Source organism: Lygodium microphyllum, chromosome 1 (genome assembly GCF_053477565.2).
Source record: "Lygodium microphyllum isolate KBCC chromosome 1, Lygodium_microphyllum_v1.1.10, whole genome shotgun sequence".
In the NCBI taxonomy this organism is placed as follows: Eukaryota; Viridiplantae; Streptophyta; class Polypodiopsida; order Schizaeales; family Lygodiaceae; genus Lygodium; species Lygodium microphyllum.
The window spans coordinates 57367485-57511663 of NC_141135.1; the positions used below are offsets into that span (position 1 = coordinate 57367485).

Below are 144179 nucleotides of genomic sequence, written 5' to 3' on the forward strand. Positions count from 1 at the left end.
CCCTCTGGTAGCACTTTTGTTATGTATAATGTATATCATATACCCACACTGACTAAAAGCCTTATGTTTGCTAGACATCTTGATGATGTAGGTTATCATATATGCTTTGGTGATTCTACATGGAAGATAACTTGTGGGCAGGCTCTTGTAAGAGGTGCCAAGTCTGGCAACCTCCACCTCTTGGTTGTATCTGGTACTATTGAGTGTGTTTTGTCAGTGGGTTCTATCCCACATGTATCTCTCTAGCATGCTCATCTTCGACATATGTAATACATGGACGGCTAGGTAGAGGGGCCTTTACCCCCAACAACCTCCCTCTTAAAGGAAAATTTACCTCAGTGAGAAGGGAAAAAAGAAAAAAGTACAAGTGTACATAGGTACAACAGGATGAGGAAAGACGTCATCTCATCGTACGCCCATCATCTTCCTAAGGAAGGCAAAACACTCCATTGAGAGACTTTTTGTGAGCAAGTTTGCAGGATTTTGGTCAGTCGAGATCTTGACAAGATCAACGGTCTTATCCTCAATGACCTCACAAATGAAGTGATACCTCACCTCAATGTGTTTCGTCTTTGCATGGAAGACCGAATTGTTGGCTAACTGGATAGCACTCAAAGAATTCGAATGTAGTGTAGGGATAGTGTATGTTATATATGGTCAGCAACTAAACGGACTAACCAAATGGCCTCCTTGCAAGTCTCAATGGCTGCAACTTACTTGGGGCCTCTATAATAGTGGAGAGGGCCATGCAATTCTACACTGTGGACATCCATGAAATAGTACCTCTAACAAAAGTGAATACATGGCCAAAAGTGGACTTCCTATTGTCTACATGTCCTGCTATCTCATGGGCTGCCATAACAAATGAACATATTAGCAGTGCTCTTCAGGTACCTCATGATACCTTTCATAGCATTCCAATGCATGTTGTTAGGTGTAGCCATATAACGTGCCACAACACCAACTGCAAAAGCAATATGTGGATAGATGGCTATCATGGCATACATAAGACTTTCCACCCATATGGATCCCAAAGACGGTAATTCATCTCACTTGCATCTCCATAGCCAAGGAAAATGCATTTCACACTTTTCACATCCATCTTATTGTGATATTCCTTGGGCACATGGTTAAAGGCCTTACATCTAAAGACACATAAATGAGCATATGAGGGAGGATTTCCTGTCCATACTTCCTCTGCAACCTAGAAGTCAATACCACTGCAAGATGACCCATTAATGAGATGCACGATAGTAGAGATTTCCTTAGCCCAAAAATGTTGTGGTAAGCCTCCATGGCTAATCATACTGTGGACCCTTTCCTGGATAGTCCTATTTGTGCGCTTAGCCATACCATTCTGGGGAGGGATATAAGGGGCAGTCAATTGATGCTTAATACCCCGCTCATCACAAAACTACTCAAAGGCACGTGAGACATACTCACCCCCATTATCTATCCTTAGGCATTTCATCCTATGCCCAGACTGATTCTCTGCGAGAGAAAGCCAATGCTGAAAGATGGCCAAGACATCAGATTTTTGCTTTATGGGATAAGCCCAAACCTTACATGAATAATCATCATCAATAAATGTGACAAAGTACTTCGCACCCCCTAATGACTGACAGGGCATGTGTCCACATACATCTGAATGCACAAGAGCCAAAGGCTCATCCATGTGTGGAATACCAGACTTTTTATGTGATTTCCTAGTCTGCTTGCCATATAAACAGTGATCACATGACTCAAAATGCGAGCATTCAAAAGGCGGAAGATATTTCAAAGCACTAAGCATTTTCATTAGACTCTACAAGCTTCTACCTCTTCTTGACATCATGATTAATACTAGTTGGTAATCCATAAGCATCACATTTCCTTCCTCATCACCCATAAGAGACATACAGATTTGTGTAATCCTCTTCTTTGGTAGGTTCTTGAACATAATGAACCAAGGCATTACTAGGTGGATGAGTTATGATCGAGCCTGGGGACTATGGGATGCTTGATGGGTTGATGCCATCATTGGGAGCTTCTAGTCTCTGATCTAGGGGAGTAAGTAAAACCATCAGCTATGGTCTTTGATATGTGAGTCCTCGATTAGGATATGGGCCAAAGTATGAAGTTGTCTAGGGGCTCTATAAGTGGATGCCTCATGTCTAAAATACCCAAAACTTGTGCACATTCTACTTTATCAGAGCATTCAGACTACAAGTGATTATTGCCTCAATGTATGCATTGCATGTTTTGTCGGTAGTTTCATTTCCGCTTGAGTGATTCAATCGTTTTTAATAGCTATTCTTATTATTTCACAACATCTACCATTCAATTCTAAGTTTGAATGTTTTCTATCTCAAGTTTGCCTTGATGAAAGCTTTCATGACAACTTTGGTGGCTAGCTTTTTGCTAGCAGGGTTCTCTTATATAATGCTTGTAGTTTGGGCACATAATCTCACATGCTCTTCCTCTTGCTCAATATTCATTAACTAAATAATGAGATTGTCCCCATAGCCTGCTTTTGCAAATCTCTTGATGAAGAGAGTCTTAAGGACTATGAAAGAACCTTTCTTAGTCTCATTGAGGCCAATATACCAAGTTTGATCCTTCTTGCCCATGTAAAGCTTGAGCCTACTTGATGTCCATAGTGAGGTCATTTGCCTCATAAACCTACTTGAACATATCAATGAAGCTATATGGATCATCTCTGACATGATAGTTGTCAAGTTGTTTGGATACCAAGAACACATTGGCCAAGGTTTGGGACATACGAGCTTAACCCAAAAGTGTCCATTCCTATAACGGTGGTAGCATCCTATTGTGGGATCATTACTAGCATGGCCACTCCATCATCATCAACAATGCCATCTAGTCTTAGGCCACAATGACTCACTAGTGCATATAATATCTAAGATGGTCTCTATGATGCTATTGCCATTGCAATTAACGCAAAGCACGACCACCATTTTCCTCTTCGGGTAACTTGGCTAGCAAATCCCATCTTAATCACATTGTTGAGCCCTTCCCTTCTCGATAGTAGTAATCATGCCTTGCATTTGTGGCTCCATTTTGTTCACATCTATGGCTATGCTCACTCCTAGGCCTATGCTTAGCTCCACCTGTAAGAATAGGTCATTGATTACCTCACTCATTTGTCTACCTTTGAGATCTTGCCCTATTTGGGAGAGGGTTGAGAGGACTGGGCGGGGGGTGGGTGGGTTGATGATGTCAGAAATGATCCCACAATAGGATGCTACTGCCATGGTAGGAAAGTAGGGTTAGGCTTCTCGCAAAAGTATTGTTGAGTCTTTTTATAGAACTTGAACATGTATGGCAAAGAGATGGCAATGTGGCAACGATGTGACATGACAAAGACCTAATGAATTGGTACATTGTCTTGCTATCATTTCCATGTTGTGTAATTGGCTAGCTAGCACACTATCAATGTCTAGGGTTACACTATCATGCTAGTTGTGTAGTCATGCAATAACCAGTTCCAATCATGTAGTCATCCAGTTAGCTATCGTGCTATCATTATCATTAGCCAAACATGTAGGATTTTTGGAATGTTGAACTGTTAGATTGTAATCGAACGGACATGTTGGACTAAGCCCGGTAGCATTGGGAACCCCAAACTGCGTAATTGTAACTGAATAGACATGCCAGGACTACAGCCAGCCTTGTAGCCTGGCAAGCTAGCACAGGGAACTGTGATTGTCTAACTCCAGTTATGCCACTAGGTGCCCAATTGGCATGACAAACTATAGTCATCGGGGACTCTAGCTAGGCCATTGAATGCTACATTGCATTGTTTCGTTGGACTATACTATAACCAGATTCAAGTATGCCTTGTAGTCAGACTGCCCCCCTCGTAGAGAGAGAGAGAGAGAGAGAGAGAGAGAGAGAGAGAGAGAGAGAGAGAGAGAGAGAGAGAGAGAGAGAGAGAGAGAGAGAGAGAGAGAGAGAGAGAGAGAGAGAGATTGAATTATTGCACCTCGATAGAGAGAAATATTACATTACTATAGTGTACTGCTCGTAGATAGAATTTTGTATGTGTTATGTTAGTAGTTAGTAGTAGTTCAAATATTAGGAATTAATTAATCATTTATGAAGTACTTCAATTAGTTATAAACTAATTAATCACTTTAGTTACTTAATAATTAGAGTATGTACCTTTTATGGTATAGCTAACTAGTTATTATTACTACTTTAGTTACTATTAATTATTTATATGTCACTTTAAGTTAGTAGTACTTTATTTAGTAGTAGTCATTAGTTACTAATTATGTATTAGTAACTAATACAGGTTATGCACATAAAATTAGTTATTAGATGGGTTGACTAGTACTAATTAATTAGAAGTGTTTAGACTCTAGTTAACTATGTATGAGTCCACAAAGCAAAGATTATAGTTAATTGTGTACTAGTACATGATTAATTAGTTACTTAGGAGGCTATGGGGTCTTGTTATGTATTGGTTAGATAGTAATAGTTCTTACTTAATCATGTCTTACCTCAGTTCCTAGTACTTTAGTTCTTACTAGTTAATTAATTAGAAATTATGTATTAGTACCTAGTAGGCTATGGGATTTAGTTATGCATTACTTTAGATAGTAGTTGTTAGTTCTTATAGTCTTAATAGATTACACTCTTAGTCTGTTCTAGTGTGCCCATCTTGTCCTTGTTCCACATGTAGCAAATAACAAGTTTTTATTTATCTTTTTTCTAGTTTTTTTGAACTTTTAAAGTTAAACTCAACAATAAAAAGACAAAAGTATGTATAAGGTACTACTTTTTTTCTTGTGCTTTTTTTCAAAGACAAGAAAAGGGCAACATATCTTGCCACCCTATGTTAGAGAAAAAAATACACCTTTTGCCTACAAGAAGACAACATATTATAGCTTCTGTGAGACCACATGACTATGAAGTTGTATGATTACAGCTTCTTTGAGGCCACACAACTATGAAGCTATATGATTGTAATAAGAAGGGGAGATCGGGATGAGGAGTGAGCAATGATCGAGATGAGGAGTGAGCAATGTGTGATGAGGACATGCTGTAGCCCTTAATTCTATTGGTGGTGCTAAGTGGTGATGATAGCGCTAGTATTGAGATGCTATTTTGATGCATATGGAGACTGCAATGAGAGCTGGATTGTGAAGGTAAAGGCATTGGCTAGAAAACTAATATAAGGAGCAACTTCCTCAATTTGCAAGGATGTTGATTAGGATAGTCATGGAAGAGATGCAAGAAAGTGACTCAACCTACTAAGTTCAAAGCTAACAAAGCTCATTTCAAATGAACATGGAGAAGAATGGGCAAGCTATGTGTGCATGTGCGCGAAAGAGAGAGATGGTCAAGCTACGAAGAGTTTGCCATGGTGGGAAGCATGGAAGTAAAGGATAGAGGACTGGATAGCCCATCAAGAAATTTTGGAGAAGTATTTTCACTTTGATTAACACAACCTTGCCATTGTCTTTGTGTTTGGCATCCTTATCCCTTGGGCCCTGTATAAGAGCACTATTGCTGAATTTCACAAACATGATATCGATCATGGGGCAAAACCCTTCGAAGTTCATGTAAGGGATGTTGCTCAAAGCTCGTTTGTTGTGAATATTTTTTAGGTATCTAGTGATAGTCTCTTCATTAACTAACTAGGGTTTTAATAACTTCCTTTGCATAGGATGTACATGGTAAGGGATTGTGCTTTAATGACAAATCAATAAGTAATGATTTATTTGTCAAGGCATTGTAATTCCTCACGGTTCATCATATTTAAAAAAGCATACTTTGTTCTTAGATTTTATAATTGTGAACGTGTGAATACACATTTTCATGAAAACTTGTGCTCATTATTTTCTTATTGATTTTTCTAGATAGAGAGAGAGAGAGAGAGAGAGAGAGAGAGAGAGAGAGAGAGAGAGAGAGAGAGAGAGAGAGAGAGAGAGAGAGAGAGAGAGAGAGAGAGAGAGAGAGAGAGAGAGTTATATTAACGTCTTCTAAAGACCAAAACTGGCCTATGAGACAAACTGTGATACAACTGATGAGGTCCAGCTATCCAAAATAAAAGTGCTGAATGAAAAGCTAAAAAACAATGTACTTCCAATTTGTGTCTTCGAGAAGGAAGCTAATGATGATGAAGGCACAAGAGTCAACCCCTAGTGCATACATGATAGCAATTACTTAGTGCATACATAATAGTGATAACTTAGTTTCTAGATAGAATACTTAGTATTAGGCCTTATTAGTTAATGTTAAGAATATTATATAGAATACTTGGTTAAGTAATATTTTTAATGCGACTTTACTTAGTTATGCAATACCTACTTATAATTAATGTCTAGCTTAATTATAATTATTATTTAGTGTTAAATCAATTAATGTAGTTAGATTTATTGTACTACAGTATGACACTTTCCCTCATTATAAAACAACGAAGAGACTTATGCCAGCTCTTTAACATGCTACTTGTATGGCATGTTCACGTACTTTTTTGTGTTATTGCTACACTTTTCCAAAGTTATAAGTTAATTCTTAACCAAAAGGTAATAAGATGTCAAAAGTTATACAATAATTTCTAGCCAAATCTAATCATCTTTCTCAAGGTTAAAATCTATATTTTCTCATTTTTATCATAATGAACAGTAAAGAAAAGGAAAGAAAAGCAAAGGAAATTGCATATCTTCTCAAAAGACAAGGGAATATCATCTTCTCCCATAATTACAAAACAATGAAGAGATATATATTGGCTCTTTAACATGCTACTTGTATAACATGTTTATGTGCTTTTTTGTGTTACGCTTATGCTTTTACGAAGTTATATGTTATCTTAACCAAAACTTTTAAAACTAAACTGTGAAACCACATCTCAAACTTTGATTTTTTTGTTTTGTTTTGAGTATTATGTTTTGCAAAGTACTGTTCATCAATATGAGGACTTAGACTATACGACAACTTTCTAGCCAAATCTAATTTTTGTGAGTGTTGCTGATGTAATATATAGTTTAAAAGAGACATTTGGCTTTTCTTAGGCTGGTTACACACCAAATAATGGACGCCCACTTTGTAAGCTTTAGCCAATCAAAAGATTTATTTAAGGGTTAGGCGTGTGTCCATAGTCCTTTACATACGGGAGAGGGCATGACTTGTCGTTTACCTACTAAACAGGTGAATTCTCCGTCCACTTTTGAACGGGGAGTCTCTTCTACTCACTTTGTAAAGTGGCGAACAAGGGTGTAGTTTTTGCATTTGCAACCAATCAAAAAAATTATAATTCTGATATTTTTTACTTTTTTACAAACTGTGTCCATTTGATGTGTAAAGATATGATGCCGATATCCACTCCCAGTTTCAAAAACGACATACCCGCACTGTGGAGAGGGGTTGACAGTCTAACCATCACTTGGTATGTAACCAGCCTTAGATATGGTTCAAAACGTATTCAATTAAGCGACGATGTCAATATACCCAGACTCAGGGCAAGGGTTGACCGTCCCAACCTTGGTGTGTAACCCACCCTTAGATATGGTTCAAAACGTATTCAATCAAGCGACGATGTCAATATACTTGACACGATACGATTTACGACTATAACCGACGAAAATTCTGTAAATGTGCGGCAAAAATCATCATGTTTTCCACGTCTTCCAGAGCATCACTGCTCCGCCTTCCCATAAGCTTCCCAATGATTCATGGGGTTCGTGGAGTGCAGTGTCTCAGCGCACCAAGGGTACTGCTTTCGGCAGCAGGAAGTAGCCCGTGTTCTCCCGCGCTTGCTCTTTACATGGAGCATGTTAGAGGATGCAATCGAGGCAGTGTAGGTTCTTTGAATAATCAAGCAAACGAGTTCTTTTGTAGCTCTTCTCCCTTCATCTGAGTGCATGCCTCATCGTTGCAGGAAGAACGACATAAATTTGTACCTTTCATTGTCGACAATTCTACAGTTGGATATATCCATCCAAGGTACAAAACAGCGCGCAGAGAGAGAGAGAGAGAGAGAGAGAGAGAGAGAGAGAGAGAGAGAGAGAGAGAGAGATTGTATTTGAAATGGGGGAAAAGCTACATCCATTTGTAAGAAAAATTGTTTGCTGTCATGCATTCGTTTAAGAAGCCGATGGAAACAGGTGCATAGATGAATGGACAGTATACGCAAGAGAATGAATCCACAATGAGTACGGCTCTGAGCTGCAACTTACTGATCTGAAAATGAATGCTGAATACGATGGACTGATCAGTCCCTGCATGCAGCCTGTGGTGTCAATGAGGGCACTAGATCAGGCTGATGAGAGAAAGACTGCAGGCTGACTGGGGAGAGAGAGTGGTAGGCTGAAAAGAATGTGTGGGGCAGCAGAGCCAACTTGCAAAACAGGCCAGCCAGCCCCTGTATGGGCCGATCAACTCAGTCAGCAGCATTTAATACTGGTTGACAGGTCAAAAAGCTGCCGCTAGCCTGTCCCAATGTGAACACAGCCAATAAGTGACTCAAAACTGAAATGACAGTAAAGATTGGGATCATTGTCTAATCAATGAAAACCACTCCGAAGGAAAAACGTGTCAATACATCAGTACCAGGCACTAGGAGCTTGCTTCAAGCCATAAGAGCCTTTTGCTAAGCGATAGACATGGTTCTCCTTTCTAGGCACATGGAAGCCTGGAGGTTGATTGACATAAATCTCCTCTTGTAAAATGCCATTCAAGAAGGTAAACTTTATGTCCACATGATAAATGGGCCAATGATGATAGGTTGTAACAGCCAAGATAGCTCGAATAGTAGTCATATGGATTATCAAAGCGAAAGTCTTTAAATAATTCAACCTTGCCTTCTAAGCAAATTCTTTGGTAGCAAGCCTTGCCTTGGGCTTGTCTAAGGTACCATCAACTAGGTATTTAGTTGCATTGATCCACTTAATACCAACCACTTTCTGCTTGCTTTGATGTGGAACCAATGCCCAAGTCTCATTCTACTCGATAAAATCAAGCTCATCTTCCATAGCATGGCGCGATACGTCTTGTGGCAAAGCCTCCGCAATGGTTGTAGGCTCTCAATCCTCTGAGATTTGAGTCATGAGGTCACAATTCACACAAAGTGAATATCCTTGCTTTGCTTGCAACACGGTTGATTATTGTGGGCTTGCCAATTTCTCGAGAAGAGTTATCGCTGTTATTAGTGGGTGTAGCAGTGGAAATGCGAGATTCTATTGTAATAGACTACACAAACTCAACAAAGAAGAGAAAACATTGCACTTAAAAAAGAACACTGAAAAAGAACTTAGAATAGGAATGTTTGGGAAATGGAATCCATAAACCAAGACAAGATATACTATAGAATAATAGCGAGTTACTAGTTGTGTGGACACCGGCACCAACTTGTCGAGCTAAAAAATGTATCATATACTAATTAGCTCCTTATTGCAATCTCAAAATATGCATATTCCCAAAGTAATCAGTAAATGATTGCTTTCTTAGAGAGTGTTAGTGTCTACATGCCAAACCCCTAATTTGAGAGGATCCACTCATCTATAAATAGACAAGCTGCCCACCACTCAACCCCACCTTGATTGCCGATTGCTGGTGCTTTGTTTCTTGTTGATTGATTTCCAGCCTCTGCCCACTGTCAAACACACTTCTTAGGTTGCATTTGCTGTTGTCAGACCTATTCCAGCCTGCATTTTCAGTTTCTAGCTAGTTGCCATTAATAGTAGAATAGTACACACTTGTGTTTTCAGTTTTCAGCATGTTGCTTGCTTTCTTTTGACACTTCTCTAGCTATTGCTTATTGCTTGAGCTGTCCTAGTGTCATAACATAATAGAAAAATAATTTGTATTTTTCTATTATTTTGTATATTTTATTATTTATTAGATTTGTTTCCTTTGCACTTATTTAATATAAAGAAAAGTGCATTAGAGCCAGTCACTGATGAGTAGAATCCCCTTCGCAATCCAAACTCCCCTTGCTGTCCAAAGTGACCAGTAAGTCTTCGATCTATTTTGTCCCTTGATTTGGACACTTAATTGGCCTTCACCCACTTCATAGATGATGAAAATGCCCCAAATTCAATGTCTGGCTAGTCTTCCACCTGAATTTAGCTGAAATTCACCCTCAACCCTATTAAATCCAAGTTTTGGAGCTTCCAATTTCTGGCACGTTTTTCGAGGTTGTTGCTAAACCCTAGTTTCTATTGTAAATTAGGGTTTATAGTAGAGAAATTTGGAATTTCCCAGTTTCCAAGGGTCCAAATGCTGAGATCTTCGGAGCAAGGCTGTGAAATGGTTGGGAGATGAGAGAGAAAGCTATAGAGAGAAAATTCAAAGTTTTGTCGCGCAAATGACTGAAAATCAGTCAAATGCAGCTGTTGCCTTGCCACAATAGCTTGTAGATGCAAAGAACTGAAGAAAATCAGTCATTTATTGCTGTTGCCTTGTCTCAACAGCTTGCAGATGTTGTCTCCTGTTGTTGATTGGTGTTCTCCTGTCCTTGGTACCCTCAAAAGATCCTCCAATGGCTGCAAATCAGAACAGCAGCCTCCCCTCCCTCTCTCTTGCAAACTGAATTTATAACAATGCCTCTCTCTAGCCTCTGAAGACGTTTTTCAGTCTTGCATGAGCATTTTTGAAAAGTGGTATCCTTTCCAAATGGTTTTTTTAGTATTTTTCATAATTAAATATTAATTTTCAGCCTTTAAATATTGAAAATTAATCTAATAATTATTTTGGTGCCCTGAAAAATAACGACTGGCCAATAATTAAATTGGCTAGACAACTTCCGTTCCCGAGTATCTCTACGCCATCTTTGACCATCAGATTAGCGTTAAGTACCATTAAACGCTACTTCTCTAGTGTCACCAAACTGACACTTATGGCTAAATGAATGACCTAGGCCAATAACTGGCACCAGATACCACCAAGTACGTATGCGGCATAACTTATAGCAACTTTTGCCTTTGACATCCCGTGATTTCCTCGGGTCTTGGGCTCGTAAATTTACTCTAATCCCAGTTGCACCTCACATGTGTAACAATTACTTAATCATGTGATTACAAATTAATCCACATGTTAAGTGAGGTTTCAAAAATACATGTCCTCATGACAACCCTCCCCCTTGAAATCCTTGTGATCGTCCTTGATTGCACTGCCAGATGCATCAAAAGCAAAACTACACTGGAATTTCCATAGGGCATCATAGTCAACACAACATTGCGCAGTGCTGTTCAACCATTCCATATGCCCAACATATGCTGAAAATTACCAGCCAACATAACATAACATAAGACTCACAAAGAATCTCAAAAACATTGCGAGATTATCATGTGACATGTCCATTTGTTATGAGCTCAACTCATCTGGTAAAATCAAACCATAGTATAGCAAAAACCAAGCATAAACCATGGCTGAAACATCAATGGCATCATAAGACATGTTGCTGTCCACAAAACCAGCTGAATACCACTGAATATTAATGATCACATGTTGAAAACCAACATTCGATAATCAACCCTTGATGATCATTAACTGATGCTATACCAAGCATAACCAATGCCATACCAAGCATAACTGATTACACACCGAGCATAACGGATACAAATGTACAGCTAAGGAGCTGTAGTGAAAACCATACCGATTTGCATACCAAACATAGTGACTAGTACACTAAATAGTGATCTCCTAGCAAACATACTGTTCAGCTACAGTACCCTGAATGTATGTTGAATACATTTGAGATCCATTACTTCTAGAGCTATCCATTATTGAGGAGCGGAGGTGCTAACTTCCTCACAAGCATCAGGTAATACTCTGGACCTCTGCTTTGCTGAACCTGATTGAGCCCGAACTAAAGTCGGCTCTAACCGGAAAGCATCAAGGTAAAGCTGCAACAACTGAGAATGGTCTGCCAAGTCATCCTCCTCCATCCATTTGGCCTCCATTGGTAAATAATTTTGAAACTTCACAAAGTACCTTCTGGAACCCTTACCCTTGATCTTTCTCTCTATGTGCACCAAAATCTGCTCTAGTACCGGTATTTCATCGAGCTCTTCAACCTTTAGCTGAATTTCAGCAAACATATCCTCTGGCACATCACCATGAAAAGGCCTCAACAAACTGACATGAAAGGCATTGTGTATCCACCAATGTGGAGGTAATTTCAGCCGATATGCCACATCGCTGATCTTCTCCAACACCCGGAAGGGCCCATAGTATCTCATACTCAACTTTGGATACAATCTTTCTCTTCCTTTCATTTTTTTCAACCTTGCCTTTCCGAAACGCAGCAATACATCTATGGCGATCAGCTGCCCTCTTTTGCTTTTCTTGCGATCTCTGAAGTGCATATTTTATCTTTGCATAGGCTGCATCCAAGTTTTCCACATAGCGATCAGCCTCAAAGATCTTATCCTTAGTTTGTAGAATAGGTGGTACCTTCTTGCCACCCTCAATTACCTCAAATGGAGCTTTGCTCGTAGAACTATGCATTGTGTTGTTGTAAGCAAACTCAAACAAGGGCAAATACTGTTCCCACTGTCTTGCGGTTTGAAACATAACATCTCAGAATATCTAACACTTTGGAATTTGCTTCCTCAGACTGATCATGTGTTTGCGGATGGAAGGATGATGAGAATTTTAGTGTGGTATCCATATTCTCATACAAGCCCTTCCAAAATAAACTGGTCATCCGGGGGTCTTGATCACTAATGATCGACTTTGGTATACCATGATACTTAAAGATGTGTTGCAAAAACAATCGTGCCATATGATCAGTGTAGTCAGCCTTCCTTCCATGGATGGGTAGCAGCAAACAATAAATGCAAATCTGAAAGTACAAAATTCACCTTCTGATTTTGGACAAGGCACACTGGATTGACCCCGAAATTGGCGCCACTTTCGGTATTTGTTTAGCTTTATTGAAGAAGAAGTTAATTTACAATGGGATTCTCTCGATCCCCTTCGCAATCCAAACTCCCTTTGCTGTCCAAAGTGACGAGCAAGTCTTCAATCTATTTTTCCCCTTGATTTGAACACTTGATTGGCCTTCACCCACTTCATAGATGATGGAAATGCTCCAAATTCAATGGCTGGCTAGTCCTCCACTTGAATTTAGCTGAAATTCAGTTTCAGCCCTGAAAAATCCAAGTCTTGGAGCTTCCAATTTTTGGCACACTTCCCGAGGCTACTGCTAAAGCCCAATTTCTACTGTAAATTAGGGTTTACAACGGAGAAATTTGCAATTTCTCAGCCTCCAAGGGTCTAAATACTGAGATCTTCAGAGCAAGGCTGTGAAATGATTGGGAGATGAAAGAGAAAGCTGTTGTTGATTGGTCTTCTCCTGCCCATGGCTGCCTCATAAGGTCCTCCAATGGGTGCAAATTAGACTAGCAATATCTCCTCTCTCTCTTTTGCAGGCTGAATACACTAAAAATGCCTCTCTTCAGCATCTAAAGACGTTTTTCAGTCTTGCATGGGCATTTTTGACAAGTGGCAGCCTTCCCAAATGGGTTTTTCAGCATTATCCATAATTAAATATTAATTTTCAGTCTTTAAATACTGAAAATTAATCTAATAATTATTTTGGTTCCCTGAAAATAATATGACTAGCCAATAATTAAATTGGGTAGGCAATTTCCACCCCCGAGTGTCTTTGCGCCATCTTTGACCATCAGATTGGCGTTAGGTATCATTAAATGACACTTCTCTAGTGTCACCAATCAACGCTTATGGCCAAATGAATAACCTAGGCCAACAATTGACACCAGATACCTCTAAGTACATGTGCAATATAACTTATAGTAACTTTTACCTTTGACATCCCGTGATTTTCTCGTGTCCCGGGCTCGTAAATTTACTTTGATCCCAATTGCTTCTCACATGTGTAACATTTACTTAATCAAGTGATTCAAAATTAATCCACATGTTAAGTGAGGTTTCAAAAATACATGTCCTCATGACAATCGGCCTTTATTTTCTTCCTCATTGGAATGAAATGGGTTTGTTTGCTAAACCTGCCTAATGATAGTCCATATCCCATCATTCCCTGTATGTGTCTTAGGAAACTCAAAAATAAAGTCCATTGCAATGCTCTGCCAAGGCCTATTTGGAATAGGCAAGGGCTGCAACAAACCCGGCATCTTTTGCCTCTCATGCTTTACCTTCTGGCATATGATGCATATCCTAACAAACTGTTCTACATCATGCCTCAGCATTTGGACCCCTGGAGGTTGATAAATTTCAGATTTCTCTGCTGTAAACCCTAATCTGCAACAGAAATTAGAGTTTAGTAACAGCCTCGAGAAGCATGCCAGAAATTGGAAGCTCCAAGACTTGGATTCAACAGGGCGGCTGAAGCTGTTTTTAGCCTATTCAAGTGGAGGAACCAGCAAATAATTGAATTTGGGGCATTTTCCATTTCCATCAAAGCAGGTGAAAGCCAACTGATTACTCGAATCAAGGGGCAAATCAGATTAAAGACTTGCTGGTGATTTCGAAAAGCAAGGGGAGTTGGAATATTAAAAGGGATCGGGAGAATCCCATTGTAAATTAACTTCTTCTTCAATAAAGCTAAAGAAATACCGAAAAGGGCGCCAACTTTGGGGCCAGTCGGGTGTGCATTGTCCAAGATCAGTAGGTAAATTTGTATTTTGAGATTTGTATTAATTTTTTTCTGCTGTAATTACGTTGTAATCAGGGCTTTACTACCCATCCACGGAAGGAAGGTTGGTTACAGATAAACCATGCTGACTGCTTAAATTTGTGGCTTACGTGACAATGCATCAACCACAACATTCTTTTTACCATCAATATGTACAATCTAAAAATGAAACATAGAGAGAAAATGTGCCTATCTCATATCCTTGTCTGACAACTTTGTTTGCGTCAGAAAGTACCTCAAAGTTTGATGGTCTATTTGCACTGTAAAATCAGCCCCCAACAAATAATGTTTCCACATAGACAGTGCATGAATTACAACCAAGAGCTCTTCTTTTCTACACCGTGGAAATTTCGGCTCTCATAAGCCACAACTCGGCCGTCTTGCATAAGAACAGTCCCAATGTTGTTACCGCATGCATCACATTGAACTATGAATGACTTCCTTAGATCGGGCAACACAAGCACAGGATCTGAAGTTTTCTTTTCCTTCAACTTTTCAAATTTGCCTTGATTTTCAGCTTTATTTTCAGATTTACCATTTTTCTCAGCCTTTGCCTCTTTGATATGTGACTTAGCATCATCATCATGGAATCCTGCATCCTTTCCATGCCGCAATGTGACGGCTGTAGTAGCAGTTTCTATAAGCTGAGACATGTTGGAAACAGTGGATTTAATGCAAAAATCCCGAATACCCTTTGGCAAACTACAAATATACTTCTCCACCTACTCATGGAGGGGTACTGTGCGATAAGAAGTAACTGGTAGCTATGCATCCCAAAACTTCTTATTATACTGATCCAAGTTCTTGCAATCTTTGGAATTCAACTGATTCCAAGTTGTCATAATGTCTACTTCAAAGGTACTTGTCAACCAATTTGAAGTAAATATTTGCTTGAACTGGACCCAAGTGGTAGGTGACTTCCCTTGAATAAGAAGTGTAGACCACCATTGCAATGCATTTCCCTTAAAAAATGTGGTTGCCTTGCGTATCTTAGATGCCTTTGTGAAGTTGCCTCTAGAATAGGCTACATCCAATTTTTGAATAAAAACAAGTGCTTTCAGCCTATCTTGTGCACCACTGAAAGGCTCAAACTTCACGCTTTTGCCACCTTCATCGTAGTCCTTTGGCGGACCTATGGGAGTCAACTTATCATAAATGGGCTATCATCAAATTCTTTAGCCCCTTGCTGGTCATCAGCCTCTTTATGCATTGAAGTGCCAACATTTGGGAGATTTCCCACATTTTCAGCATGCTGTCCATGCTGAGAACCATGCCCAACATCAGTCATTGCATTTTCCCCTTCACCACATGGTTGACCAAGGAGTGATGTATCCTCTCCACTTGATCGCGTATCACCATGTGAAGACATGCTTGCTGTAATTCACTGCTGAGAACAATTTCAGCAATAATGCGATAGTCCCAAGTTGCAATCAAGTACCACGGGCCCACCAATTCAAAGGATTGAATCCAAATCTTGGAGCTTCTAATTTCTGGCACGTTTTCCGAGGCTGTTGCTAAACCCTAATTTCTACTGTAAATTAGGGTTTACAGTAGAGAAATTTGCCATTTCTTAGCCTCCAAGGGTCCAAATGCTGAGATCTTCGGAGCAAGGTTGTAAAATGGCTGGGAGATGAGAGAAAAAGTTATAGAGAGAGAAAATTCAGAGTTTTGTTGTGAAGAATGACTGAAAATCAGTCAAATGCAATTGTTGCCCTCCCACAACAGCTTGTAGATGCAAAGAATTGAAGAAAATTAGTCATTTACTACTGTTGCCCTGTCTCAACAGCTTGTAGATGCTATCACTTGCTGTTGATTGGTCTTCTCCTGACCCTGGCTGCCTCAGAAGGTCCTCCAATGGTGGCTGCCAATCAGACCATCAGTATCTCCCCTCTCTCTCTCTTGTAGGTTGAATATAATAAAAATGCCTCTCTCCAGTCTCTAAAGACGTTTTTTAGTTTTGCATGGGCATTTTTGACAAGTAGCAACCTTCCCAAATGGTTTTTCCAGCCTTATCCATAATTAAATATTAATTTTCAGTTTTTAAATACAAAAAATTAATTTAATAATTATTTCGATGCCTTGAAAAATAATCTGACTGGCCAATAATTAAATTTGCTTGGCATCTTTCACTGCCAAGTGTCTCTACGTTATCTTTGATCATTAGATTCGTGTTAGGTACCATTAAACACCTCTTCTCTAGTGTCACCAACTGACACTTATGGCCAAATGAATGACCTGGGCCAACAACTGGCTCCAGATACCACCAAGTATATGTGTGGCATAACTTATAGCAACTTTTGCCTTTGACATCCCGTGATTTCCTCGGGTCGTCCCGGGCTCGTAAATTTACTCTAATCCCAGTTACACCTCACATGTGCAACATTTACTTAATCATGTGATTAAAAATTAATCTACATGTTAAGTGAGGTTTCAAAAATACATGTCCTCATGACAATAGTGATGGGTGCTCACTACTTGCAGTATACAAGTGTGCGGGTAACTAATATACGGTGCGGGTACTATCACTGTAACTAATACACGGGCAGCTAGGCACAAGCGTCTTTATTCCCCAACAATTGCTTCATCCCAATAGTAATAAGGCAAGTTTCTTTCTGACATAAATGTATGAGCCGTGTCTACAACATGTTTGTTTTTTTGCTCAGCAACCCCATTTTGCTGTGGAGTATATCTACATGTATACTGCCTCTCTATATTTTTTTTTGGCAAAAAATGAAGAAACTCATTGGAGAGATTCTCCCCCTCTACCCAAACTTAGATATTTAATATGCAACCCCGTCTCCTTAACCAAAGCCTTAAAGGTTTTAAAGTGAGTGAACCTCACTTTTCTCACACATAAAGTAAACCCGTACTTTGCGAGTATGATCATTAATGAAGGAAACATTTTCGGCTACTTTAGAAATGGCAACTCTGCAGATACAACAGGGACAAATTCACCTTTCAACTTTACGTCAAGTGTGAGTACCTTCCCTTATGCTGAATAGTGATCTTTTTTGCATGAAAATCAATCAATGCATGCATATGGTGATACCATGGCATACCAAGCAATACATCACAACCCTCAAGTGGAGCAGTGAAGAACTCTTCGTTGTCCACATATCCTTTGTATCCAGCTTATTCCAAGTTGTCATGATGTCCACCTCAAAGGTACTTGTCAACCAATTCGATGCAAACATTTGCTTGAATTGTACCCACATTTTGAAGGTGCTCTACCTTGCATCAAAAGAGTGGACCACCACTATAATGCCCTCCCTTTCAGGAAAGTGGCTGCCTTTCGAATCTTCGAGGACTCCGTGAAGTTCCCCCCTGAATAGGCTGCATCATGTCTAACCGTAGTATGAAAAATCGTGCTTCCACAAAAAAAACTTGGTTGCCCTATCATAGCATGCATGCCCAGCTGTCCAAAATCCATTGGATTGGCACTTCCATGATGGCCTTGTATTTGCATTCCTTGCCCCGTATGTACCAACTGTTTTATTTCATTAGCATCTTTGGGAGCTTCAAATGAAGGGTTTGGCATTATCTTCGGTGTATCTTGCTGTCCCAAAGGTGTAAAAGACGTATTCTTCTTCTTGCCTTTGCTATCCTTCTTTGAGCTTTCAAAAGTCGGGTAAATTGAGGATCCTTTGCCAATTCAACAAAGAGATTTGCTGCTGTCCTTATTCGATTCTTGAACTGGTAATCAAATTCCTCTTCACTTTGCTGGTCATTAGTCTCCTTATGCCTTGAAGGCCGTGCATCTTGCCCAATAACAACATTTGCTGGTCATCTTGTGCAATGGGATTTTCCCAATTCCTTTCGGTATTCCAACTCCCCTTGCTGTCCAAAATGACTAGCAAGTCTTCAATCTGATTTGCCCCTTGATTCAGGCAATCAATTGGCCTTCACCTGATGGAGACAGAAAATGCCCCAAATTCAATGATTTGCTGGTCTCTCCACTTGAATAGGCTAAAAAGAGCTTCAGCCCTATTGAATCCAAGTCTTGGAGCTTCCAATTTTGTGGCATGCTTCTCTGGGCTGTTGCTAGACCTTATTTCTGCTCTGCAGATTAGGGTTTATAGGAGACTGAAATTTCTTAGCCTTTGGTGATCTCAATGCTGTAATCTTCGGAGCAAGGCTGTAAAAAGGCTAGGAGATAAGAGAGAATGCTGAGGAGAGAGAAAATTCAGACTTTCTTCGTGAAGAACAGAAGAAAATCTATCATTTACTGCTGCTGCCTTGTCTCAACAGCTTGTAGATGCAAGGAATTGAAGAAAATCCGTCATTTACTGCGGCTGCCCTATCTCAACAGCCTGTAGATGCTGTCACCTGCTATTGATTGGTCTTTTCCTGCCCTTGGCTGTCTCAGAAGGTCCTCCAATGGGTGCAAATCAGACTAGCAACATCTCCTTCCTCTCTCTTGCCGGACTGAATATACTAAAAATGCCTCTCTCTAGTCTCTAAAGACGTTTTTCAGTCTTGCATGGGCATTTTTGGCAAGTGGCAACCTTCCCAAATGGTTTTCCATCCTTATCCATAATTAAATATTAATATTCATTTTTAGTCTTTAAATATTAGAAATTAATCTAATAATTATTTTGGTACCCTGAAAAATAATCTGACTAGCCAATAATTAAATTGGCTAGGCAACTTTCATTCCCAAGTATCTGTACGCTATCTTTGACCATTAAATTGGTGTTAGGTATCATTAAACGCCACTTCTCTAGTGTCACCAACTGTCACTTATGGCCAAATGAATGACCTAGGCCAATAACTTGCACTAGATTTTACCAAGTACCTATACGGCATAACATATAGTAACTTTTGCCTTTGACATCCCATGATTTCCTCGGGTCTCGGGCTCGTAAATTTGCTCTAACCCTAGTTACACCTCACATGTGCAACACTTACTTAACCGTGTGATTAAAAATTAATCCACATGTTAAGTGAGGTTTCAAAAATACATGTCCTTATAACAATAGTGATGGGCGCTCGCCACTTGTAGTATACAAGTGTGCGGGTAACTAATATACGGTGCGGGTACTATCATTGTAACTAATACACAGGCAGCTAGGCACAGGCGTCTTTATCCCCCAATGTAGGGATCAATTGAGCACGACGATCGAGACAGGCTGTCCTACGCGCAATGAGAGACAGAGAGAGTGCGAGAGCGAGCAGAGTAGAGAGTGAGCACGTTTTTAGGTACAATGACGAGTGTGTACCTTTAGGTTTTTTTAGATAGATATATATGTGTAACTACAAGTGCTAAGGGTGCATTCACACTCGAGCACATTTAAAGGCACGAGGCCTTTATTCCCAACAACCTTCCACCTAAAGGCAATGTGCCTTAAGAGGAGAAAAAAGAATCAGCTAAGTCTAGGTATGCACAAAGCTGAAATACATATATCTATCCAACTCCCATCATGTGTCAGCAATGAGCAAACCGCTCTGCTGGAAGACCCTTCGTTAGAAGGTCTGCAGGCCCCAGGGTTATCATTTGTATGCACTTTGACAAGCTCAATGCTTTTGCTATCAAGTACATATCTAATGAAGTGGTACTTCACCTGTATGTGCTTTGTCTTTGTATGAAAGACAAGATTCCGTGCTAGCATGATAGCACTCTGACTATCACAATGGAGAGCAAGTAACTCTGTGATGCCAAGCTCTCCCACCAGACATGAAAGCCATAAAGCCTCCTTGCATGCCTTAGTAGCAGCCACATACTCTGCCTCTGTAGTAGACAATGCAACACACTTTTGTAGCCTAGAGATCTAAGAGACTGCTCCTCCTGTGAAAGTAAACACATACCGAGAAGTGGACTTCCTGCAGTCTGCATGACCAATATAGTCTGCATCCGTAAAGCCAACAAGAGATGCCTTCTGGTTTCCAAAGCAGATGCACAACTCCTTTGTGCCTTTGAGGTATCTCATAATACCTTTCACTGCATCCCAATGCTTTTTGCCAGGGGTTGCCATGTATTTGCTAACCACTCCCACTGCAAAGGCAATGTCAGGACGTGTAGCAACCATAGCATACATCAAACTGCCAGTAGCTGAAGCATATGGTATCTTGGCCACTTCAACCTTCTCATCATCAGATGTAGGGATGTCCTCTGCACTAAGTTTCACATATGGAGGCAATGGAACCCCAATTGTTTTCCTCCTTTTCCATATTGAAACGCTGCAAAACTTTGAAGATATACTCCTGCAGAGATAGATAGAGTAAGCCTTTTGATCTATCTCTGAGTATGCGCATGCCAAGAATGTGATTTGCATCACCAAGATCCTTCATGTCAAAGCTGCTATGAAGACTTTGCTTCAATGAATCCAAGGAATGAGTATCCTTGCCAGCAATCAGCATGCCATCAACATACAAAACCAAGATAATCAGGCTGCCATCTGTTGCCTTCTTGGTGTACAAGCAGTGATTCACTTGACTTCTATGAAAGCCTTGGGACTGCAAGAATGTATCAAACTTATGATACCATTCTCTTGGTGCTTGTTTCAGCCCATACAAACTCCTTTTGAGTTTACATGCCATTTTTTCTTTCCATTGTTTAACAAACCCTTCAGGCTGCTGCATATATATGTCTTCATGAAGATCACCATGTAAAAACGCAGTCTTTACATCCATCTATATGAGCTCCATATCCTCAACTGCAGCCAAGCCCAAAATGGTTCTCAAGGTAGTCATCTTGACTACAGGAGAGAAAATCTCATCAAAGTCAATTCCATGCTCCTGCTTGTACCCTTTTGCAACCAATCTTGCTTTGTACTTTGGTGAGGAACCAGAAGTGACATTCATCTTGTAAACCCATTTGCATGGAAGGGTTTTCTGCCCTTTAGGCAATTGCACCGAGTCCCAAGTGCCATTTTTTTCAAGAGATTCCATCTCTGACAGCATGGATTTATACCATTTCTTGTTGTCCTGTCTGTCCATTGCTTCCTTGAAGCAAGATGGTTCACCACAGTCTGTCAACATGACATAATCAGCCACATTAATTGCACCAGGAACAAATCTGTCAGGTTGTCTAGTAGCCCTAGACGATCTCCTAACCCAATAGGCATTGTTTGCTGGCTGTTCCTGCAAATTTCCATTTTCAGCATGCTGTCCTGGCATTTCAGCCTGCAAATCAGCATTAACAGCTTGCTGTCCTGGCTGTTCCTGCACATGTAATAGCTCATTTTCATGGGCAATAGCTGGCTGATCATTTCCAGTATCATTTCTTGCATCTACAGGTTCATTTACAGCAGGTATTTGCTGCTGTATAGCGGGCACATTTTGCTGTCCAAAAGGTATTTCTTCCCGGAATACAATCCTATGGACCTCCTCAGTCTTTTCGGGTTGTTTGTGCATGCGATCTTCGCGGAAGATAACGTCATTGCTGTGTATTACTTTCCTTTTCTCGGGATCCCACAATTTATACCCCATTTCACCCTCGTCACCATATCCTAGGAAAATGCATTTACATGACTTTGGCTCAAGTTTGCCGCGTTTTTCTTTACGAATGTGCACAAAAGCCTCGCAGCCAAACACTTTCTGATGAGCATATGAAGGTGGCTTGCCCGACCATGCTTCTTGGGGACCCCCCCCCCCAAAGAGCTGTTTGGTGACTGATTAATCAAGTGAACGGCTGTCATAACAGCCTCTGCCCAAAAACCATGGGGTAATGCAGCATGAGATAGCATCGTACGGACCTTATCTTGTATGGTCCGATTCATATGCTTTGCAACTCCATTTTGGGTCGGATTATGAGGGGCAGTGAGCTTCCTCTTTATCCCTTTGTTGTCACAAAATGCCTGAAAGGCCTTGGACACATATTCCCCACCATTGTCAGAGCGAAGACACTTAAGTGTCTTATCTGTTTGATTTTCAGCCAATGCCAAGAAATTTTTAAACTTATCAAGCAATTCATCCTTGCTACGAATAGGGTAAACCCATACTTTCTGTGTAGCATCATCGACAAAGGTGACAAAATATTTCTTTCCCCCTAAAGACAATCCTGGCATTTGACATACATCCGAATGTACTAACTCTAGAGGAGAAGATTTCAAAGAAAGAGACTTTTTATGTGACGTCTGTGCATGTTTGCCATAAATGCAATGATCACAATGCTCAAAATCAGCATAACGAAGACAAGGCAAGTAACCCAAACGAGAAAGCACTTTCATTCCTGTTTGACTCATGTGTCCCAACCGGCCATGCCACAAAGAAATGCTTGGCTGATTGGTCACAGCAACAACATGGTCACGTGCACTAGATACATGAAGTGGATACAAAGTATCACTCTTGCAACCTCTGGCAATAACCCTAGATCCCTTACAGATCTTCCATTTTCTATCACCAAAGGTGGTATGAAAACCATCATCATCTAGCTGCCTTGTGCTAATCAAGCTCTTCTTGAGCTGAGGTACATGCCATACATGCTGAAGTGTAAAGATAGAGCCATGTTGAAACTGTAACTGCACACTATCAATACCTGCAATCTCACATGCATAGTTGTCCCCAAATATGCATGTCATCCTCTGTATTTGTAAGTAAAGCATGTGCACCAAAGTGTGAAGAGACAAAGAGTACGTCACTCCCACTGTCACTGTCATGAGTGACTACATTCACCTCTTTAATTTTTACACTACTCTTCTTAGACTGACTGTCCTTCTTCTCTTTCTTGCTATCATCTGTCTTCTTGCCTTTTCCTTTCTCTTTCTTCCATATGTAGCAGTCACGTTTAAAGTGACCCTTCTTGCCACAATGATGGCATTCAACATCTTTGCCACGTGATTTACTGCGTCCCTTGCCATCATATTTGCCCTTTTGCTGTGATCTGCCCCTAGCATGCAAAGCACTGGAAGACTTACTGGATGCATTATTCTACCGATTCATCTCTTTCATAAGTAGAGCACTCTCTATATTAGCATACAAAAGGATCACATTAGAATTGCTCATAGCAGTCCTGAATGTATCCCAACTCTCTGGTAGAGTGCAAAGCAAGAAAGTAGCCTTAAATTCCTAATCAATTATGAACTTCAAGGCAACCATCTGGCTGAAAATGGAGTTAAACTCACTCAAGTGAGTAGACATTGCTGTACCTTCTTTCATATGCAAATCCATAAGTTTTTTCAGCCAATACACTTTGCTTGCAGCACTCTTCTGTGCATATAGTTCTTTCAGTCTAGTCCATATAGCATATGCAGAATCCAAACCTTCAATGTTGAAGAGCAAGGCATCAGAAATCGATAGCTCTATGGTTGAGCGTGCAAGCTCATTCAACTCATCCCAATCGTCCTGATCCATGTCCGCAGGCTTTGCCCCTTTGGTTTTGATTGGCTTTGCCTGCTTCTTTTGTAACATGATATTGTAGCACTGTTTTTGCCACACTGCAAAATTATGTGCGCATTCAAGCTTCTTTATGTGCATCAGATTACTGTTGTCATTGCTGCCAGCCATGATTTTCAGCCCAAATGTGACAAAAAAACCAGCAAATGCAGGTCCAAACTGTCACCCAAGTGACCAAGGTACAAACAAGTACCAATTAGCAATAAAAGACCATGCAGAAGTACAGATTTCAGATCTGTAATTAAATTTTCAGAAGCACCAAACCATGTGCTACAGCAATATCCAACTGATTATAGCTGTTCCAAGGGCATGTGCATCATATTACATGAGAAATCCCAAAATTTCAGCTGCAATTTCTGTTGTACATGTATCCACGGGCATAAAATTTGACACGAACGGTCAAAAGCGCCAAAATTTTGTGCTCAAAGCATCAAATACACATCTGCATTTCCTCTGTCATGCATAGGACAGTCCAATTTTGCCAAAATAAAGCAATTTCAGCAAAACCCCCAAATTTTACCAAGTGTGGATGTCCAAATTGCGCGGAATTCAACCTGCATGTACATAAAATGACCAAATGCTGCACAAATTTTGCCCAAACTGCAAAAGTCCCAAATTGCACGGGGTCCAATGTGCCTCAATGTCGAGAATTGGGTTAATTTCAGCCCAATTTGCGCATGTACATTCAAAGCCCCAAATGTTGGGGACAAAATGTCACAAATTCTTGCAATTTCTGAGACAGATATCACTATTGCATCTTGCTCGCACCAAATGTGGAAAAATCCCCAAATTTTCCAAGTCCTGCGTGCATTAATTTCAGTGAAATTGAAAGAATTTCACTAAAATGTGAAAAACCTCAAAATTCCCGAGCAAATGTGCACCGACTTTGCAATTTCTGAGTCAGATTGTCCAATTTTGTGTTGAGATCCCCAGATTCAGGAAAAGCCCCAAATTTCTAGGCCAATTTTGCACAGATCTGAGACTTTGTGCTTGCGCGCGCGAAACTCCGTCAAGAAAGGAGTAGAATCTGAATTTTTCGGCTCAACAACCCATTTTGTTGTGGGGTATATCTACATGTATACTGCCTCTCTATATCATTTTTTGGCAAAAAATGAAAAAACTCATTGGAGAGAGATTCTCCCCCTATAAGAAGCTGGGAATAACAAATTAGTGTAATAACATTGATATTATGCCATGTCACACTGACATTGGTATAATAGGAGAGGAGATGTAATTTTTCACATCTTTTTGACACATTAATACAGTTACAGTCTTTCTCTTCCTTCTTACTCACAGCTTCTATGGCTTCCCCCAAAGAACTTCTTGAAATGGGATTCATTGAACCAAGTTCTTCACCTTACGCATCTCCAGTCCTATTAGTCTAAAAGAAAGATGGATCTTTCAAAATGTGCATTGACTACAGGGATCTCAATAAGGTAACAGCGAAGAACAGGTATCCTATACCCAGGATTGATGATTTGCTCGATGAGCTTAAGGGGGCTCGATTCTTCACGAAGATTGATTTGAGGTCAGGGTATCATCAGATTCGCATGCGAGAGGGTGATGAAGTCAAGATTGCTTTCAGGACTGATCGTGGGCTCTATCATTTCTTGGTGATGCCATTTGGGCTTACAAACGCTCCAGCTACCTTCCAAAGCCTGATGAATAAGATCTTACAACCTTTCCTCTTTCAATTTGTCTTGGTGTTCTTTGATGACATCTTGATCTATAGCAAGACTTTACAGGATCACTTGGCGCATATGAGGAAGGTTTTTGATGTATTGAGACATCATAGGCTTTTTGCTAAGGAGAAGTGCTCTTTCATGCAGACTGAAGTGGAATACTTGGGACATTGTCAGTGAAAAAGGAATACAGGCTGATCCCAAGAAGGTGCAATGCATAAGAGATTGGCCAACGCCTACTACTACTACCTCTCTTAGAGGATTCCTTGGTCTATCTTCATTCTATCACCGATTTATTAAGCATTATGCGGCAATTGCAGCTTCTTTGACTGACAGGTTGAAAAAGGAGGCTTTCTTTTGGGATGCTCTTGCAGATAGCAGCTTCAACCAGTTAAAGGAACTCCTTATCTCTACTCCTATCTTAGTATGCCCGGATTTCTCCAAAGAGTTTACTATACAGTGTGATGCTAGTGGCCGTGGCATTGGGGCTGTTTTGCTTCAGGAGCATGGAGTAATTGCATTTGAGAGCCGTAAGCTTACAGATAAGGAAATGGCCATGAATGTTTATGACCAGGAGATGTTGGCTATCTTGCATGCGATCAAGAAGTGGCACCATTACTTATATGGCAGCCGATTTAGAGTACATAGTGATCACAGGGTACTCAAGTATTTCCTTACTCAGTCAAATTTCACTCTAAAGCAACGTCGTTGGGTAGCTACATTACAGAATTATGATTTTGACATCACTCATATAGGGGGCAAAGATAACATAGTGGCTGATTCTCTTTCTCGTATGTGGGCTTGCAAAGTTTCAGCTATGACAGAATTACATAATGACTCGATTGAAGAACTACAGGAGGCCTATCTTTTAGATGAGGAATTCAGCCAAATCTTTCAGAAATTACAGCAAGGTCTTATAGAAGAAAACTCGCATTATCAGCTTAAAAATGGTCTTATTTGGTGAAAAGGCAAGATTGTTATTCCCTCTACTTCTTCTTTTAAGCAGAAAATTATGGAGGAGTTACATTCTTCGCCTCTAGCTGGACACTTAGGAGTTTTCAAGACCTATGACAGGATTAGTAAAAGCTTTTATTGGAAAGGACTGTGGAAAGATGTCAAGGACTTTGTTATGAAGTGTATGCCTTGTCAACAAAATAAGGACAACACCCATAAGCCAGGAGGTTTGTTACAGCCATTTCCCTATTCCTACGGGTAAATGGACTCATATTACTATGGATTTCATTACTGGCTTACCTACTACCAAGAAGGGATGGAATAGTATTTATGTGGTGGTAGACAGACTCACCAAGGCAGCTCATTTTATTCCAACCAAGATTCAGTTTACTGCTTCTCAAGTGGCCAACCAGTTTATGGAGCATATTTTTAGACTACATGGATTACCGCAGGTGATTGTCCATGATAGAGACTCAAAGTTTATGAGTAACTTTTAGCAGGCAATATTTACATCTATGGGCACTAAATTAGCTCCATCTATGGCTTATCATCCTCAAACTGATGGACAGACAGAGAGAGTTAATAAGTGGTTTGAGACTTATCTTCGCCATTTTTGCTATGATGTCCAAACCTCATGGGATTCTTGGTTACACTTGGCTGAGTTTGCTTATAACAATTCCACTCATGCGAGCATAAGAGTTTCACCCTTTGAGGCTTTGTATGGTTACAAGGTGCCCTTACCCACAGTCATCTTTAATGAAAAGATCAATCCTCATGGGAAGGAGGAGTTGGAAAGAATGCAGACCCTTCTTCGACAATGCAAGGTGAATTTAAGGAAGGCTCAAGATCAATTGAAGATGTATGCTGATGAGAAGAGGAGGCCTTTAGAGTTCCAAGAAGGAGAGCTGGTTTTGTTGAAGGTGCCCAAATCCAAGTACTCTACGTTAAAAGATGGATCTAGTAATAAGCTTGCCCACAGGTTTTATGGCCCTTATCGGATCCTCAAGCGAATTGGAGATTTGGCATACAAACTAGAGCTTCCCCCTTCTACAAAGATTCATAACGTCTTCCATGTTAGTCAGCTCAAGCCCTATTATGGTGATCCGGTGGATATAGTTGATGAGCTGCCACCCATTGATGAAGATGGTCTTATTCAGTACATCCCAGAGGCTGTTATAGGTCAACGTGAAAAGAAGCTTCGATCACGTTCTATTGTGGAATATTTGATCAAATGGAGAGGTTTACCATCTGAAGAGGCTTCTTGGAGACCTGATTCTATATTGGATGAGTATCCATACTTGAGGGAGACATTGGTGACTGAAGCCTATTGCTTATGGAGCTAGTAATGATGCAGATTGGTTCAGGACAGCACGCTGTTTTAGAACAGTTTTTATCATATCTAATTTTCAGAGTTAAGCTATCTATATGGGCTTAAAGTACTCTTCAAGAGCTTCGTTTTGATATATGGTACGTCTCATTTGGACACTCCTACCAAAAGTTATGGCAGATTTGGTCCAGCAGGGTCTGTTTACTCAGCAAGCTGTCTACTTTGTTTTGGGACTATCTGTTGAAGACTTTATGGCTCCATTTGCTTTTGAAGTATTTGAAATCATGTATATAGTTGGGGCTTACTTCTGTTCTTCAATTTTAGCTCATGTAGTGGTTATACTTCATTCGTTTTCCATTTGTAAAGCTGTAAAAACAAAGTAGTACTCTGTTCTATCCATCTTCTTTCTAGTTGTTTCTAGGTTTGTTTTTGAGGACAAAAACTTTTGGGAAGGGATGGATTGTAAGAAGCTGGGAATAACAAATTAGTGTAATAACATTGATATTATGCCATGTCACACTGACATTGGTATAATAGGAGAGGAGATGTAATTTTTCACATCTTTTTGACACATTAATACAATTACAGTCTTTCTCTCCCTTCTTGCTCACAGCTTCTATGGCTTCCCCTTCTTTCTTGTCTCTCTCTCTAAATCTAGTCTTTCTCTCTTCTCGTCACTCTTCTCTCTCTTCTTGCAGTCTTTCTCTTTCTTCTGCAGTCTTCTCTCTCCTCTTTCTTTCTCCCTAGTTCTCTCTCTGACACCCCCTCTGCCCAATCTTAGACATTTAATATGCAACCCTGTCTTCTTCTCAACCAAAGCCTTAAAGGTTTTAAAGTGAGTGAACACCTCACTTTTCTCACACATAAAGTAAATCTTTACTTTGCGAGTATGATCATTAATGAAGGAAACATAGTACTTGCAAACACTCAAAGTTACAGTCTTCATAGGACCCCACACATCAAAATGTATTAATTTAAGTGTCTTCTTGCATACATGCTTTTCATGTGGAAAGGTATGCCTGGCTTGCTTTCCAAATTAATGTTTTTTACATACTTTATGCATCCCATCAACTATAAACTTGGGCGAGCCATCTACAAATTTTTTTGCTTGTATGTCTTTCAACTGCTACAGATTCACATGACTAATTCTCTTATGCCAAATTTTAATATTAGGCACAACACTTGAACCTTGTGCAAACATGGCAACATGCATTTTATGCAGACTTACATCAAGAGTAAGCAATCTGCCAGCACGTTTTCATTTTGAAATCAACTTGTAATCATTTTTGAGATCTTCTATAGAACAATCATTAAATGTGAATAGAATTTGCAATCCTTGTTCTACCATTTGACCGATAGAAATCAAGTTTTTTGTAATATTTGGTACATGTAGCACATCAACCAAGTACTTAGTTTTACCATCTTGCATACTTAAGGGAACATTTTCAATATGAGTAATCGAGTGAGTTGTATCATCCCTTTTCTCCACATAGCCTGGAAACTTTGGACTGTGTATCTCTCTAAATCACTTTTTGTGAGGAGTTATGTTATTAGAGACACTTGAGTCTACATACCATACATCATTCCTTGATGAACCATCAAGAGTCATAGTATTCATAAAGTGATGTATAAGTTATAACAAATAACTGTTCACTTCTATCATCATCGTTTTTGCTACTGGATGCATATTTGCCTTGCTGCTTTTTCCCATTTTTAATTTCAACCTTCTTTTTGAAGCAGTTTTTAAAAATGTGGCCTTTCTAACCACAATGCTAGTTCTCTCTGCTATCATCAGAATTCTATTGCCTATTAGAATTTGCAAATTAGTCTCTTTGACTCTCCCTTCCTCCGGACTATCCTCCTTTATTTTGTTGTGCATCATAACTTTGACCATGATCACCACCTTGGCCTCTGCTACGACCTCTACCTCTGCTAGTAGAGTAAAATTGTCACGGGGATGTGATATTTTGAGATGCTTTAATCTTGCTAGTAACATTTGATTAAGTTATTAATCAAATATGCAAGGTCGTTTAGCACATGTGATGCACATGGCAGTTATTTCATGGGAATGGGCCAAGGATCCAGAGGATGCAGTGGGTGTTAAAGACAAAAGTGTCAGAGTGCAGCGGTGCGGAAGTGTAGGACTGAGAGAGAGAGAACGCAGAGAGAGAAGAGAGAGAAAGAGAGTGGAAGATGAAGATCTGCTGTATAAAGTGTGCTGAATACAAAGATATGCAGATATATACACGGGCGCAGTGCGCTGGACTGCGTGTCTCTACCTCGACGATGCAACCTGCTGTTCACCTCGAAGTCCGCTGCAGTCTGCACTGTCTCTTGTCTGAAATCTGCGAACAGAGACGGAATCTGCGCGTGTCACCGGTCTGTAATCTGCGAGCAGAGAAGTGTTGGAGACTGCTGGGAATGTTGGCTATTTATAGCCAGAATTTGCCAGAAAATAGGGCGCCAGAAATACCCAGTCGGCTATTTATAGCCAGAATCTGCCAGAAAATAGGGCGCCAGAAATACCCAGTCCGACCTGGCTGCACAGGTCGGACTGCCACGTGGTAGTCCGACTGCACACCTGTCCGACTGCACTCTGCTACCGTACCTACCCTGCTGTCCCTGATCAGGCTATGATCTCTAACACCCCCTCTCAGAGCCTGGGCAGGGCAAAAGCCTGAGGGATCTGGAATGTCTTCGAAGTAGAGCCTGGGGAAGTGCCTTCGTAAACAAATCCGCAAGATTGTCCTCCGTCTTGCAGTACTCCACAGTGATGGTCTCATCCAGAAGCTTCTCTCGGATAAAGTGGTACTGGATCTCTATGTGCTTCGTCCGGGCATGAAAAACAGGGTTCCGGGCCAAGGCAATGCAACTCTCATTGTCACATTGCAGCAAAGTAGGACGAGTCTGGGAGCACCCAAGCTCCTCCAATAATCTCCGAAGCTACACAGCCTCACATGTGGTGGAAGACACGGCCCGATACTCCGCCTCAGTAGACGAAAGGGCTACCGTGGGCTGCTTCTTGCTACTCCATGAAATAACACCTGCACCCAAGGTAAAACAGTAACCTGTAGTAGACCGCCTGTGGTCCACATCACCGGCCCAATCCGAGTCGCTCCAACCTGCAAGTACAAGATCTGAACCATCTGTCCCTGCGGGGTAATGAATCCCTAAATCAGACGTCCCCCTCAAATACCGAAGTATCCTCTGAGCAGCCTGCCAATGCACCGTCTTAGGTTCACTCATGAACCCTGCCAAGAGCCCAACATCAAAACATAGATCAACCCTAGTGTTGAGAAGCCAAATCAAGGACCCAATCAACTGACGATAGCGGGAAGCATCCGCCAAAGGAGAAGCTGAATGGGAAGTGGCCTTCCAGTTCGGATCCATGGGAGTAGAAAGGGCCTGACAATCCTCCATCTCAAAAGACACCAAAAGCTCCTGTACATATCTCTGTTGAGAGATGAAGATCCCCCTCTGAGACTGATAAATCTCATGGCCCAAAAAGAAATGGAGTAGACCCAAGTCCGTCATCTCGAACGTCCGAGGTAAAGCTGACTTCGTCTGTTGGACCTGCTGTGCATCATCACTTGTGACAGTCAAATCATCAACATATAAGACAAAAAGCACACAACCATCCTCGGAAGTGTGAACATAAAGCTGCGGATCGGCCTTGGAACGCCGATATCCCAACTGAGATTGGAGGAACGAATCAATCTTCTCGTTCCATGCACGCGGAGCCTGCTTGAGGCCATACAAGGCCTTCTTCAACCTGTAGACTTTCCCATCTGAAGATCCAAAGCCAGGAGGCTGCTCAACATAGATCTCCTCCTTCAAATCACCATTGAGGAAGGCCGACTTCACATCCAACTGGTAAACAGGCCATCTCCTATGGCCAGCCACAGCAAGAACAGCTCTAATGGTCGCCATACGAGCTGTGGGGCAAAAGTATCATGACAGTCAATCCCTGGGCGCTGTGCAAAACCTTTAGCAACAAGGCGAGCCTTGTGCTTATCCAAAGAACCGTCGCTAAGGTATTTGGTCTTGAAGACCCACTTGACGCCAATCACCTTCTTATTCGAGGGGCGGGGCACGAGTGACCAAGTGCCATTCCTCTCAATAATCTCCAACTCGGCTTCCATAGCTTTCTTCCATGGTGCGGATTGTAAAGCCTCCTTCACGGAGGTGGGCTCTCGATCCTGCATAACACGGGTCATTAAACAATAGTTAGAGTAAACAAGCTCCGTAGAATGTGCCTGGTGCCGCCGTGACCGCCGTGGACCATCCTGCGGTCCCCACTCCTCAGGAACCCCCTCGATTCCTGAATCACGGAGTGTGTTACGGGCCCAGCGAGGAGGAGGCCGAACCTCCCCTCGTCTCTCTCCATCAGCAGAAGACTCTGGAATATCCACCGGTGGTAACTCCTCTGAGGTGACCGGTGGTGCAGTAGACTCTGTGTCCGAAACAGAATCATAATCAAAAGGCACGGGCTCCAGTGGAACTGTAGAAGGAGCCAAACTCTCCCCTGGATCTCCAAGAACGGGATGCTCCTCACCCATTGAGATAGCCGGAACCTCCACAAACCGCACATCGCGGCTAGTGTACACATCCCGCTTGACGGGATCATACAGTCGGTAGCCTTGGGACTGGGAGCTGTAGCCAACAAATACCTGTCTTTGGGAAGCTGCTTCAAATTTATCACGGTGAGCTTTGGGAATGTGAACATAGGCATCACACCCAAAGACCCTGAAGTAAGAAACATCTGGCTTCGTCCCAAAATAAGCCTCAAACGGGGTCATCCCTTCCACGGCCGAAGTAGGGGATCGATTAAGGATGTGGACTGCAGTAGCCACAGCCTCGGCCCACAGAACCTGAGGGGTCTGTCGGTGCTCCATTATGGTGCGCGCCATCTCGATCACACTGCAGTTCTTCCGTTCAAGAATGCCATTTTCTTGAGGAGTGTTGGTATTGGCAAACTCCTGGTGAATTCCTTTATCTGCACAAAACCGAGCAAACTCATTAGAAACAAATTCACCGCCCTTGTCGGATCGTAAGGTCTTCAACTTCCGGCCCGATCGGTTCTCCTCAAAGAGAAGCCAATCCTTGAAGTGTGAGAAAGCTTCTGACTTTAATGCCAAAAAATAGGCCCATGTCATCCTGCTGTAGTCATCCACGATCAGCATGAAGTACGAGCTCCCATGCAAGGACTCATTCCTCATAGGGCCACATAGATCCGTAGATACAAGCTCCATCGGTGAAGTAGACCGCCGCGAAGCTGTGTGGGGAATGGCATCCCTATGCTGCTTCCCCTGAATGCAGGAGACACATGGCTGCTGGCTCACCACTATATCCGGCAACCCTCGAACAAGCTGTCCACGTGACGCCCTCCGAAGATAATCATAGTTCAGGTGACCAAACCGAGCATGCCATAATTCTGACTGTGACTGAGAGGTAAGAAGAAGAGTAGAGAGGGCGGTGGAAGACTTCAGTTTATAAATGCCATTCTCCTCATATCCGGATGAGAGAACCTTCCTCGATCCACGATAAAGGACTCGCACCGTAGTACTGTCAAACTCCACCAAAAGGCCAAGGGAGCAAATCTTATGAACTGAAAGGAGATAGTACCCTAAGCTTGGTACATGCAAAACCTCTGAGGTATGGGTACCACCTCGTCCATCTGGAATAAGCTGCATCTTACCCCGACCTGCAATAGATACTGAAGAGCTGTCTCCAATGAGAATCTGCCCACGCGAGGGTCGCAATTGGGCAACACCATCTGATGAAGGAGTCATGTGCCGTGAGGCACCACTATCAACGATCCACTCTCGAGCCTGGGGAGCCGTCATCGCAGCATCAGAAGCATTCGGTGAAGCGTCCTCAATGACAGCTAGATGAAGAAATGCAGCTGATGAGGGTGCAGCCACCGCTCCAGAATCCTTGGTGTCCTTCTTGTCTTTGTCAGGGCAATCCTTCTTCCAATGGCCAGTCTTTCCACAAATATGGCATGTGGAGTCTTTGTCCTTGTCCTTCTCCTTGTCCTTCTTGGACTTGTTATCCCCCTTCTTCTTCTTTTGGTCCTTCCCCTTCTTCTGAGAGGCTTGACCTGTCAGCGCCTCCGACTTGGAAGCATTCTGTCCCTTTAACTGTTCCTCTTGGTCCAAGACCATAGGAACCAACTCTTCCCACCGAAGAGTAGACTCTCGCCCCGAAGCAATAAGGGCGGAGTAAAATGTACCGAATCGTGGCGGCAACTGGGACAAAAGTGTGATCGCCATGTTTTCGGAGGAAATCGGCTTCCCCGCATTCTAAACTTGCATCTGAAGCTGCCTTAGCTTATTAATGTGCTCCCGTAGCGAAGAAGACTTGTTTACGGACAAGGTCCGCATCTGTACCTCCAAAGAAACCCGCTTCATAAGGGTCATCCGATTGTACATCTGATCAAGCTCCAGCCATATCTTCCGAGCCACCGTCAAGTGCTCGATGTGAGCGATCACGGCTGTAGTACATGATAGAAAGAGAAAGGAACGAATCCTGGCATTCAGTTTGTCCCAATGAGACTGAGCCTTGGCCAACTCCGCACGAGCATCGGAAGAGAGTTTGGACTCATCTCTTACCGAGGGCCGGTCGATCTCCTCCTATACCAGCTCTGCCAAATCATAGGACTCAAGGATGGCCAACATCATGACGCGCCATATGCGGTAGTTGTCGCCGTCGAGCTTCTGATCTGCAGGAAGAGCCGGTAAGACAGGTACCTTCCGGTCCATAATCGACTGGAACTCCAAGTCAATCTCTGTAGACATCTTCACCTGTAATGCCTTCACAAACGCAAAAGCAGCCCCCTCTGACTGGGAAAACTCAGCCTGCTAAGGCTCTTCCGCGTCCTAAACCTTCTTCACCCGTCGGAGGCGATGAAAAAGCAAAACCTGCACTTGTAGGCTGAAAACTCAAACTTCCTCCGCGTCAAACAGCAGTAAACAGCAGCAAATCCACCACCTGGACTCCTTTCCTGCGCGCCCACACTCGCTTCAGCCTTGTTCCAAGGCGCAGCCCTCCTGTCTGCCCTTAAACGCAAAAAACACAAATTTGTGTCGCGATGGAAACTCCTCTTCAGGTTGATTCTGCGCTCAGTCAGCCCTCTAACACTGCTCTGATACCATGTCAGAGTGCAGCGGTGCGGAAGCGTAGGGCTGAGAGAGAGAGAACGCAGAGAGAGAAGAGAGAGAAAGAGACAGTGGAAGATGAAGATCTGCTGTATAAAGTGTGCTGAATACAAAGATATGCAGATATATACACGGGCGCAGTGCGCTGGACTGCGTGTCTCCACCTCGACGATGCAACCTGCTATTCACCTCGAAGTCCGCTGCAGTCTGGACTGTCTCCTGTTTGAAATCTGCGAACAGAGACGGAATCTGCGCGTGTCACCGGTCTGTAATCTGCGAGCAGCGAAGTGTTGGAGACTGCTGGGAATGTCGGCTATTTATAGCTAGAATTTGCCAGAAAATAGGGGGCCAGAAATACCCAGTCGGCTGCATTAAATGTAGCCGACTGCCTGCACAGGTCGGACTGCCACGTGGCAGTCCGACTGCACACCTGTCCGACTGCACTCTGCCACCGTACCTGCCCTGCTGCCCCTGATCAGGCTGTGATCTCTAACAAAAAGTTATGTCAAGTGATGCCAACTGGGTTTTGGCGGTCAGTTGGTGCCAGGTTGGACCCTAGGACAATTGTTTGGCCATTAAGTGTCAGTGGTGACACTAGGGACTAGCATTAATTAATTAATTAATGCTAGTCTAAGGGTCAACAGAGGTTGGGAACCACTCCAAGTTGCAAATGGCCTACCCAATTTCTTTACAGATGGGCATGTTTTGGGCGGGGTCAAAAGGGCTGAAATTAATTTTCCGAATTAATTAATTTTGAAAAATTAATTTAATGGCTGAAAATACATTAGGAAGGCTGCCACTTGGCAAAACTTTCCCATGCAATCAGGGAGAAGGCTGTTGGAGGGTGGTGGAAGCTGAATTGCAGCCATTCTGAGCTTGGTAGAGGGAGAGGAGGTGATCAGATTTGGCTCTGAGAGGCAACGACGATTTGACCAGCCCATCTATTGTGAACTTGGGGCAGCATTTGACCAGTTGGGGTTCCATTAGAGCAAGTCCTGGGTGAAAATCAAGGGGCAATTTGTCCGAATGCTTTGCTGATCATTGGAACAGTAAGGGGCTTTTGAATCAGCCAATGAGATCATGAAATCTCGGCTTGTAATTTATCCATTAGCAATTGAAATTAAAGTAATACCGAAAGGGGCGCTAGTTTTGGGGCCAACAGGGTGTCCACTGTCCAAGTTTATGAAGGTAAAGTGAGCATTTCAGTTTATGTTCATTTGCTGATTGTTGTAATTAAGTGCTTAATCAGGTTAAACCACCCTATCCGAGAAAGAAGGCTGGTTTCATGGTTCCATTGTCGGGATAATCACTCAATCTCTTGATTTGGTGAGCCCGAGGCACTTGATTGCAAGCCAAAGCTTTGTGCTAGTGCTGATTTTTGTGCTCAGTTGAGAAATTACAGCAACATGTCTTCATACAGTGAGATGGAATCAAGCAGTGATGATGCCTCTCAGTATGGACATTCTCATGGGAATGAAGGAAATGCAATGCCTAATCTTGGACAAGGCTCTCATGATGGACGACAAGCTGAAAATGTTGCTGTTGGGCAAGATGCAGGGCCTTCAAGCCGTCATGAGGTAGATGACTAGCAAAGTGAAGAGGAATTTGATGACCAGTTCAAGAATCGGATGAGGACAGCAGCAAATCTCTTTGCTGAATTGGCAAATGATCCTCAGTTCATCTGATTTTTGAATGCTCCGAAGAAGGACAGCAAGGGCAAGAAGAAGTCAACTTCTACACCTTCGGAACAGCAAGGTGCACCGAAGGTAGTGCCAAATCCTTCACTTGAAGCTCCTAAAGAGGCCAATGAAGCTAAACAGTTGGTACCTATGGGGCAATGAATGCAAATGCAAGGCCATTATGGAAGTGCCAATCCAATGGATTTTGGACAGTCGGGCATGCGTGCTATGATGAGGCAGCTAGGATACTTTGGTGGTAGCACGATTTTTCATGCAATAGTTGGCCAAGGGCCGCATACGGGAATGCATGGCACAAATCCCTATGGTATGCAGCAGCCAATGCATGGTGTGCAAGGCCCATTGTATTCGGGTATGGCTGGAAATGTGCAAAACCCTATGTATGGTAGCATTGGCTTGATGCCTGGGGCACAAAGTGAAATGTTTGGCAATGCATTTGCACCCCCGAATACTTATGGGGCTCAAGGAATGACTACTGGTCATCCAAATGCTTCATTTGGGCTTGGTCATGATGTAAATACAGCAAATACACCCTTTTTGCAGCAGCCAGTGTATGACAACTTGACTCCCAAAGGGGAAGCAAAAGACTATGATGAGGGTGGAAAAGCAGTGAAGTTTCAGTCCTTCAGTGATACACAAGATAGGCTGAAAGCTTTGACCTTCATTCAGCAGTTTGATGCAGCGTATTCAGGGGGAAACTTCATCGAATCCTCTAAGATTCGAAAGGCAGCCACTTTCTTGAAGGGGAATGCATTGCAGTGGTGGTCCACTCTCTTGATGCAAGGTAGAGCACCGTCAACATGGGTACAATTCAAGTAAATGTTTGCATTGAATTGGTTGACTAGTACCTTTGAGGTGGACATCATGACAGTTTGGAACAAGCTTGATGCTAAGGAATGCAAGAATTTAGAGCAATACAATAAGAAGGTTTGGGATGCATTGCTGCTTGTCACTTCTTATCGTGCCGTACCCCTTCATGAGCAAGTGGAAAAATATGTATGTGGGCTACCCAAAGGAATCAAGGATTTTTGCATAAAATCCACAGTGTCTAGCATGTCTCAGCTCATAGAGACTGTTGCTAGATGCTTTGCTGCGTGGAAAGGATTCGGGCTTCCAAGAGAGCGGGAAGAAGCCGAATAAAAAGTTGTTTAAGGCTGAGAAAAGGGACATATCTGAAAACCAGCCTGAAAAGAGGCCAAAACAGCAAAGAAAGGGCTCGAAAACATTGGCACAATGTAGGGAATTGATGGCTGCAAATAAATGCTTTATTTGTGAACAGGAGGATCATATTGCAAAGAACTGTTCCAATAGGCAGCAAGCTGCAAAATCAGAAAATCAAGGAGATCCTAAGGGTAAAAGGCCCAAAACATCAGTGGGATTGGTGTCCAATGTTGTTAGTGATCAACCCAATGATGATGCTACTGAGTTGTGCAGCGTATGGGGCAAAATTAGGGATCAACATGCGTTGATATTCTTTGATAATGGTGCACGAGCCAACTTCATCTCTATTGATATGGCAGCCCGTCTAGGCATCAAAGAGGATGAGATGGGAGCCATGGGGGAAGTTGGAATGGCATGTAAGGGTCATGCAGAACCTGCCACACAACTCATTGGAAAGCTTCGGTTGCACATACAGGGATATGTGGACAGCGAAGAGTTTTACATCGCTCCACTTGAGGGTTGTGATGTGTTGCTTGGTATGCCATGGTGCCACCGTATGCATGTAGTGATTGATTCATATGCAAAAGAGATCACTATTCAACATAAGGGAAAGACACTCACACTTGATGTAAAGTTGAAAGGGGAATCTGTCCCTGTTGTATCTGCAGCAGCTGCTATTTCTAAAGTAATGAAAAATCATCTTTCAGTGTATTTAGTTTTTGCTAAGGATAAGGATGATAGTGAGAATGTTGGGAATATGTCTAAATTAGAGAAGGATCGCATGTCATTTCTGAAAATATATGCTGATTGCTTCTCTCAGTCACTTCTAGGGCAGCTACCACCTGAAAGACCCGAAGATCATGGCATAGACCTTATCCCTGAAAGTAGCCCTCCTAATAAACCACCCTATAGAGTCAGTGCAACCCAACAGGAGATTATGAGTCAGGTAAATGAGCTGTTAGAAAAAGGGCTGATTCAGCCCAACTTATCTCCTTTCTGTTCTGCAGTGCTTTTGGTGCAGAAAAAGGATGGTTCACGGCGTATATGCATTGACTATCGTGCTCTGAACAAGATCACGATAAAGAACCGCTTTTCGATCCCTCGGATCGATGATGTTATGGATAGATTGCAGGGAGCAACAATATTTAGTTGTATAGATTTGAAAAGTGGGTATCATCAGATACGCATTAGACCGGAGGATGTGCCTAAGACAGCTTTCATGACATCTTTTGGGTTATATGAATTTCTTGTCATGCCTTTTGGACTTACGATTGTTCCTGCCACTTTTAATCGGATGATGGATCGCATCTTTCGGCCACATAGAGTATTTGTGGGTACTTTCTTTGATGACATGATTGTCTATTCAAAGAATGAGACGGAGAATAGAAAGCACTTGGACATTGTTTTCAATGAGCTACGTAAGCATAGACTAGTTATCAATGACAAGAAGAGTGAATTCTTTTTGCATGAAATCCACTTCTTGGGACATATTGTATCGGCTGATGGTATTTGTATGGACCCTGCTAAGGTTGAAGCAATACGTTCATGGCCAGCTTTGAAGAATGTTCATGAGATCCGCAGCTTCTTGGGTTTATGTTCTTACTATAGGAAGTATGTATGCGGGTTTGCTGAAATTGCATCTCCATTGTATGCTTTGCAAAAGAAAGATGTGCCATTTAGATGGATAGCAGTGGAAATTTCAGTATTTGAAAAGTTGAAGGAAAAGATGACTTCAGATCCTATGCTTGTGTTACCAAGGCCGATCATATGGCACGATTATTTATGCAGCACATTTTCAAATATCATGGTATGTCTGAGTCGATCATCAGTGATCGAGACCCTCGGATGACCAGTCTATTCTTAAAGGGGTTGTTTGAGAATATGGATACCACGCTGAAATTCTCATTATCCTTCCATCCGCAGACAGATGGTCAGTCTGAGGAAGCAAATTCCACAGTGTTGGATCTTTTGAGGTGCTATGTTTCAGACCACAAGACACAGTGGGAGCAGTATTTGCCATTGGTTGAGTTTGCATACAACAATACGGTGCATAGTTCCACTGGCAAGGCTCCATTTGAGGTGGTTGAGGGTGGCAAGAAGGTTCCACCTATTTTGCACACTAAGGATAAGATCTTTGAGGCTGATCGCTATGACGAGTAAGACGAGTAGTAGCTAAACTCCTGATGACGGTCGATCTGTTCGTGAATCAAATGGCATGAGTTCCTTCCTTCTTTCACCTTCCAACCTCGCCTAGATGAGTGCTGGCTCCTCTCTCCCCGTTTCCTCTGCCAGCTATCCGCTTCAGGTGAGTTCTACTATTCTTAGACTCTCTTACTCTCTAGGCTCCCCTTGACCCTGTTCGGGTGCCCAAGGCCCTCGGATGGTCATTCCTCGCGCCTGTCTCCCATAAATTACCTTATTATTGTAACATTTCCTTCCCCTTAAGAATCGGTTTCATCCTCGAAAACGATACTTGGAAGGTCCAACTGTAAATTGGGAAACCTTTTCCTTAGGGTACTTACTCGCTCCCATGTTGAGCTTTCTTTTGAACAATCTTTCCATTTGACCAAATATTATTGATAAATAGTATTTCTTGTTCGTCTGTTATGAACATTTAATATTCTTTCTGGTTCATGTGGATTAGATTGGTCATCTAATAGCTCCTGAATATTATCATTTAAGATTAGATTATCCAAATCACCCAGCTTCTTCCTTAGCTTACTTACATGAAAAACTGGATATGTTTTACTACTAGGAGGTAGTTGGAGCTTGTAAGCCTGTTCTCCTACCCTTTTAAGTATTGTGAAAGGACCACAATACCTGGGTGAAAGCTTTGGACATCGTCCCGTTTTCATGGATTTAGTTTGTTCAGGCACTTTAAGATAGACCAATTCCCCTTCTTCAAAGGAGATGTCTCTTCGATGAGGATTTGCATAAGCTCTAGCTCGATTTTAAGCTTTCTTAATATTTTCTTGAGCAAATTTTAACATATTATTCATATTCTCCAAAAAGTCCTTGGCTGCCTGAACCTTTTCCTTATGCAGTCTTACTGCATGAGGAGCTCTGGACTGAAACCCATACATTAACATAAATGGACTATATCCAGTGGAAGAGTGCTTGGCACTATTATATGCAAACTCTGCTATCGGTAGATACTCTTCCCAATTAGTTTGCCTTTCACTTACATATGCCCTGAGCATATCTTCAAGGGTTTGGTTAACCCTTTCAGTTTGCCCATCAGTTTGCGGGTGGTCCGCCGTACTCATACTAAGTTTAGTATCCAACTTCCTAAATACAGCACGCCAAAATTGACTATCAAATTTTCTATCTCGATCAGAAACTATATTTGTCGGAAGGCCATACAATCGGTATATGTTCTCATCTAGCCAATTCTAGTGTTTTGACATCAATTGAACTTGGAATAAACCTAGCCATTTTGGTTAACCTATCCACAATCACTCACACAGAGGCGTGCCCCCTCTGTGTTCTGGGTAACGCAACAATAAAGTCCATGGAGATACTCTCCCATTTTCCTGAAGGAATCTCCAATGGGTGAAGAAGTCCTCCCATTTTCAATCTTTCAGCTTTATTAACCTGGCATTTATTACATTTGACCACATAGTCAAGGACGTCCTTATTCATTCCAGGCCAATAGAACTGCCTTTTAATAAGACTATAAGTCTTATTAACTCCTGGATGTCCCGCGGTAGGGGTATCATGACACTCAAAGAGTATTTGGCGCCTTATTTCTTCATCTTTCGGGACACATACCCTACCCTTGTAGAGTAAATAACCATTCTCAATGGTAAAATTCTTCCACTTGAATCTCATTTGAGCAACCCCTGATACTCCATTTCCTTGATGAACATCCTCAGATATTTCTTCCTCTGTGGAGGCTCTTCCATTTGGATCCCCATTATTTATTGCTTTCCATATGTTGGAATATGCCGGATCAACCTGGCATTTTCCTTTCAAAGATTCAAGTAAATCGGAAGTGAACTGAGTAAAACTCAATTCATTTATGATGGGCATTCTACTGAGTGCATCAGCCACTATATTGTACTTCCCCTTTCTATACCTTGTTTCGTAGTCGAACTCTTGAAGGAGTTCGGTCCATCTGGCTTTACGCCCTTGTAGATCCGGTTGGTCATTAAGCCACTTAATGCTTTCATGATTCGACAAGATCAAAAGTTTAGCACCGTACAAATAGTGCCTCCATTTCTTCATTGCATGTACTATTGCATATAGCTCCCTCTCATAAATAGAATAATTCCGTTTTGCACGGTCTAATTTCTTGCTTTCAAAAGCAACTGGTCGACCTTCTTGTAATAAGACCGCGCCTATCGCCTTATCACTGGCATCGGCTTCAACCACAAATGGTTTATTGGGATCCACAATTAATAGTACTGGAGCTGTAGCAATAGCTACCTTAAGTTTTTGAAAACTTTCATTTTGGTCTGTTCCCCAATTAAAGCTCTTCCCTTTCCCTTTAAGTTGGTCTGTCATTGGAACAGCTATTTTGGCATAATCTCGAATGAATCTACGATAAAATCTAGATAAACCTAGGAAGATCTGCAGCTCTTCCAGGTTCCTTGGAGATGGCCATTCAAATATTGCCCTTACTTTTTCTGGATCCATCTTGATTTCTTCTTTCGAGATAATATGCCCCAAATATTTGACCTCTTGTGTGAAGAATTCACATTTAGTTTTCTTCGCATAAAGGGAATGTGTTCTTAACAATTGGAATACTAATCGTAAGTGTTTCAAATGTTTCTCTTTTGATTTACTAAAGATCAAGATATCATCCAAGAAGACTACTACAAAATGTCCTAGATAGGGCCGTAACACACTATTCATCAGCTTCATAAAAGTAGCTGGTACATTAGGGAGGCCAAAAGACATCACCAAAAAATCATAATGCTCATATCTAGTACGAAATGCTGTCTTAGGAACATCTTGTGCCTTAATTCTTACTTGGTGATAGCTTGATCTTAAGTCTATCTTTGTGAAGAATTTTGCCCCTTGTAATTGATCAAAAAGATCTTCCATTCTGGGCATAGGAAATTTATTCTTCACCGTTATCTTATTAAGTGCTCTATAATCAACACATTCGCATAGAACCGTCTTTTTTCTTTACTAATAAAATTGGCAAAGCCCAAGGTGAATTGCTGGGTTGTATAAGCCCTTTATCAAGGTAATCCTTAATTTGTCTTTCAACTTCTTGGTGCTGTGCTTCACTTAACTTATAAGGTGGTTTAGAAATAGGGTGTATATCCCTATTTGTGTCAATTGGGTGATTTACATCACCCCTATTTGGTGGAAGGCCACTTGGTAAATCAGAAGGAAACACATCTTTAAATTTATCTAACAAACCACTTAATTCATTACTTACATTCAACTCACAGACATAAGAAAATTGTTGCTTTATATTACAGAAAGTAAAAGTGTTTTGTATAGGAAGAGACCATAACATATATACCTCACAAGCTTCCTTCTTTATCAGCTTCTGAACTTCAGTGGAACACAACAAAGGGTTATCAGATACTTCATGTTCACCTTGAATCACAAAAGTCTTACCATCCCTTTCAAATTCCAGTGTATTATGATGATAACTACGTTTTAAGGATGGTTCCAATCCCCATAGCCACTCCCTCCCTAAAGTAATATCGGCTCTTTCCATATTCATAATTTGGAAATCAAGTTTATCTTTATATCCTTAGATCTCAATTTCCAAATTGGATACCATTGTATCCCATATCTTATTATCCTGACCTTGCATCATACGAACAACATATTGATGCCCATACTTTTGTTGGGGAAGTTTCAATTTTTTGACAAGTGCATAATTTATGAAATTGTGGGTAGCAGAGTCATCAATCATGACTCTAACACTCTTTCCAGCTATCAATCCATGCACTCTAACTAAATCATGTGGCCCAAAGGTAGGCTGCCACATAGAAGTTGACATACAACATCTGTGTTGTACATCCTTGTGCAAGACCTCTAAAGATTTATACTTTTCATGCCCCTTTAATCCCAGGGTCTGCACTACTTGGATTTGTTTTTCTTTTTCCTTGCCCTTGTCCTTATCCTTTCCTTTATCTTCCCCATTTTTCCTTTGAGGGCAATTTCAGGCAGCATGGTTAGGGGATAGGCAATTGAAACACAGCCTTTCTTTTTTGGCCTTATCAAAGTCATCTTGACTTAACTTTGGCCTTACATATTGTTTCTTTTCAAAGGGTTGTTTCTTGCCCTTAAGATATGGCATTTTTCTTTTCAATTTGCCTACAAATTTTGAGGTTTCAAATTCCTTAGTCTTGGGCTCCGTATCAGTGAGACCAGTGAGTATACCTGGACGCGTACTATCTTCATTGATTAATGCAAATTTAATTGCCTCTTCAAGTGTCTTAGGTGAACTCCTTTTCGCTTCCTTTTTACAGGCCTTATCTAGTCCCCTAATGAATTCTCTTGTCTTTTGAAATTCATCTATTCCTTCCAATTTGAGGATTATCTCACGATATTCCTCCAGATATGTCAGCAGGGGTCTACCCTTTTGTCTGACATAATCCCAATCTTCCCAATTTCTTTCCATTTCATTTTCAGGAAGGAATTCTTTCAAAAAGACCGATTCAAATTGAGCCCAAGTTTTAGGTATTTTATTTGCCTCCTTTAAAGTTCGCCACCATTTATATGTCTTTGGCCCCAAAGTTAAACTGGCCTCCAGCGCTTGGAGATGTGGTGGAGTATTTTTAAGTTCGTGCAAATCCTCCCATTTTTGGAGAAAATTAAAGATAGTGTCTTTATTTCTGTCTTTTCCCTCCCCGTGAAACTGAGGGGGTTTCATATCCTTTAACACTGGGTTATCCCTCAGCTTTTGGTGGGGTTCCCTAGGATCTCGCATAGTCACATCCAAATCTTTCGATGAAGATGGAATATCCGAGGTTTCTAGCTTATTTTTATCCCTTTCTAGTAATAAGGTTAATTGAAATTTTATTTCGGTGAGTGTTTGAGTTAGAAATTCCATTTGAACCCCCTGTGCTTGCACACGAGCAGTTAGATCATCAAATTGTTCTCGTGTGGCAAAAAATTCTTCCCATTGCTCTTTTTGTATTTCCGTTTCATGGGGATCTACCATAGGGTGGTCCCTAGAACTAGAGCCCTCGATTACCCCCTCTCTCCCTTTCCCCTCCATTTATACATTGGAATTGGAAAGCAAATATAAGAAATTTGCGTACAAAGTTGGGGAACTTCCCTGATTACAATAAAATAGAAGTCAATGATCTCTGTAAAGTAGAGATGGTGGGAAGAACGAGGCAGCTGGGAACACGGCCTGTCGGCAGGAGCGCTAGGTATGGGTGTAATTAATCACCCCCTGTCAGGTCACGTGGAAACACAGGCTGTGAACCAAAAAGATTAAAGATTAAAGCGGGACTTAGTCCCATCGTAATTACCCGCAGGAATATTGACGATAAGTGCAATCTGTTTTACCCCTGTCCGTCGTGGTCGCCATCGTTAACACAAAAAATGACGACTGACGTGTCCCGGCTGCCAATCTCGTGAAATGGCTACTTGATGTGACCTGGTGAAGACAGGACTCGGCGGCTCTTCGTGAGGACAGGACCCGCGACTCTTCGTGAGGACAGGACCCATCGGCTCTTCGTGAGGACAGGACCGTCGGCTCTTCGGCTCTGATACCAGTATGACGAGTAAGACGAGTAGTAGCCAACTTGGTAGAGGGAGAGGAGGTGATCAGATTTGGCTCTGAAAGGCGACGAGGATTGATCGCGGGCCGCGACAGGACAGGGGGCAGCAAGTATTCTCTTCCGCCTCAAGAGAGGTGGCGGGAGAAGAGGAGGGCTCGTCAGCTGGCTGAGCTGGTGTTTTACCCCCCTTTTGAAGCTGTTGGTGCCATCGGATTTGTCATCAGAGCTACGAATCAAAAGACACATTTCAGCTGATTTTCTCTCTCTCTACAGCATTCTCTCATCTCCTCTAGTCTATGCTCAAGCATTCCCAGTAATTCTCAGCCATTGGTAGCAGAGTACAGCCAAATTTGGTGGACAACAGAGAGTTTATTGCTGTAAACCCTAAATTACAGCAGTAATTAGGGTTTAGCAGCCACCTTGGGACCCGTGCCATCAATCAAAGGCATTGTACACTGAAATCAGCACCGGAAATTCGTGGAATTGTGAGGATTTCAGATGCCAGGCTATCTATTGTGAACTTGGGGTAGCATTTGACGAGTTCGGGTTCCATTAGAGCAAGTACTGGGTGAAAATCAAGGGGCAATTTGTCCGAATGCTTTGCTGATTATTGGAACAGTGAGAGGCTTTTGAATCAGCCAACGAGATCGTGAAATCTCGGCTTGTAATTTATCCATTAGCAATTGAAATTAAAGAAATACCGAAAGGGGCGCCAGTTTTGGGGCCAACAGGGTGTCCACTGTCCAAGTTTATGAAGGTAAAGTGAGCATTTCAGTTTATGTTCATTTGCTGATTGCTGTAATTAAGTGCTTAATCAAGTTAAACCACCCTATCCGAGAAGGAAGGCTGGTTTCAAAAATACCTGTGCATACTTGTTCTCACTTTGAGAAGAAGAGGAATCCAAGCCAAGGTTCTTCTTCTCAATTATCATAATAGAAATCAAGTTTGCAAAATTAGGGATATCATTCCTTGTATTCATAGATGACTTGAAGCTCTTGTACTCATCTGCAACTCTATCTGAGGATGCATGCACAACATCATCATCAATAACTACCACAATGATAGATTTAAGAGCTTCCACAATACTCTTGATCTTCAAGGCATAATCATTAATGAACAGGTTCCCTCTTTTCACTTGGTTTAGCTTTGACTTTAGCTGTGGCTTTCTAGTCTTTGTGTTTACTTCGAATAGCCTTGCCAGATTCTTCCATGCAATAGTAGGGGTATCAAATTCCTGCAAATTGCCCATCATGCTATTTGTGAGATTGACAGATAGTCAATACATGAATTTACTATGTGTCTGCTCCCAATCTTTCTAAGCCTTTATGTATTTTGTAATAGCATTTCGTACATGAACTTTAGGTGCTACTACCATGTCTTCTTCAGTGTAATTCCGAACTTTCATGTAGGATAATTGTTCTTATCAAGCTTCGCTAACAATCTGGTTAAAGTTGTTAGACATTTTGACAAAATAGACAACCTTGCAAAAAACTGCAATCTGCAAGCAAGTTAATATCATGTGTACCACAACTAAATACATAGCCTTTTTCATTGACTATACAACAATAACTGCAATTTGCAATCTGTTTGTAGATGCCTTTTGTATTTGCAACCCAACAAACACCTGAAACCTTATAGACTTGAAATTTGTAGCTTGTGCACCTGTAAATGGCTAATACTGCCAAAATTGCAATATACTCGAAAATTGTTGTCGGACTATTTGCAGGTCCAAAATGGAGGCCAAAATGACCTCAGATGCCAAAAATCATACTTGGAAAGCCCTAAAGGACTAAGTTTCAATATAGACACTATTCTTCTAGCTTATTAGGTTTCATTGTAATTAGAGACTATAGCCCTGGCAGCCTCAGGAGCCTTCTACGGCAATAACCCAAGGCAAATTAAGCAAGGTGGAAGAGCTTTTTACCTGTTGCTTGCTTGCTTCCTTTCGTGCTCCAATGCCTTCACCTCAGCCTTTAATTGGGCTCTGCACAGCCGTGGGATGGCTCTAATATCATGAAAATAGACAAGAGGAAAGAGAGGTGAAGAGACCAAGAGCACACATACAAAAGCAATGGAGACTTGAGCACACAAAGAGATAGGGCTGAAATATTCTTTTTTTTCTTTCTTATTCTTCCACATAAAAGAACTAAGTCTATAATATGATAAAAGATTAATATGAAAGTACCACACATATGTACACGCAGTCACTAAGTGTGAACCTACTAAGGAAATAAGAGGTGACACAATAAATGTGCCATAACCAAGGGTGGACTACATGGGCATAATCCAGTTGTAGAATCATTGGCGTATCCTCATGTCGGTCACCTAATATGCCAGTGAGTAATATCTTGCCACATCACCAAGGCACATAGTGGATTCTAGCTCATGTAGAGCTCGATATCTCAACATAAGGCCCCATGATTGGGAGACACCACCTCCTCACTTGCCCTTGAAATGCCTTTGTATTGCTTCAATGGCAGGTATATTTGATGATATTTTGGGTGGATATTGTCGAGATTGCTAGAGCATGATGTGGCCTCCTCTCCCAATTTGGAGATGTGAATGAGGAGGTAGGTGACAAATGAGGTTTGGATCTTGGGGTAGTATTTGCATTGCCTCTTGCAAGTGTTGTATTTCTCCTTCACTTGCTCAAAGTAGGCACAATGCAAGCGAAAGACCTCATGAAGAGGAGGTGCCATTGATCATTGGGTGTATGGAGAGAGAGAGAGAGCGAGAAAGAGAGAGAGAGAGAAGGGGGAGGGGAGGGATGAGGGAGAGCTTGAGAGGGTGAAGACTTAAGAAGGTGGAGGGTGGAGTGATTGAGGGAGTAGAAAGGGTAGAGAGGTCGAGGGAGTAGAACTTAGTGGAGGGATAGAGATGTTGAGAGAGTAGAGAGAGCTTGAGGGAGTAGGAAAGGTGGAGAGATAGCTTGAAGGAGCTTGAGATGGCAAGAGTGCTTGAGTGAGTAGAGAGTGCTTGAAGAATGAAGGAGATGGGGGAGAGGAAGAGATTTTAATAGAGAGGGAAAGTGTTTTAGGGTTTAGAGTTGGTGAGGAAGGAAAAGGGGGAAGGAGAGGATAAGAGAGAATGAGTGTATGTACTATGGGCAATAGCTATGCGCCATGGGCCCATCATGATTCATCCATGGGCATTGGGTAGGTTGTGCATTTAGAGAGAGAGAGAGAGAGAGAGAGAGAGAGAGAGAGAGAGAGAGAGAGAGACTCTAATCAGGAGGTGGTATTGATTCCATTGGACCTGGAAAAGGCTTTTGATTATTTAGACTGGTCTTTCATTGCAGAACTTATATCTACTATGGGCTTTGGTACTCGGATGTCTCGTTTGATCTACACCATTAGTGCTGCGGCTTCTTCGTGAGTTATGCTGAATGGTGGTGTTACCGAGCCATTTGTCCTTGCACGCTCTGTGAGACAGGGTTGCCATTTGAGTCCTCTCTTTTTTGCCCTTGCGACTCATGTGGTTCTTTCAATGTTATCTGATATGGCAGCTTCTACTCAGTTGGCTGGATTGTCTCTTCCTTTTGGACAGCACTTCATTAGTCAATCCTTGGCTGATGACAGCTTTATGATTTTGCGTGCGGACAAGGATAATCTTCGCAAAGCATTAGATGTTTGGACTCTCTTTGGTCATGCTTCTGGTCTTCATATCAATGCTTTGAAATCAGCCATTCTCAGTTGCACGGAGTCAGTTTGCAGTCATTGGACTGGCAGGGAATGGTTGTTCCCCGTGGTTCCATTGTCAGGCATCTTGGGTACCCTTTGGGTGTTGATGTTCGGCCAAAGCAACTACTAGAGTGGGTTTCACAGAAACTGGCAGCTAAGTTTCTGTATTGGAAGTCACAGGCTTGGCCCTTCCATGTTCGCCTCAAAGTGGCTCAGACAATTATGTTGCCAATGCTCACATATTTCTTGCCATTGCTGCCTTGGACTACTACTACATTGAATGCTCTTACTCAGTACATTCGTTTCATGTTATGGAAGAAGGACTCGTTGCATGCAGGCATTTTATGGATTTCTTGGTCGCATGCATGTACCCCCAAACGTATGGGTGGTGGGGCTATTTTGGATGCCGAAACTCATATGTTGGCACTCCGTTGGTCTCTTTTTTGTGCCATGTGCTTGGATCATCACCCGTGGGTCTTTATAGCCCGTTATTTTCTTGAGGATCACGGGCTTGTGCATGGTAATACCCAAATTCGGAGCTCCTGGTGGCATGTTCTTAATGCAGACTCTCGGTTTTCTAGTCCTTCATCATCCCTGCTTGCTCATTTGGTATGTTCCTGGAAATTGGTTCTCCAGAAGGCTCAGTGGCATCCAGCGGAGGACCTCTTAGCTACTAACTCTTTTCAACTAGAATTGTTGGCAGCCTCGCGATTACTTTCTTGGGAAGGCAAACATGAGCTCAGACCAAAATTTAACCGCATGGCACGTTTGGGCTTGACCTCAGTTGCAGATGCCACCCTTGCCAGTCGCAATGTGTTGATATCATTTCGTACAGCCAGGAGGCTTTCAGGATCCCTCGTGGATACCGTGATTTATGGGGACAGCTTTTGATGGTGCTCCAGAGCAGACAACCCTTTCTTGCCCTTGCTTCGGATTGTCCCTGGCAGGACTGGAACCTTGCAGACCGGTGCTGAATTTGGAAAAAGCCTCAGCTAACCAGGTGTATCATCTTCTAATTAAAGATCATCAATGGCTAGTTACTAAAGCTAATACTATATGGGGATTGCGTAAATCTCAATCATGGTGGAAGGTAACTGTGATGGACGGCTGGTTGAACAAGACACCTTTCAAATGCAAGGTCTTTCTTTGGAGGGTGATGATTGGTGGTCTTCCTCTTGCTTCAGCCCTTTCCAAGTGTCAAATCTCCAACGGCAATTGTTTCTTTTGCACCACCAGTGTGGAATCGGCCCGTCATTGATTTATTTCTTGCCCTCTCGCTAAGAAAATTTGGTCACTCTTGTCAGCGGTTTGGCGAGCAGTGGTTGGTTTCTCGCTGAGCCCTTTTGATTGGGTTTTGGCGCGGCCCAAATACCCCACACCGGCACAGTCGCATATGAAGATCTTGTTTTACTTTCTTAGATATTGGGGCTGTTGGCACAATTGGACTATTCGGAATGCTTTTCTTTTTGATTCAGCCTCTAATGTTCAAGGACACATTGCTAGGCTTAAAGGTCTCTTGCATTGGCAGATAGATCTCATTCGGCACTCTGACTTACTCCCTCGGGAGGACTTACTTTCCTGGCATATGGCAATTTCCTCTGCGTCTTTGCCATGACTTTTGTAACTCTTTTGTCGTTTAGTACTTTATAAATATAACATCCATTACGGGAAAAAAGAGAGAGAGAGAGAGAGAGAGAGAGAGAGAGAGAGAGATCTTTTATGTATTATATGGATGGGCCGTATGCACACAAGAGAGAGAGAGAGGTTTGGGGAAAGAGAGATCTTTGGGCCGTATGCATAGGGGGGAGAGAGAGAGAGAGAGAGAGAGAGAGAGAGAGAGAGAGAGAGAGAGAGAGAGAGAGCAGAACTGTTTTAGGGTTTCGTTTTCATTTGTGATGCTGTTTTAGGGAGAGATAGATCTTATGTATTCTATATGGATGGGTATATGCATGGGACTAGAGCTAATTTGAACTTACAGTTTTTTGCAGCATTTGATGGATTTCCCAAAGGTTTTTGTGATTGTAAGGGCAAATTCTGTTCATGAAAATTTTGTTGACATGATCGAGCATTCTATAGACAGCTTTGTCACTCTACATCATGATCTGAAATCGAGAAGTGAAAGGACAAAGTCTGTTAATGAAGCCCTTAAGGTGTTGAGTGAGAAAGGTTTAATTCCTGGCTGGCGAAATGAGGTTTGATAGAATTTGCTTTCTTCAATAAAAATCTGCAATCTTCTTTTGTTTCATTTTGAATGTGTGTGGGTGCAATTGTGAAAGTGACAATACCAAATGTTAACAGGTAGAATTAAACGTGTTGGATGTATGTTGTATGATGCAATCTATTTTTGGTAGACTGTAAATCTTGTCTATGTATGATTCTGCATTCTTAGGTGTGTGTGCATGTCTGCTTTCCTTGGGAAAATTTCAATGTTTAAGGATTGGAAGGCATCCTTGTATCACGTGGAAGGGTAGGTGCTTGCTGACCATAACTGCTTTACAGGCTACAAAAGGGTTAACTCATGTACTGAATTACACGAACTTTATCACAAAGCACAACCAGATATAACATATAATGTGTAAATTCTAGGCTTGTGGTTCTCAATATTTCTAAGCACCAATAATCATAACACAATTTCCAACATTAAGAGATACTGTACTTCCATGTGTAATCTATCCTATTCTTCACCTTTAGGCTCTGGCACCTCATGCAATAGATCAAGATGGCCATCAAGTGAAGTCAAAGTTAATCTTTAAGATCATGCATAAGGATGGGCTGTTCTTTAGCACTATGACCAAAGGCAACTTGATTTTTGAGGAGAGTATGGAGGCTAGGGATGCTATGATGTGGATTCTATTGGTCTTGTCACCTAATTTCTCCACACTGTGCTCTATGCCAAATTCCACTTCCTTCCCAAGATCTTTGATTCGTACTCTTAAGCCCTTGATGAAGTTTTCATCTTTTGCAAACTGAGTTAGCATTCAAGCTTCCATGCATTCCGTAAGTACACACTCAACTGTTTTTGTTGGGCCTTTGTTAAGTGGGTTTATGTTACCACAACTAGCTCTCCTTTAGTTCGTTGCTTAAATACTCATTTTCCTATGACTTCTTGCAATCCTCACTAGGGAATTTCAAGGTAGACTCATCTTTGGCTAGCTTGGCCTTCTCCACCTAGGGTTTTGATATTCTTCCAGAGGCTAGTACTTTCTACCTCCTTAACTCTTTGATGGTTTTGATGGTTGGACCAGCTGTTTTTGAACTAAATTTTCTGAAGGCAAAGAATGTTATTTGTTGACCTGCCCCACAAGGCCTTAGTGGTATTGTGATGTTTTTATTCTCTTAGAACAGAAAATAGAAAAGTCCATTCTAAATGAAAGATGGAAAGAAAATGTATTGGTTACAATTTGGAATGTAATAAGTGGTGGTGAGACTATCCTGTATTCACATGGGACAGGAAATGGAATGGGGAATGGGGACGAGGGGCGGGTATGAATTTCCATCCCTTGTGACTATATATGGATCGTGACCAGAAATGGGAATGGGCAACTGGGACAGGGGATCTTGTTAGTAGTCACGTGTTTCAGATTTGGTCATCCTGTGCTTGTGAGCCTTGGTCAGAGTTAGATGAGGACATATGGAGCTCTGTGTTGGGTGTAAAGGCCCTTTATGCTCTCCCGTGTATATATTACTTCACACATATGAACTCACCCTAGCGGGTGTAAGTATACCGTACCCTAAGTATAAATACATTCTTTTATTTTGTGTGTACCACACTGGTACACGCCTATCCATCAACTCACTCTCACACTCTCACTGTTCAACACTGTTCAGCACCTCGATTAATGTGCGTGCTCTCTCTGCTTCCGCTCGTACTCATCAAACCGGTATCAGAGCACAACGGTAGAAGCCAGCAGTCACTGCAGACATTGTAGTCGTCATCATTGGGACCAACGGATCAGACGGGCTGTTGAGGAGCAGGCAATAATCACAGTTGACGGGAAGCAGTAGCAAGCGACAACTTTGTGACAGGCGAACGTAGTAGGCGACACGACAGGCCAGGCTGCGGGTGACAGATCATTGGGGCAATAGGCACACGCAACCTGCATGCGACTAGGACCAGGTCGACGGGACAAGTGGGTGCCAGGTCAGGGCGAGGCAGACTGCTCGCAGTGGGCGATGAGCACTGTGGGGCTCCAGGTCAGCATGACAGTCGCGACGGACTGCTCGTGACGGTGCGATAGGTGCCGGCGGGGTCTCAGATCACGCGACGGACTGACAAGGCTGGACGAGTAGGTCAACGGCCCCCCTTTTTTTTGATAAATCAGAAAATTTTCAGTCTTTCTTATTTCCTGCTCTTTTGGGTGTTCATGCGTGTAAGCACAGAACACAAATCTGTGCAAATTTGCTTCCCGAAATTTTGGGCTTTTGCAGAATTCGTGAAATTTCTGCAACATTTGCCCGTACTTGATGCTTGGGAAGATGTATTAATGCAATTGGAGCAGATTCATTGCAAAAATTTTGGGGCTTTTCACATTGGTGATGTATTTTAAGTTGATTTGAGACTGGATAGTGAAATTTGCAGTAGATTCACCATTGAGTGAAAGTTTTTTGAGCTTTGGATGCTTTAAATGTTGAAATAGGGCAGCTTCTCTTGGTATATGTATTGCTGAATACTTGTTATGAATGTGGTCGCAAAGGGCATAAAAAGCTCGATTGCAAGTATTTAAAAAACGAAAGCAAGCTAATGCAAAAGGAAAAAAGAATGACAAGGATGGTAGCTCTACCCCTAAAGAGATAGAAAAAGCAAATGTGGTATCTAGTGTTGTTATTGAGGAAAGCTTGGTCACTACAGTTTGTAGTCTCCTCGTACACTGTTTATGAGGTTTCCAGTTGTTATATGCCTACAACCTTTGTATTTTGTCTGCCTTGTTTATTCAGCTTTCGGTGTTCAGGAATCTCAACATTCTTCTCTCTCTCTCTCTCTCTCTCTCTCCCCGGGTGTTCAACATGTATGATCAGTCTGTGTATATGCTTCCACATCACTACACTCTAACATGGTATTAGAGCAGTGTTAGGGATTGATCAAGTGGGAATAGACCTGAAGAGGAGGATTCGGTGTGACACAAAGGCTGTGTTTTCAGCGTATGAGTGCAAGTTGAAGGGCGGCACATCAACACAGCTAGAGCAGGTGGAGACGTGTGTAGAGAGTTGATTGCTATATGTTTGTGCAGAAGCAACTGTTGTTAGTGTGAAAAAGGCTGTGCTTTGAGCCTTATGGAGCACATTTGATTACTCGGAGTCCTTAGGAGGTGTTTGGTGCTCTATCTTCGTTTGCGTTTTTTCATTTGGAGGTGGTCGAGGTACCTTTGACATTTGAATTGGCATCAATGGCCCTTGAAGCTTGAGAGTGGATTGTGGATCATGGCGCTTCTCGCTACATGACTCTGTCCAAGAAAGGCATTGCTTGTGTCATGAGGACATGTATTTTTGAAACCTCACTTAACATGTGGATTAATTTTTAATCACATGATTAAGTAAATGTTGCACATGTGAGGTGCAATTGGGGTTAAAGTAAATTTACGAGCCCGAGACCTGAGGAAATCACGAGATGTCAAAGGCGAAAGTTGCTATAAGTTATGCCGCATAGGTACTTGGTGGTATTTGGTGTTGGTTGTTGGCCTAGCTCATTCATTTGGCCATAAGTGTCAGTTGGTTACACTAGAGACATGGCGTTTAATGGTACCTAACGCCAATGTGATGGTTAAAGATGGTATAGAGACACTCGGGAGTGGAAAATACCTAGCCAATGTAATTATTGGCCAGTCAGATTATTTTTCAGGGCACCAAAATAATTATTAGATTAATTTTCAGTATTTAAAGGTTAAAAATTAATATTTAATTATGGAAAATTTTAGAAAAACCATTTGGGAAGGCTGCCACTTGTTATAAATGCCCATGCAAGACTAAAAAATGTCTTTAGAGGTTGGAGATAGGCATTTTTATAAATTTAGTCTACAAGAGAGAGGGAGGTGAGGCTGCTGGTCTGATTTGCAGCCATTGGAGGACCTTCTGAGGGTGCCAAGGGCAAGAGAAGACCAATCAATAGCAGGTGATAGCATCTACAGGCTGTTGAGACAGGGAAACAGTAGTAAATGACTGATTTTCTTCAGTTCTTTGCATCTACAAGCTGTTGTGGGAGGACAACAGTTGCATTTGACTGCTTTTCAATCATTTTTCGCGACAAAACCCTAATTTTTCTCTCTCTACAGTTTTCTCTCTCATCTCCCAGTCATTTCATAGCCTTGCTCCGAAGATCTTAGCATTTGGACCCTTGGAGGCTGAGAAATGGCAAATTTCTCTACTGTAAATCCTAATAAATAGCAGAAATCAAGGTTTAGTAGCAGCCTCGGAAACTGTGCCAAAAATTGGAAGCTCCAAGACTTGGATTTTTTAGGGTTGAAGCCTGAAGGTGAATTTCAGCTAAATTCAGGTGGAGGACTAGCCAACCATTGAATTTGGGGCATTTCCATCGTCTATGAAGTGGGTGAAGGCCAATTAAGTGCTCGAATCAAGGGGAAAATCAGATTGAAGACTAACTAGTCACTTTGGACAACAAGGGGAGTTTGGATTGCGAAGGGGATTTGGACAATCTCATTGTAAATCAACTTTTTCTTCAATAAAGCTAAAGAAATACCGAAAGGGGCGTCAATTTTGGGGCCAATCGGGTGTGCATTGTCCAAGATCAGTAGGTAAATTTGTATTTTCAGATTTGCATTTATTGTTTGATGCTGTAATTAAGTTGTAATCAGGGATTTACCACCCATCCACGGAAGGAAGGCTGGCTACATGGTTCCATTGCCGGGATACCATCAAATCCTTTGAATTGGTGGACCTGTGGTACTTGATTGCAACTTGGGACTATTTGCATTATTGCTGAAATTGTTCTCAGCAGTGAATGACAACAAGCATGTCTTCACATGGTGATACGGGATCAAGTGGAGAGGATACATCACTCCCTGGTCAATCATGTGGTGAAGGGGGAAACACAATGATTGATGTTGGGCATGGTTCTCAGCATGGACAGCATGCTGAAAATGTGGGAAATCTGCCAAATGTTGGCACTTCAATGCATAAAGAGGCTGATGACTAGCAAGGGGTTGAAGAATTTGATGATAGCTTCAAGGATCGAATGCATACAGCAGCAAATATTTTTACTGAATTGGCAAAGGATCCCTACTTTACTTGATTCTTGAATGCCCCAAAGAAGGACAGCAAAGGCAAAGAGAAGAAGACACCTTCTATTGCTTCGGGACAGCCACAAGAACTGAAGGAAATGCCTAAGTCTTCTTTAGAAGAGCCCAAAATGCCTGATGAGCACAAACAATTGGTATCCATGGGGCAGCAAGTGCAAATGCATGGCGAACTTGGTAGTGCCAATCCATGGGAACATGGGTAGCAAGGCAATTATGCACATGCAAGCAAGGGACGGCAAGGATACTTTGGTGGTGGTACCATTTTTCATGGTTTGATTGGATAGGCACCGCATATGGGAATGTATGGCACAAATCCCTATGGTATACAGCAGCCAATGCATGGCTTATGACACCCAATGTATCCGGATAATGCAAGTGGAATGCCTAATTCCATGTATGGCAGGATAGGCATGATGCTTGGGGCACAAAGCGGGCCATATGGCTATGTATCGGCACCCCTAGGGACTGTTGAAGCACAAGGATTTGGTGCTGGTCATGTAGGTGCTTGAGATAGTGCTGGTTTTTATGCAAATACAGCCAATGCACCCTTTTAGCAGCAACCCATTTATGATAACTTGACTTGCATAGATCCGCCGAAGGACTATAATGAAGGTGGCAAAAGTGTGAAGTTTGAGCCTTTTAGTGGTGCACAAGATAGGCTGAAAGCACTTGTTTTTATTCAACAGTTTGATGCAGCCCATTCTGGAGGCAACTTCACAGAGGCGTCTAAGATACGCAAGGCAGCCACATTTTGGAAGGGAAATACATTGCAGTGGTGGTTTACACTTCTTATTCAAGGGAAGTCACCTACCACTTAGGTCTAGTTTAAGCAAATGTTTGCTTCAAATTGGTTGACAAGTACCTTTGAAGTAGACATTATGATAGCTTGGAATCAGTTGAATTCCAAAGACTGCAAGAACTTGGATCAGTATAATAAGAAGTTTTGGGATGCATTGCTGCCAGTTACTTCTTCTCGCACAGTACCCCTCCGTGAGCAGGTGGAGAAGTATATTTGTGGTTTGCCAAAGGGTATTCGGGATTTTTTGCATTAAGTCCACTGTTTCCAGCATGTCTCAGCTTATAGAAACTACTACTATAGCTGACACATTACTGTGTGGAGAGGATGTAGGATTCCGCGATGATGATGCCAAGTCACATGTCAAAGAGGCAAAGGCTGAGAAAAAGGGTAAATCTGAAAATAAAGCTGAAAATGGCAGATCTGAAAATAGGATGGAAAAGAGGAACAGATCGCAAAGAAAGAGTGGGAAAAGTGATGCACGACATAAGGAGCTGATGGCTGGAAATAAATGCTATATTTGTGAATAGGAAGGGCATATGGCACATAGCTGTCCTAATAAACAGCAAGCTGAAAAGGATGATAATAAGGGAAAGAAAGGCAAAAGCACTACTGGTTTATTAGTGCTTGATGTAGTGGCAGATCAACCTAATCAAGATAGTACTGAACTTTGAAGGATAAGGGACAAAATCAAAGATCAGCATGCATTGATTTTCTTGATCCAAGGGGATGGTCAAATTTCATCTCTCTTGATATGGCAGCCCGCTTGTGGTTAGTTGGTTCATGGCTTGCCAGATGTTGGGGTGAGCCATATCCCTCATGTGCCTTGCATCAAAGGCAAATAATAGCGCGATGCCATTGCAAACATGGCTTCTTGTTGGGCCACAACTCGCATGGAGCTTGTGTCTATAGATTTGTGTGGACCGATGGGGCAAGAGTCTCTTAAGGGGAGCAATTCATGCAATTGTGGATGATTTTAGCAAGATGAATTGGGCTTACTTTTTATAGGTCAAGTTAGAAGCCTTCTTACATTTTTGTGATTGGCTCATCTTTGAGGAAAATCATTTGGAGCAAAAGCTTAAGGCAATTAGGGTTGACAAAGGCGAAGAATTCACCTCCGAAGAAATGGCTTGCTTTTGTGCAAAGCGAGGGATTCATCAGGATTTTCCAAACACTAATGCTTTGTAGGATGGTGTTTTGAAGCAGAAGAATATAATCGTGATTGAGATGGTGAGGACTATGTTGGAGCATCAGAAGGTGCCCCAGATTCTATGGGCAAAGGTAGTAGCCACAATTGTCCATATCCTTAATTTATAATCCATGATAGCCATTCCCATCATGATTCTGTTTAAGGTATATTTTGTTAGCAGTATGATGCAGTTGGGGGCAAAGACGCATGTGCCTAGCCACCCACAAATTTACTCACTGTACATTGTACCTGCACCACTTGTACACTGTAGGTGGTGGTGCCCATCATTGTCACTTCATTTTTATTCTTTCAGTCACTATTGAATAAGGGAAGGCTGGTCACACATTGTGACTGTTGGAGTTTCCACATACATTGTCTCTCTCTCTTGCTCTCTTACTCCATATGTCATAGCTTTTACTTTGCTCTTGCTTTCGCTTATGTGCTTTCACTTGGACTCTACCTTTCAACTAGTATCGGAGCTTAGACTAGAGAAGCTTCATCGATCATTTGCTTTAGTCCATGAAGAAGCTTCAGCTCAAGGTTTCATGGTAGCTATTGTTTTTTTCTTCGGAGGTATGGATTAAGTCTTCCATTCTCTTGGCTTGCTTGAGCTTGCTTTGGGCTTGTTGAGGAGCTTCCCAATGCTTCGCTGAGCCTTGTTGAGTGCTTATTGAGTTGAGAAGTAGCCATTCTTGGTTCATGTATATACTTTCTTGGTTCATGTATATACTTTCTTGTATGCTATTGGATGCAGTTACCTTTGCTTGTGGGCTGATTTGATTTCGTATGCTTTGGATACCAGTTTTGTAAGTAGTTTATTAGTAATGTATACATGTATATTGGTTATATACAGAGCACCATTACTCTTTGCTCAGCCAGTTGTGCATTTGACTAATCTGTGCAGTTGCTCTTGAGATCTTCTATATGTATGATGTATATGCTTATGGGGTGTATGGTTTACTAACGCTTTGAGTTCGTGACAGTCTTTGGTATGGTAGTCTATGCTCAATCACTGCTAGTTGCATTCTTTGTGAAGGGGAGTGAGAGTACCCAGGTAGTTTGCGCAGAGAAAATGAGGTGTGTTCAGCACTAGAGAGTGTATAGAAAATGAGTCGAGCAAAATTTCACTTGTACATGAAAAGCCCCAAAATTTCCGAGGCAAATGCACAAAATGTTTGCAATTTCAGGGTCAAATGTCTTTGTTTTGCATGAATAACATCAAATTCAGGAAAAGCCCCAAATTTCAGGCACAAATTGGCAAACTGTGCTTGCATGAGTGGGCCCTTGTCAGTGGAGCAAGGGGCGTGTTCGTGGCAAAAATTGAAAAAAAAAAACGAAAATTGCCCGAAATGTGTCGAGTTAGCCCGTCATCAACTATTGATTGTTCAATGCCTTGCGCTTGATGCTGCTTGGTAAGAAACGTGATTCCTGTTACCTACTCGTGACTTGCACCTGCCTGCCGATGGTTGCTTGGTCATGCTTGCTTGCCGTTGGTCAAATGCTGGTGCCGCTAGTCAAACGTTGGTACTGCTTGGTCAGGCCAATTGCCACCTACCTATTGCCTCTACTGAAGACATTGTTGTCTGCATATAGAAGTGACAACTTGCAGGTCTCTTCGTGTGTGCATGCAAAATTTGACCCGTTCAGTCCTCGGGAAGTGCACACACTTGCCGAAGTTGTGATACCAGTCTGGCTTTGGTAGAGAAAGAGAAGATCCTTGCAGAGAGCAAAGCAGAAGCCGCCCAGGTAGCCTTTAATACCCAGCAAAAGGCCTTCCTAGATACACTGATGGACACCACCCGCCCAGACGAAGGAGAGTCATTGGAGGTGGTTAAGAAGAAACTCAGTATCGCACGCAGAGCTCTGCACGCAGGGCTGCACATGCCACCCCAACCTATGGAGGTTGAGTTGAGCTTGGATGATCAACGAAAGTACCTGTTACTGGCCGGCCTAACCCGCCAGGAAATTGATGCGATAGGGTTTGAAGAGGGAACACAACAAGGAGACCGGCAGGGGGATGAAGCTGAACTTCAATTCGATATGGGAAGGTTTAGAGAAGAGGTGATCTCACAACCCCCTCGCCGCATTCCCAAGAGCAACAACCGGTCGATACATCTGCGGAAAGACAAGCCACGCTCAGGGAAAGAAGAAAAAAATTAGTAGAAGAAACCTGATGCCGAAATGAGTTGCCTCCTCTCTCGCACACGCCGGTAGCTCCACGATCCTAGATGCTAGCTCAAGCATCCTCAAGCCTCCTCCATCTCCAAGCTCCATCCACCATAGCCGCGCGCGCAAGAAAAGAGAATAGAAGAGAAGAAGAGAAGAGGAGATGGTGAAGAGCTTCACCCTCTTGATCCCTCACTCCCACACACTCACTCTCTCACACTCTCACACTCCCTCTCTCAAGAGCACACACAAGCAAGGAGAAGAGAAGAAGAGAAGAAGAAGATAACTCTTGTTAGCCACACACCAAAGAATGAGCTCTCATTCACTTTTTGGATTTTATATACAAAACCCTAAATTCTCATGGGCACCCATCCCTTTTTTACATGACCGGCCGTTATGGCAAGGTCCTTTCTCTATTTCCCTCTTCTAGCCTTATGCCTCTAGCCTACACCCGTCTAATATTTTATAATTGGCACAGGAGGGAGCCTGACGCTCTTTTACAAGAGTTTTTAAAGCTTTTTTGAGGCGCCTTTCATTTAAAATTGCGCTTTTTGCCCCAGCTTAGCTTTAGAGGCCGCCTGCATGTCTTTGCTCTTTTTTCATCTTTTTTCCACTTTTTCCTTTCTTTTTCCGCCATCTTTCTCCGCCATCTCGACTTGGGTTAACATTGAGTCATCAGAGGCAAAGATATTGGAAAATCTTTGTTGTAAATCCTTAATTATGGCAGAAATTAGGATTTAACAGCCACCTCAGAATGCGTGCTTGGAATTGAGGGCCTAGGACTTGAATTCCAATAGCTGAAATTATAGAATTTCAAGGAGATTCAAGAGGCTAGCCAACCAATGTCAATTTGGGGCTAAATTTGTCTCGCAAGGAGTAGGGTGAATGACGATTCCCTAAGCAAACCAAGGGGCAAATTGGTTTGAAAGCATGGTTGTTAGTTTTGACAGCAAGAGACAATTGGATTAGCGGAGGAGATTAGAGAATCTCAGTTGTACTTCATTCATTTGTAATAAAAGCTAAAGAAATACCGCAACAAGCATTAGTTTTGGGACCAACAGGCTGTCCACTGTCCAAGATTATAGTAGTAAAGTGTACATTTCAATTTATGTGAATTAATTACTTGCTATAATTAGTGTTAAATGAGGTTAGTACCACCCTATCCAAAGAAATGTTGGTTTCGTTGTGATTGTTTCACCGAATCACAACGTCTAAGGTCTTGCTCAATTTGTAGGCGATACCACAGTCAATTGTACCCTTCAAGTACTTTATCATTCGCATGCTTGCTCTCCAATGGCTCTCTTGGGGCACATTTAAGAACCTACTTAGGACTCCAACTACATAACTAAGATTTGGCTATGTATTGCATAGGAAGATAAGACTTTCTAAAGCTTTCAATATTTGCTAATGTCTATAGGTGGTGATGTATCTACAGATGAGAGTTTTGAATCTACTTCCATTGGTGAAACCACTATCTTATAATCAGTCATCCCAAATGCCTTTAGAATCTCCTCAAAATCCTTTGTTGAGAAATGAAGATTTTGCCAAGTTCTTGAGACACTTCAATACCCAAGCATAAACGCATAAGCCCCAAGTTTGTCATTTCAAATTTAGAGCTTAGCATTCCCTACCCTTTTGAAGCATATGCTGATGGTCTCTTGTGATGATCAAGTTATCTACATACAAAACAATGATTATATAATTGCCATCTTGTGTAATCATATATGAGTTAGCATCAGAAGCACTTCAGGGCCAAACTCAATGCTCTTAAAAAATTTATGTATCCTTTGATACTACATCCTTGAGGCTTGTTTCAACCCGTATAATGCCTTTCTAAGTTTGCAAACCTTATTTTTTGGACCTAACATCTCAAATCTTGGTGGTTGGGCCACATATACCTCCTCATTGAGGTTTCCATTCAAGCATGCAGAAGGCCCCTTTACTTGCATTATCTCAACCAACAAGGCCATATTGACAGTATGTTTAGAAGCCCTTCGTTGCTCCTCTATCTTCTTTGACCTTCAAAGTCCATCAGCAAGTGGCTCCTCCTCAACTTTAGGAGTTGGATTCTTCTCATTAAGAGCTGCTTTTGCCCACTTGGGAAGTGGCCTCCCTTGTAGTGCCAAAGTAGGTGGTGGTGGTTGAGGAACTTCATCGTTTGAGATATCCTCCTCCTCCTTTATAGAAACTTCAGTATTTGGTGTAGGCACAAGGTGGGTTACCTCGTCTTCGGATGATAATGTAGAGGACTCTTTCTCCTCCATTGCATGTGGTTGTTCCATAAACACCACATCACGGTTGGCAATTACCTTCTTAGCCTCACTGTCATACAGCTGGTAAGCTTTAAATTCCTGGCTGTACCCAAGAAAGATACATTTCTTGCTCTTGGCTTCTAGCTTGGTCCTTGTTTATGTGGAACATGGACATAACACTCACATCCAAATGTGCTAGAATGTGCAATAGGGGGTTTCTTACGAGAGTAGGCCTCTTGAGGTGTTTTTCTCTTTAGTGCCTTGGTGTAGCTGAGGTTGAGGATGTATACTGTTGTGTCGATTGATTCGCCTCCAAAAGAGTTTGGTAGTCAAATGAGAACCATTTTTTGAGAGCATAAGGTTCTTTGCTGTAGTAAGAACCATTTCTTTGTAGTAAGAGAAAATGAAGGAGGCTTTAAAAATGCCTCATAGGCTTCTTTTGGTAGCCAATTGAAAAAAAGCATCATAGAATCCCACAGTTTTTGCTGTGATCTAAGTCTATAGGTTTGGTATTTATTTTATTATATAAAACCATGCATGAAAAAACTGTGGTTCATAGGTCAGGCAAGTATTATTTAACAAATGCATGAACATAATACTAAGATGGGAAGGGGTGACCCCTCATCAAAAGAAGAATCTTACTTAGGTCTCGGGGTTGAAGATGGCGAGCAGTTCTGCTCAAAGTTCTCAACAAAATGCAAATAAACGAAAAGCTTGCTCGAGTTTCATCCAAGCCAAAGGCTTCCATAACAGACAGTAGAACCTCAAGAGAGTCCAAGAACATAGATCTCTGATGCTTAATTAAACTTTATAACAACTTTGTGGCTACAGGGAGGTTTTTTTCTGGGCAAGAAAGCAGCAATTTGATCCACAACTTTATGACAACTTTGCCTGTTATTTTCATTATTGATAAGGGTTTTTTTTGTTGGCAAGAAAGTAGCAACCTGATCCAAGACAGAGTCTTCTACAACACACAGACAGTAGAGCCTCAAAAGAGAGATTCACAATTCAGTCCTGGTTGTGAACTGGGCTCATTAAATATATGATTTTGGCCTTGTCTTTTGCATTCTTGCCTTAGCATTTGATGTCCTCCCGACTTTTGAATTTTGACTTAGCTTTAAAGTTTTTCATTTTGAAACAGGTTTTATCTACCCTACTTTTTGCCAAAAGAGCTGTAGGTTGATTAGTAGAAGACATGTAAATTCCAAAGAGACTATATAATGCCGTGCTCGGACCTTTTTTGCTCTTGTGATCTTGTTTTGACTAATAACACCCACAAGGGAGTTGTATGTCAGTCCGTTGTGACTAGTTTTGGTGTAAGTGTAAGCCTTTCGTATTAATCTCTCTGTATTTGGTTTTTATTGTAAATGTGTTTATGGATTCTATGGATGTTAGTTGTAGTTAAGTCATGAAATCAGTTATAAACAAAGTTTGTCTTGTGGCATTATCTTATCTTGATGAGATAACTTGATGCTGTGTGGTTGTAGTTCAAACTAAGTCTTGGGGGGTATTAACAATTTATATGGTTTCATTGTTAAAATACTGAGAATGCATGCTATGGAGGATCATTGATGAGCAAATAGACAATCATAATGAGGCAAAAGCATTGACAAGGAAGAACAACTAATATTATCCAAGCATAATGCAAGTACAACTGATTGATAATGACTAATGGAATGAGTGTGGGGATGAGTGCCTTTTATAGGCTTACAGTAGGTGGTATTGGTAGGTGGAGATAGGTGGAAAGGGACCATGGTATTCAACAACCGTGGTTTTAATAAACCGTGCATAAGTGACCTAGTCTAAGGCTTTATTTGCTGTATGTTTCTTTGCCTTGTTTGTCCCATACAAAGAGGCTATGGTGGATGTGATTGCACATTTTTCAACATTCATGATCATTTTAAAGAACTGTTTCATGTAAGCCTAGAGATGAGGTACTAGTGCTTCACACTTTTCCTTTATATAAGTGGTTGTCAGGACACTTTCTTGGATGTAGTGTTAGTTTGTTTATAAGCTTGGCTTATATCCTTTTTGATGAATATTGCATCATTTCCATCATGTTTGTGCTGTTTCGGTGATAAAAACTGGCTGTTGATCAACAGTTTTATCCAGTTGTTAAGAGCTTCGATGCCATCCCTTTTTTCTCCTTAGAAAGAGCGGCCGTTCCTTATTTTGGTACTAAGGTTAGTCTCTATTATGCTTATTTGTAGTATTGGAGCCTTCTCAAGTCATAGATACTTATGTTACCATTCAGCTCTCTCAGTTTATATCAACCTTTGCTGCAGGCATATGGGGTACACATTAATGCTTATGTCAACAAATCTGACGGAGAAATGTTTCTTTGGACTGCAAAGCGTAGTATGTCTAAACAAACATATCCAGGCATGCTTGACCACTTGGTAGCAGGTGGGCAGGTCATAAATCAACCCTTCATTATCTTAAGCTTTGAATGCAACAAACATCCATGAAGAATAAATTAATGCCACCTAGCTAAAGTTTCGGCATTAGTAGATTTGTGAAAATGAGGGAGAAGTGTTGGAATAGTGGTTCTGTGCAATCTCACAGTCACAGTGGCCAATCTTTAATATGCTGATAATAGTTGTTAGCTGAAGAAGAAAAGGTTAGCATCAATCATGGTTCTGTGTCTTACGGGAAACACAGTGTTAAGAGGGTAAAGTTCTGATGGAATAAGGCTAAGGGTATGGGCACTATAGTATAATTATGAATGCCCCTTGACATGGTAAAGACACAGTCTTGTGTCTTTCCATACTTTATTTGAAGGATCCAATCTAGAAAATATTGAAGACCCACTTTGAGGATTCTCAAGTAAGTAAAAGTGTTTCCATTACAGCACTGACAAACATTGCCAATTATCAAGAATATTAAAAGTCCTAACTCATGAAAGCTTTTGTATTGCTTTAGGTTAGGCTTAGATGTATGGGCATTTCAATGGAGTGTGATTATGCTGTGTGGATCTCAACAAAGTGAGTAATGGAATAGAGGCACAAAGGAGTGGTCAATAGAGAAAGATGAACACGACGACGAATGTAAAGGCCAAAGCAAGGAAGATGCATTATCCCCAAATACGGAGCTATACTTTCTCAACAGTTCCTCTCAACAACATGACATATTGGGGAACAAGAACCCAAATAAGCTGAGGGGCTACAAAAGGAACATATACAAATAAAATGGGCAAAAGACAGCAGTTTTTTCTCAAGACGAGGAAGAACTTGATGGTCCAACCTCAACTAGGTATGATGAAGTACAAAGGCTGCTCAAGGGTAATGCTGTCACCAGTACACAAATTTACTCTTAAGTAACTCTGGACATGATGGGCATGATGGACGTTGCATTAGTAATAGTGCTGGCAGGACCTTGGCATGTCTAATTACCAAAGAGTGCACAATGTGGATGACATGAGTGAGACAAGGGAAGTTCTTTCCAGATGGAAATTGGGGACAAAATTGCATGATTGTGAAGAGCATTCTGAGATGTTTCATTTGACTGCAAAGAGGACCATGTTTCAACATGATTGCATGCTGATGTGTTAGTGTTGTGCCAAAATTCAAGGTTAGGAGTGAAACTTTCAATTAGAAGTGAAAGTTTGGGACAGGCCTGCTAAAATTTAAAGTTTGGCCCAAAGTTTGGATAGCCCATTGAATTTTACAGTTGGGCAGCCTATTTGAAAGTTTGGCAGGCCATTGAAGTGAAATTTGTAATATCTCCAACTTCTATAATCAGAATGTTTGTAACTATCAAGACTTCATTTCTTTTTTTGCAAGTAAAGTGTGGCTAATTATATTACTCAGAAGGCTGAATACAACGAAGTGCACATGCTCAACAGACTAGCTGGAGCTGATGCAAATCACAAATCCATCATGTATACAAGCCTCTCAAGGCGGTTTGGGGGGGATAGGGGCAAGAAGCCATAGAGGGGGGGTGTTATCGCCATTTGGAGCTGTCCGCCTGCATCATGTCAAGACTTCATTTCTAATATGCTAGTTTTTGGACTATTAATTACACTTGAACTTCGACTAGGATCATTACTAAAGCATGCCAAATTTCTTTAAAGAATAAGCTTGAACACCATGTGTAATGTATCTCCTAGCTAGTTCATCCAGGAACCTTGGAAAATGGGGAGGTCATTAATGATATAACGTGTCCGCCTATCGGCTGTCCAGGTACGTTTTTAGCAATCCATCGAGAGATGAGTCTAAGTGACGTTGCTTAGCACTTCCATGGAATGCCACGGGGTTTGTCGCCTAGGGTTTCTTAAGTCCGCCTTGCAACGGAATGTTCCCAGCCGAACCCACTAGGATCGATGTGAAACTTGAGTCCCTAGTGGTCAAGGTCTCCCGACACCATTCTAGCGTTAGGTTTTGGACATCCTACTTTACGTAGAGATATCCAAGCCGAAGTAGACCCATGCCGCACTTGGTTCAAAGAGAATGGGAAACGAGAGGGATGCATTGCTCGGCTTCTCTGCTTGTAGGGCATAGTCCCATTCCGGTCCCCTAAAACGGCATGAATCGGGTTCTAACTTAACAATATCTAAAGGTTGAATGGTGGTAAAACCTTGTGAGAAGCCTCCCAGTTTTCTGGGACCACCTTGCCGTAGGACGGACCCGTTGGGGTTCCGTCCACCCGCTTCCCTTGATAGCTTTAGTTTTCTAATTAGATCCTACCACAATTACGTGTGACATTTAAAACCAGCTCCCTTAATTAAGCCTTTAGGGAACTGGGTTCGTTCGCGTAATTTACAACACAGATACGAAAACAGAGCAAGCAGTCCTTTTGACAAACAAATTTCTTAACTTATCTTCAAGTTAATCTTTGTCTCCTGCCCATACAGGAGAAATTATGTATTCCTTCTGCCCAACAGAAGTACCCGGTCCAAATCACATGGCACCATAATTTCCATCAATTATCTAGAATAGGATCTTCTAACGCCACAGACGTTAGGCTCACGGCAGTCTTCAACTCCGTTCCGGATCAGGCAAAGGGTGTCCAGAGCTCCACCTGATCCCAAGCGACCTAGGAGTGAGACACATCTTCTGTGGTTGGCCTTTTTACCACTCGACCTTCGGTCTGTGAATCGAGCAGTGTCCTCTCGGATTGAAACGTGGTGTTACCTTGGAGATGATCCACCCGTGCAAAATATCATTCCTTAATGTGTTGTTGCATCTAGCCCAACCTCGAATAGGATTGATAAACGTAGTCTCTATTGGACGAATCTCAAGGCATCGTACATTTAATCATAATGATTGTTGTTTGTTCTAGCTACGCATAACTTCAAGATCCCAATGAACTAATAGCTCGTGATATTAGCAAGACTTTAATACAAGATCAATTTGTGTACCATCGATGTATGTTTCATATAATCTTTCCCATGCATGCACCGTCTATGTGTATAACCCTTAAGTAACCTTATATGCTTTTTATGCTTCGTATGATTTTGTTGCGTAACACTGGGATGCAATGATTGTATTTGGATACAAGGGTTTGTGCGATCCTCAATGCATCATATGCATAAATCTACGGAAGGTCATCTATGGTTACGGAAAGAATTATCCTAAAAACCCCTACGAGTTTATTAACTATTGAGAAATAATTTCGGGTTACTTATTAAAATGTACTCATGCGCATGCCAAGGCGATATAACCCATGTCTCAATAAATAGCAGAGAGGACAATTAGTACCTGGATATTCGAATATGAATTATCCATACCCAACGTTGTATTCGTATTAGCACAAATGCCCTGGCCGGTGGCTCCATTGTTGGATGCGGGATTACTGTTGGTGCATGTCTCCCTCCGTTTGGGGGCCATACTTTCGGCTTATCTCTCTCTCTCTCTCTCTCTCTCTCTCTCTCTCTCTCTCTCTCCGGAGAGAGAGCGTGTCGGGGTGACTTTCCTTGATTTGTGATGAGGGGGTTTAACTCGCGGGGAAAGAGGGACAACAACGTGTGTGGTCACTCTCTAAGGAGGGGAAGAGAAGAAGAATCCTTCTTAGATTATTCTCTCTCAACCTCTCTATTACCTCTCCCTCTCTCTCTCTCTCTCTCTCTCACCCTCTCTATCCCTCTTTCTCTTTCACCCTCTCTCTCTTTTTCAACCAGCAGCAAGGGGGGCTCTCTCTCTCTCTCTCTCTCACACACACACACACACACACACAATAGCAAAAAAAGGAGGCAAGAGGTGGTATCTTTGTTCGCTTAAGGAGGAGGATTTATATAGGTGTTGGGGGTGTATTATTGGGGGGGTGACGGAGCCCTTCCCTCCACCTGGGCGGCCAATGTGGCTGCCGCCATGCATCCATGTTAGCCCCTTCTTCCTCTACGTCGCTGCCATCACGCTGTCTCCCCTCCCCCCCCCCCCCCCCCCCCCCCCCCCAACTTGTCGGCGACGATGGGGGGGGGGGGAAAGGGATAATTTTTTTTTTTTGATTTCTCTTTAATTATTGGGGGGGGTGGGGGGGTTCTATGCGAAAGTGCAGGGATTTTACAAATGGAGGGAGGATCTTGTTGACCTTGGATGAATCTAGATAGTGAAGTGAAACCATGGCTATAAGAGAGTATTCTTCTTCTACCTATAAGTTGTAGTTAGGTCACTGATCAACGCTGGAGCTTGTCGATGAAGCAAGGACCTTGACCTTGGACGATTTTGGGTAGTTAGCGACTAGCGCAAGTGAGGCCATGGCCATAAAAGTGAATTCTTATTCCACCAATAAGTTGTACTTAAGGATCTAACTAGATTAGAGTAAGGTCCATTGGGTGAGATTTCTAGAGTTTACAATTCATAAATAAATTAAGTCAAGCCAATACCCTGCAACTTAGGGCCCACCCTCGAGCCTTCATGAAAGCCAAAGCCTTTTGAAAGGAGCCACCTATTTACCAAGCTTTAAAGATGGTTTCATTTTATCACACAAAATGCAGGCAAAAGGTTTTTTAAGTGTCGGCACACAGTTTTAAATATAGAAATTAACATGATCAATGAATTAAACATGCATGAACAAAAATGCATAGTTGGTTATTGTGAGGTATTGTAGTAGATAGCAAATAGTTGTTATTTTTCAATCTTGTATTGTGGGTTACTTTGTCAATATCTAATCTCTCAAAGTGGGAATACCCATTTTGGTCCATCATTGCATGATAGAATGTTCAATGGCCCCATGATCCCCAACAGTTGCTTGCTCCAATGTGGCACCCTTTTTCACAAAAATTGTTTAATACAAAAAATCTGCAAGATTTTATAAGGATAATGCGTTCCATGAATATGGGATGATAAAATGATGATTTTTGAGTATTATAGGCAAACGAGATACAACATCTCATTTGTTTGTTTTGTTCTGTGAATTGGGTATGCTTGAATAGGTTGTGCAAATGCTATCACAGGGCCAAACCCTTGAAGCCTCTAGTTTTGTTAGGTTATGTTGCTTATTTGCACTCCTTTCAGTTGATGCTTCTGGGGAGACCAACATTACATTGGCGAGGATAGGCGCCAAGCACTCCATTTAGGGGCTAATGTAACCAGGGACTTGAGAAAGGATCACCCCACCCTAACCCTCACTTGGTAAAATGCCCCATCCCGACAAGTTCCCGCACCGGGAGTGTCATACCTATCTTGGTCATTGGCTCGTAATACAACACCTTATGATTGTGGAGACAAATGCCGCTATCCTTGAGTTCATTCAATGTGATTATTGTATAAGACATTCAAAGATGGGTAAATTTCAGAGCAATTTGAAAAGAACATTCACAGGGTATTTTGGTAATTTTGAAGTTTGAGGAGTATTTTGGGAATCTCTACAAACTATAGGGGCATTTTGGTGATTTTCCCTTGAATGTCTACTAAGGTGTGGTCAAGGTTATGGGGTTTAATTCTTTCTTCAAAGTTCTTATGTTCTGTTTATTAGTTATATAATGGGATTTCACATCTCCTTTTCTTTTCTCTCATCTAACCCCTGTATTGGTAAGGCGTGCCAACTGAACTGATGACGTTAGGTTCCTACTGTTTGGTCTTGTGAACCTGATGAGGTTAGATTCTTCTAGCCCAAAACAATTTGTGATTAATCCTAACAATTTGTATTGACATTAGGGTTCAAACCTTGTGAATAATTGAGATCTTTTAGTCCAAAACAATTGGTGTTGCCCTTAGAACCAATATTTTGCATCTTTAAAAGTCTGTTTTTTAGGTTGTTATTTTAGACTACAGGTATTCACAAATTGATTGGTTATTCATAGGCCTTGCTACAAAGTACTCAAAGAAGTGTTCTTTAAGACTAGTGCAAGAGGTGCTTAATAAAATCCATTTGCATTGAATGTACAATGTACTTGAGAAATATCTGTGGACTACGGGTACAGCTGCTTAGAGAAAATGTGTGTTCATTTGCCTTGAATCTGTGCAGCCTGAGGGGCTGAATTGCAAGGAAAATGTCATCAAAGAATGTGATGAAGAGGCTGGCATTCCCAAGGCTCTTGCAGAAAGGTAGTACACACTATGTGCCAAGCCTTGAATACCTTATGGAGCAGTAAAATGCTTGGCCTGCATTGTTTAATGAGTTTGATGTGTAGGGCTGTGCCAGTAGGTGCTGTCAGCTATGAAGACATTAATGGCAACAGATTTAAAAGAGATGTTTTATTCTGTTACGATTTGGAACTTCCTCCAGATTTTGAGCCCTGCAACAAAGGTAAAGTTTTCATGATCAACCATTTGGTTTACCACTTAATATGATGTGTTCTCAGCATTTCTCATGTATATTCTCTCTCTCTCTGTATGTGTGTGTGTGTAAGTTCATACAGATGGAGAAGTAGAGAGTTTTACATTGTTGCCAATATGTGAAATTGAGAAGATTCTTCAAAACAGCAGACTATATAAGCCCAACTGCGCCCTTGTAGTCTTGGATTTCCTCTTCCGCCATGGGTAAGTGGCAGATTGAGCCAAGTTTTCTCTTTTCATTTGAAGCTCAAAGAATGGACTGGTTTAAGAACTGAGCTTTAATTTTTTATTTCTGTTCTTCTATAGGTACATAAGTCCAGATCAGGATGGTTATCTTCATCTTCTGCAGAGTTTGCGAAGGGGGGAATGTCTGTGACGTCCAAAATTGTAACAGGAGCACTCACAAGATATATCTCATAAGATATTCACATTGATAAGCTCTACATTTTTTCAGATAACTTCACAGAATACATTTTTAAAAGTTACTGACATTGATACAGAGTTGGGTTTAGCCATGGGAGAATTCTACATATAGCATAAACTGCATAATGCCTTGGTGTTACCTCTTCTGAAGTTGCTGTTTGAAGGCAGGAACTGGTCTAGCCTCAGAAATGATGTTTAATATCACCGATCAGTAAATTAAAAAGTAGATCTTGGACAGATGGTATGTTTATATTGAGATCCATATTTAAATACTTTATTCTTGATGTTACAAGCCTTATTCATTATGGAAAAACTGGGCTTCCTGGATATTGCAGAGTTCTTCAACACAACCTCAAGGAATGGTGGCATAGTGAATATTTACTCCCTTGTGTATTGCAGGAGGGTTTATATATTAAAAGTAAAGCTATCAATCCTACTAACAAAGAGGCAAACAATGGATGCTTATGTCCTGGAAATATGAGAATAGCTGAGAGAGAGTGGCCATTATCACACCCTGATGTAGCTTTATTATACTAATTAATGCCATTTAAGCTCATTTAAGATCACTAACTGGGGTAGCACATGTGGCATCAAGCCTCTGCATGCATACAGCAGGCTACGCAGCCTGCTGATTCCCCTGTGGTGGCTGAGGCAGAGGGAGGCTATGGAGGTGAGAGGAAGGTTTTGAGAGGAGCTGGAAATGGGATGCAGGTTGACTATGCCGCAGCGGTTTGTGGGAGCAGATCAACATGGTTGAGGTTGAGATGGAGCTGTGTGTGTCACTGCAAATACATAATGAGAGGAGGAGGGAGTTTGGAGCTGAAATGAGGATGCTGTGTGCCCCTGCTGCATTTTCCATTTCCAAGCTCGAAAATAGGTTTGCTTTGTTTTCTGATGCTGGTGTATACCTATATTTCATGGGTTAGGCTCCTGGGGAAATGGAGTTTGAGAGATGGTTAGGATACACCTATCAGTTCCGCGCATCTCTCCATCAGTTCCAATTTTTTTGGGAAGGGTTTCTTCTTTGTCTTGCTGGGCTCTGCATGCTCATGTAGGAATGGCTGTGTGGGTTCATTTTCCGTCCCTGCCTGACTGCTTGGATAACAAGGTGGGGGCTCTAGCAGAGGTGCTGGGCATGGTGCTTCGTGTCCCGACTAATAGCTCTGTTGCCATGCACTCTTGCAATGTGTGTGTGTCCTATGGGATTGTTGCAACGAAACACTGGAGGTACTGAAGCTGTTTGATGCAAATGGCCTCGAGACCATCTCTGAGGTTAAGTTTGCATCATTTGCCAGCATCTGCTATGCATGTTGATCCCATGGTCATTTCACCAAGGCAATGCCCTAATAAGCTTTTGGAGAGGAAGGAAACGGGCAGGAGAAAAATGAATGTGGGAGAGGGATCTAGCAAGTCCTAGAAGGGGACAACCATCAAAAAAGCCAGGTGCAGCTCAACTCTTCGAAGACCACAATCTCTCAGAAAAGGTGGCCTGATGGTGGTACTCCTGCACAGTCCTCTAAAGGTAATCAGATGTTGGCCAATCAAGGTAAGGCCACTGTTAATCCCATATCCAAGCCTACGTAAGGTGATAGCGATCCTGCCAAAGAAAAGGAGAATGCTAGACCTTTGCAGGGTAATGCTCAGAAGAATGGTAAGTGAAAGTTGCTCAAGAAGCTTGCTGAGCAGGTTGCCCTAGCAGGGTACGACTGCTTCATGGAAGCACACGTATGCGGCAAAGGTGGTATGATAATACTTGTCAAGTCCGAGTTGAAGGTCAAGCTAGAATGGGCTGACGGTTGGGGCATGACTATTGCAGTTACATTTAAGTGTAATGGTGAGGGATCATGGTAGTTTTTCTGTGTGCCCGGAATGCTTCTAGTGACAGGGCAATAGTATGGTCTTTATTAGAGAAGAAATTAAGGCAAAGTACCATTATTTTGGGTGGGTACTAGAATATGACACTTCAGTGCAGCAATGGATCATATGAGAGTGGCTGCATGATTGATGTAGAGAGGGATGCACGGGACATGCTCGCTTTGAGTCACCAACCTAAGGATGCTGCTTGTCTTGGAGATGATTTGCGCACCTCATTCACTTGGCACAATATTTATGCAGGTGCCATGTGGCAACAAGACTGAACAAATATTATGTGGATGGGAATGGTTGGTGGGTAGGACCTGGAAGCAGACTGCACAACCTTAGTTCTTTTCTGCTGCGGTGTTGTGTGCACTGTGCAAAGCAACCAAGGACCACCACCTTTCAAGCTATCGGCTCTCAGATCGGGGGAGCAAGCCAATCTTGAGGTATTGCTGCGTCTATCTCCCTTCTCCTCAGCTCCACTCCTCGCTGGCAGCCTGATACTTGCTTTAGAACCTCCTCGTCTGCCATCATGTATATCTCCCGCGATGTCCTGATGGTACGAGCCGGGCCAGCCTTTCAACCAGCCCACTGGATGTGGGGGTGCTCGCCAATCTGTGCCCCTTCCCGGTCCCTGACCTGGGGGTTCCAAATCACCGGCTGACGGTCTATCTCCTCCTGGCAGCCTGGGGAGCTCTGGATTAGGGCCTTACGGAGGCCTTGCCACACACGGAGCAAGCTGCATAGGAAGGGTGATCTGGGGGGGGGGTGATCTGGGCTGACGTGAAGATCCATCTCAGGGATGGCCTCCACTCACTGCCAAGTCTCGGTCTACAGTCTTGAAGACCCTCTTGCAATAGGACTTTCCAGGTCTGCCCTTCCAGTGTGAGGCCGCAGACAACTAGCTTGCCCAGGAGGGCCATACTCTGATACTTTGGGTCTATGATCCCAAGCCCTCCCTCTGATCGATGTCGTATAATGGTCGCCCACGCCACCTTGGCCCTGGAATCCCTGGAGCCGTCTGACCCGGACCAAAGGAAATTCTGCACTAGGCAGCGAATCTGCATTACGCAGGAGGAGGAGAAGCACCAACATGAGGCGATGCACCGGGCCGTTGCTAGGAGGACCTGGTTAACTACCAGGGCTCGGCCGGCTAGTGAGAGGCGAGGCGTGCTCCAGTAGGTCAGCTTTCTCCGAATAGAATTGAGGACTGGAAGAAACTGTTGGGCGGGAGTGATGTCGAGTCCCACCTAGAACCCTAGGTACCGGACGGTCTGTCCTGTGCTCATCCATCTAAATCCTAGGTGGATGCCCCACTCCGTGCTAGAGTCCGGGTGTGTGAGGAAACCAACCGACTTTCGCCAGTTGATTTTTGCTTCCGCTGTAGAACAGAACACCTCAAGAGCCAACCTCACTCTCTCTAGCATCAACTCGTCGTCCTCTATGTAGAGCATTGTATCATCTGCATACTCTGAGTCTAATAACTCGGTCTCCTCTCTAACTGGAAATTAAGGCGATGTAAACCGCTCACACGTGACCTGAGGAAGTGAGACATCGCCTTTGCAAAGAGAAGGAACAGGTACGGGGCCAGGGGGCAGCCCTGTTGGACCGATCTCTCCAGCCGAAACTCCTCCCTTCGCCTCCCTCCTATGAGAACCCTGCTGATGGCCGATCTATAAAGTGCGGAGACCCTGGAAATCCAAGCTTGGGGGAAGTCCAACCTCACCATGGTGCCCTCTAGGAAATCCCAGTCCACCCTGTCATAGGCTTTCTCAAAATCCAAGAGTAGTACAGCCAGTCTTTGCTCGCTGTATTGGGCCCACTCTATCGCTTCAAAGAAGATGAATACATTGTCCAGGATGCTCCTATCTTGGACAAAGCCTGTCTGTGTGTCATGGTTGATGTCTAGAAGCAAGGGGCGTAGCTGCCTACCAATCATCTTTGCCAATGCCTTATAGGCCATTGACAATAAGGTGATCGGCCTCCACTAGGAAAGCTCCAACCGGTCTCCCCCTTTGGGGAGAAGACTGATAAGGCCTGCCGATAGACTACCTGGCATCTGTCTTGAAGTGAAAATCTCCTGAAAGGCCATCAGTAGGGGGTCCTTCACCACGTCCCAGAAGATAGTGAAGAAAGCCTTAGAGAGGCCATCCTCTCTCGGGCATTTCTGCCCGTCCTGTGTATGGAAAGCCTCCTCTAGTTCCTTCTCTGTGAAGGGGGCTGATAGATGACTCAGAAGAAGACTATGAAGCCAGAAGAAACAGTCGAGATGGGTGAGCACGAGTGATTCCTTTCACCTCCCAGCCTTGCCTAGTATATTGCTGGCCAGACCATCGTGATCCGATTGCTAGCCGTCAAACCTTGGTGAGTCCTACTATTCTTGGACTCTCTTCAGTTCTAGGCTCCCCTTAACCCCGTTCGGGCGCCCAAGAGCCCGGACGGTCATCCTCGTGCGTGTTCCCCTTGATTTACCTTAATGTCACATTAAATGTCACTTTAATGTCACATTCAATGTTTGTGACCTTAATGTCACATTAAATATCACTTTAATGTCACATTAATGTCACATTTCCTTCCCCTTAAGAATCGGTTTCGTCCTCGAAAACGATACTTGGAAGGTCTAACTGTAAATCGAGAAACCTTTTTTTTAAAGTACTTACTCGCTCCCATGTTGAGCTTTCTTTTGAACAATCTTTCCACTTAACCAAACATTCTTGATAAATAGTATTCCTTGTTCGTCTATTACGAACATTTAATATTCTTTCTGGTTCATGTAGATTAGATTGGTCATTGAACAGCTCCTCAATGTCATCATTTAAGATTAGATTATCCAAATCACCCAGCTTCTTCCTTAATTTACTTACATGAAAAACTGGATGTATTTTACTACCAGCAGGTAGTTGGAGCTTGTAAGCCAATTCTCCCACCTTTTTAAGTATTATGAAAGGACCACAATACCTTGGTGAAAGCTTTGGACATTGTCCCTTTTTCATAGTTTTAGTTTGTTCAGGCACCTTAAGATAGACCAATTCTCCTTCTTCAAAGGAGATGTCTCTTCGGTGAGGATCTGCATATGCTCTAGCTCGATTTTGAGCCTTTTTAATATTTTCTTGAGGAAATTTTAACATACTATTCATATCCTCCAAAAAGTCTTTAGCTGCCTAAACCTTTTTCTTATGTAGTCCTACTGCAAAAGGAGCTCTGGGCTGAAACCCATACATTAACATAAATGGACTATATCCAGTGGAAGAGTGCTTGGCACTATTATATGCAAACTCTGCTATCGGTAGATACTCTTCCCAATTAGTTTGCCTTTTACTTACATATGCCCTAAGCATATCTTCAAGAATTTGGTTAACCCTTTTAGTTTGCCCATGTGTTTGCGGATGATCCGCCGTACTCATGCTAAGTTTAGTATCCAATTTCCTAAATACCGCACGCCAAAATTGGCTATCAAATTTTCTATCCCGATCAGAAACTATATTTGCCGGAAGGCCATACAATCGGTATATGTTCTCTACGAACAATCTAGCCAATTCTGGTGTTTTAACATTAGTTGAAGTTGGAATGAACCTAGCCATTTTGGTTAACCTATCCACAATCACCCACACAGAGTCGTGCCCCCTCTGTGTTCTAGGTAAAGCAACAATAAAGTCCATGGAGATACTCTCCCATTTTCCCGAAGGAATCTCTAGTGGATGGAGAAGTCCTCCCATTTTCAATCTTTCAGCTTTATTAACCTGGCATTTATTACATTTGACCATATAGTCAAGGACGTCCTTATTCATTCCAGGCCAATAGAACTGCCTTTTAATAAGACTATAAGTCTTATTAACTCCTGGATGTCCCGCACTAGGGGTATCATGACACTCAAAGAGTATCTGGCCCCTTATTTCTGTATCTTTCGGGACACATACTCTACCTTTGTAGAGTAAATAACCATTATCAATGGTAAAATTCTTCCACTTGAATCCGGTTTGAGCAACCCCTAATGCTCCATTTCCTTGTTGAACATCCTCAGATATTCCTTCCTCAGTAGAAGCACTTTCATTTGGATCCCCATTTTTTATTGCTTCCCATACATTGGAATATGCCGGATCAACCTGGCATTTCCCTTTTAAAGATTCAAGCAAGTTGGAAGTGAAGTGAGTAAAACTCAATTCATTAATGATGGGCATTCTGCTGAGTGCATCAGCTACTATATTATACTTTCCTTTTCTATATCTTATCTCATAGTCGAACTCTTGAAGGAGTTCGCCCCATGTGGCTTTACGCCCGCGTAAATCCGGTTGATCATTAAGTCACTTAATGCTTTCATGATCCTATAAAATCAAAAGTTTGGCACCGTACAGATAGTGCCTCCATTTCTTCATTGCATGTACTATTGCATACAGCTCTCTCTCATAAACAGAATAATTCTGTTTTGCACGATCTAATTTCTTGCTTTCAAAAGCAACTGGTCGACCTTCTTGTAATAAGACCGCGCCTATCGCCTTATCACTGGCATCAGCTTCAACCACAAACAGTTTATTGGGATCCACAATTAATAATACTAGAGCTGTAGCAATAGCTACCTTAAGTTTTTGAAAACTTTCATTTTGGTCTGTTCCCCAATTAAAACTTTTTCCTTTCCCTTTAAGTTGGTCTGTCATTGGAATAGCTATTTTGGCATAATCTCGAATGAATCTACGATAAAATCCAGATAAACCTAGGAAGATCTGCAGCTCTTCCAGGTTCCTTGGAGGTGGCCATTCAATAATTGCCCTTACTTTTTCTGGATCCATATTGATTCCCTCTTTCGAGATAATATGCCCCAAATATTTGACCTCTTGTGCAAAGAATTCACATTTAGTTTTCTTCGCATAAAGGGAATGTGTTCTTAACAGTTGGAATACTAATTGTAAGTGTTCCAAATGTTCTTCTCTTGATTTACTAAAGATCAAGATATCATCCAAGAAAACTACTACAAAATGTCCTAGATAGGGCCGTAAAACACTATTCATCAGCTTCATAAAGGTAGCTGGTACATTAGTGAGGCCAAAAGGCATCACCAAAAAATCATAATGCCCGTATCTAGTACGAAATGCTGTCTTGGGAACATCTTGTGCCTTAATTCTTACTTGGTGATAACCTGATCTTAAATTTATCTTTGTGAAGAATTTTGCCCCTTGCAATTGATCAAAAAGATCTTCCATTCTGGGCATAGGAAATTTATTCTTCACCGTTATTTTATTAAGTGCTCTATAGTCAACACAAAGTCGCATAGAACCATCTTTTTTCTTTACCAATAAAATTGGTGAAGCCCAAGGTGAATTACTGGGTTGTATAAACCCTTTATCAAGGTAATCCTTAATTTGTCTTTCAACTTCTTGATGCTGTGTTTCACTTAACCTATACGGTGGTTTAGAAATAGGGCGTGTATCCTTATTTATGTCAATTGGGTGATTTATATCACCCCTATCTGGTGGAAGGCCACTTGGTAAATCAGAAGGAAACACATCTTTAAAATCATCTAACAAACCACTTAATTCATTACTTACATTCAACTCACAGACATAAGAAAATTGTTGCTTTATATTACAGAAAGTAAAAGTGTTTTGTATAGGAAGAGACCATAACATATATACCTCACAAGCTTCCTTCTTTATCAGCTTCTGAACTTCAGTGGAACACAACAAAGGGTTATCAGATACTTCATGTTCACCTTGAATCACAAAAGTCTTACCATCCCTTTGAAATTCCAGTGTATTATGGTGATAGCTATGTTTTAAGGATGGTTCCAATCCCCATAGCCACTCCCTCCCTAAAGCAATATCAGCTCTTTCCATGTTCATAATTTGGAAATCAAGTTTATCTTTATATCCTTGAATCTCAATTTCCAAATTGGATACCATTGTATCCCATATTTTATTGTCTTGGCCTTGCATCATACGAACAACATATTGATGCCCACTCTTTTGTTGGGGAAGTTTCAATTTTTGACAAGTGCATAATTAATAAAATTATGTGTAGCAGAGTCATCAATCATGACTCTAACCCTCTTTCCGGCTATCAATCCACGTACTCTAAGTAAATCATGTGGCCCAAAAGTAGGCTGCCACATAGAAGTTGACATACAACACTTGTGTTGTACATCCATGTGCAAGACCTCCAAAGTTTTGTACTTTTCATGCCCCTTTAATTCTAAGGTCTGCACTACATGGATTTGTTTTTCTTTTCCCTTGCCCGTGTCCTTATCCTTTCCTTTGTCTTCCCCCTTTTTCTTTTGAGGGAAATTCCAAGCAGCATGGTTAGGGGATAGGCAATTGAAACACAACTTTTCTTTTTTGGCCTTATCAAAGTCATCAGGACTTAACTTTGGCCTCACATATGGTTTCTTTTCAAAAGGTTGTTTTTTACCCTTAAAGAATGGCATTTTCCTTTTAAATTTGCCCACAAATTTTGAGGTTTCCAATTCCTTAGACTTGGGCTCCATATGAGTGAGACTAGTGAGTGTACCTGGACGCATTCTATCTTCATTGATCAATGCAAATTTAATTGCCTCTTCCAGCGTCTTAGGTGAACTCCTTTTTACTTCCTTTTTACAGGCTTTATCTAGTCCCCTAATGAATCCTCTTGTTTTTTGAAATTCATCTATTCCGTCCAATTTGAGGATTATCTCACGATATTCCTTCAGATGTGTCAGCAGGGGTCTTCCCTTTTGTCTGACATAATCCCAATCTTCCCAATTTCTTTCCATTTCATTTTCAGGAAGGAATTCTTTCAAAAAGACGGATTCAAATTGAGCCCAAGTTTCAGGTATTTTATTTGCCTCCTTTAAAGTTCGCCACCACTTATATGCTTTGGGCCCCAAAGTTAAACTAGCCTCCAATGCTTGGAGATGTGGTGGGGTATTTTTAAGTTTATGTAAATCTTCCCATTTTTGGAGGAAATTAAAGATTGTATCTTTATTCCTATCTTTTTCCTCCCCGTGAAACTGAGGTGGTTTCATATCCTTTAGAACTAGATTATCCCTCAATTTATGGTGGGGTTCCTTAGGATCTCGCATAGTCACATCTAAATCTTTCGATGAAGATGGGACATCCGAGGTTTCTATCTTATTTTTATCTCTTTCTAACAATAAAGTTATTTGAGATTTTATTTTAGTGAGTGTTTGGGTTAAAAATTCCATTTGAACCCCCTGAGCTTGCACACGAGTAGTAAGATCATCAAATTGCTCTCGTATAGCAAAAAATTCTTCCCACTGTTCTTCTTGCATTTCTGGTTCATGGGGATCTACCATAGGGTGGTCCCCAGAACTAGAACCTTCCATTACTCTCTCTTAGGGTGGTCCCCATGAACTAGAACCTTCCATTACTCTCTCTTTCCCTTTTTTTGCCATTAATACATTGGAATTGGAAAGCAAAGATAAGAAATTTGCATACAAAGTAAAGTACTTCCCTGATTTTAATGGCAGGCAGTTGTTGTTGGTTTGTAAATAAACCCGAAGAGTAAGGAACAAGTTTTATCGCCCGAACAAAGTCGGTCACGCAGGAAATGGAGCTTCTTTGCAGAAACGACTAGTATTCAGCCCCCTTCTTTAATAATCACGCAGGCCATCAATGCCCCTTTCCTGAACTTGCTCTCTGCTGAGCTTGTACTTGTGATGCAAGTGCAGTCGAGGCTGATAAGAAAAATTCCAAACGCGCAGTTGACTGATCAGACACACATCAGAAAATAGCTTCAGCTTCAGCCTGCGAAAAGGGAAAAGAATGTGTGTGATCCGTTGGTGCGTTTACAGACGGACGTGAACCAGGATTCGGCGGCGCATGATCCAGTCTACGGCGTTCCGTGTAAAAGGTATCCTCCCCGTCATAAAATTTCGTGACGTAGATAATCGTCACGTCACATTTTATGTGACGTGTCACCAGGCGTCTTTGACCAGCGGCTTCACGGCGAGACCCGTCGACTGACTTTTGACCAGCGACTTCACGGCGAGACCCGTCGACTGTAACTCGTCACCCGTCGACTGAAACGAACCGCCAAACCCGTCGACTTTGCCTTTTCGTTGAAGGACTTCACAGAACCACACGACTAGTCCCTCGGCTTGTGAGAAATGCGGGATCTAGAGCATGGCAAAATCGGAAGCTATGGAGGATGAAATGAGAAGTGTGGACTCATGATGGAGAAGACAAGGACCTGTTTGTTACACAAGTGAATTAGGTTCCAAGATTGAGACTTGGACTCATAAACACAATCTTGTGTATGTGGACAATGACATTGACACTTCACTGAAAAGAAAAGAGTACTATCATTTTTTCATTAAGAAAGGAAGCAAGTACAATGCTTTATAGGAAAGTAGGAAACTGCAGTAGGCACCATTGTGCATATGGGATAAGTTAGCCTGCATATCCTTGACCCTGAGACTCCATACAAAGAGGCTGTTTGAGTGTGATTGCTGATTCTCAACACCCCTCCTCAATCACAACTAGAAAAGGCATAAAGTGTGTAGAGGCTGTAATGAGAACCACCTGCAAAGTGTGGGCATACCACAAACATGGCAAAACACCAGAGGCTGTCGCAGAAAAAGCTAAGTGTGGGTACCATAAACATGGTGGACATCCAGAGGCTGTAACAGGGGCCTCACAAAGTGTACAGGGACTGTAATGCCAAGTTACATAAGGAGTTTACAAAGCTTATGGCAGGAAGCATTAGGGCAAGGAAAATACAAGGCTATTAAAACAGTCTATCAGAATTATGAGAGTACAAGGACTGATGAGTCTTGTCCTTCCGATCCTGGTGGTCTTCATCTTCATCTTCTTCTTCCTTTGCTCCATTTTCTTCTTCTTCTTGACTGCGACTAGATAGGCCTTTTGGGATCTCTTTCTTGCGTGGCAGAACTTCTCGGTGTGTCCGGTCCTTTTGCAGAAGTCACAAAAGAGCTGATCCTTCTTGCCTTTGTACCTGTTGCCAACATATAATGCATGCTCATCTTTAGAGGTACTTGGTTCTTCTTTAGTTTTTAGCTTCTTTTCTTCTTCTAACAGTGATGCCTGGATATCAACAAGTTCAAGATTTGGCATGTTGATTAAAGTTGTTGATACATTATTATATTCAGGAGGCAAGCTCTTAAGTAGAACACCGATGCAAACATCTTCATCCATTTTAATGTTGATTCCTGCAAGTTGGGTTAGGAGTCCTTCCATGTAATTAAGATGTGTGGCAAGTGATGTGCTGGACTTCATTTCAAGCCTGAAGAACTCAATCAGGAGACCATACTTTGATGATTTAGATTGTGCACCGAACAGGGTGTCAAGTCTTTTCCATGTATCCTGTGAGGTCTCACAGTTATCCACATGGTGGATATAACTGTCGTCTAGCTCCAGTTTGATAATGGCCTGAGCTCTGTCATCATTCTTTTGCCAAGTAGTTGCAAGGTCCGCGTCCCGAGGTTTCTTCTCTTTGCCATTTGTGATGGCCCAGAGACCCTTCTTCATCAGGATGAGCTTGATGCGGGTTTGCCAAGTGTGAAACCCGACTCCTTTGAATCGAGCATTTGGAGAGTCTTTTCCCATGTTAGATTTACGGGAACAGTAGCAAATCAACTTCAGACTTATTAGATTTGAGCAACAGAAGAATTGATTGAGAGACACAAGTGCTAAAAAACACTAACTGAGTGTCAATGAATACCAAATCTGCAAAAGTCTTTTACTCTTTTAAAATCCAAGTGATCTTCCCCTTCTTGATTTGATGCTGATGCCTTCAGATCTGAGTGACAGTACTTTAATGAACTTCAGAGAGTATTGCTCAATGATTAAAATCACTGTTGATAACTTCAGTGAGAGAAACAGTGAAAAATGTCAAGATTTTGAAGCTTTGGCTATGGTGGAATTAGGGTTTCTGAGACAGGGGCCTGGTTTTTTGCTGATTACAGGAGCTACAGTGGATCATTTTCAAAAATTTTTATATGCCTAGGAAGCTGATTTCATGGGCTACAAAAGCCCTATCATAATCGTCAAAATCGTGGACAGTATGCAGCACGCAGGGGGCGCGAACAGAATCGGCGCAGTCTGGGGCAGCGACGTCGAATTTGTGCAATGCCAGAGCTGTAGCTTGCCAATGTGGTTGTTTGTTGTGCCAGGATGAAGCGCCTTGAGCAGAGGAACAACTCCCTAGAAGAAATCGTGGGCTGAAATGGCCTGGTTGAAGAGTTATGGAAGCTCCAAGTGAGGTAGGTCCTGTCTGGCTATGGCAGACACAGAGCAGAGATTGGGGATTTTCACAATGCTGAGCTCCAGATGGTCCAATGTCCTGGATTGATGTGATACAGGGAAGCTTTGTGAGTTGGGGAATACTTTTCCAGAAGGAAGCTCCAAGAGATTTGACCTGTGGAGTGAGATGTAAGCAGCTCAATCTGACAGGGTGCTGCTGGCTATGGCTGCCATGGAAGCTTCAGTGAGAGTAGAGTTCGGAGATGAAGTCATGAGCTGACATTGAGCTAGACTGTGGTTGAAAGGAATCAAGAGAGGCTAGACAAGCAATGCCATGCCCAACTGGGCTCTGATACCATGTGAGAAATGCGGGATCTAGAGCATGGCAAAATCGGAAGCTATGGAGGATGAAATGAGAAGTGTGGACTCATGATGGAGAAGACAAGGACCTGTTTGTTACACAAGTGAATTAGGTTCCAAGATTGAGACTTGGACTCATAAACACAATCTTGTGTATGTGGACAATGACATTGACACTTCACTGAAAAGAAAAGAGTACTATCATTTTTTCATTAAGAAAGGAAGCAAGTACAATGCTTTATAGGAAAGTAGAAAACTGCAGTAGGCACCATTGTGCATATGGGATAAGTTAGCCTGCATATCCTTGACCCTGAGACTCCATACAAAGAGGCTGTTTGAGTGTGATTGCTGATTCTCAACACGGCTCTGATACCAATGACAGATGACTAAGAAGAAGACTATGAAGCCAGAAGAAACAGTCAGGATGGGTGAGCACGAGTGATTCCTTTCACCTCCCAGCCTTGCCTAGTATATTGCTGGCCAGACCATCGTGATCCGATTGCCAGCCGTCAAACCTTGGTGAGTCCTACTATTCTTGGACTCTCTTAAGTTCTAGGCTCCCCTTAACCCCATTCGGGCGCCCAAGAGCCCGGATGGTCATCCTCGTGCGTGTTCCCCTTGATTTACCTTAATGTTACATTAAATGTCACATTTAATGTTTGTGACCTTAATGTCACATTAAATATCACTTTAATGTCACATTAATGTCACAGGGGCTAGGAGGGAGCGTCCCATCTTCTCTGTGACGAGGGGCGGGATGTTATCCCAGACCTGCTGTCTACATCGCAGTCCTCTAGCTGAGGCTGTCTCTTGCTAAAAGAGGCAACTATAGTAGTCGATGGTAATCTCCATCACCTCATCTAGGCTAGAACGGGTCCTCCCATACTGATCTTGGAGGTTGCGTATCTGCTCTCTTGAGGTGCGAGGCTGGTGCATCTGAAAAAACTCTCTGCACATCATGTTCCCCTTCCGCGCTTAGAAAGCTGCTGAGGTGCGGAAAGAGAACTCAGAGCACCTGTCCTCTAGGCTAGCAATGGCTGCTCGTGCACGCACCTCTTGTGCGTGGAGAGTGGGATCCCCTGGTGCCTCCTGTAATAATCTCTGCGTGGCTACAAGGTCCTACCGGAGTGCTCTCTTCTCCTCTGAGCTCTGCTGTTGCCTGGCCTGTATGGTTGCCTCTTGGCAGATTCTGCTCGACTCAGCTAGGGCCTCTGCAACCTCCTCTGCGATCTGGCCCTTGTTGCCCCACTCTTTGGTCCAAATCTGCTCTATCTGACTCGTCACCTCCTCCCTCCTGTAGATCGAGTCAGGGATCCGACAAGATTGTGTATCTAGGGAAGATGCTGGGGATCTAGTGTCAGGAGAATCAGACAATGATCGGATAACGTGGTGTCCGCAAACTGCCCAATCTGGCCTCCTCGAGAGCCTCCCCACTCTCCCACATAAAACCTGTCCAACCGCTCCAGCAGGACTCTACCTAGCCGCCTGTATCCCCAAGAGAAGTCGAGGGACCTCTCCCTCCTGTGGAAGGCAGGGTCTCTCCATGCATCGCGTGCTTCTACTGCTAGTAGAAACACCTCCCATGCCTCCTGCTCCTCCCCGGCCATGCCGTGGTAGTTTCTCCCTCTACCCTACTGGTCCTCCAAAGCCTCTAGGTTGTTGAAGTCTCCTCCAACAATCCAGGAGTCCACCTCTGGGAGTCCTTCCGCGATCTCCACCCAGAACTTGCTATGTGCCCTGACCTCCGTAGGGGCATAGATATTGAGGACTCCAAGGCACGAGTCCCCAATATCCAATCTGATCCATAGCACCCTCCTTGCCACTATCATCTCGTGGTCTTGAAAACAAGCGGTAAGACTCGGACCAATAGAGGTGTATACGCCTCCACTCCTACCATGGGCACCTATGGCGTGCTCCCAGTAAGTGTGCGAGCTGCCTGGGAGTACCTTCCCTACCTGCTGGGCCTGGGTGGGGGTGAGCTTGTGCTCTTGTAGAAGTAAGATGTCGATCCGTCCGGCAAGGGCAGGTTGCAACTCTTGCCGAATAATCAATTTTCTAAAACCACGTGCCCCACTATAGTGGAGGCTATTCACATTCCAGGATGCAAGGTGTAAGCTCATAGGGAAACCTATGACTACCCGAACATGCACTTGTTCGGTTTGGAGGCTGTTGATGACGAGAAGGAGCTATGAGGCATGCAAGTACGCTTTGCGGCCGGTCTGGATGGCGAGCTCCATTCCCCCATGGCGGCCCTTGGCCGGACCATAGGGGTGATAGAAGTTCAAGGTGGTACTATCAATGCATCTATCAGCCATGCTGAGAGCTGAGACTCTGTGCACTGGTAGAAACGGGCGGCCTGTGCCAGGGGCCACTTTATCACATCTCTCGGAGCTCTCCACTGTGGAGGAGCTCGAAAGATAATGCTTAGGTGAGGGACCTTGGCACCAGCCCACCAGTTAATGTCCATCATGCAGCCAGGCCACTGCTGTGTAAACAATGCTAGTTCCTCTTCTCCCATCCACTAGGAGGTGTGGTCCACCATCTGACTCTTCAACTCTTCCTCTATTAGTGTCGTCGTCCACTCCCCTGAGTGAGAGGACTGAAGAAAAAAAGCATAGCTTGGTCCATCCGATGGTGCTAGTAGATGGACCTTGCCCCTTCTTGACTTACGAATCACGAAGATCCCCACCTCTAGAGGTAGTGGGAACTCTTCCCGCTTCGCAACTCTCAAGTAGGACCATGGGCCACTGCGGAAGAACTCCTGTGGCAACAGGTGTGCCTGTCTCGAGAAAGTGTGGCGGACGGTAGGGGTGGATGAGTTGGTGGCTGTATGGGAGAGGGAGGATTGCTGGTGCGAAGAGGATGTAGGCGTGTGTGGCTTATTACCTCCTGTGGGAGGAGGGGGGGCGGGTCTGGGGGGGATCGCCTGAAGCAGGTGCGGATCAGGGGGGTTGCTTGATACGGGAGGTGATGAGGGGGAGGATGATTGAGGGATGGTGGGATGGACGGAATTACATGGTGGGTGTGGGGGGGGGGTTTTGGTGGTCCTGGAAGTGGGGGGCTGTGGGCCAAGGTCAGTGGGGGGGGGGGGGCCCATGGGATGTGGGGGGGCGGTGGGGTCTCAGGAGAGGTAGTCTGTGGCGGGGGTGGTGGATGTGGGGGGGTGCGGTCCTGCCGGGTGGGGTGGGCTGTAGATTGCTCTGCCGAGGGAGCGTCGTATGCCCACCTGCTCCCTGCTGCCGAGACTGGGTGTGAGACGCTGGCTATGTCCCCTCCCCCCGGTCTCCCTCTATGTCGTCTCTGGACCTGTGTGAAGCCATCAGCGTCCACCTGCGGGTCTGTCGGCGGAGCCACCTTGGCTCTGAAACGCGTGCAACCTACTACCTGATGCCCAAAGTCGTGGCAACGCAAGCACTGCCCTGGCTGTCCCATCACAATGACCTGCTGCCTAAAGGAGTGCCCGTTTGCCCCAATCTCTAGGAACTGTGGGATATTCTTGACCTCTTTCATTGCCACTTGTATCTTTGGGACTCCTGCAGCTATCACTGCATCCGCGAAGGACGCGGGAAGGATAGTGTCGAAAAGCCGTCCAAAGTCTTCCACTAGCTGGCGATACTCAATCGCCAGGCCGGGGAAAAGAAGGGTGACTGGGTGCCAAAGAAACCTGTTGTGGAGTGCAAACGCCTCCACAGTAAAGCCCCTGTACCAGGGGACCATGTGTATGACCCCCTTCGTGGACGCGTATGGTGAACTGGCGAGTAACTCGTGAGCTGCGTCTGCCGAGCTGAGTTAGACCATGAAGATCACTCGGCCCAATAGGACCGCCTCCTCGATCTGCGCTATCCCGATGTGCAGCGTGGAGTGTAGCCAATCCCGAAACTGGGCCCTGGCTGGAAAATGTTCTACTACCTGACCATAAATCGTTGTTTCCATTAGCTCCAGCTCCTTAGCTCAGACGGCTAAGAGCTGTTCCTTAGATAGGACTACGCGCAAGGTGTTTGACTGGGGGGCACTCGCTTAGTGCACTGGCGTCTGACCAGAGGTTTCCATTGCTCATCCCTATTGAAAAACGTGCCGATCACACAGCTGAAATTGACCCGGGGGGGGGGGGGAGCGTTGCTGCAAATGGAGGGAGCAACCGGGGTGGGATGGGGGTGGTGTGCGATGTCGATGAAGGGGGGGGGGGGGGGGAGGTGTTCTGTTTTCTGACGGTGATGGGGGCACCGGGCGCCACAAAAGATGTTTCCAGACTGAAGTCATGCGGGTGAGGGGGTTGGAGCTGCCAGTTGAATGGGATGGGGGACAGCGCGGGAGTTGGGGGGACTGGGCGTCAGATTTGGGAGGTGCAGAGGGGTTGAGAACGGGGTGGACAAACGAAAACGTCAGGTTAGGCGCCTGATTGGGGGTGAGCGCAAGATTTTTGGGGGGGGGGGGGTTTGGGCGTCAGATTAGAACCAGGGCGGAGGGAGGTTGGCCGAAGAGGACTTTCTTGCGGAGCCAGAGCTGGAGGGGTGGGTGGGTGTGGGGCAGTGCTGTTGGAACCAGCACGATGGTGCGACAGTCTAGCGGGGGGGGGGGAGGCACAAACGCATCACGAGAGGGGACAAGCGGACGACACGGTTAGGTCGTGGGAGGGGCGCTGTGGCGGGTCAACGGGAGAGACAGGGGTTGCAGGAGCGCGGTAGCAGGTCAGTGACGACGGGCGACGGAGCGTTTTTTGGGAAGACCAACCACTAGCATTCTCCAAATGAATACCTTGCATTTGAATGGCCTCTTGTTGATCCATTCCTCCATCACTGTCAATTTCCACGAGGCTTTAGATTTATGCAATCCCTAAAGTGCATTGGCTTTGGTAGTCAACCGTGAGTGATCTTTGATCATGAGATGATAAATTTGATTAACCTAAGAAGAGTCAAGAGTCAAATGCCTTGCAAGGTCCCAATCATGCTAGGGACGATCAGAATCTAGGATAGGAAAAGGTTGTTGGTCTTGCAAAAGTTTAGAGACCTTGGCCCAAAGATCATTAGTAGCCATGAGGGACCCAGAAGACCTGTCTGATGGTGCAAAAAGACATTAGTGTGCCTCAAGGCAAGAGAGTGACATTAGCCACCACAGAGACCAATCCAAGACGAGCCATGCGATTAAGCTTAGGTCTCTCCTCTGATTTGTGTAGGGACCGGTTAGGCACGGAGTTCGAGACAGACAGTCCTACGTGCAGTGAGAGACAGAGAGAGTGAGAGAGAGCAGAGTAGAGAGTGAACACGTTTTCAGGTACAATGACGGGTGTGTATCTTTAGGTTTTTAGATAGATATATATGTGTAAGTACAAGTGCTAAGGGTGTGTTCAAACTCGAGTACATTTAAAAGGCACGAGGCCTTTATTCCCAACAACCTCCCACCTAAAGGCAATGTGCCTTAAGAGGAGAAAAGAATCAGCTAAGTCTAGGTATGTACAAAGCTGAAATACATATATCTATCCAACTCCCATCATCTGTCGGCAATGAGCAAACCACTCTGTTGAAAGACCCTTCGTGAGAAGGTTTGAAGGGTTATCATCTGTATGCACTTTGACAAGCTCAATGCTTTTGCTGTCAAGTACATCTCTAATGAAGTGATACTTCACATGTATGTGCTTTGTCTTTGCATGAAAGACAGGATTTCATGCTAGCATGATAGCATTCTGACTATCACAATGGAGAACAGGTAACTTTGTGATGCCAAGCTCTCCCACTAGACGTGAAAGCCATAAAGCCTCCTTGTATGCCTCAGTGGCAGCCACATACTTTGCCTTTGTAGTAGACAATGCAACACACTTTTGTAGGTGGACTTCCTGTAGTCCGCATGACCAACATAGTCTGCATCCGTAAAGCCAACAACAGATGCCTTCTACTTTCCAAAGTAGATGCACAACTCCTTTGTGCCTTTGAGGTATCTCATAATACCTTTCACTGCATCCCAATGCTTCTTGCTAGGGGTTGCCATGTATCTGGTAACCACTCCCGCTGCAAAGGCAATGTCAGGACGTGTAGCAACCATAGCATACATCAAACTGCCAACAGCTGAAGCATATGGTATCTTGGCCATTTCAGCCTTCTCATCATTAGATGTAGGGCTGTCCTCTGCAGTAAGTTTCACATATGGAGGCAATGGAACCCTAATTGTTTTCCCTCCCTCCATATTAAAACGCTGCAAAACTTTGGAGATACACTCCTGCTGAGATAGATAGAGTAAGCCTTTCGATCTATCTCTGAGTATTTGCATGCCAAGAGTGTGATTTGCATCATCAAGATCCTTCATGTCAAAGCTTCCATGAAGACTTTGCTTCAATGAATCCAATGAGTATCCTTGCCAGCAATCAACATGCCATCAACATACAAAACCAAGATAATCGGGCTGCCATCTGCTGTCTTCTTGTTATATAAGCAGTGATCCACTTGACTTCTATAAAAGCCTTGGGACTGTATGAATGTATCAAACTTATAATACCATTCTCTTGGTGCTTGTTTCAGCCCATAAAAACTCCTTTTGAGTTTACATATCATCTTTTCTTTCCCTTGTTCAACAAACCCTTCAGGCTGCTGCATATATATATCCTCATGCAGATCACCATGTAAAAATGCAGTCTTTACATCCATCTGTATGAGCTTCATATTCTCAGTTGCAACCAAGCCCAAAATGGTTCTCAATGTAGTCATCTTGACTACAGGAGAGAAAATCTCATCAAAGTCAATTCCATGCTCTTGCTTGTACCCTTTTGCAACCAATCTTGCTTTTACTTTGGTGAGGAACCAGAAGTGACCTTCATCTTGTAAACCCATTTGCATGGAAGAGTTTTCTGCCCTTTAGGCAATTGCACCAAGTCCCAAGTGTTATTTTTTTCAAGAGATTCCATCTCTGACAGCATGGTTTTATACCATTTCTTGCTGTCCTGTCTGTCCATTGCTTCTTTGAAGCAAGACGGTTCACCATAGTCTGTCAACATGACATAATTAGCCACATTAATTGCACCAGGAACAAATCTGTTAGGTTGTTTAGTAGCCCTAGACGATCTCCTAACCCAATGGTCATTGTTTGCTGGTTGTTCCTGTAAATTTTCATTTTCAGCATGCTGTCCTGGCATTTCAGCCTGCAAATCAGCATTAACAGCTTGCTGTCCTGGCTGTTCCTGCACATGTAATGGCTCATTTTCATGGGCAATAGCTGGCTGATCATTTCCTGCTTTTACAGGTTCATTTACAGCAGGTATTTGCTGCTGTACAGTGGGCACATTTTGCTGTCCAAAAGGTATTTATTCCCGGAAAACAACCCTATGGACCTCCTCAGTCTTTTCGGGCTGTTTGTGCATGCGATCTTTGCGGAAGATAACGTCATTACTGTGTACTACTTTCCTTTTCTTGGGATCCCACAATCTATACCCCATTTCACCCTCGTCACCATATCCCTGCATTTACAGGACTTTGGCTCAAGTTTGCTGCATTTTTCTTTACGAATGTGCACAAAAGCCTCGCAGCCAAACACTTTCAAATGAGTATATGAAGGTGGCTTGCCCGACCAGGCTTCTTGGGGAACCCCCTCCCAAAGACCTGTTTGATGACTGATTAATTAAGTGAACGGCTGTCATAACAGCCTCTGCCCAAAAACCATGGAGTAATACAGCATGAGACAGTATTGTACGGACCTTATTTTGTATGGTCCGATTCATACGCTCTGCAACTCCATTTTGGGGCAGATTATGAGGGGCAGTGAGCTCCCTCTTTATCCCTTTGCTGTCACAAAATGCCTGAAAGGCCTTGGACACATATTCCTCACCGTTGTCAGAGCAAAGACACTTAAGTGTTTTATCTATCTGATTTTCAGCCAATGCCAATAATTTTTTAAACTTATCAAGCACTTTATCCTTGCTACGAATGGGATAAACCCATACCTTCCGTGTAGCATCATCCACAAAGGTGACAAAATATTTCTTTCTCCCTAAAGATAATCCTGGCATTTGACATACATCTGAATGTACTAACTCTAGAGGAGAAGATTTCAAAGAAAGAGACTTTTTGTGAGACGTTTGTGCATGTTTGCCATAAATACAATGATCACAATGCTCAAAATCAGCATAACGACAAGGCAAGTAACCCAAACGAGAAAGCACTTTTATTCCTGTTTGACTCATGTGTCCCAACCGGCCATGCGAGAAAGAAACGCTTGGCTGCTCAGTCACGGAAACAACATGGTCACGTACACTAGATACATAAAGTGGATACAAATTATCACTTTTGCAACCTCTGGCAATAACCCTAGATCCCTTACAGATCTTTCATTTTTCATCACCAAAGGTGGTATGAAAACCATCATTATCTAGCTGCCCTGTGCTAATCAAGCTCTTCTTGAGTTGAGGTACATGCCATACATATTGAAGTGTAAAGACAGGGCCATGCTAAAACTGTAATTGCAGACTACCAATACCTGCAATCTCATATGCATAGTTGTTCCCAAGATGGACAACACCATGTACCCCGTGTATAGGCGGAAAACCACTCACGATGAGGGGTGACATGAAAGGAAGCACCTGAATCAAGAATCGAGGTATGCATGTCATCTTCTGTATCTGCAAGTAAAGCATGTGCACCAAAGTGTGAAGAGACAAAGAGTACATCACTTCCACTGTCACTGTCATGAGTGACTACATTCACCTCTTCAATTTTCACATTGCTCTTCTTAGGTTGACTGTCCTCCTTCTCTTTCTTGCTATCATTTGTCTTCTTGCCTTTTTCTTTCTCTTTCTTCCATTTGTAGCAGTTACGTTTAAAGTGACCCTTCTTGCCACAATGATGGCATTCAACATCTTTGCCACGTGATTTACTGCATCCCTTGCCATCATATTTTCCCTTTTGCTGTGATCTACCCCTAGTATGCAAAGCATTGGAAGACTTACTGGATGCATTGTTCTGCCGATTCATCTCTTCCATAAGTAGAGCACTCTCTATATCAGCATACAAAAGGATTACATTAGAATTGCTCATAGCAGTCCTGAATGTATCCCAACTCTCTGGTAGAGTGCAAAGCAAGAAAGTAGCCTTAAATTCCTCATCAATCATGAACTTCCAAGGCAACCAGCTGGCTGAAAATGGAGTTAAACTCACTCAAGTGAGTAGACATTGCTGTACCCTCTTTCATACGCAAATCCATAAGTTTTTTCAGCTAATACACTTTGCTTGCAGCACTCTTTTGTGCATACAGTTCTTCCAGTCTAGTCCATATAACATATGCAGAATCCAAACCTTCAATGTTGAAGAGTAAGGTATCAGAAATCAATAGCTCTATGGTTGAGCATGCGAGCTCATTTAACTCATCCCAATCGTCTTGATCCATGTCTGTGGGCTTTGCCCCTTTGGTTTTGATCGGCTTTGCTTGCTTCTTTTGTAACAGGATATTGTAGCACTGCTTTTGCCAAACTGCAAAATTGTGTGCGCCTTCAAGCTTCTTAATGTGCATCAGATTACTGCTGTCATTGCTGCCAGCCATGATTTTCAGCCCAAATGTGACAAAAAAAACCAGCAAATTCAGGCCCAAATTGTCACCCAAGTGACCAAGGTACAAACAAGTACCAATTAGCAATAAATGACCACGCAGAAGCACAGATTTCAGATCTGTAATTAAATTTTCAGAAGCACCCAATTATGTGCTACAGCATTATCCAACTGATTACAGCTGATCCAAGGGCATATGCATCACATTACATGAGAAATCCCAAAATTTCAGCTGCAATTTCTGTTATACATGTACTCACGGGCATAAAATTTAACACGAATGGTCAAAAGCCCCAAAATTTTGTGCTCAAAGCATCAAACACACATCTGCATTTTCTTTATCACGCATAGGATAGGCGAGTTTACCCAAAATAGAGATATTTCAGCAGAAACCCCAAATTTTTCCACGTGTTGATGTCCAAATTGCGCGGAATTCAACCTGCATGTACATAAAATGATCAAATGCTGCACAAATTTTACCCAAACTGCAAAAGCCCCAAATTGCATGGGGTCCAATGTGCATCAATGTCGAGAAATTGGGTAAATTTCAGCCCAATTTGCGCATGTACATGAAAAGGCCCAAATGTAGGGGATAAAATGTCACAAAATTCCTGCGATTTTGAGACAAATGACCTTGCTCTGCGTCACAATTCCCAAATTTGGAAAAAGCCCCAAATTTTTTGGCCAAGTTTGCATAGATTTGGCCTTTTCTGCCTGGTGCACGAAACCCCGTCAAGAAAGGGGTAGAAGTTGAATTTTGTTTCTGTTTTTCTAAAAAAAAAAACGATTTTGAAAAAAAAGAAACGTGACGGGGTCCGTTGACCCCGTGCAGGTCACCGACGGGATGTCGCCTGCGCCTACCCACCATGGACCACCGTCGCGCGACTGCTGCCCCGTTACGCTCTGTCCTCGTCAGATTTCGCTGGTCCTCGCCGATTGCTACCCGTTGGTCCTCGCCAACTTTGTTGCCCGTTGGTCCTCGCTGGCTCTGCTGCCCACTCTTTCCGATTGGCGACTGTCGCCTATTCACGACCTGTCGCACCCCGTGCAACAGTCCGTTGACTTGGACTTCGTCAGTCCTGTCGCCCACGATGCCTGCAGCCCAACCTGCAACTCCGACTCTGCCGTTGACTCCTGCAAGACTGATGGAGTGTTGAGCACCTGGGCTCTGATACCAGTTTGTAGAGACCGGTTAGGCACGGAGTTCGAGACAGACTGTGTCCTATGCGCAGTGAGAGACAGAGAGAATGAGAGAGAGCAGAGTAGAGAGTGAATACGTTTTCAGGTACAATGATGAGTGTGTACCTTTAGGTTTTTAGATAGATATATATGTATAAGTACAAGTGCTAAGGGTGTGTTCACCCCCGAGCACATTTAAAAGGCACAAGGCCTTTATTCCCAACAATTTGTCCTTCCAAGAAAGCAGATGAGACATTGTGAGAATTCCCATTTGCAATGAATTGGTAGCCAGTCTGTCCTTTGTTGGATGCCATTGGACCTTGCAAAGCACCATTTTTCATGAGCACACCAAATGGTTGATAAGATTGAAGCAGATGTTGAGAATTGAACCTCTTAGCATTATGCACATGTCACTATGAACCCTGAATCTTCGTATTACCATGTCAAAGTCCTTGATTCTCAAGGAAAAATAGACAATAATAGTTTAGGGTTGTTGACTGACACACATCACTTGAAAAAGAGACTAAGGAAGGGCTGCCATATGGGTCTCAACATCCAAAACAGCCCCACCTCCCATGGATTGCGGGGTATAATGGCTCCAAGATATCCAAGATATATCAACATGCACAAAATCTTTCTTCCATAGCATGAAACGGAAGTGCTGGGCGAGATCTTTCAAGGCAACATTAGTCCAAGGCAGCAATGGAAAAAAGTAGGTGAACATGTAGAGCATAATGCTCTACACTACTTTAAGTGCACATGAAATGGACAAGCTCGAGATTTACAATAACCAAACTTGGCTTCCAATTTATGTGATATCCATTTTAGCAAGAGTCTTGGCTGCACATCAACACCCAAGGGATAACCAAGATGCCTTGCAATGTTTTCTTGTTGAAGAGTCAGACCTTGCCACACCAAAGTTGGCAAATTTGAGCCAGTGCAAGCAATAAGGGAGGATTTGGCAGCATTAGTATGACGACTCAATGCATGTCATGCATGTCCAAACAATTCTCAAACATCTAAAGCTTTGCGAAGGGTGGAAGCATATGCTTTCAGAACCATAAATGTATCATTGGCCAATGCCTAATCAATAACATGTTGGTGTGAAAGGAGAGATAAACCAGCTAGCTCTCCCATATCAACAAGATGTGATAACATGGAAAGAATGTGGTGAGTAGCAAGCGCAAAAAGGAGTGGGCTTAGAGGGAAGCTTATTAGATTGAGTGCATGAGAGAAGAGGGCTTAGTAACTCCACCATTCAGCAAGACACGGGAGGTAGCGCTTGTACTAATGATATAGATCAACTTGGACACGAGGCCCAAACCCCATGGTTTGTGTGAGATCTGCAAGAAAAGACCATCCCAAGAAATTGAAGAACTTTTCTAGATCCAATTGTAGGAGAAGAACTTCCTGCTATGTTTGTTCTACTAATCTATGGCCATTTGTATGTTTAGGACATTGTGTAGAATGTTTTTACCCTTAATAAAACTATGCGATGCGTAAGACTAGATAGGTTTTTATGAAGACAGTTTGCCAATACTTTAGGAAAGATGTTATACATGGTGCCCATCCAGGAAATTTGTCCGAATGCATAAGTTTCGAAGGGGGCAGCTTTAGGGATTAACTTATCACCCCTTCTTTCCATGATAAAGGCATACAGCCAAAAACCCGAATCTGTTGACACATGGCTGTGAATGGTTTTGCCAAAAGAGATGCATATGTTTCAAAGAATCCCTTGGTAATACCATCCTAGCGAGAGCTCTTATCATGAGCCAAATGCAACAAAAACCCGAATCTGTTGACACAAGGCTGTGAATGGTTTTGCCAAAAGAGATGCATATGTTTCAAAGAATTCATTGGTAATACCATCCTAGCGAGAGCTTTTATCATGAGCCAAATGCAACATAACTTCCATAACTTCACGCTCATGGATATCAATATCCAAGGTCTCTTCCATGTTTTGGGAAACTTGATCTTTGACCATGGTACCAAAGATTGCATGGACATGAGCAACTTGAGGAGAACATGCCTACTGTGAATCTAAAAGATTCGCAAAGTGATCCCAACACATACATACAATAGATGAAGGGTCCGTGACCATGTGACCATCTGCATTTTGCAACCTCACTATATTCTCCCACGTAGATGTGTGCAAAGCTCGAAAAAATTTATGAGTCTGACAAGAAGAACTATCCCAAGGACCCTTTGTTAGGTCGGGAAGCTTAGCTTGTTGGTAAGACTACAATTGAAAACATTGAATCAATTTAGTTAGCTTTGCCGATAATGAAATTAAAAAAGCTTCATATGGAGAATTGAGCAACAAATGACGAACCAAGGTTAGGATGTCCTTTGGAGCATGCAAACACAGCCTAGTAAGTGAAGCATGGTAAATCCCATGTTAAGAAGTAATCTTTTAAATGAGACTAAGCCTTGCTGGCTCCTATATCCCTCAAAAACAGCATGATTTAGAAAAGAAGAGTTAAAATTGCAAGGGCAGCTTGCCCAAGAGACCTGCAAAAGCATCCATAGGCTGTCTAATCCTATCAAGCCTAAAGGGAATCCTCTAGGAAGGAGCTATTAGAGGACTGCCTCTCCTGGATGGTTGGGGTGTTCCTGCCCAGTTCTGTACTGATGACAATGCCTGAATTGTCATTATTAAGAAAGCCTCTGTTGACACATTCATGGAATTTCTCTTATCAGCTTCATTGGAAAATCAAACAAGATCGAACTGCTCTTCCGCTGTTGGGATGAACCGGAACCTTGGCTCCTCAGCTATGGCTTCAAGATCATTAACCTTGGTAAGATCATCTGCTATCTGGGAACTCCAATTGTGGTGGGTATTACTGCAAGACAAAGATTTCAGTGGTACCTTCAAAATATTCAGGTTGAGGCCAATACATGGAAGTTTTTGTCCCTGGCTGGGATGCTGACAGTGCTTAAGAATATTCTGACCTGTTCTACGGTTTACATGGCCTCTATGTTCAGTTTCAGCAAATCTGCATGGTCGCAAGTGGAAAAGAGTTTCATGCTTTTCCTATGGTCCAAAAATGATAGGAACGGGCTGATACGAAGGTGTTGGTCCTCCCTCACTGGTAACGAAGCAGATGGAGTCGGGTTCCCTCCCAGATAAATCACACAGACTCTCCTTTGACATAGTGAAGAAGATGCAGGACTCTCAACTGTGATCCATCATCCTTCGCGAATGGATTTTGAACATCTGGATCAAAGGTGCGGTATGGAGCAATCTTGATTGGCAAGATGTAATTTGCAGTAGCCACCTTCCTCTCAGAATACTGCAATCAGAGATGGCGTAGCTGCTTTTGAAGTCTTGGCAAGCTGTCATAGCACAGGTCAGCTGGTCCTTGAAGAATGCAAGGAGTGGGGATGCTTTGTTAAGACGGAGTTGTAGGTTAGGGTTCAGCAGCATGCACACACTCACACACACTTACGAGTGAACAAGTGAACATCAAGAGAGAAGAGAGTGCTGGAAAGTCACATCCACTATGTGAGAATGAATGAAAGTACAATCCTAAGGTACTAAGTACCACACCTATTGATGCATATTCACATAGGGAAAAAACCCTTCTCAAGCTAGAAGGTAAAATGTGCCCGTGAGATGAGGGAATGTTCATACCAGAACTTAGGAGGAACATGATAAGTGTAACAAACCCCCCTCAAGTGAATGATGTAAATGTATACAGGGAATAGGCAGATCAATCCCCAAATGGTATCAAGTTGAGAGCCTTGCAAGAGGCTTTGAACTGCTCTCTAGAGAAAGCTTTTGTAAACACATTTGCAAAGTTGTCATGTGTAGGAACATAAACCAAGCCAATCTCCCTTGCATGGAGCCTCTCTCTAACATAATGATAATGCACCTCAATGTGCTTAGTGCGAGCATGAAAAAAACTGACATGGCACTTTGACTGTCAGTGTAGATAGGAGTGGGTGACTGCTGTCCCACACTAAGATCAACCAAAAGGCATCTAAGCCATACACATCCAATGTAGTTGTAAATGCTACCGTGTATTCAGCTTCATAGCTAGATGTGGCCACTGTAGACTGCTTCTTGCTCAACCAAGAAATGCATGAATCACCAAGCATGAAACAATTGCTACTAATGGATATCCACACATCAAAACAATCAACCCAACCATTGTTTGTAAATACATGTAAGCAAATAGTATTACCTTTAGGAAAAGACCCAATGTGTGAGTGCCTTTGAGATAACGAAAGATATGTTTAACTACTTGCCAATGTGTAGTACCAGAGTTGTACATAAAGTGTGCCAATTGAGAGACCCGAAACTGAATATTTGTCCACGTATCACCCAAGTACAATAAACAGCCAACAACCTATTGATAAAGAGAAGCATCAAAAGGCTCTCTTGCATCCTCAAGTGTAAACATGTGGCATGTCTCAACGGGAGTAGAGATAGGCTTGTAGTTTTGCATTTGAAAATGCTCAAGAAGTTGTCCAATGTACTTAGACTACTGTAAAATAATAACCCCCCTCAATTCTAGTAAATTGTATGCCAAGATAGTAGTGTAAATGGCCAAGATCAATCAATTCAATTCAACTTTCAAAGCTGAAATGTGTATTTCACGGAGTCCAGTCAATGGTTTATCATCCACATAAAGAATGAGAATCAAGAGGCTATCCCCATCTTTGTTGACATAAAGTGTGCTCTTATTGTGTGAATTATTGAAGCCAAGAGCAATTAAGTATGCATGCATCTTCTCATGCCATGCCCTAGGTGCCTGCTTTAAATCATAGAGGGCCTTATGCGAACGACATACTTTACTTTCTTTCTGACCCTTTTTGAATGAACCTAGGAGGTTGAATAACATAAACCTCCTCATGAAGATCACCATTGAGAAAAATAGTTTTCACATCCAAACGATGCACATGCCAATCATAACGAGCAGCCAAAGCAATGACATTACAAATGGTGGTCACATGTGAAGTGGGTGCAAATGTCTCATTATAGTCAATCCCATGCTGTTGGGTATATCCTTTGCCAAGGAGATATGCCTTGTAGGGATCAATACAATATAAAAAACTTTTTTTTTGGGCGTGGTTGGTGGTGGTGGTGGGTTGGGTTGTTGACTGTTATTATTGTGGTGGTGGTGATGATTTTGTAGCCTTGATTGATCAACTAAGAAAGGGGGTTGAAGCTTGATTAGACTCCTCATACATGTTTTGTTATGATTTATCCTAGAGCCAAAGGCTATACATAAGGTATTCAAGCAGTTCCAAACGTTTCTAATTGATGTCCCATCATTTTTCACAATATGTTAGTGTTGTCAATAAATAAATTCAGTACCATTTGAGAATCATCAAGTAGCTTAATCATATTGATTTTACATTTTTTCTCATCTCATTTTGCACCACCCAACCTAAAGCATTAGTACACATTGCTAATAAAACTAGGCCAGAGGATAGCTTGGCCTAATGTACCTTCTGAGAGTACACGAATTAGTGAATGTACCATCGGTAGCTACTTTAGCCTTAGCAATGCTAAACAAAACTATAATAAAATTCATAAATCTTTTACCAAAACCTTTGGTGGTTTGTTTGGTAACTGTTGGTCTCACAGGTCATTTTGGCCTCTTGTAGACGTTAATAAAGCATCTCATGTCATTTCATATATATATATATATATATATATATATATATATATATATATATATATATATATATATATATATATATATATCTCAAGCTTCTCTCTCTCAAGCATACATGCCTCTTATTTGTATGATCATTCATGTATGATGTATTCACTCCTATGTATGTACTTGTAAGTTGTAGCGCATGTCGCGCATGTGGCATATGCCATAGGTTTTGGTGTGTTACCCTCAAGTATTCATCTCATATACTTCAATAGCATAGTTATTTAGACTTTAAACATGTGTTCTATTATGTGTAGTTCAAAATAATGAAGTTAACTTTTTTTTTCGTACTAATATCGTACCATACCTTATAAAATCTTAAGGTACCATTTAGTACCGTATTTTATCGTACCGTACCATACCGTACTTTTCATACCTGACAACTATGAATGAATGGTTGAAAAATCAATAATATTTTGATTACTTGACACCACTTATCTTCTAATATGACATGGAACCCATTATTTGAAACTTGCAAATTATGATAATAATGAGATAAGTATATTTGCATTTATGCATCCTTAGAAAAACTTTAAATAGAACTTAAATAAGGGTAATGATGATATGGGGATAGGATGGGGAGGATGATGAAATGTAGATGAGAAAGGGGTCTACTCTTTTGTGCCGATCCCTTGAGCAAGAAATCCATCTTCATCCTCCTGAGCATAGTATCACGACGGTGATGATGCAAATCTCGAGGAGGATGAGAAAGATGAAGTTGGTAAAATGGGGATGGCGAAGATGAGGGGATAAGGATGAGAATGATGCTAGTGGAGTTTTCATAAGGCATCACACTTACAACATTGGCCACTGTTGTTTAACCATGCCACATGTCCTAAACTTTGTAGAAAATTTCCAGCCAGCATAAACATGATACAAATCTAAAAATCAGTCTAGAAATATTGTTAGAAACCCATTGGATGCATCCTTAACTCAGTATTTCTCAACTGTTTTGACTTCACAACCATAGTATAGCATATTCTCAGCATAAATCGTGGTTGAAACTGTCAATGGCATTTACGAACATGTTGTTGTCCATGAAACTAGTTATAAACCATTGAAAATTGAGCATAATCTGATCATAAACAGATCATTTGCTGATCTGAGAACTGATCACAAACTGTTGCAAATGTGATTCCAAAGTAATCACAAACTCACTGCAAAAATTGATCAACGATTGATGCAAAAACTAATGCAGAAATGATCCCGAATTGACCATAAATGGTTCTTCAATGCCATCATCCACATAATCACCATCTTCATCCTCATCACCATCCACATCGAGTCTATGAAAAAATGGAAAAACTGATGACTTTCATTTTATCCTTAAATTTATGTAATACTCTTCAAATCTCATTGTTACCATCATAATCCTCAAAGTTCTATGCAAAGTCATTTTCTTTTGCATTGTTTCAAGGAACATGCAACAGAAAGTGACATGGCTAGTTTTCCCTTACTTCCAAGTGCCCAAATCATTTTCTCTTGGAGTTATTGCTATTCTTTAGAAAAAAAGGAAACACTTCCAAGGGTGTTTGATTCAACTTGTTAGTTTCCCATCATTGGCCTTTAATCTTGTTAAAGGGATCTCTTTTCCTTGAGATAGCACTTCTATTATCCTTTAGAAAGTTTTGGGGTAATGGTAAACTTCAATTGTAATTCTTCATGAGAATGATTAGGATCGATAGCCATGTCCAAAGGTTTTGACATGCAAATGTCATAGTAAGGCAACCAAGCTAAGTTCTACAAAATGATGTTTTTCTAGCTGTGTAAAGAAAATTGAATCACACATTAATGAATGTGCACATCAAGGTTTCAAGTGAGAGAGTGAAGGCATTGTACTCTCTGATACTGTGGTGCCAAATTGATATTATGTTTGATAAATGCAATCATATGAAGCATAAAAAACCCAACATGATAGCTAGTTATAATGTTAGAATATTTACTTTTGTTCTATTCTTCAAGCTCACTTGCTCTCACCTAGTCAGCTCACACATCATGCCCCAAACCAACTAATACACCACCTACTCTCACCCAAGCAATGGAATCACATAAGCAAACTAAAAAAACATGGTGCTACAGACTCATTATTCTTCACCTCTTTTATTATGATATTGATACCAAGAGGTAGGAAGGAATGGTCTCACAATCCTCATATGTCCTCCTTAAATATAGTAGTCTCCGCTTGCTCAATCTGGAAGCTGTGTCCCCACAAGCAAAGAGAAGGAAGAATAAAAAGAGAAGTAAGAACAAAAGAATAAAAGCTTCTTCCAAGCTTACATATGTTGAGAATCAAGTTCTAACACCGCCATTGGATACCGTAGGACAGTTGTACACTAGCTTTTATTAGTCATGTGTGCTATAATAAATGAGACAATGTGACTTAACTACAGTTAGTAGTCTCGGTGGTCAGTTAGTGACCTATCTCTTCAATTGTATGTGTGACTTAGTTGCAGTGTGTGTGTGTGTGTGCTACATTGAATGAATTGAATAATGAAGGAGATGAGGGTTCATTTTCCTATGAATTGATAGCTTCATCCTTTGTCTGTATCTTTCTCTCTCTTTGCACATGGTACCAGAGCAAGCCTTGTGGGAGCTAGAGTTGAGGAACTGGGCCTAGTCTTCAACTTAGGAACTTTCACATCACCAAGGCATGTGTAGTTGAGTTTAGTCTTCAAGTTTGTGGATCTTCAAGTCATCAGGGACTATCAAGATATCATCTTAGGTTTATTAGAGCATCATTAAGTGGTTCTTAAACCTTTGGATTGATCTCATGTGGCATAGCAGGTCTTCACGCTGCTCATGTTGATTGCACCTGATCTCTACTGCTCAAAGTCTTTGGCTTAAGAGCTCATACCTATTGAGTTTGCACACTTGGATGATGAAGGGATGCTTGGCATTGAGATTGGCATCATATTCAAGTATTTTGGCACTCTGAAAAGGCACTAATCTTCAGCTATTATTTGTATACAGTAGATAGAGTGTTGCAATGCTCATTGCGAGAGCATGTATGTCATTTCTTGAAGCCCATTAGAGCTCATATTGATATCTACTGATGTTCGAACGATGCTTTGCTACTTTGGGATGCCCTTTGAGATGTTTGGAGCATTGGTTGCTCAACTTACAATTGATGCACTGCTGGTTATAACAGGATGCTTACTGGTCATTGGCTGTGAGAAGACTTTTCTTCATGTTGGCATGAGATTTATGCACCTGTTGATATTTATATTGAAACTCGACAATAAGAACTTTGCTCTATGGAAGTTCAGAATGCAAAACTTCCTAGTTGAAAGAGGTTATTGGGATCTATGTATAGGAAATGAAGCTGAACTGCAATTGCCAAAGAGAAATTATACTGTGGAGTAGTTGAAGGCTCATAAAGAGTGGATGGAAAGACCAAGTAAAGTCCTACATTGGTTATTATTATGCATATCAGATGCTATGGCCATGTAGATCATTGATTTTCAGTCTCCGAAGAATGCATGGGAGAATCTTATGAAAAATTATGGAAATGTAACACATGCAAGGAAAATTCAGCTCAAGTAACAATTTAATAACATGACTAGAAATGGCACAAGCATACATGCTTACACCCTTGAAATTAAAATCATTGTTGATCATCTTGCTTCTATTGGATTGAAGATTAAGGATGATGATATACTTGCAGTTACCTTGAATGGTTTGGATAAAGAGTACAAAGCCTTTGATACATCTATTTTTGTAAGAGTGGAACCCCCTGATTGGAATGGGTTGCTTGAATTGTTGCTGCATGAAGAAGTCAAACTTGGGTTGAATACATATTCAAGTACCTTTTAGAGCAGAGATACCATCTTTTACTCTAGTTTGAGAGTTGGAGGTGGCAGGGCTCGAGGAGCCTCTTGAGGTCGTGGTGACATTCGAAATAACTATGTACAGCAACAACAAAATGCTTGGAATAATAAAAAATGCACAAGGTCAAAGAGGACCATGATCTTTTAGAGGTAGGGGAAGATCACCTAGAGGCAGAGGTGGTTCTTGGTAGTCTAATGATCAATCAAATAGAGACAAAGATTATCATTATTGTGACACGTATGAATATATAGCAAAAGTTTGTCATAAAAAGCAATCTTACATGAAAGCTAAGGGCAGATAATACGGTAACTATGCATCCTCTAGTAATGCTACTGATGATTAGTCAGATAGGCTATTTACTATGACACATGTATCAATGGATATTTCTAAGCAAGGCAAGGCTAATGAAAAGTGATACATTAACTCAGGTGCCTTATATCATATGATCCTGCATGGAGAGTGGTTTGATGAGATGACTGTAGGCTATCATGGCTATGTATATATAGGTGATGATAGGCAATATGACATCAAGCATACATGTGTTGTATCATTAGTCATGCAAGATGGGAAGAGAAAGAGTCTTTGATGTTTTATATGTACTCTCTATTACTAAAAATTTATTATTTGTTGGACAAAATCTTGAGGAGAATTTGCACATTAGATTTAATAGAGATGACTGTTTATTGAAGAATATGGAAATGGTTGCAAGCTTATTCCAAAAGCTAAAGGAGATAACATAATGTTTACCTTGGATGCTACTATCCCTAAACTAAAGGTAGCCATGTTTTCTCATAATAGTGGAGCAGTTAGAGATGTGAAAATATAGCATAAGCGCATTTGACATGTTAATATACAATGGCTGAAAACTATATAGCAAAAATATATTGTACTTGGTTTTTCAAGTTTTGAGTACATGGACTTAGGACATGTATCTTCAACTTGTCAATTTGAAAAGCAAGTGAGATTTTCGTTTCTTAGACATGTCATGAATAGCATTAGACCATTGCAGTTGGAGCATTCAGATGTTTGGGGACTAGCACATAATGCATCATTTAGTGGTGCAAGATATTATGTCTCCTTTATTGATGATTTCAATAGATACACTTGGTTGTATATTTTCAAGCACAAAGATGAAATACTAGATGTTTTCAAAGATTTCAAAAACCATGCTGAAAAATAATTTAAGTGTTATATATCATGCTTGAGATTTGATGGAGGAGGTAAGTATGCCTCTCGTGAATTTGACAAGTATTTGGCTACGCATGACATTAAAAGGCAGCTTACATGCACTTATACACTACAACAAAATGGTGTGGCAGAGAAAAAATAGAGTGCTAATGAAAACTACAAGAGCTATGTTGAATGAGAAGAATTTGCTGAATTGTTATTGGACTGAAGTAATTGTGACTGCAGTGTATGTCTTGAGCAGGACTCCTACAGTTGATATTCATGCTCTTACACTGTATGAGAAACTATATGGGCACAAATCAAATATCGACCATTTAAAGTCTTTCGATGTATTGCCTATGTGCATGTGCTTGATGAAAAAAGGAAGAAGCTAGATTTGAAGGCTGCCAAGTTTGTCTTTATCATCTATGCACAAGATAGGAAATTATACAAATACTACAATCCTTTTATGCGTGAGACATTCAGTAGATATGTTGTGTTTTCATGAGATGGCTTCTTAGTATGCTAGTCAAAATATGGTTGTTTTTAATAGACCAACATATGATACTCATGCTGAAATTCATACTATGGATTGTATCACTATTAGTGGGCCGATAGGTGACACCTCTACTACCATCAGTCCATGGATAGATCACTTGTGCAATTATGGTTCTATGTCCACTAATATAGATATGTTAGTGAGGGGGAGACTGGATAAAGGAAAAGAAAAACTGTTTGAAGATGTTATCGGGCTGCTTGCTTTTGGTTATGAGTCTAGACAGTGCACTTGGTATACTGTCAATTACTACGCTAGGAGTTAGGCAAAATAGGTAAGTGCTGCCTCATGAGAGGCAATCTCATAGTGCACCACAGTTGAGAAGGTGAGAGAGAGTCAGAAATCCTATTAACTTACAATGGATATTCAGCTATACATTTTGTCTACATGACAAAGTGATGGGTCATAAAGAGCCAATAAAGTATAGTGAAGCAGTTTGACGAGAATTAGTGTGTAGTTATGGATGAAAAATATATTGCATTGGCTAAAAATGATAGTTGGATTTGGTCAGATTTCCTAAAGGCAAAACACCCATTGGCTGCAAATGGGTTTACAAAGTGAAATGCAAAGAATATGGATTGTTGGAGAGATACAAAGCATGGTTAGTTGCTAAAGGTTGTGCGCAGTAGTATGGCCTTGATCATGAGGAAACTTTCGTCCTAGTTGCAAAAATGATAACCATGAGAACTTTCATTGCCTTGGCAGCATCTAAGGGATGGAAACTTTGATACATGGATGTTAAAAATGTATTTTTGAATGGGGATTTGATTGAGGAAGTGTACATGAAACAACCCCAAGGTTATGTACATCCTGATTATCCTAATCATATGTGTAGGTTGAAAAAGACATTCTATAGTTTAAAGTAGGCATCGAGAGCATGGAATGCTCGGATCAGCTTGTATTTACAACAACTTGGATTTTAGATGGGAAATGCAAACCATAGACTATTTACTAAGAAGACAAAGAGAGGCTATGTATTCTTGGCCATTTACATAGATGACTTGATTATCCATTGGAGATGATGAATTTGGTATTACTGAAATTAAATCCATACTATAGGCTAAATTTAAGGTGAAAAACTTGGGAGAGTTGAAATATTTTCTTGGCATTGAGGTAGTGACTACACCTCAAGGAATTTTGCTACTATACAGAAGTAGTATGCATATGATATGTTACTCGAATTTGGAATGATGGATTGTAAGCCCATGGAAATCCCATTAGACTAGAATGTAAAGCTCAGAGTTAATGTTGATAGTGAGATAGAGAATGTTACAATGTATAGGTAAATGGTGGGTAATGTGATCTATCTTACTATTATGCATCTTGATCGTAGTTACTTAGTGGGACTGGTTAGTCAATTTACGTAGAAGCCACACAAATCTCACTTGGATGCAGTCATGAGGATTATGCGGTATGTGAAGGATACATCTGATTATGGACTCTTTTATGAGTTTGGAAAGTAACTTGAGTTGACAAGATACATAGATGTTGATTGGGTTAGTTTAGCTTATAGTTGCTCTCTTTATTAGCACAGAGGTAGAGTATAGAGGTGCAGCCTTAGCGGCATGTGAAGTGATTTGGCTCTTAAAATTGCTAAATGACTTGGGTATACAAATAGACAAGAGGGTCACATTACATTGTGACAACATGAGTAGTGTGCTTCTCAAAGCAATCTTGCTTACCATGCTTGATTAAAGCACATAGAAGTACATTATTTATTTAGGGAGATGGTACTTGTAGGAAAGATAGATTTGATTCATATGAAGACTAATGATCAAGTAGCAGAGAACTATACCAAATCACTTGGTAGAGATAAGTTCATATACTTTAGAGAGCTACTTGAAGTACAACAATTGACTTAAGCTTGAGGAGTATTGAGAATCAAGCTCTAGCACCAACATCAGATACCTTAAGACATCTCTGTACTAGTTGTTATTAGTCATGTATGCTATAATAAGTGAGTCGGTGTGACCTAACTATGGTTAGTCTGTGTGGTCAATTGACCTATCTCTTCAGTTGTATGTGTGACTTAGTTGCAGTGTGTGTTTGTGTATTACACTGAATGAATTGAATAATAAAGGAGATGAGGGTTCACTACCCTCTAACTTGATAGCTCCATCCTTTGTCTGTATCTTTCCCTCTCTTTGCACAACATACTAGGTTGCATTTGTGACAGTGTGCAATGGAAGAGAAACACAAACACAGAGAGAAGTAGAGAGAGAGAAAGAGAGGAAGCAAAGAATGAAGAAAGAATAGTGCACTAATTGAAGAAGAATGCTGATGCAATGAAGATGGATTGATCAGTCCCTACACGTAGTCCAAAGCATTAGTGAGGGCATTAGATTAGGTTGATGTCGATGGTAGCACCAAGCACGGAGAGTTGGAGTGTGTACTTGCAAAGGGAAGACTGAAGACTGAAGTGTATGTGTGTCTACCAAGTGGGAAGACTATCTACAAATAGACATAAATGCCCAAATTTGGTAGACTTATGCTAGAGGAGAGGCCATAAATGTTGGCCAACTAGCAATAAATGTTGGTCATTGAAGAATAAAATGCGAGAAAAATAGGGTTGATCCCCAAAAAATTCCTAGATAACAACAATAATGTTTGATAGGTACAAGCAAGATTGTGGAAAGTAGTAACTGGCCTAGGAGTACACATAGGAAGTCGACAAATTGAAAAAATGCACCTAAATTGCCAAAGCTCCATGTCTCTATCAAGCTCTAATAAGAGCTCACAACTAGGAGGTGACTGACTAACATAACTAACATAGGCAGGCTAACACCCCCTTTCAAATCCTGGGAGTATCTAGAGATCCTACAACCTCAGGTGATGGAGCATAGAAGCCATAGGCAGGAAAGGCTTCATGAAGAGAGTCGTCGCATTTTTCTTTGTGGGACACTACACCACCGCTAACTTGGAATCCAGTTGTTGCTCTCGAGCATTGTGGCCTAATATGGCCCTTTTTCCCACAATGGTGACAAGTAACATCTGCATTCCTGCCACGGGATTTGCTACGTGACTTCCCACGAGACTTGGATCGAGATTTTTGAGAATCCCGTCCGCGGCCACTGCCACTGCCACTGCCCACTGCCATTGCCATGCTTTCCATATCCATCATTCCTGCCTCTAACTGTCATAGCATGCGACACACGAGAGGATCCAAATTCTTACGGCTAACCTCTTCCTGCAGAAGAGCACTCTCAACATCAGATAATTTCAAGGTAGCAGCAGAGGCATATAATGCAGTGCGAAAGACATCCCATGACCCATTAAGAGTACTAAGCAAGAAAAGAGGAGTGACATCCTCTGCAAAAGTGATGTCCTGCGAAGTCAGGTTCTTGAGTATAGCATGGAACTGGCTCAAGTGAGCAGACATAGTCACATTCTCCTTCATGCGCAGATCCATAAGCTGCTTCAGCCAATACATCTGACTTGTTGGACTTTTCTTGTCATAGAGATTCTTGATTTTATCCCACAACTGCCATGCACTCTGTTCTTTCTCAAATACATTGTAATAAACCTGTTCTGTGAGAGAGAATACAATAGTGGACTTGCATAACTCATCAAGCTCAAACCATTTCTCATCTGGCATAGTTGCAGGCAGTTGCCTGCTAAACCTCAATGGTTTGATTTGCGATTTCTGCACCAATACCTGCCAAATCTGGCTCTTTCAATAAGAGTAATTCGTACCATCAAGCTTAGTGATGTTGAAAATAGCATGATCAATGGAGGAACTCGCTATAATGCAAGCTGGAAGATTGCAGATAGTTTAAAAAACTGCTTGTTGTTTACTGCAGAAAATGACCAAAAAATCACCAAAAGCGAGAGAAAATGGTGAGAAAAGTGTAATCAAAGCTGCTGCCCGCCAAGTACTAGTGAAAGTACATCATTTCAGAATATTTCAGCATGAAAAATCCATGTCAGTCCGGAGTTATATGCTTGCTGTAATAAATAACAGCAGGGTACTGTGAGAGTCAATTTTTGACCAAATCACTGCACCAAGTCAATAAATGACAACCAAGACATGACCAGCCATAAACGGGCATAAATTAGCACCAAATAGTCATCAAGGCCCTGAGCAAACACCCAAACATGTCACCAAAGCATCCATCAGTGTGAGTAGGCATATCCCTTGGACAGTAGGGCAAAGCATACATAACACAGGCAAGACCTGACACCAGTAGGTATATGCTCACAAGAGTGCAAATCCCAAGCTCAGGTCAAAAGCAACTCCAAGATATCAGTTCATGAACCATGCAACATTTAAGTATAAGAGATCCCAAAGTCTCAAGTATATGCAAAATGCTCAAATAGCATAAACCTCCTGCTCAATGTTGGTCAAGTATACAAAATGCTCCCACTGGCACAAAAGGTAGATAAATGAGCTCAACAGCTCAATCAAACCAAGTCAAAGTGCCAAAGATAGGTAACCAAGACAATGCCTCAATAATATCCCAAGAGCATGACGGCTACAAGGCAACTGTAGGTAGCATCCATGAGCAAGACATACATCCCAATAAAAAATCTATGACAACCAAAATGACATCCAAAACAAAATTCCGGAATAGCAAATGAGAATCCAAGCCAAGTCTTCAGAGAGCACTAAAGCTCAACAAGTACATGGTACACTGTGCCAAGACAAATGCATCAAGCCGTAGGCGTCGAGTAAGCATGTATCCAAATAGCATATGACTGTCAAAGCACTGACCACTATCAAGCATAGACCAATGTCAATAAGTGCGGGTTGAAATAAGCTCAAGCTTCCAAAAGCATCCGGATCCAATGACAAGCTCGAAGTCATCCCTCGATGATCAATACATCATAGCATAACCCAAGACATACACCCGGAACCAATAGGCATATGTCAAAGCATGAAAGATAGCTTTAGCCCAAGAGTACTCAACATGCATTTACTGTTATAAACTGAGTATTTCCAGCTCTACAATCAGGCCAAAATCATAGCATTACATGTAGCTTCAATCCCAAGTCAATCGGGATGCAATAGGCATCAAACTGGTTATGTAGTCATGCCCAAACAAGCATAGGCATAAACTGTGAATGTAGCACTAGCATCAAATGTCTGTGGACTGTTTATAATAGTCCTGAAACACCGTTTTCAGCCACCAACCAATGCCTAATCTCAAAGGATCAGTGCCAAGTATGAATACATGTGCAAGAAGCCCAAAATGGAGCCCGAACAAGTGATCAATGCCAAGTTGGAGCTGGAGCTGAAGTGGCTGACTGTGTGGCTGCCCAGAAACATGTGTAAATATGCGTGGAGTTGCTGCTGGTCTTGCTGGTCCATTTGGCAACTCTGGGGTGGTTGGAGGGCTCAAACATGAGCCAAGGGGGCATGGGAACAAGCCTCTAGCAGCCCATAATCGGGGGCAAAGGGATATGAAGGTTGGAAGCTTCAATGGTGGCTGCCCTATTTTCCTAGACCTGTGGACTGAAATAAAACTTTGAAATAATGAAGCAATACCTCAATGTCAATGCCCTGATGGTGCCTCAATAGGTCGGGAAGAAGCTCGAGAAGCCGAGGAGTGACGGGAGCTCAAGAGAATGAGCTATGGCTGCTGGGAAGGAGACCCAATGCAAGTGGGGAGTCAATGGGAAGCTGAGAATGTCACGAGCCAAGCTCAAGAGTCGGGAAGCGTGCTCTGATACCAGTTGAAAGGAGAGAAGGATCGAAGCTTGCACTCGAGAGCTATGGCAAGAGAGCAAGAGCAAGAAAGAGAGAGACAAGAAATGGGAACTCCAACAGTCACAATGTGTGACTGGGCCTTCCTTTATTCAAACTGTCACTAAAAGAATAAAGAATAAAGTGACGGTGACGGGTGCCCACCACCTGCAGTGTGCAGTGGCGGTGACTGTCAGTATAGTAATACACGGGCGGCTAGGCGGAGGCGCCTTTACCCCCAACACCTCGATGTGCTTTGTGCGAGCATGAAACACTGGGTTCTTTGCTAGAGCTAGAGCACTCTGGTTTTCCACACACAGCTCCATAGGTCCAGGGTTAGGAAAGCCAATCTCTGCCAATATGTGGTGAAGCCAAGCCACTTTCATAGTTGTAGAACATAAGGCACGATACTCTACCTTTGTAGAAGAAAGGGCCACAGTAGGTTTCTTCTTACCGTTCCATGAGATGACTCTTGAGCCAAGGGAGAAGGTATAACATGTAGTGGACCGTTTAGAATCCACATTACTTGCCCAATCAGAATTACTCCAACTAGAGAGAATACCCCCCTCTCCATACATGATCCCATAGGATTGAGTCCCCTATAAATAACAAAGAATGTGCGATGCCACTTTCCAATGCTCTTGAGTGGGAGTCTTCACATGAAAGAAGACAACAATGCTATGACAAAAGAAATATCCATCCGAGTGTGAATAAGCCAAATGAGGGAGCCAAGAAGATACCTATAACGGGTGGCATCGGTAAGCCAAATGAGGGAGCCAACAAGATACCTATAACAGGTGGCATGAGTAAGGGGTGCTTTAGCTACCACAAAAGCTTGGACTCTAGGTCCATGGAGCAAAAAATAGGCTGACAATCGGCCATATCAAACTTCGAGAGAAGCTTTGAAATGTACCTGTGCTACGAAATAAAAATGCTATATGTACCAGCTGATATATCTCCTAGCCAAGGAAGAAATGTAGGATCCCAAGATCCATCATGTCAAATTCCTTTTGCAAAATCTCCCAAGTGCGATCAACCTCCTAAGTAGAGCTCCTTGTAATGATTGTCAAGATTGTGGGAGAGAAGGAAGGAGTCTCACTTGTAGCTTTCTTGCTTGCACAATGGGGGAATACACACAAGGGTGGAGGCTGAAAACAGTTTTCCTCTTCTTAGTTGTGTAAGCCAAAAAGAACTCTGGTACAAAGAAATAGAAGAACCCTATATATGGGTCTCAAACCAAACTCAACTAACTAAGGTGGCATACTAACTGAGCCACGAACTAGAGTAGATAAGGATAGCTATCATGTAGCTATTATTCATGGGCGGTGTACCAACCGCGTCTGCAACTGACAAGTCGGTGACATAAATACACAACGGTCACCCTGGCGTATCACGAGTGGAGCTCGATATCTCAATACTCCCCCTCGAGCTCAATCCCAATTCCTGCACACCAAGCAGGTCTCTGAACTTGCGCAGCTTCTCTGCGCCCAATGCCTTCGTGAATATGTCAGCTACCTGATCCTCTATGCTGACATAAACTAGATCAATAAGACCTAGTAAAACCCTCTCCCGCACATAGTGATAATGCACCTCAATGTGCTTTGTTCTAGCATGATAGACTGGGTTATTTGCCAAGTGTATACTGCTCATGTTGTCACAATAAATGACAACTGGTCCATCTGTAGACTGATGCATATCATAAAGTAGCTTATGCAACCAAGCTACCTCACATGCAGCCATTGCTGCACCCCTATACTCGGCCTCTGTGCTCGACAAGGCAACTGTAGGCTGTTTCTTGCTGCTCCAAGTGACTGCAGCACTCCCAAAAGAGAACACATATCCACTGGTAGATCGTCTATCAGAAATACTACCAGCCCAATCAGCATCAGTGTATCCATGTAACTGTATCTGAACCCCAGTCTCATAAAATAGTCCATACTGCAATGTCGACTTTACATACATGAGTATGCGTCTAGCCGCATCCAAATGCGGTTTCCTTGGAGCCTGCATAAACTGACTTACCAATCCAACAGCATAGCTCAAATCTGGCCTGGTAATAGTCATATAAATCAAACTTCCTACTATGCGTCTGTACATAGTAGGGTCTTCTAGAAGCTCACCTGCATCTGTGCTCAGCTTCACATTCTACTCCAAAGGAACTGAAATAGGCTTACAGCCTGTCATTCCATATTTGGACAGCATGTCCAATCCATACTGCCTCTGCAAGAGCTGTATCCCACTTGGTGATCTAATCACCTCAATGCCCAAGAAATAACGCAGCTCTCCCAAATCCTTCATCTCAAACTTCTGCTTCAATAGCATTTTCACATGAAGGATATCTTCATCACTGTCACCTGTCATAATCAAATCATCAACATAAATGACAAGTAGCATAATACCGTTCTCTGTTTTTCTCACATAAAGTGAGAAATCTGCCTTGGAAATCTGAAAGCCAATAGTGACAAGATACTGTCCTATCTTGTCAGACCATGCTCTAGGTGCTTGCTTCAAGCTATACAATGCTTTCTTCAACCTACAAACAAACTCAGGATGAACAGCATGCACATAACCTGGTGGCTGCTCCATATAGACCTCTTGTTGCAGATCACCATGCAAGAAGGCATTCTTTACATCCATCTGATGTAAAGACCATCCCTTTGATGCAGCCATAGCAATGACTGCTCTTACGGTTGCCATCCTTGCAACCGGACTGAATGTTTCTTCATAGTTAATTCCATATGTTTGTGCATACCCCTTGACTACTAATCTTGCCTTGTATCTGTTCACAGAACCATCTGCATTGTGTTTCACCTTATAAACCCACTTACAGCCAATTGCATTCTTACCTTTAGGCAAAGATACCAATTTCCATGTAGCATTTGCTTCCAAGGCATCCATTTCTTCATCCATGGCTTTCTCCCATTTTTCTTTTCCCATGGCTTGCTCAAAAGAAGTGGGTTCTGGTTCCTTTATCATCTTGACCATATATGCATAGTGAATGGCTGTAAATCCATCATATTTCAGCCTATCCACAGGATACCTAACTCTGGTAGACCTGCGCAAAGTTGGTTCACTCCCAGGTGCTCTCAAAACATCCCTGGTCTTCCTTACTCCAGGTGTAACAATAGAAGGAATACCCAACTCATCATCAATGCTCTGTTCTGAGCCACTGGATTCACCATCCACATAAGAGTGACCTGCATTCACATCAAACATGGGCTGATCAACCTTCTCTTTTCCTTTTCGTGATACCTGCATACCACTATCTGTATTACTTTGAGAAGATTCTCCTGATCTCAATCTGCCTGTCCATGGCGAAGAATGTGAACCACTGCTAGAGGACGCTCCAGGTCCACTAATATTTTGTGACTGCTGCTGTGAATTCTGTGCAGCATTACCATTTTGTGCATCTACATCATCAATCACATTTACTGGTTTATACCAGCTACTCATCTCATCAAAAACAACATCTCTGCTCACTGTAAACTTACGAGTAGAAGGGTTATAGCATCTATACCCTTTTTGCTGCAGAGAGTAACCAATAAAGATGCACTTCTCAGCTTTTGGATCCAACTTGGATCTCAACTCATCTGGCACATGTACATAGGCAATGCAACAAAAAATTTTCAAATGAGGAATATCTGGTTTCCTACCAGTATACCTCTCCTCTGGAGTCATTCCATGTATTGCTGCAGTGGGAGTCCTGTTCATTATGTAGACTGCTGTAGCAACTGCTTCAGCCCAATAAAAATCTGGCAAGTCTTTTTCATTGAGCATGGCACGAGATACCTCTCCAATATGCCTGTTTTTCCTTTCTGCAATTCCATTTTGTTGTGGGGTATAACTGCATGAATATTGCTGCTTTATGCCATGCTCCTGCAAGAACTTTGCAAACTCATTTGCGAGGTACTCTCCCCCTCTATCTGACCTTAGGCATTTTATTTGCAGACCTGTTTCTTTTTTAGCCATAGCTTTAAGGGTTTTAAAATGCCCAAAAACTTCACTTTTCTTTTTCATAAAATACACCCAAACTTTTCTACTATAGTCATCAATAAAACTGACAAAATAATGACAGCCTCCAAGAGATGCAGCTTTAGTAGTCCACACATCAGAGTGGATTAATTCCAATGGCTTCTCACTCTCTTGAACATATCTAGGAAATGGTTTCCTTGCCTGTTTTGCAAACTGACAGGCTTCACATACCTTATGCATTTCTGCAACCTTGAATTTGGGCAATCCTGCAACAATATTTTGGGCCTGCATTGATTTAAGTCGCTGTACATTAACATGACCAATGCGTTTATGCCAGATATCAATATCTGCAACTACACCGGTCCCATGTGCAAACATTGCTGCACTCAATTCAGACATGTTTGCATCCAACGTAAACATTCTGCCATTCTTTTTTCCTTTTGCTATCAAGCGACCTTTATTTTTCATATCCTCAACAAAGCATCCATGAGGATTAAATATGACCTGCAAGCCCTGCTCAACCATTTGACCGACAGAAACCAGATTCTTGGTGATATTCGGGACATGAAATACATCGGACATGTATTCCTTTTTCCCATCCTGCATAGACAAGGGAATTTTTCCAATCTGCACAATAGGATGTGCAATATCATCACCAGTCTCCACAAATCCTGGTTTTTCCATTTTTCTTGCATCCTCCATCCATTCTACATGACCTGTCATGTGGTTTGACGCACCTGAGTCAACCTACCATACATCGTTGATTTCTTCTGCACTTGTCACAGAATTGTTCATGTACTGCACCATAAATAAATGCTCATTTCTGTCATCACCTTGTCTACTAGAAGATGCATAATTTCCTTGTTGCAGTTTTCAATTCATGATGTCATTCTGCTTCTTGTAGCAGTCTTTAGCCATATGACCCATTTTACCACAATAGTAGCATTCAACATTACTGTTTGCATTTTGGCCTCTTTGCCATCCACCACGACCTCTTTGGCTTCCCCTGCCTCTAGAGTTATCACGTCCTCCTCCATAGGACTGGTTTTCTTGAGTTTGCTGCATATTCTGATTTCTACCATGGCCTCCAAATCGGGCTCCTCTACCTCTGCCTCTACCTCTTCCAGCATTTGAGTAGAAGACAGTTTCTTTTGAAGTTCCTCTTGAAGAAGATGCACCACGATTTCTCTGCTCCTCAGAAATTAGAAGAGCAATCAACTCCTCAAAATCAGGAAATCTTTCACGGACGGAAATGGATGTCCGAAACTGCGCATAATCCTTTCCTAGACCATTCAAGGTCACAGAAACTAAATCATCATCTTCCACTGGCGACCCAATGGAAGCAAGTGCATCTGCAATCTTCTTCACCTTCATGTGGTAGTCGTTGATGCTCATATTTTCTCTTTGCACATTGTGCAACTCTTGCTTGAGCTGCATTTTCTTGGCTTGCGTATTTGTGCTATACATCTTTGACAGAGTATCCCATGCCTCCTTTGGCGTACTTGCATCCTGAATATACACAATCATAGAGTCTGAAATGCTGATAGACAGCCAGTACATAACTTTCCTGGCTCTCTCATGCCATGCTTTGAATGCCTGCATTTGCTGTTGATTGGGAACATCAGGAAGAACTGGTTCTTCTTCATTTCCTGCAACAAATTCCCAATATCCTTTTCCCATAAGGAAATTCGTCATTCTAAACTTCCATACTTGGAAGTTGTTCTTGTCAAGCTTTTCAGTGACAATCTGTGAAAGAGAATCAGATGCCATTACAGAAGACTGCAAAAAATTCTGTCACTGCAAAAACCACAGCTTCACCCTCACAAGGGAAAATCTACAAAACTGGCGAAAGTGGTATTTGACCACACAGTCACTTGCTAGTGACGATTTTGCATCAACAGGCAACAGGGATGATTCTGTAACTCCGAATGTCTCTGTGTACAAGCATACGATGCAATTTCTACAGAAACTTTTCATCGACTTGTAGAACAGTGGCTGCACAGCATAAAACTGGGCCTTTTCCTGAGTGCGTGCAGAAAACTTTCGCCTCCAAAATAGGCCCCGAAATGGCCTCAAATAAAAAAAACAAGGTCGCCGAGGGCTAAAGCCCTCGCCCGCAGCATATAGTGCCCTCTTGCTTCACCGCGAAGGGCGTCTCAACCTGAGACAATGCACTCCTGCAATTTCCGGCTGTGCTACCTGCAGAGATCTGCTCCCAAAATAGAAAATGAAAGCAACACTGCTCCTCTTACCAGAACACCGCGAGCTTGGCTTGCTTTCTTGAGCTCCTTACCACGAACAAGGCTCTGATACCATGTCAAGATTGTGGGAGAGAAGGAAGGAGTCTCACTTGTAGCTTTCTTGCTTGCACAATGGGGGAATACACACAAGGGTGGAGGCTGAAAACAGTTTTCCTCTTCTTAGTTGTGTAAGCCAAAAAGAACTCTGGTACAAAGAAATAGAAGAACCCTATATATGGGTCTCAAACCAAACTCAACTAACTAAGGTGGCATACTAACTGAGCCACGAACTAGAGTAGATAAGGATAGCTATCATGTAGCTATTATTCATGGGCGGTGTACCAACCGCGTCTGCAATTGACAAGTCGGTGACATAAATACACAACGGTCACCCTGGCGTATCACGAGTGGAGCTCGATATCTCAACACTCCCTCTCGAGCTCAATCCCAATTCCTGCACACCAAGCAGGTCTCTGAACTTGCGCAGCTTCTCTGCGCCCAATGCCTTCGTGAATATGTCAGCTACCTGATCCTTTGTGCTGACATAAACTAGATCAATTAGACCTAGTAAAACCCTATCCCGCACATAGTGATAATGCACCTCAATGTGCTTTGTTCTAGCATGATAGACTGGGTTATTTGCCAAGTGTATACTGCTCATGTTGTCACAATAAATGACAACTGGTCCATCTGTAGACTGATGCATATCATAAAGTAGCTTATGCAACCAAGCTATCTCACATGCAGCCATTGCTGCACCCCTATACTCGGCCTCTGTGCTCGACAAGGCAACTGTAGGCTGTTTCTTGCTGCTCCAAGTGACTGCAGCACTCCCAAAAGAGAACACATATCCATTGGTAGATCGTCTATCAGAAATACTACCAGCCCAATCAACATCAGTGTATCCATGTAACTGTATCTGAACCCCAGTCTCATAAAATAGTCCATACTGCAATGTCGACTTCACATACATGAGTATGCGTCTAGCCGCATCCAAATGCGGTTTCCTTGGAGCCTGCATAAACTGACTTACCAATCCAACAGCATAGCTCAAATCTGGCCTGGTAATAGTCATATAAATCAAACTTCCTACTATGCGTCTGTACATAGTAGGGTCTTCTAGAAGCTCACCTGCATCTGTGCTCAGCTTCACATTCTACTCCAAAGGAACTGAAATAGGCTTACAGCCTGTCATTCCATATTTGGACAGCATGTCCAATCCATACTGCCTCTGCAAGAGCTGTATCCCACTTGATGATCTAATCACCTCAATGCCCAAGAAATAACGCAGCTCTCCCAAATCCTTCATCTCAAACTTCTGCTTCAATAGCATTTTCACATGAAGGATATCTTCATCACTGTCACCTGTCATAATCAAATCATCAACATAAATGACAAGTAGCATAATACCGTTCTCTGTTTTTCTCACATAAAGTGAGAAATCTGCCTTGGAAATCTGAAAGCCAATAGTGACAAGATACTGTCCTATCTTGTCAGACCATGCTCTAGGTGCTTGCTTCAAGCCATACAAGGCTTTCTTCAACCTGGAAACAAACTCAGGATGAATATCATGCACATAACCTGGTGGCTGCTCCATATAGACATCTTCTTGCAGATCACCATGCAAGAAGGCATTCTTTACATCCATCTGATGTAAAGACCATCCCTTTGATGCAGCCATAGCAATGACTGCTCTTACGGTTGCCATCCTTGCAACCGGACTGAATGTTTCTTCATAGTCAATTCCATATGTTTGTGCATACCCCTTGACTACTAATCTTGCCTTGTATCTGTTCACAGAACCATCTGCATTGTGTTTCACCTTATAAACCCACTTACAGCCAATTGCATTACCTTTAGGCAAAGATACCAATTTCCATGTAGCATTTGCTTCCAAGGCATCCATTTCTTCATCCATGGCTTTCTCCCATTTTTCTTTTCCCATGGCTTGCTCAAAAGAAGTGGGTTCTGGTTCCTTTATCATCTTGACCATATATGCATAGTGAAGGGCTGTAAATCCATCATATTTCAGCCTATCCACAGGATATCTAACTCTGGTAGACCTGCGCAAAGTTGGTTCACTCCCAGGTGCTCTCAAAACATCCCTGGTCTTCCTTACTCCAGGTGTAACAATAGAAGGAATACCCAACTCATCATCAATGCTCTGTTCTGAGCCACTGGATTCACCATCCACATAAGAGTGACCTGCATTCACATCAAACATGGGCTGATCAACCTTCTCTTTTCCTTTTCGTGATACCTGCATACCACTATCTGTATTACTTTGAGAAGATTCTTCTGATCTCAATCTGCCTGTCCATGGCGAAGAATGTGAACCACTGCTAGAGGACGCTCCAGGTCCACTAATATTTTGTGACTGCTGCTGTGAATTCTGTGCAGCATTACCATTTTGTGCATCTACATCATCAATCACATTTACTGGTTTATACCAGCTACTCATCTCATCAAAACCAACATCTCTGCTCACTGTAAACTTACGAGTAGAAGGGTTATAGCATCTATACCCTTTTTGCTGCAGAGAGTAACCAATAAAGATACACTTCTCAGCTTTTGGATCCAACTTGGATCTCAACTCATCTGGCACATGTATATAGGCAATGCAACCAAAAATTTTCAAATGAGAAATATCTGGTTTCCTACCAGTATACCTCTCCTCTGGAGTCATTCCATGTATTGCTGCAGTGGGAGTCCTGTTCATTATGTAGACTGTTGTAGCAACTGCTTCAGCCCAATAAAAATCTGGCAAGTCTTTTTCATTGAGCATGGCACGAGATACCTCTTCAATATGCCTGTTTTTCCTTTCTGCAATTCCATTTTATTGTGGGGTATAACTGCATGAATATTGCTGCTTTATGCCATGCTCCTGCAAGAACTTTGCAAACTCATTTGCGAGGTACTCTCCCCCTCTATCTGACCTTAGGCATTTTATTTGCAGACCTGTTTCTTTTTCAGCCATAGCTTTAAGAGTTTTAAAATACCCAAAAACTTCACTTTTCTTTTTCATAAAATACACCTAAACTTTTCTGCTATAGTCATCAATAAAACTGACAAAATAATGACAGCCTCCAAGAGATGCAGCTTTAGTAGTCCACACATCAGAGTGGATTAATTCCAATGGCTTCTCACTCTCTTGAACATGTCTAGGAAATGGTTTCCTTGCCTGTTTTCCAAACTGACAGGCTTCACATACCTTATGCATTTCTGCAACCTTGAATTTGGGCAATCCTGCAACAATATTTTGGGCTTGCATTGATTTAAGTCGCTGTACATTAACATGACCAATGCGTTTATGCCAGATATCAATATCTGCAACTACACCGGTCCCATGTGCAAACATTGCTGCACTCAATTCAGACATGTCTGCATCCAACGTAAACATTCTGCCCTTCTTTTTTCCTTTTGCTATCAAGCGACCTTTATTTTTCATATCCTCAACAAAGCATCCATGAGGATTAAATATGACCTGCAAGCCCTGCTCAACCATTTGACCGACAGAAACCAGATTCTTAGTGATATTCGGGACATGAAATACATCGGACATGTATTTCTTTTTCCCATCCTGCATAGACAAGGGAATTTTTCCAATCTGCACAATAGGATGTGCAATATCATCACCAGTCTCCACAAATCCTGGTTTTTCCATTTTCCTTGCATCCTCTATCCATTCTGCATGACCTGTCATGTGGTTTGACGCACCTGAGTCAACCTACCATACATCGTTGCTTTCTTCTGCACTTGTCACAGAATTGTTCATGTACTGCACCATAAACAAATGCTCATTTCTGTCATCACCCTGTCTACTAGAAGATGCATAATTTCCTTGTTGCAGTTTTCAATTCATGATGTCATTCTGCATCTTGTAGCAGTCTTTAGCCATATGACCCATTTTACCACAATAGTAGCATTCAACAGTACTGTTTGCATTTTGGCCTCTTTGCCATCCACCACGACCTCTTTGGCTTCCCCTGCCTCTAGAGTTATCACGTCCTCCTCCATAGGACTGGTTTTCTTGAGTTTGCTGCATATTCTGATTTCTACCACGGCCTCCAAATCGGCCTCCTCTACCTCTGCCTCTACCTCTTCCAGCATTTGAGTAGAAGACAGTTTCTTTTGAAGTTCCTCCTGAAGAAGATGCACCACGATTTCTCTGCTCCTCAGAAATTAGAAGAGCAATCAACTCCTCAAAATCAGGAAATCTTTCACGGACGGAAATGGATGTCCGAAACTGCGCATAATCCTTTCCTAGACCATTCAAGGTCACAGAAACTAAATCATCATCTTCCACTGGCGACCCAATGGAAGCAAGTGCATCTGCAATCTTCTTCACCTTCATGTGGTAGTCGTTGATGCTCATATTTTCTCTTTGCACATTGTGCAACTCTTGCTTGAGCTGCATTTTCCTGGCTTGCGTATTTGTGCTATACATCTTTGACAGAGTATCCCATGCCTCCTTTGGCGTACTTGCATCCTGAATATACACAATCATAGAGTCTGAAATGCTGATAGACAGCCAGTACATAACTTTCCTGGATCTCTCATGCCATGCTTTGAATGCCTGCATTTGCTGTTGATTGGGAACATCAGGAAGAACTGGTTCTTCTTCATTTCCTGCAACAAATTCCCAATATCCTTTTCCCATAAGGAAATTCGTCATTCTAAACTTCCATGTTTGGAAGTTGTTCTTGTCAAGCTTTTCAGTGACAATCTGTGAAAGAGAATCAGATGCCATTACAGAAGACTGCAAAAAATTCTGTCACTGCAAAAACCACAGCTTCACCCTCACAAGGAAAAATCTGCAAAACTGGCGAAAGTGGTATTTGACCACACAGTCACTTGCTAGTGACGATTTTGCATCAACAGGCAACAGGGATGATTCTGTAACTCCGAATGTCTCTGTGTACAAGCATACGATGCAATTTCTACAGAAACTTTTCACCGACTTGTAGAACAGTGACTGCACAGCATAAAACTGGGCCTTTTCCTGAGTGCGTGCAGAAAACTTCCGCCTCCAAAATAGGCCCCGAAATGGCCTCAAATAAAAAAAACAAGGTCGCCGAGGGCTAAAGCCCTCGCCCGCAGCATATAGTGCCCTCTTGCTTCACCGCGAAGGGCGTCTCAACCTGAGACAATGCACTCCTGCAATTTCCGGCTGTGCTACCTGCAGAGATCTGCTCCCAAAATAGAAAATGAAAGCAACACTGCTCCTCTTACCAGAACACCGCGAGCTTGGCTTGCTTTCTTGAGCTCCTTACCACGAACAAGGCTCTGATACCATGTCAAGATTGTGGGAGAGAAGGAAGGAGTCTCACTTGTAGCTTTCTTGCTTGCACAATGGGGGAATACACACAAGGGTGGAGGCTGAAAACAGTTTTCCTCTTCTTAGTTGTGTAAGCCAAAAAGAACTCTGGTACAAAGAAATAGAAGAACCCTATATATGGGTCTCAAACCAAACTCAACTAACTAAGGTGGCATACTAACTGAGCCACGAACTAGAGTAGATAAGGATAGCTATCATGTAGCTATTATTCATGGGCGGTGTACCAACCGCGTCTGCAACTGACAAGTCGGTGACATAAATACACAACGGTCACCCTGGCGTATCACGAGTGGAGCTCGATATCTCAACACTCCCTCTTGAGCTCAATCCCAATTCCTGCACACCAAGCAGGTCTCTGAACTTGCGCAGCTTCTCTGCGCCCAATACCTTCATGAATATGTCAGCTACCTGATTCTCTATGCTGACATAAACTAGATCAATAAGACCTAGTAAAACCCTCTCCCGCACATAGTGATAATGTACCTCAATGTGCTTTGTTCTAGCATGATAGACTGGGTTATTTGCCAAGTGTATACTGCTCATGTTGTCACAATAAATGACAACTGGTCCATCTGTAGACTGATGCATATCATAAAGTAGCTTATGCAACCAAGCTATCTCACATGCAGCCATTGCTGCACCCCTATACTCGGCCTCTGTGCTCGACAAGGCAACTGTAGGCTGTTTCTTGCTGCTCCAAGTGACTGCAGCACTCCCAAAAGAGAACACATATCCACTGGTAGATCGTCTATCAGAAATACTACCAGCCCAATCAGCATCAGTGTATCCATGTAACTGTATCTGAACCCCAGTCTCATAAAATAGTCCATACTGCAATGTCGACTTCACATACATGAGTATGCGTCTAGCCGCATCCAAATGCGGTTTCCTTGGAGCCTGCATAAACTGACTTACCAATCCAACCGCATAGCTCAAATCTGGCCTGGTAATAGTCATATAAATCAAACTTCCTACTATGCGTCTGTACATAGTAGGGTCTTCTAGAAGCTCATCTGCATCTGTGCTCAGCTTCACATTCTACTCCAAAGGAACTGAAATAGGCTTACAGCCTGTCATTCCATATTTGGACAGCATGTCCAATCCATACTGCCTCTGCAAGAGCTGTATCCCACTTGATGATCTAATCACCTCAATGCCCAAGAAATAACGCAGCTCTCCCAAATCCTTCATCTCAAACTTCTGCTTCAATAGCATTTTCACATGAAGGATATCTTCATCACTGTCACCTGTCATAATCAAATCATCAACATAAATGACAAGTAGCATAATACCGTTCTCTGTTTTTCTCACATAAAGTGAGAAATCTGCCTTGGAAATCTGAAAGCCAATAGTGACAAGATACTGTCCTATCTTGTCAGACCATGCTCTAGGTGCTTGCTTCAATCCATACAAGGCTTTCTTCAACTTGGAAACAAACTCAGGATGAATATGATGCACATAACCTGGTGGCTGCTCCATATAGACCTCTTCTTGCAGATCACCATGCAAGAAGGCATTCTTTACATCCATCTGATGTAAAGACCATCCCTTTGATGCAGCCATAGCAATGACTGCTCTTACGGTTGCCATCCTTGCAACCGGACTGAATGTTTCTTCATAGTCAATTCCATATGTTTGTGCATACCCCTTGACTACTAATCTTGCCTTGTATCTGTTCATAGAACCATCTGCATTGTGTTTCACCTTATAAACCCACTTACAGCCAATTGCATTCTTACCTTTAGGCAAAGATACCAATTTCCATGTAGCATTTGCTTCCAAGGCATCCATTTCTTCATCCATGGCTTTCTTCCATTTTTCTTTTCCCATGGCTTGCTCAAAAGAAGTGGGTTCTGGTTCCTTTATCATCTTGACCATATATGCATAGTGAATGGTTGTAAATCCATCATATTTCAGCCTATCCACAGGATACCTAACTCTGGTAGACCTGCGCAAAGTTGGTTCACTCCCAGGTGCTCTCAAAACATCCCTGGTCTTCCTTACTCCAGGTGTAACAATAGAAGGAATACCCAACTCATCATCAATGCTCTGTTCTGAGCCACTAGATTCACCATCCACATAAGAGTGACCTGCATTCACATCAAACATGGGCTGATCAACCTTCTCTTTTCCTTTTCGTGATACCTGCATACCACTATCTGTATTACTTTGAGAAGATTCTCCTGATCTCAATCTGCCTGTCCATGGCGAAGAATGTGAACCACTGCTAGAGGACGCTCCAGGTCCACTAATATTTTGTGACTGCTGCTGTGAATTCTGTGCAGCATTACCATTTTGTGCATCTACATCATCAATCACATTTACTGGTTTATACCAGCTACTCATCTCATCAAAAACAACATCTCTGCTCACTGTAAACTTACGAGTAGAAGGGTTATAGCATCTATACCCTTTTTGCTGCAGAGAGTAACCAATAAAGATGCAATTCTCAGCTTTTGGATCCAACTTGGATTTCAACTCATCTGGCACATGTACATAGGCAATGCAACAAAAAATTTTCAAATGAGAAATATCTGGTTTCCTACCAGTATACCTCTCCTCTGGAGTCATTCCATGTATTGCTGCAGTAGGAGTCCTGTTCATTATGTAGACTGCTGTAGCAACTGCTTCAGCCCAATAAAAATCTGGCAAGTCTTTTTCATTGAGCATGGCACGAGATACCTCTTCAATATGCCTGTTTTTCCTTTTTGCAATTCCATTTTGTTGTGGGGTATAACTGCATGAATATTGCTGCTTTATGCCATGCTCCTGCAAGAACTTTGCAAACTCATTTGCGAGGTACTCTCCCCCTCTATCTGACCTTAGGCATTTTATTTGCAGACCTGTTTCTTTTTCAGCCATAGCTTTAAGGGTTTTAAAATGCCCAAAAACTTCACTTTTCTTTTTCATAAAATACACCCAAACTTTTCTGCTATAGTCATCAATAAAACTGACAAAATAATGACAGCCTCCAAGAGATGCAGCTTTAGTAGTCCACACATCAGAGTGGATTAATTCCAATGGCTTCTCACTCTCTTGAACATGTCTAGGAAATGGTTTCCTTGCTTGTTTTCCAAACTGACAGGCTTCACATACCTTATGTATTTCTGCAACCTTGAATTTGGGCAATCCTGCAACAATATTTTGGGCCTGCATTGATTTAAGTCGCTGTACATTAACATGACCAATGCGTTTATGCCAGATATCAATATCTGCAACTACATCGGTCCCATGTGCAAACATTACTGCACTCAATTCAGACATGTCTGCATCCAACGTAAACATTCTGCCCTTCTTTTTTCCTTTTGCTATCAAGCGACCTTTATTTTTCATATCCTCAACAAAGCATCCATGAGGATTAAATCTGACCTGCAAGCCCTGTTCAACCATTTGACCGACAGAAACCAGATTCTTGGTGATATTCGGGACATGAAATACATCGGACATGTATTTCTTTTTCCCATCCTGCATAGACAAGGGAATTTTTCCAATCTGCACAATAGGATGTGCAATATCATCACTAGTCTCCACAAATCCTGGTTTTTTCATTTTCCTTGCATCCTCCATCCATTCTGCATGACCTGTCATGTGGTTTGACGCACCTGAGTCAACCTACCATACATCGTTGCTTTCTTCTGCACTTGTCACAGAATTGTTCATGTACTGCACCATAAACAAATGCTCATTTCTGTCATCACCCTGTCTACTAGAAGATGCATAATTTCCTTGTTGCAGTTTTCCATTCATGATGTCATTCTGCTTTTTGTAGCAGTCTTTAGCTATATGACCCATTTTACCACAATAGTAGCATTCAACATTACTGTTTGCATTTTGGCCTCTTTGCCATCCACCACGACCTCTTTGGCTTCCCCTGCCTCTAGAGTTATCACGTCCTCCTCCATAGGACTGGTTTTCTTGAGTTTGCTGCATATTCTGATTTCTACCACGGCCTCCAAATCGGCCTCCTCTACCTCTGCCTCTACCTCTTCCAGCATTTGAGTAGAAGACAGTTTCTTTTGAAGTTCCTCCTGAAGAAGATGCACCACGATTTCTCTGCTCCTCAGAAATTAGAAGAGCAATCAACTCCTCAAAATCAGGAAATCTTTCACGGACGGAAATGGATGTCCGAAACTGCGCATAATCCTTTCCTAGACCATTCAAGGTCACAGAAACTAAATCATCATCTTCCACTGGCGACCCAATGGAAGCAAGTGCATCTGCAATCTTCTTCACCTTCATGTGGTAGTCATTGATGCTCATATTTTCTCTTTGCACATTGTGCAACTCTTGCTTGAGCTGCATTTTCCTGGCTTGCGTATTTGTGCTATACATCTTTGACAGAGTATCCCATGCCTCCTTTGGCGTACTTGCATCCTGAATATACACAATCATAGAGTCTGAAATGCTGATAGACAGCCAGTACATAACTTTCCTGGCTCTCTCATGCCATGCTTTGAATGCCTGCATTTGCTGTTGATTGGGGACATCAGGAAGAATTGGTTCTTCTTCATTTCCTGCAACAAATTCCCAATATCCTTTTCCCATAAGGAAATTCGTCATTCTAAACTTCCATGCTTGGAAGTTGTTCTTGTCAAGCTTTTCAGTGACAATCTGTGAAAGAGAATCAGATGCCATTACAGAAGACTGCAAAAAATTCTGTCACTGCAAAAACCACAGCTTCACCCTCACAAGGGAAAATCTGCAAAACTGGCGAAAGTGGTATTTGACCACACAGTCACTTGCTAGTGACGATTTTGCATCAACAGGCAATAGGGATGATTCTGTAACTCCGAATGTCTCTGTGTACAAGCATACGATGCAATTTCTACAGAAACTTTTCACCGACTTGTAGAACAGTGACTGCACAGCATAAAACTGGGCCTTTTCCTGAGTGCGTGCAGAAAACTTCCGCCTCCAAAATAGGCCCCGAAATGGCCTCAAATAAAAAAAACAAGGTCGCCGAGGGCTAAAGCCCTCGCCCGCAGCATATAGTGCCCTCTTGCTTCACCGCGAAGGGCGTCTCAACCTGAGACAATGCACTCCTGCAATTTCCGGCTGTGCTACCTGCAGAGATCTGCTCCCAAAATAGAAAATGAAAGCAACACTGCTCCTCTTACCAGAACACCGCGAGCTTGGCTTGCTTTCTTGAGCTCCCTACCACGAACAAGGCTCTGATACCATGTCAAGATTGTGGGAGAGAAGGAAGGAGTCTCACTTGTAGCTTTCTTGCTTGCACAATGGGGGAATACACACAAGGGTGGAGGCTGAAAACAGTTTTCCTCTTCTTAGTTGTGTAAGCCAAAAAGAACTCTGGTACAAAGAAATAGAAGAACCCTATATATGGGTCTCAAACCAAACTCAACTAACTAAGGTGGCATACTAACTGAGCCACGAACTAGAGTAGATAAGGATAGCTATCATGTAGCTATTATTCATGGGCGGTGTACCAACCGCGTCTGCAACTGACAAGTCGGTGACATAAATACACAACGGTCACCCTGGCGTATCACGAGTGGAGCTCGATATCTCAACAATGATAAGATCATCCATGTACAATATGAGAAAAACACACTTGTTACCCTCAACCTTAAAGTATAGGTCAGGATTGTGAACTAATCAATGGAAGCTACTTTTTAGAAAGAAGCAATCAATCCTTTGGTACTAAGCACAAGGAGCCTGCTTCAGGCCATAGAGGACCTTCTATAATTTGTAGACATAGTCCTCCTTCCCCTGCACAAGAAAACCTAGAGGTTGGAAAATATAGATCTCCTCCTTAAGGACACCATTCAAGAAGGCAGGATTTATGTCCATTTGATAAATGGGCCAGTGATGGTGGGTTGCAAGAGCCAAAATAAGCCTAATAGTAGACATCCTAGCCGTAGGTGCAAAAGTATCAAAATAGTCCAAACCTACCCTTTGAGCAAAACACTAGGCAACAAGCCTAGCTTTGTGCTTGTCCAAGGAACCATTTGCAAGGTACTTGGTCTTATACACCCACTTCACCTATCACCTTTTGCTTTAGGGGACATAGAACCAATTCCGAAGTCTATTTATGCTCAATAGAATCAAGTTCCTCTTGCATGGCCTGACGCCAAATATCATATGGAAGATCCTCCACAATTATAGTAGGTTCACTAACATGAAGAATATGTGATATAAGAGCATAGTTCACACAAAGTGAACTATTCTCTTGGGCCTGTAAGAAAGCTTATCTGCATGGGCATGTAAGCATTCTTGATGCTACGAGGAAGACTGAGTAGCCTCTGATACTTGTAATGCACCTCTTTGGGGTAGGGAGTCCCCCTCACCAAGGGAGGGTAAATCCTCCTCATGAGAAGAAGGCTCCCTTCTCTAATGGTTGATGATCATTCCTAGAAGACTCCGAAGGGGAGTTTGAAGGGATGGAAGTATCCAATGAAGAAATATAGTCACATCCATCAAAGGTGGTAGGGAAGCCAGAGTAGCGGGTGGAGAAGGAAGGGGAGGAGCCACAAATGAGGAAGGGGTGCTAAGAGGAAACCTAGAAGGAAGGAGAGAAACTAAGGATGGGGAAGGGTCATTCGATGACAAAGAATCACTTGGAATAGAACTATCAATAGGATCCTCAGAGCTGAAGCCTCATCAAAGATCACATTCTTGCTCACCTCAAGCTTTCGTGACTTCAAGTTGTAAAGTTGATAGCCCTTCATGGTAGTGTGTAGCCCATGAAGATAAGCTTCCTGGACTTCAAGTCAAGCTTCGACTTCCTCTTCTTCTTTTCCACATGGACAAATGTATCACATGCAAAGATACATAAGTGAGACACAGTGAGCTTTTGACCAAAGGAAGCCTCATAGGGAGTCATATCCTATAAATAACACAGAAGTTGGGGAATGGTTGCGGATGTGAACCGAAGTACCACTACCTCACCCTAAAGGCAATGAGGAAGGCCCTGGTGCTCCAATATCAATTGTCCATCTCTAGCATGGTCCGATTCGCACTCTCCACCACACCATTCTCTGAAGGTGTATTTAGATGGGTATACTCCACTCAAATGACATGATCCCAGCAAAACTGAGAAAAGAGGTTAGAAGTAAACTCTCCACCATGATTTGCTTGGAGGCCACAAACTCTGGAAGCAATTTGTGTCTCCGCAAACACCTTCTACTCATAGATTGAGAGTAAATTTGGCTCTTGTACTTCGTGGAATAAGGCCAGATATAACAACTAAAGTCATCTATAATCAACATCAAGTACTTGGCCTTCCCAAGGGAGATCATGCCCATAGTTTTGCAAAGGTTAATGTGAACCAACTCAAGTTGGGTAGAAGTCCTCATAGTGGCAAACTAGGGATGTGGCTGCCTATGCTACTTGCCTCTCAAATAGCTAGGGCACAAAGTGTGAATAGGAGGAAATTTAGGAAGTCCCTCCACCATCTTCTTCCGAGAAGATCATCATATAGTGGCTAAGGCTGTGAGCATGTAAAGCCCACCCTCTTAGGATCTTGTCCAAAGAAAAACACATGTAGAAGCTTCCTATATTTTCACCACATCTTGTGTAAATACCATGCGGATACTAAGCCATGTAAGACCATGAACAAGTAGTGGGTTAAAATCTAAATCCAATATGCAAAGAACTTTGATTGTAGAAGACTATCTATCTATTAGTAAAGAAATAGTCTCCACTCCTCGAATAGGAATGATAGAGTTATCACCAATGGTGATTGTGTCCCCTATGGTACTCAAATCCTAAAGCTAATACTATCTATAGGTGATGTGAGAAGAGGCCCCATTATCAATGAGCCAAGGATTCTCCTAAGCGGAAGAAGCAAGAATTGTATCCTCCTCAAAAAATACATGCACAAAACCAGACTCTGTCGTCATCGGGAAGCCTTTGAATCCTTGAAATCCTTCTCCTTTGGCTTCAAATGGGGGTACTTTTGCTAACACTTCTCCTTAGGATGAGTGCCCTTCCCACTATGTGGGTACTTGGGCTTCTTCTCCTTCTTCTCAACCTTCTTGTCCTCTTGCTTCTTGTCCTTGGCTTATGTCTTTTTCTTCTTCCCTCCACATGTGCCTACAGTAAATACCTTGGTGGAGTCATAACCATTGGTCCCGACCTCTTTGAGTAGCTCTTCATGCCCCAAGACAAGCAGTTAAACCTCCTTCCATAAGAGTGTCGCGTGGGTCCTCGATATGATAAGGTTGGTGTAGGAACCGAGGAGATGGCACCTTAGTCAGAAGAATCATAGCCATGTCTTTAGAGGATATCATCTAACCAAGAGAGGCAAGCTTACCTCCAAGTCTTCCATCTTCATGATATGCTGCTTCATAGAGGAGGAATCATTAAGACTAAGCATTTGCAACTTCTTCTCAGGGGAAATCTTGTGGGCAAATGTCTTGTGCTAATACAAAGACACAAGCTTCTTCCACACTTTCGTTGTGGTTTTCAACCGGATGAACATGCACAAGGACAAAATCTTGCAAACTCATAAAAACAAAGGATTGGGCTCGAGAGTTGAGCCAAAAAATCCCACAAGGTTTCATAGTCCATAGAAGTCCCATCTACTGGATTCTTTGTCTTCTTGGGGTAATGAAGGTAAGACATACACCTACATCAAGGGTATCAAGGACATTATCTTCATTGAGGATAGAGCCTTCTATGAAAGATAAATAGAAGGGGGACGGGTGCAAATGGGGGATTCCTCTCGTCAACTATAATCATGATAATCGAGTTTCTGCTTAGAAGAGTGTTTGGAAAGAAGCTTCTCCTCTGAGTCATCAAAGCTTGTGAATTGGTAAGATATCTTCAATCCTGCAAAATCACCTAGAAATTCACATTTATCAAAGAAATAACATTTACCTACCACCAAGAAGTTGTCACTTGCATAGAAAGTTGTCGCCTACAGTAGAGCGCTGTCGTCTATGCCCAGGAAGCTATCGCCTGTAGCAAGATGCTATCGCTTGCACTAGGAAGAGGTCACCTACAAAATGCAAATTTGTATTTTCTACAAAAGTAGAAATAGATGCTGCCCCCATGCCTAAATGCCATCGCCTAGGTCGTGGAGGCTATTGTCTTCCTATCAAGAAGGTTGGATTGGCAATGGAACACATGTACGGGGTTGTAAACGTAATAAAAAAAGTCTAAAAATTTGTGTTTTTAAGATATGGGGTTACTTGTCTCCAATGAAAACCTGCTCTTTTGTAAAAGTGATCTCTAGATTATGTCCTCACTTGGGTGACGATACCATGTGAAAGTGCACAATGGTCGACCACTAGCAATATATATTGGTCATTTTGAAGAATAAAATGCTAGAAAAATAGAAGTAACCCTAGAAAAAATCCTAGATGAGAGCGGGATTTTACAACCTGAGAAAGAGACAGAAATGGATCAAATCCTATCAATTTGAAGTGGAAATTAATGCATAATGGAAGTGGCGGATACGTGTGCGACAATTTTAAGCGATCATAGAAGGCAAGATTTGAAACCACTTTTGAAAAAAAAAACTTTGTAGTGGTTATGGATTTTTCATAATTTTTACAGGTGTCGAAATGAAGCAAAACAAGTTTTAGATAGTGTGGGGCTTTGAGAGACTTAGGCAGAAATTTTCGGTTCATAAACTGGATGCTAGAAGCGGGAGTAGCCAAAGTTACTATCATTATGGCTAGTTCTTCAAATGATAGTGCTATTTTTAATATATGAAAAGCTTGATGCCACAAACTTCACTTATTGGAAGATGTAGATATGACATGTACTGGTTTAAAAGAAGCATGTTAGGCCTTTCAAAACCAAGACGTAAAGCCCAAAGGCATTGTTAAGGATACTTGGGATGAGTAAATCCACTATTGTGTTGTCATTGTCAAAACAAGTTTATTTGAATGTTGTGGTACCTAAGGATAATGCTTAGTAGTTATAGGAGAAGATACATAATCTTTATGATAAGCAAAGTCTTACTTCATAGATGTATTGATTGTGAGGATATAAATGCCTTGAAGCCTGAGTCTGATGATGATGACATCTTGGTAGCTTCTTCTATTGTTACTACTCAATTAGCTGATGCCTCATCTTTTTTTTTTCAATGTTGGTTACTTGATTTGGGGGCTTCTTTTTATGTTACCCCACATAAGGATTGGCTTTATTTCTATCACAGCATAATAGGTTCTGTGAGACTAGGAAATGTCTTGACATTGGATATTATAGTCATTGGTGATGTTAGATTGCAATTTGCTTAAGGAAACCCTTTTGTTTTGCATGATGTATGCCATGTTCAAGCTTTGACCAAAAGCCTCCTCTTTTCTGGACAATTGGATGATGCAGAGTATCATGTATCTTTTGGTTATTTCACTTGGAAGATTACCCGTGGGAATCTTATCTTTGCTTGAGATGTGAAGGCTAGCAGCTTCTATTCCTTGCTTGTATCTGGATCTATTGGCCATGTTTTAGCTATAGTTGACATACCACATGTATCATAAGGCATTGTCACCTTGGACACATGCCCTTGAAAGGAATGAAAATGCTTTCTTGTTTGCGATATATTTTGCATCTTGATTATAAATGTTTTGATTCATGTGATCATTGTCTTTATGGTAGAGAGACATGCAACTCTCATAAGAAGTTTGGCATTATATGCATGGGTGAGCCTCTAGCTCTTGTTTATTTTGATGTATATGGTCTTATGCCCTATTAATCACTAGGTGGTGTGAAGTACTTTGTAACTTTCATTGACAATTACTTGCATAAGGTCTAGACATATCCCATAAAGCAGAAATCACATGTATTGGCTACCTTTTCGCATTGGCTTGCTCTTGTTGAGAACTAGTCTAGATATAGGTTGAAATACCTAAGGTTAGATAATGGGGGTGAATATGTCTTTGAAACATTTAAGTTGTTTTGCAGTGAGTGAGGTCTTAAGCATCAGTTGACTACTTCTTACACCCCACCCTAGAATGATGTTGCAAAGTACATGATTATGATGATTCAAGAGAGAGTCTATAGTATGCTTAACCATATAGGCTTACCATAGTATTTTTGGACAAAGGCAATTATTTACCACCACAACAATATACTTGATAAACATATCCCTATGCACTGCTATTGATTGTCAAGTTGGAAAGGAGATATGGCTTGAAAAACCTCCATCATATGCTCATTTGCATGTCCTTGGATGTCGGTCTTTTTGTGATGCTCCTAAAGGACAAATGTAATAAGCTAGATTCTAAATTAGTAAAATGTATCTTTTTTGGTTATGGGGATACATGTGAGATGGGATATCATGTATAGGATCCACATGCTAGGAAGGTCATCCGTAGCTATGATGTTGTTTTTCATGAGGAGAAGATGCATAAGCAACTTGAGTAGATAGTTAAGGTACGCAAAGTTATATTTCAAGTGGAACCTCATATTACTATACAGCCAACTAGATAGCCTATAAATGAGCTCATGTTTGAGTGGCCCATGATCATGATATTGGATAGGATGTATAGGAAATCGAGATAATGGCATATAGTCTAGTTACTATTGGACAAGCGACTTTACAACGTAGAAATTAGTCAACCTAGCCTCCGTTGCACACTTTCCAGTTCTCGGATCACATAGCTACTTTAGAATACCAAACCTTGCACGGATTAAATGGGGGAACAAATGACCTTCGATTGAAAAATAGAGACTTGGGTCATGCCTTGCAGCATCGAACTCTATTTAGGAAAAATCCAGCTCGTCGATACACAATGGTTTTATTTTCCATGAAAAATTGTATGCCTCCACAACACTTTTTCGCATTAAATCAGGCTCCAAAAATATGCTCTCATTGGTGACCATGGGATAGGACGACTCAGCCCATCGAATCCCACAAATGTATTTTGTGGAAGCTTTCGCTTAACCGCCAAGACCCACGGACCGCTTATTGTTTCAAGCGTTCCAAGCCGAGCACTAATGGCTACCTCTCACATAGGCGATGCGCCATCCATATCTACGGGTGTAGTGAGCTTACCTCCATGCCGATCGAGTTACCTCCTCTCCCGCGCACTCGGGTAGCTCCACGATCCAAGTGTAAGCTTTAAGCAAACTCCATCCTCAAGCTCCACGCTTCAAGCTCCATAGCCGCAAGCAAGAGAAGAGAAGAGAAGAGAAGAGAAGAGAAGAGAAGAGAAGAGAAGAGAAGAGAAGAGAAGAGAAGAGAAGAGAAGAGAAGAGAAGAAGAGAGGAGAAGATGGAGAGCTTCTCCTCCCCGGTCCCTCACCCTCACACACTCACACACTCACACACTCACTCCCTCACACTCTCACACTCCCTCTCTCAAGCACAAGCTCAAGCAAGCAAGAAAAATAAGAAGAAGAAGAAGAAGAGACCCACTTTTGGCCACACACAAGAATGAGCTTCTCATTCACTTTTGAACTTTATATACAAAACCTTAAATCCCTTTTGGGCGGTCATCCCCTTATTCCCTTTTTTTACATGGCCGGCCATGGCCTAGGCCCTTTTTTCCATTGTCCTTCTATCTTCCTAGCTTCCTTTTCACCGCTGTCTACATTTACAAATTGCATGGGTGAGAGCCTGGCGCTCCTTAAATTAAATCATGATGCGCTTGTGCTCTTTTACAAAAGTATTGACGTGCGCTTTTCCTTGTGCGTCTTTTTCCTTTATTTAGGACCTTTTTTGCATTTCTTGTGCTTCCATATTTTTCTTGGCACGCCTTCGTCTTCTGTTTCACTTTTGCATTGGCCTTTGTCCTCCCCTTTAGATTTTCCAGATGTTCCATCTTGTTTGTCTGACGGTTAACATTACCCCCCTCCTAGACGAGTGCCAGTCCCATGGCACTCACCGTCATAGGTAGCAAGCTTTAGCATGCACCAAAGATGTGGGTGGCAAGGACGTCTGTGGTTGCCATGGAGGAGTGTTGGTAGTGGTGGGGAGGAAGGTCGTTGGGGGCACGTTGGTGGCCTAGGTGGTTGGTGCTAGGGCTATTGGAGTTGGTGGTAGGGCTGTTCTTTGTGGGGATTGCATTGATGGAGTACAAGTAGCGGTTTGTTGGGGATTCTGCACATGACAATTCTTGGCGGGCTTGCAGGATGATAAAGGATAGGAATTCAGAGTTGAGTGTCGATGAAGAGCGAATGACACATTCGTTGGAGTCTTCAATACCTACAATTAAAAACCTCTCATAGGTGGTCTCTCCCTAGGGGTAGTGCTAGTCTTCTCTATCGTGCACAAGACATAGTTCAATTAGTTTGGGAGACAGGTCGAACTGTAAGCAAGCTGAGAGTATTGTCCTGCACTTGAGAACCCAAACTGTGTATATACTTCGGTGCAGATATTATGTGAGTGCTCATGCATACTTAGATATTACGTAGGTAGAAGACCGTGGGTTGATTTCTCGTAACAATATGTGGATGAAGCAAAGTTTTCCTTGTTGAGAAGAAGTACACGTGAAGGTGTATGAGACATCCTTTGCATTGTGTTTGCACGACGTAGCCTAATTGAACACAAGGACACCGCACTTTCAGTAGGTGGGAGCTATTGGACTTGCTTGATGAGGATGGTGTACCTTTCATGGCCATTCGTGCGGTGCTTACCACAAGTGATTGCAATGGTATTAAGGTAGAGTGCAAGAGGGAATTGTGCGAATGGGTCAGGGTGACAGGTCTAACCATAGGCGAGACAAGCTCCCTAGGTATGTCCTGCCCTTGATGTGCCTTGAACAATTGAGGCTGATGCTAAAGGGCTAGGGGACTAGGGACGGAGCCAACCGACCAAGGTCATTGGTCGTACCTAATTTGAGGACCTCTAGGTGCTGTGCTGTGATCGTAGGTGCTTCTTATTTTTCATTCTTTTCTTTTCTTTTTTCCTTTTTTTTTCTTGTTCTTTTTTCTTTCTTTCTTTCTTTCTTTATTCTCTTTCTTTTTTTTTCTTTTTTTTTGTGAACTTGCATGAGTACAACCATTGCAATATGTTGAGGCTATCACCCTTTCAATGGGTTGGGAAATGTCAAGGTTCGAAGGCTCAGGAAATGGATATTACAGTGATGAGTGTGTCCTAGCCTCATTGTTAGAGAAGTAGTTGTTGAGATGGGGAGATACACATGAGATATTGCAACCCTCTTTGGAATGTGCGATATTGGTACAACTGAGGTAATAGCTATTGTGAGTGCTAGGTGTAGAGTGTAACCCAGAAAGAGAAAGTGGTTAAGCTCATGCTTTGGGCCATGTGACGTGGGCATTCGCAAGGGTGATTTTCACTTTCGGCAGCGTGGCTTTGTCGCGGCTCTTCGTGGGGTTGGCGGTCTTGTGGTGTCTTGGGTATTGAACACTTTCGCACAAAGACCTACTTTTGAACAATGCATCAAATTCCTACTTGTCTTGAGCTGCCCTCTCCTCTTTCGAGCACCCGGTGCCCGAGCGTCTGTTGGGGGCCCGCACGACCGGTGTTGCCATGCCTTGTGTGCTCCCTTGAGCTTCTATTCCCCTGGCCTGGGGATTTTTTGGCCTACGTCCGGGGTGGTGTCGCTTGGGGCCTCGTTTCTTTGCATACCTTTTGAGGCTAGGTACGTAGCGTTCCGGCGGAGGAGCTTGTGCTGCATGCTCCCTTCGACGGCGGATAGCGTCTTTGCAAGCCAGCTGCACTGGGTACTTCATGTCTGCTACCATAGGGGGACCTGCAAAATGCGAACCAAGGATTAGGTCTTGAGATAGGATAAAGCTATTTGCATGGAAGGGATTATACAGTGGATTATCAAGCGCATATGACGAGGAGAGGAGAGGTGAGGCATGCAGTGTTGTAGAGGGATGGCCCCCATAATGATGTTCGTTTTGCCTCCAGCCATTAGCAGATCTTGGATTATGCTAAGTTGCGTGGATTGGTTGTCATGGAGTGGGGCAGGGCTCATCCTTGGAAGGATAGACTGGAAAGGGGGAAAGGTGTATAGAAACGGGCAGTACCCTGTCTACACCCTCAAAGATGTTGGTCAGGGCTTCCTATGGTGGTAATGAGGGTTGAATGCTCTCCATCTGGGGGCGGGAATGGTCACACATCTTCTAAATGTGTGGTGAGAGGAGGACTTGAGGAACTTAGCCTGTTGAACCCAACTCTTCTCCCTGTGCTTGACTATCATTGCTTGTGTGTGTTGATATTGTCTATACATGGTCACAAAATTCATTGTTTATTTATGTACATATTTACAAATCCATGTCACTTCACGAGGATAAAAGCCAATTGTAGAACTCCGGATTGTACTGGAGTGTGGCACATACATCTAGTACTCGTGGCAGCTTACTCAATACCGATAGATATTTTGCAACATTGAGTAGCATGGAACCTTGTTCGAGACTACTGGCAACATGTAACTCCTCTTCAGTGAGAACCTTATCAGACAGAGAGTTCTCTTGGCTAGTTTCAGCTAAGTCTGTACCCCGAATGGTAGTCAGCACTTGAAAGGAAGTTGGTGCCACATAGGTTGGGTCTCTTTGAGACCGCCATTTGGCCAATCGCTCCTCTGAGACTGTCATGATGTGGGCTCCTAGTTCGGCCATTGCAACGTGGTTTTCACACCAACGTTGTTCAAATTGACTTCGACCCTCTGATTGTCGCTTTAGTTACTCTATCTCTAAGAGATTTGGTTGGCAGAGCACATCATTGAATGTTACAGTTAAGCGTAGTTCGTCGGCTTCCTCGTCAGAGATGAGTTGCATGCGTTCATGCAGGAGCCTGTTATAGTGCTCGTCAAGATGTTCTTGCTCTTCCCAGGATAAGGGAAATGGCAAGTATTCTTCAAGCTGCTCTTTAGGGAATGCGCCTATGTCTACCAGGACATAGACACGTGCGAACACTTTGAGCTTAGCATCCAACTCGGTTAAGCATTCTGCGACACTTCTACGTTCAATGAGGGCTTGCTCAATTGCTATCTCATGCAAGGTTCTAGGAGTTTGCCTGGGCTTTAGCATAGCTGGGGGCTCAAGCCTAGATGAGCAAGATTGGCCAACACTAGGATTTCTTATGCTCTTGAGATTTCCATGTTTCTCCTGAGGCTTCGTTATTGCATCATGGTTCTCCTTGGATGTGAGTGGTATAAATTCGTCACCCGGTTGTGACAGTGTTGTATCCACTCTTGATTGGTCAATGCAAGTTCTGTTGTCGGTGGATTGAGTGTTGCAAGCAACCGTTGATGGTAACAACTGCTTTGATTTTTCAGAGCACACGGATGTGTCTGAGGTTTCACCGTTATTAGGAGAGGCATCAATGGGGTCATTTGTGGACGGACTCGATGCTTTATTCCTCAGCTCTCCAGCACTCTTGGTGTCAATGTTCTTGGGGTCCACAACCACCTGTAACTGCTGTTCTTTTCGCTGTTTTTTTCTCTTTTTCTTAGTCAATGAAGGTGTATCTCTCAACGACTCAGGACCCTGGACTAGGTCAACCGTTGATGTGCTTGGTTGGGCCTCATCATTCTCTTTCTCTAGTGTGTCCTTATGGGACATAGCCGTGGCCTACTGAATAGCCTCGCTAGGTTGTGAGGGTACAACGGCCTCCCTTTTCGGAGAGTCTAGCTCTTCTCTTCTGTTTAACTCCTCCAGCCTAGACTTCAGGCACTTTGGAAGTGCTGGAGTTGTCAATGAAATTGGTTGCAACACCTTCTCCACAGGTGAACTACTAAGGACACGTTCCGCAAGGGGCATTGTCACTGCCAAGGGCTATGACTGCTGTGATCCCTGATTGGAAGTAGTAGCAGCTAGTTCAATGGACTTGCTATTATTGGTGGATTGCGGTGTCAAGTCCTTAGGTCAATTGCCCTTAGAGCATTCACTTGCGTAGATCGAGTATCAGTTGAGCTAGCCACGGTGGATTGCACAGGCATATCCTTAGGTTGAGAGCTAAGGGTGGTGTCGTGTCCTTCCTCTTGGACATTTGGAAGCTTTGATGTAGGTAGAGATTGGGATTAAGTAGCCGCACTTGACGATTGTTGTGCTTCCTGTGTCCATTTAGGGGAAGAGGGTGTAGGAAACTTGGGACTTCTAAGTGGCTTTGACACTGGCTGGGAGATTTGCTTGTGGTGGCTGTTAGATGATTTTGCTATTTGCTTTGTTGAGCATTTAGCCTTGCCATGAGCAATGTTGAGCCTATGATGCCTGCTATCCTCTTGGGGAATCAAAGGCTCCTTGGGTACTAGTGGCTTTTGCGTATCCTCAATGATTACATCTGATATTTGCTTGTCAAGCATGCTAGGCTGAGGACCTACCCTCCGATTGGTCCCGTTTGGTTTCTTGATTTCGAACATGAGGGGATCGGTTACTCCACTGTTGTTGACTCGAGACTTGGTTTTTCGTTTAGATCTCCTCTTACGCTTCTTTACTCTTGATACGATCTGGCCTTTAGCCTCGACAAGGGAGGTTTAGCAAGGTGTTTTGGCACCCAAATCCATCGGTTACCTGCGTAATACCCTTGAGCCCATAGCAATGCTTTGGATATCCATCATGGCATTGTGCTGACCCTCCATCGATGCCTTCATCTATAAGGTTTGGGATTCTTTTGGGGTCTTCTATGATATTTGTAAGTCCAAAGCCCGTCCTTAGCATTGTCTCTTGACCTTCTTGTTTCAGGCATGGCTTCACTCACTGGTTCTCGTTGTTCGACCTGTGCTTGTATCAACTCTTCCAACAAGTCCTTGCTCTTGTTAGTAGGCTTGACTGTTATGTTAGCACCCTCCTTGCCCTTCCCTCGAGGTTCGATGAGGTCACCCCTACTAAAGGTTGTGACTATCCTCACACCCGGTAGTGTCAGGTGTATCCTTTGTGCTACATAGTCGGCCTCACACTTGGTTACCCTTTTGAAGGGTCTTCCAAGGAGGGTTTCCTTCCCATAATTAGCACTATTTGGAGGAACATGAAATAGGATAGGCAAGCTTCCAGTTTCAATCGTTGCAAGGATTTTGCACTTTCCTATGAGTGCTTGTGGGTGTCCCCCATAAGGGCTAAGAGTTGCATTAGTCGGTGTGAGCTCTGGTTGGGCTAGTAGGGTCCATGATTCATAGGTCAAGATATTTAAATGTGCTCCTTCATCAATCAAAGCATCGATAGTATGCTCTCTTTTCGCGGTGAGTTTGACCCTAAGATAAGCAAGTGGTGCTATGTCTTCATCTTCCAGGTCTTGGCTTGTAAATTTAAGCCTTCTGACAAATGCCCTTGAGTCCCCAACTGCATGACCAGATGTGGATTCTCCACCGATGTCTTGGGTCGTTTGTGTAGTGTTACTCAAGGTACATCTCTCGTCAAGAGTGTCATGTCTAGTCATCTTTGCATTTGTAGCTTGCTGATGTTGCATTCTGCTCTGACTAGACACGGTCTGAACACAATATCTTTGTGTTCTCGTGGTGTGGCCTTTTTGCTCTTGATGGCTAGATTGGCCTGTTGAGATTCTAGGGTCTCTTTTTGTCTTTGTTTGGGTGTGGATTTTTGTTTGCTGCTTTGTAAGTGAAGATTTACGCTTGTGTAGAGCCATTACTACACTAGGGCCTAATCCGGAGGACCTGTCATGACGCGCGTTTTCTCTCCAACCTACTTGGGGGAGGTGCGGAGGGGGTAGAGCCCCCTCTGCGGGGGTTCGAGGGGGGGAGCAGTCCCCCCAGCCCGCAGGGCCGTTATGGTAAACGCCATGCGTAATTTGGAGGACCGTTTATAGCCAAATTTTGAACTACTTGCTCTAAATTTCAGCCCAGTGATGGATCTGTGATGTGCCTTTAGCTCTACGTAGCCTTTGGGATCAATTTCAGGGTTTAGATGTGTCAAAATTTGTGTTCTAGATACATGTCTAATTTTGACAGTTTTTTGTTCGATTCTCAGATGTCCGATTTTGAAGAGTCCGATTATCAAAATCGAACGTCCGATTTTGGGTTAGTCCAATCGGTCAAGTGGTCCGATGTTTGTCATGTTTGATTTTTGGAATCGGACGTCCGATTTTGACAGGCGTCCGATTTTGAACTCGTCCGATTTTCCTATGTCCGATTTTCAGTGTATCCGATTTTCAGGGTCCGAGTTTCCGATTTTGAGACTGGGTCCGATTCTCGCAGTGGTCCGATTCTAGTAATCGAATCGGACAGGGTGGTCCGATTCTAGCAGTTGGACGGTCCGATCCCGAAATTGAATGGTCGGATTTTGGGAATCAGACGGACTGGTTCGACAGCGCAGATGACGGCCCGCGGGTTGTGCACGATGCCTCAAGGTCAACGTCTACTCCACAGAATTATCTAGCGCCTTCCAGATAGGTACAAAACACTATAAGAAAATGGGAGACTTACCTACAATCACTGTGGCGCTCAAATCGATCGGCACATCAGAGGTCTCCCTGCTGCTCTCTCTCTCTCTCTCTGTCTCTCGCTCTCTCCCTGGCTCTCAAGCTCACTCTCTTCTCAGAAGGCAGGATGCCAAATGTAGTCTTCTTGGTTCCCTGGGCCTCTTATTGCCCCATTCCAGCCTGCTGTAACCTCAGAAATTAATCCCAACTGCCAAGACCCATGGACCGCTTATTGTTTCAAGTGTTCCAAGCCGAGCACTAATGGCTACCTCTCACATAGCCGACGCACCATCCATATCTATGGGTGTAGTGAGCTTACCTCCATGCCGATCGAATTACCTCCTCTCCCACTGGTAGCTCCATGATCCAAGTGCAAGCTTCAATCAAGCTCCATCCTCAAGCTCCACGCTCCAAGCTCCATAGCCGCGAGCAAGAGAAGAGAAGAGAAGAGAAGAGAAGAGAAGAGAAGAGAAGAAGCTAGGAGAAGATGGAGAGCTTCTCCTCCCCGGTCCCTCACCCTTACACACTCACTCCCTCACACTCTCACACTCCCTCTCTCAAGCACAAGCTTAAGCAAGCAAGCAAGAAGAAGAAGAAGAAGAAGAAGAAGAGACCCACTTTTGGCCACACATAAGAATGAGCTTCTCATTCACCTTTGAACTTTATATACAAAACCCTAAATCCCTTTTGGGCGGTTATCCCCTTATCCCCTTTTTTTACATGGCCGGCCATGGCCTAGGCCCTTTTTTCCATTGTCCTTCTATCTTCCTAACTTCCTTTCCACCGCCCGTCTACATTTACAAATTGCACGGGTGAGAGCCCGACGCTCCTTAAATTAAATCATGATGCGTTTGCGCTCTTTTACAAAAGTATTAACTTGTGCTTTTCCTTGTGCACCTTTTTCCTTTATTTAGGACTTTTCTGCATTCCTTGTACTTCCATATTTTTCTTGGCACACCTTCATCTTCCATTTCACTTTTGTATTGGCCTTTGTCCTTCGCTTTAGATTTTCCAGATTTTCCACCTTGTTTGTCTGACGGTTAACATATTTGCATAAACAATAGCCATAAAAAGCATCAAGGTGCCACCAAACAGGATACACAACAAAATACACAAACAGCTTTCACCCTACCCCCTGACAGAATCAAGGCATGAAAATCCTTAAGGGAAAGGCCCAGCATAGTTTGATAGAAATCCAGAGTGAGTTGCTAACCAACTGCTCCAACACAAATTGTCTAAA

At 42.4% G+C, this 144179-nt stretch overlaps 1 protein-coding gene across 3 annotated transcripts; it reads left to right on the plus strand.

Moving 5' to 3' along the window:
• The first annotated feature begins 7541 nt into the window (after positions 1-7541).
• On the plus strand, positions 7542-72356 carry LOC148041148 (nudix hydrolase 20, chloroplastic-like). 3 transcript variants are annotated; one of them, XM_087677045.1, is made up of 9 exons: positions 7542-7807; positions 7889-7953; positions 51315-51518; positions 65082-65162; positions 65265-65393; positions 71386-71465; positions 71552-71667; positions 71780-71900; positions 72003-72356. In XM_087677045.1, the coding sequence occupies exons 3-9, from the start codon at positions 51321-51323 to the stop codon at positions 72070-72072; spliced, it is 795 nt and encodes a 264-aa protein (XP_087533171.1). In that variant the 5' UTR covers positions 7542-7807; positions 7889-7953; positions 51315-51320; the 3' UTR covers positions 72073-72356. The 3 variants fall into 3 exon arrangements, with proteins under 3 accessions (XP_087533171.1, XP_087533164.1, XP_087533168.1); XM_087677038.1 differs by having other exon boundaries at positions 7543-7807; positions 51305-51518; XM_087677042.1 differs by lacking the exons at positions 65082-65162; positions 65265-65393 and having other exon boundaries at positions 7543-7807; positions 51305-51518.
• The last annotated feature ends 71823 nt before the right edge of the window (positions 72357-144179 follow it).

What these genes read in the sequence shown, in the direction of transcription:
- LOC148041148 (XM_087677038.1), top strand. Translation starts at nt 7,622, where the DNA reads ATGTTTTCCACGTCTTCCAGAGCATCACTGCTCCGCCTTCCCATAAGC. An exon ending in GAGGATGCAATCGAGGCAGT is followed by an intron (nt 7,808 to 7,888) that starts GTAGGTTCTTTG and finishes TCATCGTTGCAG; the next exon opens with GAAGAACGACATAAATTTGT. An exon ending in CCCAAGGCTCTTGCAGAAAG is followed by an intron (nt 71,466 to 71,551) that starts GTAGTACACACT and finishes TTTGATGTGTAG; the next exon opens with GGCTGTGCCAGTAGGTGCTG.